Below are 135503 nucleotides of genomic sequence, written 5' to 3' on the forward strand. Positions count from 1 at the left end.
TAGATTGTCTATTTACTCTATTGATTGTATCCTGGCTATGCAGAAACTTTTTGATTTGATCAGATCCCATTTATTTTTGTTGCTATAATTGCTTTTGGGGTCTTTTTCAAAAATCTTTGCCTAGGCTGATAAGAGTTTTTCTAACATTTTCTTATAAAATCTTACAGTTTCATGGCTTAGGTTTAATCTTTTATCCATTGTGAATTAATTTTCATTAGAAGTGAGAAGTGCAAATCCTGTTTCAGTCTTTTACATGTTGGCTACTCAGTTTTCCCTGCACCATTTATTGATAAGGGTTCTTTCCCCCAGTGTTTGTTTTTATCTATTTTGCCAAAAATCAGATGGGAATATGAAGATGGTTTTATGTCTGGGTTCTCTGTTTTGATCCATAGGTCTATGTCTCTATTTTTGTGCCAGTACCATGCTGTTTTGGTTACTGTAGTCTTGTAGTATAGCTTGAAGTCTGGTGAAGTGATGCCTCCTGCTTTGTTCTTATTACATAATGTTGCATTGGCTATTTAGGGTCCTTTCTGGTTTCATATGAAGTGTAGAACTATTTTTTCTAGATCTGAAAAATTGGTGTTAGTATTTTAGTGGGGAAACATTGAATCTGTAAATCACTTTGGGTAGTATAGACATTTTTTTTTTTTTTTTTTTTTTTGTAGAGACAGAGTCTTACTTTCTGGCCCTCAGTAGAGTGCCGTGGCCTCACACAGCTCACAGCAACCTCCAACTTCTGGGCTTACGCGATTCTCTTGCCTCAGCCTCCCGAGTAGCTGGAACTATAGGCGCCCGCCACAACGCCCGGCTATTTTTTGGTTGCAGTTTGGCCGGGGCCAGGTTTGAACCCAGCACCCTCGGTATATGGGGCCAGCGCCTTACTGACTGAGCCACAGGCACTGCCCAGTATAGACATTTTAACAATGTTAATTCTTCTGATCCATGAGCATGCTATATTTTTCCATCTGTTTACATCTTCTATGATTTCTTTCCTCAGTGTTTTATAGTTCTTTCTATGGAGGGCTTTCACCTCCTTAGTTAAATATATTTATAGGGATTTTATTTTCTTAGTTGCTACTATAGAGGATATTGTGCCTTTGATTTGATTCTTAGCTTGGCTGTTGTTGGCATATATGAAAGTTACTGATTTGTGTGCATTGATTTTGTAACCTGAGACTGCTGAATTTATCTATCACTTCCAGGTGTCTTTTGGCTAAGACCATATTGTCAGCAAAGAATGGTAGTTTGACCCTTTCCTTCTCCATTTGGATACCCTTTATTCCTTCTTTTACCTGATTACTCTGGCTAAGACTTTCAGCACTATGTTGAATAGAAGTGGTGAAAGTAGGCAACCTTGTCTGGTAACAGTTTTAAGCAGGAATGCTTTCAGGTTTTCCCCATTGAGTATGGTGGTTTGTTGTATATGACCTTTATAATTTTGAGAGATGTCCCATCTATACCAATTTTGTTAACATTCTTATCATAAAAGGGGGCTGAATCCCGTCAGATGCTTTTCCTGTGTCTGTTGAAAGGATCATATGGTCTTTGTTTTTGTGTCTATTTATGTGGTGAACTATGTTTATAGATTTGCTTATGTTATGCCATCCTTGCATCTCTGTGATGAAGCCCACTTGGTCATGATGAATTATTTTTTTGATGTGCAGCTGAATTCAGTTTGCTAAGATTTTATTGACAATTTTTGTATCTATATTCATAAGGGATATTGGTCTGTAGTTTTCTTTTTTAGTTGTATCCTTTCCTGAGTTTGATATCAAGATGATATTAGCTTCATAATGAATTGGATTCCTTCCTTCTCAGTGTTACGGAATAATTTCTGAAGTATAGGTACAAGTTCTTATTTGTAGGTTTGGTAAAATTCAGATGTGAAACCATCTGGTTCAGGATTTTTTTTGTTGTTGTTACATTTTTTTTTTTTTTAATTGCTTCAATTTCAGTGTGTAAATACTGGTATGTTCAGGAGTTCTATCTCTTTATGATTGAGCATAGGGAAATTGTGTGTTTTCAAGAATATGTCCATTTCCTCTACATTTTCAAGTTTATGAGCATAGAGATTGTTAACAATATTCCAAGATGATGTTTTGTATTTCTATGATACCAAATGTGATTTCTCATTTTTCAGTTTTAATTGAGCTTATTAGAGTCTGTCCTTTTCTGTTTCTGGTTAATCTAGCAAGAGGCTTGTTAATTTTGTTTATCTTTTCAAAGAATCAACTTTTTGCTTAATTAATTGTATAGTTCTTTTGTTGTTGTTTTCATTTATTTCTGCTCTGATCTTGATTATTTCCTTTTTTTTTTTTTTTCCTGCTGGGTTTGGGAATGGTTTGCTCTTTCTTTTTTAGTTCCTTGGGAAAATTAATTTGATTTTTAATTTTTGATCTTTCTGTCTTTCAGATGTGGGCATTTAAGGCCATGAGTTTTCCTCTTACATCTTCTTTTGCCATATCCCACAGATTTTGGTAAATTGTGTCCCCATTATCGTTTACTTTGAAGAATCTTTTGATTTCCCTCTTTATCTTCTTCTATTCAGCAATAGATTGTTTAGTTTCTGTGACTTTGTGTTGGGATGAATGTTTCTGTTATAATTAATTTCTAATTTTATTCCACTGTGTTCTAAGAAGATACATGGTATAATTTCTATTTTTTTAATTTGTTGAGACATACCTTGTAGCCTAGGGTGAATGTTCCATGAGCTGATGACAAGAACGTATATTCAGTAGTTTGGGGGTAGAATGTTCTCTAAATGTCTATTAGGCCCATTGTGCTATAGTTCTGTTTAAATCCATTGTTTCTTTGCTTGTTTTCCATTTGGAGAATCTGTCCAATTCTTTCAATGGTGTGTTGAAGAGAAAAAGACGGAGAAGTGGGGAATGTAGGTATCCCCCAGGGGTATGGGAGGACCAGTGGGAGAAGCTTCTAGGTCCAGTCTGTAGGAACATCTCCAAGTACCCTTATGCTTTTATCCACAAGCATGGGGCATCCACAAGCATAACAGTCCAGGGTGTTAGTGAAGATGTCTTCAGTAAGCTAGCTCTTAACATTGCCAGCTTTATCCCTGAAGGAGGTTGTCAGTAGGAGTCACAAAAGAGGAAGGAGGCTCAGAACTCCTCTCTCCAGAGGCTGACCTTTCCTGGGACCAGGGGCCACTCCGGGGCCATGAGAAGCCATAGCCTCTGGAAGTGCAGCCCATGGCTTCAGGCTACTTCAAGGGCCATGTAGAGCCAGAGCATCTCCTCCTCAACCTGAATGACCTGAGACCCTAGCCCTGCTCTTGGTGGGGCACAGAAAGACAGGCATGGGTGAGGCAGAGAATGCCACTCCTGGATATTGATTTTCTTCCTCTGACAACCCAGTGTAGGAAAAAGGCATCTCTCCTTCCTGTGTCATTCCAGACTTCCTGAGGAATATTTCCTCAGCAAGTCACAGGTTCTGCTCTTCTCCAGCTGAGCCCTGCTGCTCCAGTCAACACCTCCTCCAAGAAGGGAAGTCTTCAGCCTTGTCACTATCCAGCCAGCCAACTCTGTCCATGCCCGAGCTACCTAAGACAGACTCTGTGCAGCCTACCTGGCCCACCAGCATACCTCAGCAGTACCTCTGCTTGCACTAGTGTGTGAGTGGGAGAGCAGGAACTACAAGGCTGGAGACTACCATGGCCAGCAGGTGAGTGAGCGACCCTCATAGGACTGGTGCTTTTCAGTCCTGGTTATTATATTTTAAAGACAAGAGAGTAAAATACTATATGTTTCAAGGTAAACACACTTGTAACAACATAATTTTTTGTCTTTATAACCTTCAAATGTTATTGGTGGTATCTGTGTTGCTACAAAGAGGTAAGTGGGTTCCAGAGAAACCTCCCATTATACAAAATAATGCCATAAAAATTTTTTTGATTTGGAGAGAAAAGGCATTAGGGGCTAGAGTTCCAGAATTGCAGAAAACGAAAGCTATGAAACTTTAATGTTGCTGAACAAATACATATCTCACTTTTGCTCCAGGCTGTGCTATTCCATGTGCTAGCAACTATCCACAGCTGATATTTAAATTTGAATTTAAATTGATTTAAAGTAAATGAAATTTAAGCTTTAGTCCCCAGTTGCACTGGTCACATTTGAAGTGCTCAATATTATATGAGGCCATTGGCCACTGTGCTGGACAGCACAGACATGAAACACATTATCACTGAAGCTCCACCACCAGGACTCCCTGCTCTGTAAAGATGGTCTTTATTTCTCTAAGTCCTCACAGCTCTCTCACAGCTGCGGAATCCGTACATATTTTTATTTCCTTTTACTCCTATTGTTAGGGTAAATAAGAGCACAGAAGGCTTTGCCAGAGCTAGTTCCCTATCACCACCATAGCCAGCAGACTACAGATCACACTATTTAGTAACTTAGAAATACCTAAATGATGTTATGAAAATTAGGGCAAATAGAGAAATGGCTGTGTTAATGTATCACCATGTGATACCTGTGAGAATGTTTTTTTTACATAATCTTGCTTGAACCAGTCAAACTTACCAAGAGAGATTCCATATAGATAGGGCATCTCCATTTTATAGACAAATCACCCGCAGCCCATGGGTAATATATGGCAGAGGCAGGACTGGTGCTCAGGTCCTCATTTCTGTCTGCACTCCATCCTCCACACCTTTATGCTGTACTGTGAGCACCTGAGGCTCCCAGGTCATACACAGCAGAGGTGGGACTGGAGCTTAGGCCCTCATTTCTGTCCTGCACCTATTCCCCACACCTGGTTGCTCCCCTGGTTTTTCGAGTCATTTACTGTCATACTGTAGGGCTTCAAAATTCAATCTAAGGCTGCCTCAGATAACGCACTTTCCCAAAGCAGCATTATTGGTTTATCTGTGAACTTTCTCCAGCTCAAACTTTGTCACCTTGTACATGAAAATCAGCAGGTGCCTGCGTTGGGCAGTGGAATACTGTAAATAGCACCTGCCCCTCCCAAGTCCCAGCCCAGAGACAAGCAGTGTGGCACAATGGGAAGCACAGTTCAGACTCAGATCAGTCAGATACGGGTTCACAGTTGGTTTTTGCCACTTCTTGTGATCTTGGGTCACTTATTTAACCTCCTTGACCTTCAATTTCCTTATCTTCAGAATGGGAATGATAAATTCAAAGGCTGAGTAATGAGCGTAAAATGTCCCTGTGGTTCTCACTTGTGTCTGGTCCTCTCTACTGTAGGCATGATGGCCTGGGAGTAGAGAGTGAGGTCATGAAATCATCATTCCTCATCATGTATGTTCACTAGCTATAGTAGGGTCTAATTCCTAAACAGCTGTCAGAATGTGTTTTTAATTTCACACATGGAGTTTACACGTGGAGTTTGTAGATGCATAGTTTGAAGTTTAGAAAGAGAAGATGCCTGTCCAAGGTCACATATGTAGCCAGTGACAGATCCCAGATGAACCTCAGACCTGCCTGACTCCTCAGCTGGTGTTTTCTCCACACCACCTGGCTGCGTAGGGCTTTTAGCTTCCCGGCCCACCTCCCAGGCAGGCCTGGCCGCCTCTCACTCCTGTCCCTTCCCTTCCTTATCGCTGCAGGAGTGCCAGCTTCTCTCAGGACACCAGGGCCTTATCCCACACAAAGAGCAACACAGCCATGCAAACACCTGTCTGGAGCAGAGAACACTGTGTCTATAGGGCCCATGGTCAGGTCCATGGCTTCTATGGCCTTCCCCAGTGGAGTTGGCACAAGTCAGAATTTGGAGTCAGTACCTGTGACCTACCCTGGATCCTGGCCCCCCATGGTTGCCCCAGGGGCAGCTCCACAGGCACCAAGGCAGGACATGAAGACATGTACACCTTCAGGAGGCCCAGCAACAACTTATGCCAGGAGTTTGGGGGCCTCCTGTTGGGCAGTGTGGGTGTTTTGGCCACCCCACTCTCAGCCTACCCAATGCCTGGGACATTCTCACTGGAAAAGAGCCACAGTGCTGTGTCAGTGGCCACCCCGTGGGCCTCAGCCAAAGCTCCCACACCCAGGGATGCCAATCCTAATCAGACAGAAACACTTCAATGGGGAAGCTCTCAGCAGAGGCCTTCAGTCAGAGAAAGTAGCAGATCAGTCTCTGTTCCTGCCCCCATGCTCAGGCACAGTGCTCTTCCTGCAGTGGCCAGCAACCAACGTTCCTTAGGTTTGTTCAGCCCTACCAAGGCCTAGAGGGAGTGGAAGGAGGTGGCCTGGGGGTCTTGGTGCCCTGCTGGTCCTTGGTCTTCCATGGCTGAAGGAGATTCAGTAGCCACCTGGCTGGCTGGTTCTCACAAGTCATCTGATGCCTGACTTCCCTGCTGATCCCCTGTACTGGTAGCTATTAGTGAACATCCCTGATAGCAAGGGTGTGCCAGACCCGGCCTCAGGGAAGTAAGTCAGTGTTCTACCAAGGAAGATGGAACATTCTTACAGAACAACATATTATACATTTGGGATTCCAAATAATTGTATTTATTTATAAATCAAACCAAATATTTTACAAGTAAATTTAGAAGAGCAGTGCAAACTGAGCCAAAGCTATATGGACTAGCAGACTGTTAAAATGAGACCTTTGGAACATTTTTAAGCCATACTTGAATCTCTTTGAAGTGTGAACTTGTACTTAAAATACCTGAATTCTGTTGTCATTTGTTTTCTACCAAGTATTCCATCTCTGCATATAACCTTTGTGTCATGAGAAAATAGAATGATATTAGTTCCTTTCAATTTCATTGTATCTTGTATCTGGCAAAGCCTTCGTTTATTTGTCTTGTTGTTTAGTTCACGCAGAGAGTTTGGTGGGACAGAGGTTCATCTCTGTTTCACATGAAGCCTGTGGAACTTAGAAGACTCAGGTAAAGTTGTAGAGCTGGCAGTGGCAGGGGAGAGACTTGGACCTTGGGGTCCTGGCTCCTGGTGAGAACTCTTCACAGTCTTTTCGGTCTGGCAGCAGCATGAGCCATCACTTTGTGCCCTGGAACAGAATTCTGGAGATATCTATAAAACTCCCATCATAGCTAGCATCGTCTGTGTATAAAATAAAATGAAACTGGCATGTGCGAGTTAGCACAAGTATAGTATGTTCCTGGAGGTGGCAGCTGTGGCCTGCTGTGGGAGGGAGCAGCGGTGCACTGTGAGGGCAAAGTCGAGGGGATTTGGGGAGGCTGACATTGTGCTGGGTCTGGAAGCCCAAGAAGAACTTTCAGCAGAGGAGTGATTTGTGAAGATAATGCCCAGAGTGTGAGGAAGGCCCTGAACAGTGCTGCTGAGGGAATGGAGGCATGTCCACACTCTGAGCATATGTGTACCTTCCTTTCTCTGTCACAGCCTGTTCCTGTGGAACCTGCGCATACTCATTGCCTGGTGGAGAGATTGCGGGCTGGTCTTCTGTGTCTGTGAGTGAGCAAAGCAGTGCTTTCCTGGTGAGTCCGTTAACTGGGGTCCTCAGGCCAGCTCAGGTGGGTGAAATGTCACAGTCCATGGAACCAAAAGCACAGACCCAAGAGTGTTGGCATCTCCCTTCTAGGACCCTGCCAAGGTTCTTGTCTCAGTTCAGAACCTCAGATTGAGTTTTTGGACAGGTAAGACACAGGTAGCCTAGTTAGAAGAAATGTGCATACTTGGACAGGCTGAGTTACAGGGTGCTCTAATGCTGCGGGAAGCTGAGGGTGCAGCTGCTGGGGGTGGACATTCCAAAGCATCAGCCTTACCCTGAGGCCTCATGGGGGAGGGTGCTGCTCAGAGTCAAGCAGGTTTCAGGATCTGAGGCTGCCTCAAGGTCCCTGCAAAGATAGGATTAGGTCACCAAGGCAGAGGGCAGACAGGGCAGGAGTTGAAGGGAGGCCTTAGTCAGTGCTGCTGCATTGCACAGGTCTGCGGCAGCTCTGCCTGCAGCTTGGTGGTCCCGTAGGTTCCTGGGTGAGCCCCAGACACCCTGACAGCTGCGCTGGGGAAGTGCACAACCCAGATATCCAACATAGTCCTTGCTCTGATGAGGACCTGAGATGCTGATCTGCTAGCAGTGAGTCTGCACTTGAGGTAGACCGGGGGTCCTGAGCCAAACTCATGCAGTCCATACCTGCATTGTCCTCTGCCTGATTAGGATCCAGAAACCCACATGAACACAGCCACCAAGGACATTTTACCCTGTAGATTTACCACAAATTGCAAATGGACCCCAAAGGATTCTTGAAGCTAGAAGGGACCCACAGACCTCATTTCCTCCTGTCCCCCACTTTGCTTTGTTATTCAGTCCTCCCAAGATCTCCCGGTATCTTCAGAGTGCAGCTGACCAGTGTGGTGAGGTCCTCACACCCATCCTGAATGCAGGTGTAACTTTCTCAGACCAAAAGCAGGCTTACTTGCTCCAACACAGGTTCCAGTTCCACACCACCCCTTGAAGGCCCAAGCCAGTAGCCAGAGATGAGAACTTGGAGGCATCTCTCCTGCCCCACCCCACCAGCTGGGTCCGTGCTCTCTTGCTGCTTCCTTTAAATGGTCCATTCAGGCTTTTGCCTGAGAATGCAGAGTTCTTAGATCTGTTTCCTTGCCAAATGCCAGGCTCTCTGCTCTCTCTGCCTACACCCTTGACCACTGCACGTGTGGCCTCTAGGTGTTCTGTGTTCCCCCGGCGCCTGTAAGCACTAAAATATTTTCATTTGTCACAATATAGTCATGTCATAGGAGCTGTTCCCAACAGGACTCTGGAGCAGCCCAGAGGGAACCCATGCAGGTGGGTTCTGGCTAGGGCTTTTCTCTCTGGGCCTTTGGTGGCTGCCGAGGACAATGGCCAATAGCTGACTTGATAGTTTCATTCAGAACACCCACTTGGGACGTTTGCTGCCTCACATACTAACTCCCACCCCCTCTGTGTCTTCTTGCTAGTGTCAGCTGTCTTTCTGTCTCCTCCCTAGCAGGGGGAAGCACCTGTGGACCAACTGGACCACACCAGTTCTGAAGATGTCCATGTGCTTGTGCACCCAGGTCCCCCTGCCCTGCTGGCCTCAGAGCAGGAAGGTGCTAATGTCTGCATCCCCACCAGCCCAGGGCTCTGCCACTCTGACACACCTGGTTCTCTGCCCACTGCCCTTCCTAGGCACTGCAGCCCCAGTGGAGGGCCTGAGATCCAGCCACCCTCTTCAGACCACAAACTCCAGCCTGGCCAGGACAGTAAGCCTGCTTTTTCCTCATTCCCACCTCTGAACTGTTCTCTATCTGCCCAGGGTTCAGGTGGATCCTGGACATGGGCTTTATAACTTTGGGAAAATAGTATGAATTCTGTGAGCCTTGGTTTTTTCATCTTTGAAATGGGTAGAATAACTCTGCCTCCCAGGTGTGTTTAGTAGGAGAACGGCCAGGAGAAGGGCTCTGGCAAAGGGTAAGTGTTCCATAAGGATGGGACTATGCTCTGTACTTTAGACCAGGAAGGAGAGCTAGAGTTCAGGTCCCTGTCTGACATGACCTTGCTCTAGGGGCTTTGGACCAACACTGGGCTCAGAAGGAGGATTGGGGACCCAGGTTGAGTTGACCCCATGGGTTTGGCTGACAGGGCTTAGATCTCAGCATGCAGCAGTGCAGCCTCCATGTCTCCTGGCATTCACCTGCCTCTACCATGGGCTACACAACCAGCCAGCAAGGATCCATAGGGAGCAATCACAGTGGCCATCTCCACTTTGCTTTTACACATGTATAAAGTAAACCTTGGCAGAAAATGTGTTGTCAGACCACCAGTCCCCATGTAGGATTATGAAAGTGTAGCACTATTACCACAGGCACAGTGGGATTTGAAGACATGACCCTAAGGCCTGTCAATGTGGGCAAAGGTGATATAACACTGCTAGGCCTCTGTGTATACCTGGATTGTCAGTGGAGCCTCTACAGACACCTGTGTTGTGTATAAGTGTACACGTGTGTATGGACCACTGCGAGGGCCACTAGATATGCCCTGTGTTATGTATAAGTGTACATGTGTGTATGGACCACTGCGAGGGCCACTAGATATGCCCTGTGTTATGTATAAGTGTACACATGTGTGTGCACCACTGTGAGATCCTCTGTAGACACATCATGTATGTATAAGTGTACACAGGGCTGGGCACCACCATGAGGTCCTCTGTAGATATGCCATGTGTTGCGTACATACATGTAAGTGTACATATTTTTTGGGGGGACACTATGAGGTCCTCTTTAGACACACCATGTGTTGTGTACGTATGTACAAGCGTATTCATGTGTGGGGACCACTGTGAGGTCCTCTGTAGACATGCCATGTGTAGTGTACATACATATAAGTCTATGTGCGTGGACCACCATGAGGGCCTCTAGACGTGCTGTGTGTTATGACCAAGTGTACAAGTGTGTGGGTCCATGATAGCCTGTGTAGATGCGCCATGTATTATGTACATACATTTAAGTGTACACATGTGTGGACCACTCTGAAGTCCTCTGTAGACACATCGTGTGTTGTGTACATATGTGTAAGTGTGCATATGTATGTGGACCACCGTGAAGTCCTCTGTAGACATGCTGTGTATTGTGTACATACGTATAAGGGTGCACGTGTGTATGGACCACGTGAGGTCTTCTGTAGACACACCATGTGTTGTGTATATATGTGTTAATGTACATGTGTGTGAACCACTGTGAGGTCCTCTGTAGACACACCATGTGTTGTGTACATACATGGTAAGTGTACATGTGTGTGTGGACCACTATGAGGTCCTCTGTAGATACACTGTATGTTGTATATGTATAAGCATACACATGTGTGGACCACCATGAGGGCCTTTATAGACACACTGGGTGTTGTGTATATTGGTTGTATTATTGGCTTCTTCCTTCAGCAAACCTGACACTTCTTACTCCAAGAAACGTCGTTGCTATTGATGAGTGTCCTTCATCACCTATCTCCCATTGTGGGTCCAGGTGAGTGTGTGGGTGGAAGCCTGGGTTTCCGTTGGAGGAAATGAGAAAAGGGTCGCTGGCCTATGGGTCAGGACAGCTGGATTCTGCTGCCGACGTTAGCTGACTGTATTCCTGGGCCTTGGCATCATCTGTGGAGCAGGATGATACTCCTGCCCCTATCAGATCTGAATCTGGGTGCAAGCAGGTTGGGCCAGATGGATGCTGGAATAATAGGACCCTAAGGCCTGTTCAGTGTGCCTCTTGTCTTCTTCTTATGACAGCCACAGCTCCCAGTGCCACTGCCCCATCTCCCCTCAGACCATCACCAGTACAGACTTGGGAGACAGTGCAGGAAGCCCTGTGCCTATGGTGAGTCCTGAGGTCACTGGTCCCCATCTCTCCACTCAGCCACCTCACGTGGACCAGGCATTCATGTTGTCATTTGTAATCTAATCTCCCTCTGCAGATTCTTGAGCATATGGTCATCCAGCAGTCGTCAGGTGTAGAGAAGACATTCCTGCCCCCAAGGAAGTCTGCCTTAAGGAGCAGACACAGCATGCCTCTCTCATGGCTGACAGGCTGGCGAGATTCTGCCCCTGGAGAGGCAGAGCTAGAGGTCCCTGCTCGGCAGTGGTAGATGCACGTGTTTGTAACTCATGGAAGCAGGGCAGTGGTAGATGTGAACACAGGCACAGCATCCCTTTCCTCCCCAAGATGCTCACTGACAAGGGCAAGCTGCCCAGTGCTTGGGAATTACCACATGGATGTTGAGAGACTGAATTAACCAGCCAGTGCAGCAGCCTGAAAAGAAAACACATGGCCTTTCTCACTAGAATCAAGACTTTAGGAAAGCCCCAGAAAGGGCGTGGTCTCCTCACGCAGGGAGCTGGATGAAGGCAGGACCTAGGGCATGTCACCTTCAGGGGTAAGCTCCTGCAGCCCAGAGGCAAAGGCCATGCAGCTCTGTGAGATCTCTGGGAGTGGGCGGAGGGAACAAGCTGCCTGCTGTGACTGACCCGCTCTGAGCCCCACTGGTGCAAGAGAAGGAAACTGTCCAGCACCCAGAGCGTGAAGGAAATGTGCTTCCTTCTTAGTGGCCAACAAGCGGAGATGGGACTGAGAAGAGGCTGTAGAAGAGATTTGCTCTGTGAGGGAGGCAACATGTGGGTTAGCACAGGTTTGGGGCTCAGAAAACAGAACTGGCAAGTCACCTCACTGCTCAGAACTACATCTGTGTGTATGTTAAACAATATGAACAGTAATAACACCAACATGAGGGAGTTGTCCTGAGAATATGGATGAGAGCAGGAACAGTCCCAGTACCTGGCTCAGAGTAGGACGCAGGCTAGGAGCCTCGCTCCCAGAAGTATGTTTCACTGGGTGTGGGTCACCTTGTTTCCTAAACTCACTAGTTGTTTTTCTTCCTGGTAATAGCAGAACCTGTCCTCTGCATCTCTGGTTCCCAAGGGCATCGAGAGCTCAGCCCCTGGGAAGAGCCCTGGCAGTGTCAACTACGTGGCCCTGGACTTCCAGCCGAGCAAGGTGCCAGGGCAGAGGTGGGGTCAGTTAAGATCTCAGTCTGGGGCTAGTGGGGCAGGCCCTTCCATGCCCACTCTATACTGGCTTTTATGACCTGTGGTGCTATGCTCAGGGCTCCCATTCCTCCTCCTCAGAGCACAGGCATCCTCACCCCCCAGCCCAACCTGACCTACTAAGGCTGCTGAGTGACTCAGGGGTCCAGCATCTGGGTGGTTCTTGCACACCTGTATGTTGGTGGTGTGGCCCTTTGAAGGGACTTTGAGCTGAGGGAGGCCTCTCTAGATAGTGCACATAGCCAGCCAGTATGGATGCCAGGATGGGGCCTCTGGGAGTTCACTGGGGCATCTGCATAAAGGCCTGTGGCTGACACTTGTTAGCATCCAAATTTCTCTCCTGGGGTAGGCAGCTAGAGGAGAGTGGACAGTCACAGAGGTGGAAGCCTGGGCTGTCCACCAAGCTGAGGAAGGGCTGTCCGGCTGGTCCTCGTAGAGCTGGAAAGCAAGAAGGGCTGAGACGGCTGCTGCCTCCAGCAAGAGGGACAATCAGTGTGGAATTCAGACTTGAAAGCCCATACCCAGGGAAAGAAGGCAGGCTCCAGAGGCTGGCCAGCATGGCAGGCAAGGCCCATCCTCCCCAGACAGCTTGCGATCTGTATACTGCCTTTGGTCTCTCCCCTTACTAATGACTTGCAGACACCCATGCCCATCCTGTCCCTTAAGCCATCCGTGTCTGCTGTCCTTCCCAAGGAGGAGGTGCAATACGTCCAGGTGGATGAGGAGAAGACCCAGGCCCTGCAGAAGACTGAACGAGAGTGGATGAACCAGCGGTAGGCCTTGGAGTCCCCCAGGGGCTCCAAGCTATGACTCAGGGGGGGGCCAGGATACATCCCCACTGCTGTGTGAATTTACCCACCCCCAACTCTCCCAGCTTGATTTTCATTGAGATTTACTTCTGTATGTGCACTTAAGTGCTAGTCAATCAGATTTTATTTTTACTTTATTTTTTCAGACAGGGTCTTTCTCTGCCTCACAGGCTGCAGTAGTATAGTCACAGCTCACTGCAGCTTCCAACCCTAGGGCTAATGTGATCTCCTACCTCAGCCTCCCAAGTATCTGGGACTACAGGTATGCACCACCATACCTGGGTAATTCTTTTTATTTTTGGTAGGTACATGTTACCCACACTGGTCTGGAACTTTAGGGATCAAGTGATCCTCCCACATTGGTCTCACAAAGTCCTGAGGTTACAAGACCATGTCTAGCCTCTTGTGGTTTTTCTATCATCCTGTTTCTCACCTTCCATTGAACTGTGATTTTTTTTTTTTTTTTTTTTTTTTAGATGGAGTCTTACTCTGTCACTCAGGCTAAAGTGCAGCAACACCATTACAACTCACTGTAGCTTTTTGAATTCCTGGGCTCAAGTGATCCTCCTGCCTTAGATTTCAAGTAGCTGGGACTACAGGTGCAGGTCACTATGTTTGACTAATTTTTAAAACTCTTTTGTAGAAAAAATAAAAAAAAAAACTCTTTTGTAGAAGTGGGGGGTCTTGCTATGTTACCCAGGCTGTCCTTGAACTCCTGATGTGCTGGGATTACATGAACTCAATATTCTTTAATACATGGTCTCATGTAGAGATTTTTTTTTTCATCTTTGTTGCCTTTTATACTAAAATGTGATTTTCTAATTAAAAAAAAAATTCTGAGGGCCAACAATATGACCTTATACTTAGGGAATCCCAAAGACTCAACCACAAGACTCCTGGAAGTGATCAAAAAATACAGTAGTGTCTCAGGATATAAAATCAATGTCCACAAATCAGTAGCCTTTGTATATGCCAATAACAGCCAAGATGAGAAGCTAATCAAGGACACAATTCCTTTCACAGTAGCTTCAAAAAAATGAAATACCTAGGAATATACGTAACAAAAGAGGTGAAGGACCTATACAAAGAAAATTATGAAACCCTAAGAAAAGAAATAGCAGAAGGGATTAACAAATGGAAGAGCATACCATGCTCATGGCTGGGAAGAATCAACATTATCAAAATGTCCAAAGCAATGTACACATTCAATGCAATGCCAATTAAAATACCATCATCATACTTTCAAGATTTGGAAAAAATAATTCTTCATTTTGTATGGAACCAGAAGAAACCCTGTATAGCCAAGGCAATTCTTAGTAATAAAAACAAAGCCCCCTCATTTACCCCCTGAATCACAGATATTTGTGTTTTACATGTTTTCTATATTTTCTTTTGTTCTTTGAAAAGGAATGATAATAAAGTTATTTGCTTTAGTTAAAAAAAAAAAAAAAAAAAAGCCAGGAGTATCACCCTACCTGACTTTTGGCTATACTACAAAGCCATATTGATCAAAATAGCATGATATTGGCACAAAAAAAGAGACATTGATATTTGGAACGGAATAGAAAACTATGAGATGAAACTAACATAGTACACCCAACCTTTATCTTTGATAAACCAAAAAAGAACATACACTGGGGAAAAGAATCCCTATTCAATAAATGGTGCTGGGAGAACTGAATAACCATATGTAAAAGACCGAAACTGGACCCACACCTCTCACCACTTAAAAAAATTTATTCAGGATGGCCTGATTAAATAATGTGCTGCTAAATATAGTGCACATGAAAACAGCAAGACTGTATATATATGTAAATATATATATATCTGTATCTTTGTATGTATCTCTGTATCTGTACCTTTGCTGTATCTTTTAATAAACAGTTTACTTTTAAAAAAAAAAAAATTTATTCAGGATGGATAAAAGATTCAAATCTAAGGCATGAAACAATAAAAATCTTTGAAGAAAGTGTGAGGAAATCACTTGAAGATATCAGCCTGGGGAAAGATTTTATGAAGAAGACTTCTGTGGTAATTACAACAACAAAAATAAACAAATGGGACTTAATTAGACTGAAAAGCTTCTGTAAAACTAAGGAAACAACAACCAAAGCAAATAGACAACCTTCAGAATGGGGAAAGATATTTGCATATTATGAATCAGACAAAACTTGATAACTAGGATCTATAGAGAACTCAAATTAATCAACAAAAAAAGACCCAACAATCCCATATGACGCTGGGCAAGAGACATGAATATAACCTTCTCTAAAGAAGACAGGTAAATGGCTAACAAACATATGAAGAAACGCTCATCATCCCTAATCATTAGAGAAATGCAAATCAAACCTATCCTGAGATACCACCTAACCCCAGAGAGATTGGCCCACATCATAAAGTCTCAAAGCTTCAGTGCTGCCATAAATATTTAGAGCAGGGAACCCTTTTAAACTTCTGGTGGGATGGCAAACTAATGCAACCTTTTTGGAAGTATGGAGAATCTGTAAAGAACTCAAATTAGACCTCCCACTTGATCCTGCAATCCCATTACTGGCTATCTACCCAGAAGGAAAAAAAAATCCTTTTGTCATAAGGACATTTGCACTAGACTATTTATCGCAGCTTAATTTACAATTGCCAAAATGTGGAAGAAACCTAAATGCCCACCAACCCAGGAACGGGTTAGCAAGCTGTGGTATATGTATACCATGGAATACTATTCAGCCATTAAAAAAGATGGAGACTTTACATCTTTTGTACTAACCTGGAGGGAGAAGGAGTGGGATAGGGAAATGAGAGCACGGGGAGAGGAGAAAAGAGGAGAGAGGGCGATGAATGTCATGGTGTGTGGCACAGCTCTTGGGGGAGGGACACAATCATAATAGGGACTTTATCTAACAAATGCAATCAGTGAAACTTAATTCTTTGTACCCTCAGTGAATCCCAAGTAATAATTAAAAAAAAAGTTCCATTGAACTATGCAACTGAGGCGCTTGCACCTAATCATCAATTGGAAGTGATTAATCTATAATTAAATGATATGTTAAAAGGCAAATATATAGGGCGGCGCCTGTGGCTCAGTGAGTAGGGCGCCGGCCCCATATGCCGAGGGTGGCGGGTTCAAACCCACGGCCAAACTGCAACCAAAAAATAGCCGGCGTTGTGGCGGGCGCCTGTAGTCCCAGCTGCTCGGGAGGCTGAGGCAAGAGAATCGCGTAAGCCCAAGAGTTAGAGGTTGCTCTGAGCCGTGTGACACCACGGCACTCTACCTGAGGGCGGTACAGTGAGACTCTGTCTCTACAAAAAAAAAAAAAAAAAGGCAAATATATGAAGAATCTAACAAAATTCTACAAAAGCCATCCAAGAAAGGAATATGCTCAATTAATAGTAGATGCTTGTAAAACACTGTCAGTATTTGGCAGTACCTAAGTTTTCAAAGATGAAATATAAAACTTTAATTACAGTTCAGAACATTTGCAATCAATTTGGGTGATTAGATTACTAACTTTAAATTCTTTTTTTTTTCTTTTTATGAGACAGAGTCTCACTATGTCACTCTTGGTAGAGTGCCGTAGCATCACAGCTCACACCAGCCTCAAACTCTTGGGCTTAAGCGATTCTCTTGCCTCAGCATCCCAAGTAGCTGGAACTACAGGCACCTGCCACAATGCCCAGATATTTTTTGTTGCCCAGTTGTCATTGTTGTTTAGCTGGGCCGGGCTGGGTTCAAACCCGCCAGCCTCGGTGTATGTGGCTGATGCCCTACGCACTGAGCTATGGGTGCTGCCACTAATTTTAAATTCTAATTAATTGAAATGTTATCTCTCCACAAGAATTTGCTTCTCATTAGTAAATTTATATTACATAAATTTGTACTCAATTGTTATTACATTTTGAACCCCATCAATAAAAAAATTGTGGAAGTTTGTTTTCTCTCTTGTTACATAAACATCTATAAAATAATCTTGATTTTGGAAGCATCCCCTTCCAAATGACTGGTTTAGAAAACAGTTGTTCATCAAATTCTAAAATTTGAAATTGAATTTTAAAAATTTTAAAAAAATTTTTTTAAATTTAAATTTTAAAATTTAAAAAAAATTTTTTAAAGCATTGTGGTTCACCTGTGATTTTTTAGTTACATAGGAGATTCCTTTTTTTTTTTAACTTCATGCTCTTTTTAAATTTTATTTTTACTTTTTTATTTCAGAATAATACAAGGATACAAATGATTAGGTTACATTGTTTGCATTTGTTAGGTAAAGTCCAGGTCATAGTTAAGCCCTTCACCCAGGAGGTTGGGCCACATACCCCTACATTGTACCCACTAGGTGAGAGCTTACCACTCCAACCCACTACTCTCCCTTCTCTCCTCCCGTACTTGAATGTAGATTGTGTTTTTCTCTCACATGGGCACGTAGCTGTTCATCTACTAGTTTCATGTTAGTATTGAGTACGTGGGATACTTGCTTTTCCACTCTTGTAATACTTAGGAGGATGTTCTCCAAACACATCCATGTAAATACAAAAGATGCAAAGTCTCTTTTTTTATGGCTGAATAACATTTCATGATATACATATACGATATATGCTATTTATTTATCCATCATGATTTGATGCGCACTTGGGTTGTTTCCACATCTTGGTGATTGTGAATTGAGCTGTGATAAACAGTCTAGTGCAAATATCCTTATGGTAAAATGATTTTGTTTTTCTTTTGGGTAGATTCCAAGTAATGGGATTGTGGGATCAAAGATTTTAGACCTTTGAGAATTCTTCACACTTCTTTCCAAAAGGGCTGTATTAGTTTGCAATCCCATCAGCAGTGTTTAAGTGTTTCCTTCTCTCCACATCCGTGCCAACATTGCAGCTTTGGGATTTTGTAAGATGGGCTATTTGCACTGGGGTTAGTTGGGTTGTTTGAATTTGCATTTCTCTGATGATTAGAAATGATGAGCATTTTTTCAAGTGTTTGTTGGCCATTCATCTGTCTTCTTGGGAGAGCATTCTGTTCATATCTCTTGCCCAATGATAAATGGAATTCTTTGCTCTTTTCTTGCTGATTAGTTTTGAGTTCTGTGTAAATTCAGGTTATTAGCTCTTTGTCAGATTTGTAACATACCAATATATTCTCCCATTCTGAATGTTGTCTGTTTGCTTTTGTTGTGTGTCCTTAGCTGTGCAGATGCTTTTAGCTTGATTATTTTTTTGTTTTTGGTGTTGCTGTGATTGCCAATGAGGTCTTCTTCATAAAATCTTTCCCCAGGCTGATGCTGTCCAGAGTTTTTCCCACACTTTTGTCTAGAATTATTCTTTTGTGTCTTAGATTAAAATCTTTTATTCATTGTGAGTCAAGTGTGGGTCTAGTTTTAGTCTTTTGCATGTTGCTAATCACTTTTCTAGTACCATTTATTAAATAGGAATTCTTTTCCCCAATATATGTTTTTGTTTGGTTTATTAAAGATCAGATGGTGATACTAGCCTGATTTCATCTCTGGGCTTTCTATTCTGTTCCATAGATATATGTCTCTATTTTTGTGCTAATACCATGCTGTTTTGATCACTATAGTCTTGTAGTATAACTTGATGCCTCTGGATTTGTTTTTATTTCTAAGAATTTCATTGGCTATTAAAGGTTTTTTCTGGTCCCATGTGAAATGAAGAATGATTTTTTCAAGTTTTTTGAAGTATGACATTGGTGTTTTAATGGGCATTGCATTAAATCTGTATATTGCTTTGGGTAGTATAGACATTTTAACAATGTTGATTATTCCCAGCCATGAGTGTGGTATGTTAACATTTGTTAACATCTGCTATTTCTTTTCTCAAGGCTTCATAGGGCACAGGGGACTCTGATGCTCAGTGGGTCTTGGTACCATTGGTCTGTGCTTATTCCATCCCTGATCCCTTTTACCATCAATCATTTACATGTGGAATCACTACTATCCTAATTTCCAACAGAGAGAAACTAAGCAGAAGATGCTGTCAATTTAATTAAGCAAGTCATTGGCAAAACTGTTTAAGATTCCTGACTCCTAATTATTAGTCAAGTTAATTAAAATAAAACTGACAAGGGACCTAAAGAAATAGTTTTGAAAAACATAGGTATAAAGGTAGAAGTATTCTTCTCAGCCTGGCTATGTTCATTGTATCTTTAGTGAGCTAAAGACAGGTCTATTAATTTGTTCATTCATTCAACAGGTATTTTTTTTTTTTTTGAGACAGAGCCTTAAGCTGTCGCCTTGGGTAGAGTGCTGTGGCATCACAGTTCATAGCAACCTCCAACTCCTGGGCTTAAGCTATTCTCTTGCCTCAGCCTCCCAAGTAGCTGGGACCACAGGTGCCCACCACAACGCCAGGCTATTTTTTTGATTGCAGCCGTCATTGTTGTTGGTGGGCCCGGGCTGGATTCGAACCCGCCAGCTCAGGTGTATGTGGCTGGTGCCTTAGCCACTTGATCCACAGGCACCGAGCCTCAACAGGTATTTTTTGAGTGCTTATTTTTATATGTGCCAGGCACTGTTCTAGGTATTGGGAATATAGAAGGGAACATAAAGACAAATGTGAGCTTTATAGAGCTCACATTTTAATGGATAGAAAATCACAGCACCCCTCTATAGCACCCCTTCAAAATGGCTCAAGAATATGAGTAAACAGCCTGAGAGTCAAATATCAATTTCCCATTATATAAAAGAAGATGACTGTTGCAAATTCTAAGTCTGTACATGTGGTATTGGTAAGATGAAGAAGTCCATAATCGCTGATCTATTAAAGCATAATAAAGTTTGAGGTCAGGTGGTCAACAGAAAGTGACAGGAGTTGTGTGTTGTCCTATATGGGGAAGTTGATACAAGTAGTTCGAAAATGCAACAAAGTTAAGACTGCCAGGCCAGGATGGAGTGTTCAACTAAAGCTGGACATTAGTGATACCAATCTGCTCTGCTGCTGAATAATTTCTCCTAGGAGTTCATCCAGAGATAGGATTTTATTAGGAAGAAAGCAGGAAAGCAGGTCAGAGGTTATATGCAGGCCTAGATTATCATGATAGCCATGGACTTCAAGTTGGATATGGAGGGAAGTAAAGATGAGAGGGGCTCATTCATTAATCCACTGTGCCACTTGGCCCCTGTGTAATTTATGAAGGAAGAAACTGATTGAAGAGAGCAAACGTTTTCCCACCTCTTCCCCAAGAAATCTTCATTTGTACTTACATGAATGAGAACTAACTACCTACTCTGTTGAAAAAAACAAAGACAAGAGAGAACTATGGATGTAAGAAGTGGTAGAGCTCAGTAGGTTGAAAGGAAAATAGGTTGAAGCCAGGAAAATAATAATGAACAAAATCTGGTTAAAGAGAAGAGAGGGCAGTTACAACTCTTTTTGTCCAATAAAATGTCAAAATTTTGAATCAATGAGGTGAACACGAAAATAAGTTTCACCCTGGTGTGGTAATTATTTCAGAAACTATAAATGTTTTAGCATGAAAATAAAATTATAAATTAAACAATTTAAAATTCATTAGAAGAGGTTTTTTAAAAGATTTGGGTGTGTATTAACACTTAAAAAAAAAAAGATCTTTCCCATGAGTGCTGATGTAATTTGTCTATTTTCTGTAAGTTTGGATAGCATACAGATTTTTGTTAAAGTAAGATTATTCTGCAATGAGGTTAAAAACAATGTGCCCAATGTTTCCATTCATGTTCCATCGACTGGATAACATAAAGATGAAGGATTTCAGAATTTCACTTGGTTGATGCCAATAATCTGCCATGTGGCAGGAAGGTGGTCTCTCAAGGTCCATGCCATCCCTTTAAACTTATTATTCCTTGGGCCTAAGCTTGGTCATTTGCAAAAGGCAGTGCTACTGTTCACTGGATAGCCCAGTTAGTTCAAATTGATAAAGAAAGTTGCAGAAATTCAACATTGATTTTCTACTATGCCACTGATGCTTTTTGGTATCTTTTTTCTAATGTTTCTTATTTAATTTTACTTTTAGAGTGAATGCTTAAATCTCAAATTTAGGTTAGGTTAAATTATGATGCTGTTATGTTGAATACTACTTCTAGGATTCTAAAGTATTATGTTCATAGGAAATTCATATTAGATTAGTAGGCTAAGAAGAGACTTCTGTAGAAATCATCTTAGTCTTCACATACTTATCAGTACCAGGAACCAAGTAGGGCATCAGAATTTTCTGACATCCATCACTGAAAGCCGCCTTTTATAATGTGACCATTTATGGGAATACACAGTGTGTGTTACAGTACAAAGAATGCATTGACGCACCTGGTGCCTACAGAGTCAACAAGGTCAAAAGGGGCAGAATGGTGAAGAAAAAAGGGACAGACTATATTGCTGCTAGCTGCTGTTCTTAAGTCAGTCATGCCTATTGCTGATTTATAAAACTATCTTTTTCTAAAACTCCCATCTTTCCTTTCAAAACATTTAGCAAATTATTTGGAATTTGCTACCTGATCTGGCTGGAAGTCTGAGTCTTTGCCTTTGTACAAAATTTGTGTTCAGAAATGAAAATTTTTGCTGAAAGAAGACTATGAACCATACACAGAAAAATCTAAATGTAGACTCCAGACTGACTGGTGCTATGACCATGTGTGCTACAAGAAGAATATACTACAATTTATGCCTGGGACTTTTTGTATAAAGAATCCTGGCTCTGTGCCTGCAGCTCAAGTGGCTAGGACATCAGCCACATACACTGGAGTTTGCGGGTTTGAATCCAGCCCAGGCCCGCCAAACAATGACAACTACAACCAAAAAATAGCCAGGTGTTGTGGCGGGTGCCTGTAGTCCCAGCTACTTAGAACTGAGCAAGAGAATCGCTTGAGCCCAGGTTGGAGGTTGCGGTGAGCTGTGACACCACAGCACTCTACCCAGGGTGACAACTTGAGACTCTGTCTCCAAAAAAAAAAAAAGAATCCTTCTATTGACTAAATAGATCATGCACATGATTATAGGAAGACCCCTGCACAATGCGAAGTCCTACCACGGTAGTTTGAAGAGGGGGGGAGTGAAAAACCTTTAAGGAATATCTTGCTTGGAATGAATGCATAGATCAGTTTGTGATTTCCATAATGTTGATACTTCCTGTGTTTACATCTAAAAATATTTAAAGGTATCCTAGTATTTCCTCTGACATTAACTAAAGCTGTAAATAAGCATATCTATATTCTCATTTAGTCTCAGATCTATGACTAAAAACGTTTTACTCTCCTATCACAATTATTAGAAGAATCAAGTAAACAATAGTGGCTAACATTAAATAATGGGTATGAGAAACTGTGTCAAGCATCACTATCTTTACTATTATCTATCATATGATATGTGTCTGAAAAGACATTTTATTACTTTTTATTAGTTACATAATTAGGCAAGAGCGTTGGGACTGGTTTATGCTTCCTTCCTGCTGTCCACTGAGGTTGGTGTTCACAAGCAATAATCACATGGAAGACAGCAGGAGATCAGAAACACAGACACAAATACAAAAATAAATTGACAGGGCAGCGCCTGTGGCTCAAAGGAGTAGGGCGCCGGCCCCATATGCCGGAGGTGGTGGGTTCAAACCCAGCCCCAGCCAAAAAAAAAACTGCAAAAAAAAAACTACAGAAAACTAAATCCTGGACATCTAACTACAATGAGATTTTGCTTTTTAATACTCTAAGTAATTACACCCTCCTCTTAGTATAATCCTCTAATACCATTTTCTATAGTTTTTTTTAAGTGTGGAGAATTAAGTTCCCTTCTATTCTTGACTTATTACTGAATGTAATTCAGTGAGCTCTAACTCTTCCATCTGGCATAGGCATATAATGTCAATTTTTCCATTAATATCAATAACAAATTCCAGGGACTGGGGAAAAAAATGGTTTCCATAATAGCAATAAACATATCAAAATAGCCAGCTGGTAATCTACAATTGACGTTTGCAAGGCACATTAAAATTGAAATGTACAATTAAGAACTGCTGCTAAATCATGAAACAATCATGTCTCATTGTTTTTTAGTAAGAGGTAATATGAAGGTCGGAGCTATCTTAAGCCTAAAAATTACCATCTATCTAGTTTTAATTAAGGTAATATGTTTCATTGAAATAACTGTGTTCAGTACTTAATTTTTAATAATGACTTAGTTGTGCATTGGCTTTTACAAAAAAATGACAAAATTAAAAACAAACCTGCAATGATGTTGATTTTGTCCTCAGCACTATGCATACACATTAATACAATCTAAGCATATACATTTTGTAGAAAAGTTTGGTTTCAGATCACTTGAAACACAGCATTATTACATAAGATAATGCATACTTGTACTCTGTACAATCTCTGGCGGGTAGTAAGCATTTCAAAATTGCTAACAGAAATTATCACCATCATCATCATTGGCATCATCCAAAGATTTGCTACAGGAGATTGACCCAAGATAGCAGGACTAGAGACAACTTCTCATCAATCTCTCTTGGGGATTTTGGGGAGAGGAGGGACCAGCCCAACACCTTTGGATCAACCTGCTCAGAAACAGTATTGTGAAGGTACAGGGTGACAGCATGGGACAAGAGGAATGAAAACCAGAGAAAGGAGGGGGACCAGAAGAGCAAGCAGGTGCAATGGAGCATGTGACCTAGGGACAGAGCCTGCAGGAGGACTAGCAGGGAGCTTAGGTCTGCCAGAAAATCACCACCACCACATGGCACCACCACCCCCATTGCCTGCGGGGTGAACCAGGTACAAGTTAAAGTTTAAGTGAGCCTCTCCCTCTGGGCAGAGTGTGTGGAGTGAGGCAAGCAGGAGCAGGGGTCCCACAGGATTGTTGGGTGCTTGAACACTCGTCCAGAGAAACAGTGAACTGGCCAGCAGCTTCTTTAGGGACAGAGCTGACAAAGTGCGAGTCAGGGCATCAAATCTGAAGAGCAAGCAACCAGGCTACCTAGCTAACATTGGGGAAAAGGGCCCTGATGCCGAAGTGGCAGCAGAAAGGGGCAGGGCGGAGATCACTAAGACCCAGGGCTGCCAACTCCCATGTGTGCCGCTTGGCACGGCTTTCCAGGGACTGGCTGCCTGGCAGACTTTAGCCCCACCCTTCAAGCTCAGGCAGCCATCTTTGAGCTGAGATCACATTGCAACCAACTAGACCAGGGAACTTCACACCCTAGAGGCCTCCTTTCAAATTTCCACGTACCATTTGGACAACTGAGGTACGCCCTCTGTTTTAGTGGGGGGAAAAAAATCACAAGATCCTGGATCTGAGCTGCAGCACCCTTGGGCATCCAGCATACTTTTCAGGCCTAAGACACTCTCCCCTGGAGCTTCACCAGCCACACAACTTTCACTCCCAGATCAAGAAAACCACCTCTGATCTCCTTGGCAACCAGCTGTAAAAAGTCAGGCAACTAGAAATCAGCCTATAATCTTCACTACCAAAAGTGGCCATTTTTTGTTTCTTTTTTTTCCCTAATACTGTAATACCACCTAGTGTCCTTGAAAAATACATATTTTAATAACCTGCCATACAAGAACATACAACAACTAAAACATTCTTTCTGTTTTATCCTCTTATCTCTTTCGGGTCACCACAGGTTATGTTAACCACAGTTACATCAATATACTTTTTTCCTTTTCTTTTTTCTTCTTTTTAAGTTTTCTGTTCCTTCTCTTCATTTTTACTTTTTGTTTCCTTCTCCACTGCTTCCCACATTTTTTTCTTTTCTTCATTTTTCTTTAATCTTTATCTTATTATTATTATTATTACTATTTATCTGAGGAAAACAACAAAGAAAAATCAGCAACATTAAGAATTTGAACAGATCATCTCCCCCAGGGAATCACAATGTAGCTACCATAGTAGATTCCAACTACAAAGAAATTGTGGAAATGACAGAAATGGAATTCAGATTATGAATGGCAAAAATTATGAAGGGAATTGAAGAAAAAGTGGAAAACCAACAAAAGGAAATCCAAAAATTGACCCAAGAATTTAAAAAAAAGACAGGACAAAGTCTTTAAGGATCTAGAAAAAATTGGACAGGATATAACAGAACTCAAAGAATTGAAGGAGTCATTCAGGGAATTTCAAAACACAGTAGAACCATTTAATAACAGATTAAACCACAGAGAAAACAATTTTGGAGCTTGAAGACAAGGCCCTTGAGCTTACCTCATTATTTAAAGAGGTAGAGAAGAGAGTAAAAGCAGAGCAATCTCTTAGAGAACCAAGGAACTCTATGAAGTGTACAAACATATGAAATATAGGTATCCCCAAAGAGAAAAGGAGAATCCCAATAGCATGGAAGCCCTAGTTAAGGACATTATAGTTACAAACTTCTCAAACATTGTTAAAGACTCAGATATACATCTACTGGATGGATATTGAACCCTAAGTCAACTCAATTCAAACAGATCACCTTCTAGACACACTGTACTCACCCTGGCCAAAGTCAAAATTACAGACAATATTCTTCAAGCAGCCGGTGTAACCAGCAGCTGACCAATAGGCAAAACCATCAGGATGACAGTTGATTTCTCAGGTGAAACATTACAACCCAGAAGAGAGTGGGCTCCAACATTTCAATCTTTTCAAACAAAACAAATGCCAGCCAATGATCCTGTACCCTCAAAAAACTAAGTTCATATTCAAAGGAAAAATCAAATCTATTACCAACAAGTAATCATTGAGGAAATTTACCACTGCAAGACTAGCTCTGCAGAAGTACTCAGACATAGGTACCCAGATACTAAAGGACAAATCCTAACTCCTACAGCAGCACAGGAGATAAAACAAAGCAAAAGACCTTCACACACCAAGATGAATAGAACTCCCACCCTATCTATCAATCCTCTCAATGAATGCAAATGGCTTGAATTCCCCACTAAAAAGGCACAAGCTGGTTGATGAATTAAAAAGTATAAGCCAAGTATATGTTGTCTTCAGGAAACACAGCCAATCCCCCAAGGACAAATCTAAACTCAGGGTGAAAGGTTAGAAAACAGTATTTCAAGTAAATGGACCCAGAAGAAAGCAGGTGTCATAATCCTTTTCACAGATACAACTGACTTTAAAGCAATAAAAGAAAGACATCAAGATGGGCTCTGCACCCAATAAGAACATTCCCAGATTTACAAAAGGAGCCCTACTTAGTCTGAACAATACAATAACAACACTGTAATAGCCAGGGACACCCCATTAACAGAACTGAACAGATGCTCCAAGCAGAACTAAACAAATGATAGACTTAAACATGACATCAGAACAAATGGACTTAACAGACATATGCAGAACATGTCACTCTAATACTACTGAATATACATTCTCATCAGCTCATGGACCATTCTCCAAGATCAACCATATTCTAGGACATAAATTGACCCTCAGCAAAATTAAAACAATAGAAATCATATCTTGCTTTTTTACAGGCCACAATGGAGTAAAAGTTAAAACTCCATGCTGATGGAAAGACTCATCCACTCACTAAGTCATGGAAACTAAACAACCTATTGCTGAAAGTTAGCTGAGTCAAGATAAAGAAGGAAATAATTAGATTCCTTGAACAAAATGACAATGAAGCCACAAGTTATCAAAACCTTTGGGATACTATAAAATCAGTCCTAAGAGGGAAATCTATCACATTAAAAGTCCACATCCAGAAAACAAAGAGCGCAAGTCAACAATCTAATGATTCATCTCAAAGAACTGGAAAAGGAAGAGAAATCTAATCCCAAACCCAGTGGAAGAAAAGAAATAACCAAAATCAGAGCAGAAGTAAATGAAATCGAGAACAAAAGAACCATTCAGAAGATTAACAGAACAAAAAGCTGGTTCTTTGAAAAGCTAAATTGATAAACCCTTGCCCAGATTAACTAGAAGCAGAAAAGATATCTAATATGCTAAATCAGAAATGAAAACAGAGAAGTAACAATAACACAGAGATCATCACTGAATTCTACCAGAAACTCTATGCCTACCAATTTGAAAACGAGGAGGAAATGGACCAATTCCTGGAATCACACTACCTCCCCATGTAGACTGAACCAGGAAGGAACAGAATTCTTGAACACATCAATTATCAAGCACCAAAATTCTAACAATAATAACAAAGCTTCCAACAAAAAAAGTCTCAGGCCAGATGGTTTCACACCAGAATTTTATCAAACCTTCAAAGAAGAGCTAGTACCTATATTGCAGAACCTATTCCAAAACATTAAGAAGGAAGGAACCCTTTCCAACTTTTACAAAGCAAGTATCATCCTGACACAAAACCAGGAAAGGACTCATTAAAGAAAGACAATTGCAGACCAGTATCATGAATGAATATTGACACAAAAACACTCAATAAAATCTTAGCAAACGGAATTCATCTATATACACACACACAAAACAAAACACATATATCATGACCAGGCAAGCTTCATCCCAGGGATGTGAGGCTGGTTCAACATATGAAAATCTATAAATGTAATTTACCATATAAACAGAAGTAAAAACAAGGAACATATGATTCTCTCAATAGATACAGAAAGAACATGGAACAATATTAAGCACCATTTTATTTTTATAAAAACACTTAAGAAGATAAGCATAGATGGGGCATTTCTTAAATTGATGGAAACCTTCTATGACAAACCCACGGCCAATATATTGAATGGAGAAGAACATTTCCACTTAGAACTGAAACTAGCCAAAGATATCCACTATTATTCAGTGTAGTGCTCAACCTAGCCAGTGCCATCAGGCAAGAGAAAGGTATCAGGGGTATCCAAATGGGGACAGAGGAGATCAAACTATCCCTCTTTGCTGATGATATGATCTTATATTTAGAAAACTCAAACTGCAAGATGCCTGGAAGTGACCAAGGAATATAGTAATGTCTCAGGATATAAAATCAAGGTTCACAAATCAGTAGCCTGTATGTCAAACTGAGAATCAAATAAAAGATAAAATACCCTTCACAGTAGCAACAAAGAAAACGAAATACCAGGCGGCGCCTGTGGCTCAAGGAGTAGGGCGCCGGTCCCATATGCCAGAGGTGGCGGGTTCAAACCCAGCCCTGACCAAAAAAGAAAATGAAATACCTTGGAATATGCTTAACAAAGGATGTGAAGGATCTCTACAGAGAAAGAAATAGTAGATGTTAACACACAGGTGGAAGAATATGATGGCTGAGAAGAATCAATCTTCCTAAAATGTATATACTACCCAAAGCAATCTACAATTTTAATGTAATCTTCATTAAAACACCAACGTCATACACCCTGATGATCTTGAAAATAGTTCTACATTTCATACAGAACTGGAAAAAAATCGCTGAATAGCCAACACCATTCTACAAAATAAGAACAAATCTGGAGGTATCACATTACCAGACTTCAGTTACACATGTACTTCAAGTCTTTGATGAACAAAACAGCATGGTATTGGCCCAAAAAAGAGGCATAGTCTATGGAACTGAACACAGAACCTAGAGATGAAACCAGCCTCCTATCACCATCTGATCTTTGATAAAGCAAATAAAAGCATATACTGGGGAAAAGAATCCCCCTTTAATAAATGGTGCTGAGAGAACTGGTTAGCCACACATAAATGACAAACTGAACCTGCAGTTCTCACCACTTACAAAAATTGATTCACAATGGATACAAGATTTAAATCTAAGACACCAAACTATAAAAACTCTACAAGAAAGTGTGGGAAATACTCTGAATCTTACTAGTTTAGGAAAAGAATTTATGAAAAGACCCGACAGTCACAGCAACAAAAAATTAATGGGACCTGATCAAGTTAAAAAGTTTCTGCACAGCTAAGGATGCAATCAACAAGGCAAAGAGACAATCTTTAGAATAGGAGAAGATACTTGCATGATATGAATCTGACAAAGGCCAGATCTAAAGACATCACAGCAGTGATCTAGAATCCTAGAACTCAAGCAATCAATAAAAGAGCAAACAATCCCATTAGAAACTGGGCATGAGACATGAACAGATTCTTTTCTCAGAGGACAGATGAATGCCAACACACATGTGAAAAAATACTCATCTCTAATGGCTAGGATAGCCATTATGGAAAGAAGTATAGTGAGTCCTAAAGAACTAAAAGTAGACCTTCCATTTGATCCCACAATCCCATTACTAGGTATCTACCCAAAAGAAAAATATGGGTATGTACCCAATTTCCCACAAGGACATCTGCACTCAAATGTTTACAGCTGCCCAATTTATAATTGCTAAGACATGGAAACAACGCAAGTGCCCTTCAACCCATGAATGGATTAATAAACTATGGTAAATGTATACCATGGAGTACTATTCAGCCATTAAAAAGGATGGAGATTTTGTATCTTTTGTAACAACTTGGATGAATTTGGAGAGTAAGTTATCATAGGAATGGAAAAACAGGCATCATATGTACTTTGTACTAATTTGAAACTGGCAGATTAATAACTACATGCTCACATGAGAGAAAAAGTTAAATTTTAAGAAGCGTGAGGGGGGGTGAAGTGGGGGGGTGGGTTCCTACCCAGTGGGAATAATGTGTGGGTGTATGGAACACTTCCTGGGTAAAGAATACAACTATAACTTGGATTTTACCTTATAAATGCAAACAATGTAACCTGATTGTATACACTCTGATATTAATCTGAAATGTAAAAGAAGTTTTGCTTATAAACACTGTCTCTTATTCTAACTGTTCTATTTCTGTTAACCACATTGAATAAAATACTTACCAAGAAATTTTTTTTTTAGATAAATGATTTAAATAAGGTGAGGTATAATGCAATTTACCAATAATTCCTCAGAACAAATGCTGGAAGATTTGGCTAGAGAAATAGCAAATGGGTTGATTTCATTTTATGATGCTTAAAAACATTTAAGCACAAAGCAGGTGTTACATACATGCTGATGGATTAGTTAGAAAAGGAAAAAGGAAATTCAAAAATTGAATATGAAAAATAAATGTGTGGAAAAAAAGCAATACTAATACATACTGCTTTCATACAGAAATTTTTTTTTTTTTAATTTTGGCAAGATGGCTGTTTGTAAAGTGAAAAAGCAGACAGGAAAATTTACATTTCTCTGCTCAGCTATACCAAGAACTGCTTGAATGAGATACTATTTGCCTATCACACAGTAAATTCTTGATATGCAATTATTAAATAAATATCATACAAAATCATTCAATAGTATTTAAGCTTAGGAGCATAAGACCAATTATCAGAGACAATTAAAACACAATCCAATGCTATCTGTGTTTTTTTCTAAACATTACCAATGAGTGCACATGGCACTTTTTCTTTGGCAGAATTGGACCCATAACTGGTAATCTCTCCTAGAGCCCTTAGAAATAAAAAAATTGAAAGTCACAATAAATCTTTTGCATTTGGTGCTTGAATGAGGACATAGTTTTTGACATCTTTATGCTCTGCAAAAGGAAAATTGTAACGACTATAAATGCTAAATCAGTTTTGAAGATGAAAAGTGCTGATTCCTAGAATCAATCTCCCTTTCCCCAGAGAATGCAGCCAAACCAAACCTCTGCTTAGCAGGGCTCTTGTCCATCTTTACAAACTTCTGCAGAGGAACAACACACAGAAATGTGGAGTGATGAGTATACTTCTAGGGTAAGAATCTTAAGAAGGCCTGTTACTTAGGGATTTCACAGAATAGCTCGGAAGCATTTGCCTAGAGAGGAAAGTAATTTGTGGTTCTCCTTGGCTCTTTGCCCAGCAGCAGGGACAACAACAAAGACCCCAAAGCGGGAGCAGTGTGTATGTGGAACTCCTCTAAGAGGCTCACATGTTGTTCTGACTGACTGGCTTTGCAATGCTTTAATGGGATATAAAAAATAGGTAGTGCCAAACAAAAAAGCTGGAAAAGTCGCCATCTGGACTGAGGCAGTGTGTACTGTGCTCCATTAAGAGGACTTCATTCTGGAAAGCACTGGATCTAGAGAGGAAAGGAGGGAAAGAAGACTTGTTTTCTTTAAATAAAGTAGGGTTAAAATTCCCAACAAGGCGGAATGAGATCAAAGGGCAGCTAAGCAGCCTACCTGTATGCAACACAGATAGCACCAACCCTGACCAATAAAATTGCTGGTAGAGGGATGGGGGAATGCATTCCTCTCACCTTATGCTCCTTTGCTTGGCTCTGCCTCTTTTGCCTGCTGCCTCTCCCAGTGTATATACAGGGCTCAATCCTGGTCCTCTTTCCCCTCTGCTGAGCTCCACCTAGCAGCTTTGAACAGGAACTTTGCACCCACTGAGTGCTCCTTGGTGTCTCTCTGACCCCAGGGTGAGACCACCCTCTCCTGAACTGGCATCATCTCTTACCTGTGTTACTTTCAAGAGATTTCAAATAGCTATCCTGGCTTCTCCTCACTCTCCTACAATGAATTTGTAACACGGGTGCCAGGGTAAGCCTCTGAAAACTCCACAGAAAACTCTGAAGGCATGCCGCTCTTGCTGGACAGCCTTCAGCAACTCATACGTAGAAGCCACATCCCAATGGTATCTCTACACTCTGCTCTGGCACATGCCATGTGCTGCCTTTCCCAGATATTTGTGTGGTGCCCTCAACCTCAAATCTCTGCCTCAAGAAGCTGTATCCCCATATAGCCACAGCGCTGTTTACAAACCCTGTGCCTACTCTGCGCATCCTCTCTTGACACTTGTCGCCATGTTCTCTACTGGATAACTTACTTGCTATTTATCCAGTGCCTATAAGAATGTCCACTTCAAGGAGACAGGGTCTACTTTGCTCACCAGTATGTCCCAAAGAATTACAACAGCGCCCTACCTATGGGAGACAGTAACACTTGTGACTAAGTATCTGTCTGTCCAGACATACTCTGATCAACACAAACCCAGAACTCAAAACAGCACACCTTTGTGATGATTTCCCCATGAGACTAAAGCACCAAAATGAATAAGCCCACTACCCCTTGACATAGCCACGGAGGTGTTGGCAAAAGGCTGCAGTCTGATTCATGTACTGAATCACAAGAAAGGAGAGAGGAAATCACATACTTCATTAAGAAATAGCCCAGAACTGACAGAGGCCAGTGTTCCTTCACACCAGTGCACTGCAGCTCCTGATGCCCTTCCTTGTTGGGTCACCAAGACAGACATCTTCTCCCTTTACTGCCTTAGGGACAGAAAAGATGCTCATAATCACAAAATGCTGGGACCCAAGCTAAGGACCAAGGGACCCCATGCCTTCATACACTTTCCTTTGCTTTTGTTCAACTCTGTCATGGAGGCAAACACGCGTACTTTTAGTAGAATGGCTTAATCTGGGTCTTAAATACAGTATTAGGAGACAAAGCAAGATTTACTGAGAAAACGTGTATTTTTAATTATCTTGTGAATCTATTTAGAAAAACACACACAAGCAAAGTTTCACAACTATAAATTTAAACCTTTTGCACTAAAAAAAACACGAAACAACAAACACAAAACCACAGGCATGAACTGTAAACCTGTATTAATTATTAACTAGTCTTAAGGTTAATTCTTAGCAGTAATTCAGTATTTTCCTCATTGGCAAATATAATGTTTTAGCACCAAATGATCTCCCAGAGGTACTTAATGACTCTGGCTGCCAGTGTAGGGAGATGCTTCCACACACACCACTTCACACACAGTTCACTCTCACACCCACCCAGGCAGGAGGCACCTGGAGATGGGGCCACATGCTGATTCTCAGGGCAATGGAAACGGCATAGAGGCTGCACCTCTCTCATGTAGTGCACTTGTAGAAAAAAGGCCAGCTCTTGCTCCCAAGCGTGCGCTCGTCCTCAGACTTTAATACCATGATTTAGAAGATGCAGACATTATTGCCTAAATATTATTCTATACATTTCCATCAGTGTTCAGGAAAAAACTTTAATTGCTACTCAATTTACACCATAATTACTGGGTTACAGCTTTAGCTCATTGGCAATTTTGGATGCAATATTTTTGAAGGCTATGGATGTCCCTGATATCCGCTTAAACCGGACCCCATTCAGAGACAGTCTTGGCAACTTGCAGACCTCCATCTCCCACTGCACGAGACTCTCCGCGTGCCCATCACCATGGACACAGAAGAGCAAGAAGCGCTCCCGCTGCTCATAGTCGCAGTTATTGGCGTCCAGCACTTTGCGGATCTCCCGCATCATGTCCCCAGGGTCCATGGAACTAGTGGTTTTCATGCTCCAAGTGAAGCGCAAGGAACGAGGTTTTGCTTCTTTGTTCTCGTCCTTTTGCTCAGCAGATACGTTGCGACTGAAATGCACAATGGCAGATGTATTTTTAAGTGCATGGCAAAGTCAACCTTTTCTACTTCAGCTAAGTTTGTAATCCACCTCTTCAATACAACACAACCAACCACCAACCTCCATTATTTTTCCTGTACGGACTCACATTTGTAACCTGTTCCTTTACTAAGAAGTCTATTTTCAACTATTTCTACCCATCTCCCAAATCTTAAGCCACACACCAAAAAATCTACTGGCTAGAAAATCTTTACTAGCCACCTATACTTAATATAAGTTAAGAAAATAATTTGTTAAGCAGAATCCTTGACTTAGGGCTCCACAGGCCCAGTTTGAGAGGGAGCTGATGGCTGACCCCCTGCTCACTCACCCCAGGTGCCTCTCCTCTCCTGCCACACTGCTCTTTCTATCGTGACCACTGGGACTGGGACTCAGGATAATGGTGGACTCAACATGCTCCAGATGCTGAGCATTGTAAAGTGGGCTGGGGACATTTTTTTAGTCACCTCTACATGCCTCGTTGTTTTTCCTTCTGTTTTGTTGATTTAAAATTCCAGTGCTATAGTTGAAACAAACAGAATCTTAGATGACTTAATCTTACTACTGAAATGGATGAAAAGTGAAATGTTACAGCTTATTTGTCTATGGGAGACTGAAATGTCTGTGTGTCAGCAACATGGATTCAGAGTCTGAGCCCTTGGTCCTGCTGCATTGCAGTAGACAAGTGGTGGCTGGGTCCTTAACATGCAGGCATTATTACCACAAGTCATTATTTACATTATCATGTGTATTTGGAGGCTTCAGTTAAGAGAGTGAGTATTCAACCTCTTGGGCAGTAACAACACTATTATACATGTTAAATACACTCCATCCTATGGCACATTCATCAGAGCTAAGGGCTACAGGTTTTACCTACACACAGGAAAGATGTGGCAGTATCATAGAGGGTAACAGGAGAGAAAGGAGAACCCACCTAGTGCGAGGATTAAAAGTGAAAGGCAAGGTGGGACCATGAAAAAGTGGATTCATGGGTAGGAGTGTTATGAGAAGAATAAAAAAAGTACCTATGGGATTTCACAAAATGCAACAGATGGGGGAACAGAGTTTTATTTTGAGAGGGTTTCACAGCTAAAGGTAAAGAAACAGGAATAGTATAAAACATGTTTAGAGGCACAATAAAGTGCACACATTAACTGGAACTGGAGGCACAGTGCTGTCACCCTATAATAACTACTAGCATTTATTGAGCACCTGTGGTGGACAGGTGTAGTATCTTACTTGATACCAGGGGGCAAGCCCTACTGTCACCTTTCTATTACGGATAGGGAAGCAAACTAGTGTGGGCTGGGCACTCGCTCCAATACAAAACACTGTCTTGATAAGGCAGAGGAGCTTTGGGCTGCTGAGGCAGCCTGTATCATGCCATGAAGGGCCTCACAGGGACCAGGTCAGTGAGGGAGAGGGGGCCACTGAATGTTTTTCATTCAGAAAAGTCACAGGATCAGAGTTGTGCTTTAGAAAGCCTAGGAAGAGAGCAAATGGGTTATAGCAGACTGGAAATAGCCTGGTTGGGGACTGGTATAAGAAAGGGGAAAAATGGAAGATACCTACAACCAGGGACATAGAGTCCTAAGCCTGTCTGGTAACACCTCCCTCATATCCTATGCAACGATAGCTACACGAAACTGAAAAGCAAAACACTTCACAATGTAATCAACATTCTTAGAAGAAAACATTTCTAGCTTGAAATATGAAAATCTTACTAAATATCTGGCTTTTATTCCTTGAGCCATGTGAGAAGTCAGTGAGAGTCCAGGGTCTATTTCTAGGAGCACTACTACTGACCCCCAGAGTTCATGTCTCAGTTTGGGCTGTTAACACCTGGGCCAAAAGGCCGAAGGCGCTGCCATGTATTTAGTTCTTCACAGAGGTAACAATGCCCCTGCCAAGCTGGAAGCAGGAAGGCTCCCGTGGCACACTGGCACCTTCATGTGGCCATCATGGTACAGCACAGCTTCCTACCAGAGCCAGCAGCCACAGGGAACTTTACTTCTCATGCCACCTTACCAAGTCCTCCTACACTGGCGGCAAGAATAAATGCAAAACACTCAGAAAACAGCATCCCCTCTGCCACAGAAATGAGTAAAAATCATTTCCCTCACCTTGAGCCCTCATATCTCCCGTTCCTCTCATATTCAGTTGGAAGCCTCAATGAACAGAATGTAGAAGCAAAGAGAAGTGGGAAAGAGAAAAGAGATCTTACATACTAGTACACGACCACCCACATACCAACACAAGCATCACGAACACATCTAAAGTTCTTCTGGGTCACCAATCAGGCTTATTGAAATGTTTCCTCTCAGTCTCCCATAGGCCATGTACAGGGGTGGGTGGCACACCCACCTCTGACACATGACAGGCATCCCCACTGGGTTCCTCAGTCTGAGCACATTTATGGCCTGCCATTGGTGTCATCCTCACTCCCCACAGTGGAATGGGCTTTCAATTAAAAGATAATGAGAGTCTCACTTGAAGTTTTATTTTCCGATAATGAGAGTCTCAGTTGAAGTTTTATTTTCCGTCCAAGGAAAAAACTGACAACTGAGAAGATCAGTGAAAAAAATAATCACTGAATGGTATTGACAGCGGGAAGAAGCCCCACACCCTGTTCCTGGTAAAGGGTATTGCAGTGATCCATTGGTCTCATGAACATAAAAATGTATACAGCCTGGTCTTCCAGAGGCACAGGCACAAGAGTGGCCCTTGATGGCAGGTTTCTTGTCTTATATCTGTACATTCCAAGACAGCAAAATTTTGGGTCTCTTGAGTGTCCCCATCAAAAAATATTAATCAAGGGCCAGGTGCAGTGGCGCATGCCTATAATCCCAAAACTCTGGGAGGCCAAGGCTAGTGGATTGCCTGAGCTCAAAGGTTCAAGACCAGCCTGAGCAAGAGTGAGACCCCATCTCTAAAAAAAACCCGGGCGTTATGGCAGATGCCTGTAGTCCCAGCTACTCAGGAGGCTGAGGCAAGGGAATTGCTTGAGCCCAGAGTTTGAGGTTGCTGTGAGCTGTGACACCATAGCACTGTACCGAGGGTGACAAATAGAGACTGTCTCAAAAAAAAAAAAAAAAAAAAAATCAAATCAAAACACTATTTACCACAGAGCTTTTAGTAAAATAATGAGATGTGCTTTCTTCAGCGTTTAGTGAAAATGGCTTTTAGGTAGAATTTTATTTATTCTTCAGCTCTTCCAAACTATAAAAATATTTCTGCTATGCTGCTGCTGACATCTTAATCCCTGAAAATGCCAAATCAAATGAGGCTGTAGATGTGAATTTTATGCTTGTTTCTAGTATCAAGAGTATTAGCTAATTTCCCTGTCATTTTCAAGCCTTTTGCTAATTCAATCCTCCATGAAAAAAAAATGAAGACAAACACAATTACCACTTACCTTTTACATGCTTATGGCTAATCATTAATTACACAGTAAGAATGAAAATCTCATTCTTCAAATAGGAGCATGCTAAGTGTTATTAGTATGAAGACAGAATTATTTGGATGCTAAATAATTCTACCAAAGAAAGAAAATGCACAGAGCATGCACAGGCCTTTTGTTGCATGGGTATCACAGTCCCTTTATAATGCCTGACAAAGTTAATCTATTTCTTTCCAGTTTCCTTTCAAGAAAATAAGTATTTAGTTCTCAGCAGAAAGTTTAGTTTTTAAGAAAAAAACAAGGCCAGAAAGCCAAACCTGATGTTAATTGCAGGGGCAATTTGGGGGTGAGGATCGAAAAATAAATGTGTACATATAAATCCTACCTTTTGATAAACCTGAATGACATGTTTCTAAAAGAAATTAAGTAAAAAAAAAAAAAAATAAATAAATTAACAAAAACAACTTGGACAAATTTAAACAGAAAATCTAATCAATCATAGAGAGAAAGAAAAATCCCCAAATAAAAAGGGCTCCTCTTCTGGCCAATAAACAATGAAACAGTGATGTTCGTTGAAAAAGTAAAATTATTACAGATAATTAAATGCATCTGTAATCTTTTAATTAGAAATATTAAAAATCTGTACTTGTTAGAAAAAGTTTAGTAGTAAATACTGACATTGGATGTGATCAAATCTATTTAAAGTTCTTCAGATGGATATACTTTTAAGATAAAACTTAACATCTTGTGTTGAAGAGACGATAAGTCATACACAATACACTATAATACAACAACACTTCTCAATTTTCTTCAGAATGTCTTATGAACAAAATTCTTGCCTTCTTATACATAAAAACAAAATTTTTCATTATAAAATATTTAACCATTAAGATCATTACTTCTCTCAGGAAAATTATTCAAACATTAAGAGAATGTGTACAATGGTGTGACATAAATCACTTAAAGAAAAAACAGATTATTGGGGTTTAAACTGCAATAGATGTTCCAGTTTTAGATCTCAAATAAAAATTGACAAGTTGACAGTATGGATTTTATTTTTATGTAATAAACTGGAAGAACTATATTTAAAAGGGATGCCACTCATCACTAAAAATTTAGGGGATGCACGGGCTGTGCTGAACAGAATCTGACAAAAGATTTTTCAGACTATGAATCAGATTTTTATGATCATGTGATCAGCTTTCCTGGGCAGTACAGCTGGGCTTATTAGCTTCTGTGTATAAAGGACAGTTCTATAACTAGACACAATAATGTAATATAATGATATACATGTATATAACTGAATGACTAAATTAATGAAACCCTTTGACTTTTTTCTAATTTAGGATAACTTGGTACTGCTCAGATATTAATTGACCAATTATCATTAAAAAAAAGTTTAATTACTGTAAATAACTGTCAACCACTTCATAATCAGATCAAAAATGGTACACAACAGGGTTAGTGCCACAGTAAAAGAGAATCATGTGAAAATATTTTATAAATAAATACTCCATAAATACAAGGTGATATGATTCCAAAGATTATTTTAGTTGAAAAATTACTAAAGAATCCCTAAAATATATTTTCATTTCCTAATTTTGTACCTAGGAAAAGTCAGGATTAGTGGTCAAATACTATAGGATCACTTTTCTTAACTTTTCCTTCCATGAATCCCTTGTGGTATTAAAGAGGAAGGAGGATGCCACAGAATAGAAGCCTTTGTATTTTGCACTCTGGCCCAGGCCATGTGGGCTAATCTGAGTAGGTCAGGCCTGAACGCAGGAGGGAAGAGTTTTGCTTCTAACTACAAAGAGCTCATAACTCTCCAAAGCCATGTGCTATCCAGAGTGTAGGTTTTCTGACACCACCCCTCCTCACCTTACCAGCCAGGCCTTGCAACCTTTGTATCCATAAGTGCAAATACCTTAGTCTCTTAGGCACTACAACTTTAATGCTAGCAATTATTGCTAAGCCAGGACAAGGAGCCTCAGCCACCGCTTTAAGGACCCTGAATGCTTTTAGGAACAAGTTGCCTATAACTGAAAGATGACTAGGGAGATGACAGGCTTTGGTTTGCAAGCCTTAGCAAGATAAGATAACAGACTATCTATAAAAACTAAAGGGTAGAAGTACCTGAAACTTTGAAGTTGTAGAATCAAACAACTAGAATTTGTGGGGGAAGGGTGAAGGGTGAATAGGACCTCACACAGTCACCTTGGCTGGAGTGCACAGTGGCATCAGTATAGCTCACTGTACCCTCAAACTCACAGCCTCAAGCAATCAATCCTCCTGCCTCAGCCTCCCAATGAGTGCAGGGATTACAGGCATGAGCCACCACATCCAGCAAACCACCTAGAATTTTTTAAATAAGAAACCTCAATCTCCAATTATAATTCAAATACATGAAATAAATTTAAAAATAGGAGAAAAGGATTCATGCCTGTACCAGTCCTTCACTGAGTTATCTAAAGGGGCACAAGTGTAGTGGCTTAAAGTGACTTGGCTCAGCCTGATAGTTTTTTGCTGTAGGATATTAAACATGTACCTTAACCTCTCTGAAGGTCATCTTTAGTTTCTTCATGAAATGGAAAATATGCAAGGTGGTCTGGAGAAATGTGTATGTATATATTACATAGTAGAACCTCTGTAAGCTAACCACCCAAGGCAATGTAACAAACTGGTCAACATACAGAGCTCAACATAAGGAACTACACCTACAGTACTAATACGTACATGTGGTGCATGGCCTTACATTGACACTTACCTCCTTGTTAGTTTTGAAGTTAATTTACTAAAAAGATTAGTGGAGCCTCGGCTTCGTGTCTGGGACAAGGGTGTGGCTTCATGGGACAGGCTGGGAGAGGCAGGGGGGCCGTTATATGTTGCAGTTCGCCGCTCCCGTGGCTGGCCATGGAAAGTGCTACGACTGGCAGTGCCTCTTGGGAAGCGGATTCGATCCGGGGTGGTTGCACTGCTAATACTGTGTGTTGAAGCAACTGGAGTTCTCTGATCAGGAATAGTGCTATGGAAATCAGAAAATAAGAGATTCTTATAAACATGGCATATAAAAATTTATAATCACAATATACCTTTCATACACAGTGGAGAAAATCAGGTGTAATCAATCCAGATCCAAGGGGATTTTATAGGACTTAGGAGCAAAAGGTAAGTTAAGTAGGAAAGGGTACCAAAAGAATAGTACATAATGAGACAGAGCCTCAGAGTTTAAGGGAATAGTACATATACATTTTTAAGGACAAAGTTAATGCAGGGAAATTCTAAGGCAGAGAATGGCTAACTCAAGCTTTCCCCTTTCCTTCCCTCTCAAATTGCTTACACGCAGAGAACCGTGCTAATATGAAAGAAATAAAGTATAGGCAGGCATACTTGAAGAATAGGCAACTAAAAAGTTTTGGAAGCACACAAATGGCATAAATAGAAAATTCCACATGCTGAAAGTAACTTGGGGAGGAGCAGGAACTTTTTACACCCTTTGTAGTAGGCAAAGGCACAAGGACACACACAGATGACCAAGGACACCATGAGACAGGATATGCTTAAACTAAAATCACAATGAGGAAAGACACTTTGTGGACAACTGTAACAAAATCTTGGACTATAAAATCCACAGCACAAAATTAAGAAGCAGTGGGTACACATTAGTTTCACAAGGAATGTGCATTTTTCTTACATAGCCTTGAAGTTATCTCCTTCACTGTCTATTGGAGGTAACATCATCTTGGGGTGCCCAGAGGCTGACATGGACATCGACTTCTGATGTCTCAGCCGACAGGTAGAAGATGTAGTACAAACTGAGGCAGGGCTAGCTGCGTAAGCGAACATTTCTGTCAGGCTGGGAGGGGGTTTGGGTTCAGGCAGAGGCAGAAACAACAGTTTGATGGAGCAGTGACCACAGAGCAACCTGCTGTGTAATGCACATACCTTCCTCCCCAAACCATTTCAAGTTTTTCAAAGAATAAAACACTCTTAAAACTTGTTTTGGGGGTTCTGGAGCAATTGCTAACCTGTAGCTCCTTTTTTCCAAATAGTAATCTTAAAAGTTTATTACCTTAAACAGAAGAAAATAGCAGCTTACACGTTTGAATATTTGTTTATTTGGGAGGGATGATGTCCTCCAAACTAAAATAAAACAAAACCTATCCTAAGATTTTAGTCTAAGTGGTGAAGTGAATATATAACATGAGCATGCTGTGCTCTCAACTTGTTCCCAATTCACATTGACATATTTTAAATAAACTAATAAGGTTATGGATATAGAAACTAGTTGTTATACAATAGAATGTCCTATGTTGTTTTAACATAGGTTAAAATCTTCTTACCCAAAAGACATTTATAAAGAATCCTTTACAGAGAGTCCTTTATCCTTTATAAAGAATAGTCAAAATCCCTAACAGGTCAACAGAGCCCCTTTTTTTCAAGAAGTAAACACTGATTTTTAAAAAAGCAACTATTTACAAACACAAAGATTGAGAGTGGCTGGAAGGCTCCAGTTCTACTTGGCACAGATAGCTACTAGACAAAACTACCCAAAGGAAACTCACTAGGAACATACTATTCCTGGATTCCAGCTTAGATACTGTGTCCAGAAGATTTAAACCTGGAAACCAGCAGGTCTTTCACTTCCCATATCCAGACCAAACATTTCTTATTGGTATCAACTTTCTAAGAGCTTCTCAGTTGGCCCATCCTCTCCATTTTTACTGCTAGGGTCTTTCTGCAAAACCTCATGCCTCGTCTTCACTGGGCTCCCTTGCCTCTGCCCCAACACCTCTAGTTTATCTACTTAACTGCCATGAACTTCTCAAAATATAAAATGGATCTTGTTGCTCATCTGCTCATAATCTTTTTATAATGCACCAACTCTTCAGGATAAAGTCCAGACTTATCACCCTAGCATGCAAATCACATATCCTTGGGCCCCGGCAATCTGGCCCCTGCCATCTCTCCAAACTTTGCCTTCTATTAGGTCATTAAATCTGAAATGTCCAATTTCAAATCAAAAGTTTAGTTTATTATACCTCAAAGAAGCACAGCAATTAATCGAAGTATGTACCTAAGCTATCTATACAGTTCTGCCATCTTAACAGTAGCTTGTGTCTGACAGCAATGAGAAATCCCAGAGAGTGAATGGTAATGAAGTCACACATCCTTGTTAAGAAGCAGTCCAAAGCCTGGAAGAAGGGGTAGTCAGTTGGTACAAGGTCTGGTGAATACAGTGGATGACGAGTCCAGCTTCTGTAGTTTGATCAATGTTATTTACGGAACAGTATTGTGTTGCAAGAAAATTGACCTATCTCTATCGACAAATCTCAGCTTCTTAACTGCAAGCATCATCTTTTCATCCAATTCATTGCAGCAGATATCCACTATAATCAATTGACCAGGTTTCATGAAGTTGAAGTGAATAATACCCAGCCCTGGGTGACCAAATAGACATCATTAGCTTTTCTTGATAAATATTCAGTTTTGGACTATGTTTCGGCACTTCATCTTTATCCAACCATAGTGCTCAATGATTGCAATTGCCAAAAAGAATCCATTTGTCATCACATATAACAATACGGTGTAGAAATGGTTTGCTTTTATGTTGTGACAACAATGAAGGCAAGTTTTGAGAGGATTTCTTTTCTGACACTAGTTTAATTCATGTAGAACCCATCTATCCAGCTTTAGCCTTGTTGATTTGTTTGGAATGTTCCAATACTGTTGGAATAGTAGCATCAAACCTTACTGCTAATTCACATACGGGTTGACATGGATTTGCTTCCACTATAGCTTTCAGCTCTTCATTATCCACCTTGGTCTCAGGTCACCCTGAGTTAAAGATTTTTAAGATGAAAATCACCAGAATAGAACTTCTCAAACCATGTAAATATTGTGTATTCATCAGCCACATCCTTTCCAAACATTTCTGGCTATTTTGAGCGCTGCATTGGTTCCACAGAAGTCACATTCAAAAATAACATGAATTTTCCACTTATCCATAGTTTTATAAAAGTTGCTCAAAGAGAAAGAACTGAAAGATAATTACAAGCCAAAAATGCAGATATACCTTCACAATTAAAAAAAAAAGGGTCAAAGTGAAATGTCAGAGATTTCAACTGTCAAACTTACTACATAAGGAAATCAGACACTTCATACTTAACAACCTAACATCATTCTTTCTGAAACTTGACTTTCTGGCCCTCCTGAGGATGTGCAGTCCCTTGGTAAAGCACCAGGTCAGAAAATGCCTTGCCAGAGCTATTTTCCATGCCTGAAGAGCTGGCATTTTTCTTTCTATTCACTCTTCAATATTCAACCAGAGGTCATTTCCCTCCATGAAGTTTTCCCTGATGCACAGAACTAATTCATTTCTTGTGTTTTAAGTTCATGTATGCCATACTGTATTGTAGTGACCCCTCCCTTGCTGGAAATCCTAGAAAACAGAGCTATAATCCTGTCACTATGTCCCCGGTGTCAGCAGAAAGTCTGACAAAGCAAGTGCTCAGTAAATGTTCTTCTAACGGAACAACTAGCCACTGGGATTCTGATAGTTCCCATGTGAGGGGAAAGACCTATATTAAAATTGCTCAAGAAGAGCTACTTGTTCCTGCATTTTTGTTTGAGAATCCTGGCCTCTGCCTTGGAGAAGGGCTCTATGGAGTCAGAGAGATTGGAAACAAACATCTACAGTTTCCTTTTGCTTTAGGGGGCTGCAGATGAAGCTCTACTCATGACTTTTCCAGCCACCTTGGCCAATGACAGGTTTAGAGATGCCCTGAACCAGCACACACATATCGAAGAGACAATTCCAGGTTTTGGCTAAAGCAGAACTATGTGCAGGAAGAGGTCAGGTCTGACAGTGCTGAATCCAGTCATGGAACTACCACAGACGAGGCAGAACTAGAGATGGACACTGACTGTAGCCCTGGACCTGGTTAGCAGCATGACCTAACTAATGCCCTTTTTTATTTAAGCCTGTTTGTACTGCAACAAAGAGTTCTGTTTAAAGTAGTTAGACATGCTGGGTTGTTCCCAGTACATGCATACAGACATACATATAAATATATACAAATAATTTTAAATAAATACAACATCTTTTGTGCTGTTATATTTCAGGGAAGTTCTGGGGCCAATAAAATTTATCTCCCTGCCCAGTTACTGACATTTTTTTTTTTTTTTGTAGAGACAGAGTCTCACTGTACCGCCCTCGGGTAGAGTGCCGTGGCGTCACACGGCTCACAGCAACCTCTAACTCTTGGGCTTACGGGATTCTCCTGCCTCAGCCTCCCGAGCAGCTGGGACTACAGGTGCCCGCCACAACGCCCGGCTATTTTTTGGTTGCAGTTTGGCCGGGGCTGGGTTTGAACCTGCCACCCTCGGCATATGGGGCCGGCACCGTACTCACTGAGCCACAGGCGCCGCCCTGACATTTTTTTTTTTTTTGCCCCTAGAGCGAGCTAGGGTCAATGGATGCACCAAGAAAAACAGGTGAAGAAGGGGAGGCAGTTGTTGTTTAGCTTCTTCCCTGTGAACATAAATGGTCCCAAAGACTCTGGAGAAGCAAAGGATTTTACTCATCCCATACAGCAAGAGGCTGCTACATCTGTCCCCATGTAGCACATTGCTGACTAGCCAGACAGCACAGGCAAGACCTGCAAGGCACATAACATGGCAAAGAGGGGACAGATAGATGTTCTGGATTGAAAATTGATCCTGTCAAAGTTAGAGATCTTTCTAAATAGGAAATACAAATTGATGCTCTCACTATAAATTATTAAATTCTGACATGCTAGTTTTAAAGATATTTTCTTCAGAAATTTTATTTGTGTTACATTGCAAGTTCTACAAAGTAAGCAACAAAACAGATTTTTCTGACTTCTACAATAGGCCTACCACCTTAATTCAGAAAACAGTAAGCACCATAAATGTTTGCTGACTTCCAAGTCTGTGCAATCAAACTCACATTCTATTTAAATCAGACAGCACCAATACTGCAATGGGCTGCATGCTCTAAAATCTAAAAGTTCATCAAATCAGTTGCTCTGAAAGGTCAAACAATATTTTTCCCCAGAAAAGTATTCAAAATAATGGTTATCTTTTATAGGCTAGCCCACAACAATCTATGCAAGCAAATTCAAGTTGCATGATATTGAATCCCTATTAATCTTTCCAATTGTTTTGTATTTACAAAACAATTGTATTATAAAACAATTATATATAAAATTGTATTATAAAACAATTTTATTTGTATTTACCAATTGTTTTGTATTTATAAAACAATTGTATTATAAAACTGTATTATAAAACAGTTGTATTATAAAAAAATTGTATTAATCTTCCCAATTGTTTTGTATTTATAGAACAATTATATTTATAAATGGTTATCTCTTATGAAACTCTAATTCATTTAAAGTTATTAAAGGACAGACACTCTGAATTTGTTTGATAGACTATCTAGCCCAAATCAGACCATTTCGATAATGTTCTGGTTGCTGATTAAAAGCATACTCAGGGATTGGGCAAAAGCAGACTTAAAATATAGTCTGAAGGATATACACGTTGACTGTCATCAATTGTCCTCTGCTCAATCTCTGTGGCTTAAAGCAAGGCAAGTAGAAAGGTGGATAAAATAATGAAGCCAACTGAGAATTTTAAAATTTTGCCAATGAGGCCAATACTACAAACTTCTTTGAAAAGATTCTGTGTGTTTTATTCTAACATCATCACATTACTTCTTTGGGATATTTTCACATGAACACAGTCTAAACAGCCTTGTACAGATATCGAGAAGCATATGAAGCAGTGGGAGCAGAGGCTGTTTAGCAACATTAATTTGGAGAAAATTAATGTTCTTGTCTAGGCAGTTTATAATTTAACACAAAAGCTAAAATTTGTTGATCACTGTCATGTCTGTGCTCAATGGTTTACGATTCACTGTAAAACTACACAATCCTGACAGAATCATACAATTAAAGATGTAATCAAACATTCAAAAGCCTAAGGCTAGTTTATATCCACTGTTAGACAGAATCAGGCCGTTTTTGGAGGCTGATAACAGAAGGTAGAACAGTTATTTCAAGAGGACTGTAGCAGAAAGTAGTGGCCTTCAGCACACCTGGTTTCAAAACAAGTCTCACGCAGAAAACTACTCATGGGTGCTTGTGCCAAAACAACAACTTGCCAAAACTATGCTTCCCTGCTCCTCAGACCAATGATTATATTTCACACAGTAAAGCTGATAAAACAGAAAGATTGCAAGAGTAAGAATCAACTAGTAAAACTAATTTTAAAAAGAAAAAAACTATTAAAAATCAATTATATTGCCTGTGGCAAGAAGAAAATAACTCTACATTTGGTGAGCTTTAAAAATATCCTATAATACTCTGGTTTCTCTTCAGATCATATGAATCTTTCACCTTTTACTAAAATATCATCCTATATTTGGTGTAAAATTTTAAAGTTAGTAAGGTGTCATTTAAGGCACATGGAGCCTTTGGTTCAAACATTTTCACAGTTTTTATCAGCCATGATCATTGTTGCAATTCTATATAAACACATAACAGAAGAAAACAGTCCAACATATTTAAGGCTGAAAATGAAATTTATTAGTGTTTTTGTTGCAGAAATTAACAAAGGTCCAGCAATCCTGTAGTTCACTAGTATAAATTAGTGAAGGAATAAGATATATAGGAGGGAAGAAAGCAATAATCTCCCTAAGAAGTAATCAGTGCAGAGAAGGCTAACTGCATCTAATTCAGCAGCTCTCAACCTGTGGGTCGCGACCCCTTTTTTCAATTTATAACAACATGGCAATTAGAAAGGTTGAGAACCACTGATCTAATAGAGAACTCAATTTTTTTTTTTTTTTTTTTTTTTTTGAGACAGTCTCGCTCTGTTGCCCAGGCTAAAGTGCCATGGTCTCAGCCTATTTCACAGCAATCTCCTGGGCTTATGCAATCCTCCTGCTTCAGCCTCCCAAGTAGCCAGGACTACAGACACCCACCACAATGCCCAGCTAATTTTTCTATTTTTAATGGAGACAGGGTCTTGCTCTTGCTCAGGCTGGTTTTGAAACTCTGAGCTCAAACAATCCTCCTGCCTCTGCCTCACAGAGTGCTACTGCTAAATTCTAACAGTGAGCCACTGTGCCCAGTCTCAAGCATCTTTTTTTTTTTTTCCTGAGAGAAAGAAGGGGTCCCTCTGTCACCCCAGCTAGAATGCAGTGGCACCATCTTAGCTCACTGCAACCTCAAACTTCTGGGCTCACGTCATCTTCTGCTTCAGCCTTCTAAGTAGCTGGGACTACAAGCATATGCCACCATGCCCAGCTAATTTTTCTATTTTTGGTAGAGGCAGGGTCTTATTCTTGCTTAGGCTGGTCTCAAACTTCTAACCTCAAGCAATCTTCCTGCTTTAGCCTCCTAAAGAGCCACCACAGATGGCCTCAGGCATCATTGTTAAGGAAGAAGACAGCAGTCACATTGAGCACCTTAGCTGAAAGTAAAAAATCTAACCACTAGTTAAGCCCTCCAACCCATATAATTTCCTACAGTCTTTCCATTCATTTATAAGGCAGGTAAAGAAAATCCAGAGATTATTAAAACTATGGGCCCTGTTTTGTAAAGTTTGTTACTAAGACTCTGTTTAGATAAAGACAACATCCTCAAAAAGTAAAGTATTTCAATGATTTATGATAAGAGAAACAATGAGGCCCAAGTCAGAATGTGGAAGAGTCAGCCTCAATAAGGAAGGGCTTTACACGGGGAACACAGAAAGGAAATAACTCCAAAGAAATCAAAGAAGTCTTAAAAACTATTTTCAAAGAGTGACATGAATAATTTTAGGAAAGAAGAATTAGAAGAGTATGGGGGCAACATGCCATGCCTGATGTGTGTACCCACAGATACAGGATGGGAAGCAAAGAGCAGACTCTGGTTTTAACACCTGTAAGAAGTCTGACGCTGCAACTCAGAGTCACATATCCTAAAGTCCAGACAGAGCCTGATGAAACAGCTTGACAAGTTAGAAACATCTGTAAAAACAAGGAAGGTCACGAAACAACAGAAATTTCTAATTAATTCTTCTACAGATATCTTTTAAGTCATTTTTGAACTAGAAGACATTTGGTAGAGAATAGAACTGTAATAAAAGAAAATCTATCTTAGAATAAACTACTATTAAGAAATAAGTATAAAATCATGAATTGTAAACTATCCCAGTTGCTATACTCAATTAATTTCCTAATAGTTTTTCACTATAAGGTAAAAGATGTATTAAAACACATAGGAGTCAGAAAAGAGAATACAGGAATGTAAATACTGCTAAAACTCACTAAATAATAAAAACATCATACATAAAAAGTTTTACTCCCCATAACAATTCAAACTTAAGTGGTCTATGGAATAGGGAAATGATAGTTTGTTTAGTTTTAGAAAGAAAGAGAAAATAATCTTTGCTTAGGCTGGCATAATAGTTAGGGATCAAAGATTTCGTTTGAATAAAGCAATCAAATGTAAAATTAAGATTAAGGAAAAAGAAACTTTACAATGCAATTTCAGAAAGTAAATGTCAGAAGAAAATAAAGGAACAATTTATGTGAGACATGACCAAACAATGTTCAAATTAGGAGGAGGATGTGAGTTTATTTTTATAGATTTTTACTCTAGGACTTATTCTTTTATTCCTTTATTTCTATCTTTGAATTCAGTTTATATGAGACTCTTCTGGAAAAAAAAAAGAAAGAAAATCCATGCCAGCTTGGGAAATTTGTTCTATACAGAATAAACTATATTTAACTATTCTCCACCAAACCAACTTCTTTTTTCTCTCCTCCCACAAACTAACCCTACCCTCGTAGTCTCTGAAGCCACCTACTTCCACTTTACTTGTTCTCATTTCACAACCCCCCAAAAGTTGTCTGCCTATGATGCTCTTTAATGATGAATTAATTTATTAGTATTTTAAATTATGTTCATTCTATGTATGCTTGCCCCTCAACCGGAATAAAAACATTTAGAAATTCCATTTCTTCTGGATGCTAAAGTATATCACTTTCTAAAGTAGCAACTATGCTACTACTTGGCCATCTGGACCCTTTGGCAAACTGCTGAATACTCTCTCTGCCTTGTTCTCTACCTTCCAGAGGTATGGCTCCTACCTTAGGTCCTTATCCTGTTCCCCCACCTCTCAGCTTTTATTCAAGTTATTAATGTGCACAAGATAACCTCCATTTCCCTATTCACTGTTTTATAATGAAATGATGGCTTATTATCTACATCCTCTAGGAAACCTCCCTGGTTAACCTTAATGCTCTTAATCATCATATACAGTCTGCCAGAAGGATGGTGCTCCAGACAAGAAAAGGATTTGGAATCCTAGTATCTTGCTAAAAATAAGCACTCAAATTTAACTTACCTTCAGAGAATACTTACTGTTATTAAATTTTGATTAAAAAACTGAGATAAATAATATGCTTCCATTTCTCTTAGGAAAAAAAACAAATTTTCTTGCAAATAGGTAAAATTTCATACCTGTTTTCTTTGCCATTCTGAATCACTGAGTGTCTATCAGCTGTGGTTCTCTCACTGCAAACATACGTATTTCGCCGTGTCATTCCACCAGATGCTGTGTTACTCTATTAAAAAAGGCATTTTTGTTTTAAATTATTTGTAAGTACAGTATATGAGGAAATAAAGAACTTATCTACATAAACAGGAGTACTGTTTTTAAATTAAATTATGCTAAAATATCAGAAAAGAGAAGACAGTAACTTCTAGCCTCTCTTTTGATAGAAAAATGGCTAAAGTACAGTGACTACAATAATAGTTCATAATCAGTCAAGTAGTAATTCACAGCTACTTAAACCGAAGTAGGACTATAGGGTGAGGCAGCATTTTTAAAAGCAAGTATTTTCAAAATTAATAAGAGGAATTATAAATATTTAAATTAAAATAATAAAAATTAAAATTAAGATATAAAACAGCAGCATAATGTTGGATTTGACAATAGATTCATAGATATGACACCAAAACCATGAGAAATAAAAGAAAAAATGAATGGTGGGTGCCTGTGGTCCCAGCTACTTTGGAGGCTGAGACAAAATAATCAATTAAGCCCAAGTTTGAGGTTGCTATGAGCTGTAATGCCACAGCACTCTACTGAGGGTGACATAGCAAGACTGTGTCTAAAAAAAAGTGGACTTCATCAATATGAGAAACTTATGCATCAAAGGACATTATCAAGAAAATATACAAAATTAGAGAAAATATTTGCAAATCATGTATTTGATTAAGGTCTAATATTCAGACTACATAAAGAATTCTTACAACTCAACCACAAAATGACAACTCAGATTTAAAAATGGACAACTTGAGTGTCTTGTAATTAATTATAATGTATGGGCTGCACAGTAATCTGCTTTGTTAATGACATGATAAAACGGTATACTGATGAGCTAGGACACCTGTGATTAACTTTGTGTCTCCTTCAGAACTGTGTTGTTTCAGAATTTTTTTTTTTTTTGAGACAGAGCCTCACTATGTCACCCACAGTAGAGTGCTGTAGCATCACAGCTCACAGCAACCTCAAACTCTTGGGCTCAAGCAATTCTCTTGCCTCAGCCTCCCAAGTAGCTGGGACTACAGGCACCTGCCACAACACTTAGCTATTTTTTTGTTGTACTTGTCATTGTTATTTGGCAGGTCCCGGGCTGGGTTCAAACCCGCCAGCCCTGTTGTATATGGCCAGCATCCTAGCCCCCGAGCTACAGGTGCTGATCCTGTTTCAGAAATTTTGAAAGAAATTATACAAATGGCCAATAAGCACATGAAAAGATGCTCAATATCACTGGTCATTAAAGAAATGCAAAGCAAAACCACAAGATGCCACTTCATATTCACTAGCACAGCTGTTTTTTTAAAGCATAACCAAGGATGTAGAAAAACAGAGATTCTGATATACAGCTGGAAGGAATATAAAATGTGCAGGTGCTATGGAAAATAGTTAGGTGGTTCCTCAAAATATTAAATGTACATTTAGTATATGACCTAGCAGTTTCATTCCTATGTATGCAAAAGAAGTAAAAGCATATGTTTACACACAAATTTGCATATAAATGTTCACAGTGGCATTATTTATATTAACTAATAGGTGGGAATAATGTAAATGCCCATCAACAGGTGAACAGATAAACAAATTGTGGCATACAGATATAATGGAATATTATCCAATCCTAAAAAGGAACAAAGTACTGACACATGGTACAACTTGAAAGAACTTGAAACCACTCTGCTAAGGCCAGGTGCAAGGTTACCTAACTTCTCTTCACTTCCATAGCCTTAAAATTTAGCTAATCATTGGAAGAGCACTCAGCACAATCCCTGGCACCTGGTGACAATGCAGTCATATAGCCATCATAGCTCTCTGAAGACTCAGTGCAAACAACACATCCCTCAGGCATAGGCAGTCAAGTCTCAGAGTCTGCTGTCATTGTTTCTACTTCTTCCTTTGCTAGACTGAGGTCTTTCCATCTCTCAGTGCCTGACATAACCTAAAGCTCAGCATGTATCGGTGCAAAAACTAGAAATGGCATCTAACATAAAGGACTTCATTGCTCATCTAGTTTACATAGGGTATGTGCTACAGTTTAAATGTGTCTCCTCCAAAATCCATGCTGAAACTTTATCTTCAATGTACTAACATTAAGAAGTGGGGATTTTAAGAGGTGATCAGGACATGACGGCTTTGCCCTTACGAATGGATTAGTGTCTAATAAAAGGGTTTGAGGGGGTGAGTTTGTTCTTCCCATCCCTTCTGCCATATGAGAACAGAGTGTCAGTCTCCTAAACAGGATGCCGTAGGCAGGGAATAGGACCCTCACCAGATACCAAGCCCACCACTGCCTTGATGTTAGACTTTCCAACCTCCAGAACTGGGATAAAAAAAATTTTTTTTTTTTTTCTGAGACAGAGACTCACTCTACTGCCCAGGCTAGAGTGCAGTGGCCTAATCATAGCTCACTGCAACCTTGAACTCCTGGGCTCAAGCAATTCTCCTGACTCAGCCTCCTGAGTAGCTGGGACTGTAAGTGCACATGATTATACTCAGCTAATTTTTCTGTTTTTTAGAGATAGGGTCTTGCTCTTGTTCAGGGTTGTCTTGAACTCCTGGCCTCAGCCTCCCAGAGTGTCAGGATTATAGTATGAGTCACCACACCCAGCCTCTGAAGTAAATTTTTGTTCTTTATAAATCATCTATTTTTGGGTATTTGTTACAGCATCAGGAATGGGACTAAGACAAATGGTGACAATAAGAAATACCTACAATGCAGCAGGTGGATTGGGCATGGCGATACAGTAAGCCGGGTACTCCAGGCAGAGGAAAAAATAGGGTAAAATGGACACACTCAGAATAGCTGTGTCGAGCTAGTTTCAACTCTATTATTTTAGATCTGCTCTACAGTTCAACAACACTTACGCTAGGGACAGTGGAACTTTTCTTTCGTTCAGGAATATCTGCCTTATTGGGATTACTTGCATTCCCAAGCATGGGACTGGCTGGAGCAATTCCCTTTCCTCCAATAGCAATGCCACTTGATTTCCGGGAGGGAATTCCATCTTCTTTGAGGTCACTATCTGCAGCGCTGGTCTGACTCCTTTTTGGATACGCCACAACTGCAGGAACAGCTGGTCCCGCTAAAATAAAGAATAAAAGATGAAATAAAATTTCACATTTTATTCTCTGAAAATAAACATATTTTATTAAATGGTCTAAGATTGCTATTTGTCTAAAAACGTTTAAAACAGTAAAATCCTCTAAGATGTTGCCCTCTTACATATGTTTACACAGTGAATTCAATTTTGAAATTTCACTTATTAGTTCCTAACTATTTTTCTTAAAGATTCTAAGAAAATTGTTTAGAGTATTCCTTTAGAAATAATTATTGGAGTATTATTTATATAGATAAATAATCAAATTATTTAGAAGCACACATATCACACAGAATTAACTGGTTCACACTATGCTATGTATATCTGAGTAAATTACATCCATTTTTGTAAAAGTGATACCTTCACTTTTCAGAACAGTATAGATTTTATAGGCCATTTCATTTAAAGTTTTGTCTTGGATCTTTTTAAAAATAGTCACAATCTTCTGGAATAAATAAGAACTTGAACAGACAGAGGAAAATGGTAAAAGCAGAGGTAAACTGCTTTTACTCGTGCAAGCGACAGGGAAGAAGTGAGCAGAAATTCCTGGTCACACACAACTTATGCAGTAGTGCAGCTAGGGGCACACCAGGTGCTTGACTAACTAACTGATGCCTGTAATAAACCATTTGGAGACTCCAGTAGTAACCCAGGAAATCTGGAAGGCAAAGAATTTTGGAAATGAACATGGCAAATATGTCTAAGGGTAATTTGAAAGAGCACCACCAAATGCTCATTATTTATTCCCAGGCAGAAGGAACTTTATATTTTAGGTCTATTAGAAGGGAGAGTGGGGAAGCTATTACTTGGATAAAAATCTAAATGGCAAATCAATTTAGAACTGAACTAAAAGTAAACAACGCTGAGATTAAGGCTGTAGTGAGCTATGACTGGGTCATCATATTCCAGCCTGGGCCACAGAGTAAGAAGACTCAGAGGGCTTAATTTTATTTATGAAAGAACAACTAAACCAGCGATTTTCAAAACTGGTGTGCCTCAGAGGATCTTAGGTGTGCCTTGAAAATTTTTAAAGATCATTAATTAAATTATTTTTGAAAAAAGTTCAAAGCACATTAAGTATATTTCTTTTCTTTCTCTGTTTCATCAACATAATTTAAGTGTGCCATGAGATAAAAAAAAAAAAAAAAAAAGGTTGAAAAACACTGAACTAAACTCTCACTCTGGTAACTTTAACATATAAAACAAAAAGTTAATTAAGTAAAATGTGATATTACCCTGAATGTTTACCTTTCTTCCCAACATCATGAAGAGTTTTACTGACATTGTGAACTTTCAGGTTACTCTGGAATTGCTTTGAAACCTTTACTAATTACATTTTAAAAACATAAAGTCTTTTAAGATTTGAGATTCTGAATGGTAACCGGCACTAATCCAATCCACTGAATGCATTCAGATTTTCCATTTTACTTGCACTGAGTTGTGTCTTTATATTTAGTCCTATACCCTTTTATCACACGTGCAGATTTGTGTGATTTGTCAACAGTTGAGACACAGTGCAGCTCCATCTCAGAAATCTCCTGGGCTACCCTTTCACAGTCACAGCCATAGCCACTGCCACCTCCCTCTCACTCCAACCTCCTCCCTTCCCTAAGCCCTGGCAACCACATGGGCTTTCATGGGCTTTTTTCTTTCATGGGGTTAGTGTCTGAGGTCAGTTCAAAAGACCTTCACCAGTTCCGGTTATAAAGAAAGTCATTCCATGTTTTCTTTTAATATGTCTCTCTTTTAAAAGAGTCCTGCTCAGGAAACATCTTTTAATATTTCTGGGTTTTGTTCCATTTCTACCTTTACTGCAACTAGAATTCATCCTATGTTAAGATGTGAGAAAAAAATTCAAACTAATTTCTTTTTTCTGAGAACTAGCAACTTGCACCAATACCATTTACAAATTAGTTAACCAGTAACTGCTTTTTATTTTTTAAACAAGCTAAAGAACCCCTTTTGAAAATCTGGTAAAAAATCATCCTTCCCAGAAAAGTATGTACAAATACACATGCACAAGTGTTCACATACGGGTCCCAAATTAGGAAGTACAGTTACAAATTACATTTAGGCAGAGCTGGGCACCCAGAGCTAGACAAAGGGGAGAGGTAGGAGGAGGTCAGAAGACAAGCTACAAGTTAGCCTGGCTATAGGCTTGCCTGCCTTCACCTGGTAACAAGTTGATATACTTTCCTAGGCATCAAATTTAGAACCTATCTAAGTTTATCACTAAAAAAAACAGTGCCAGAGGCAAAAATCAAATCTTTGTTTTGCTAACCGTTATCTCCATCCCCATAAAAAATTAAAAAATAGGCAGGGATTGGGTCAGAAAGTGATTTTCTCTATAAATAATTTCTGGAATTATTCTTCTACCAACTTCCTTTTACTGTTAGAAGCTCTAAGAAAGAAGGACGATTATTATAAAACAGATATACCAATGAAATGGTTTAGAGAACAAAGCCACAGGACCAGAGTCCTGCGTTCTGCCCCAAGTATTCCTCATTTGCTATGCAACCTCATGAAGATTTGGTGATCTCTCTTGGCCTATTTCATTATTGATAAAATGGGAGTTTGTTGAGTGTATGCATAATACCATGTCTCAAGCTTATGACATCTCTAAAATGTCATAAGCTGGGGGGAAAGGGCATTAATAATCCAGATGGAATTTCTGTGCATAAGGAAGAACTAATGTGTTAAGATACTCCCTAGACAAATGAGAAAATTCCATTACCAGTTTTCTTTAAGTTTTGGAAACAACTCCCTTTAAACTGCATGGTTTTAGGGTAATACCACTTACATAAGTATTGCCCTGCCATCCATAAGCACTGAAACATCCTCCTTATTAGCAATAAACACATACAAAGGAGACAGAGACCCAGACCAACACTTCATTTCCAAATGCTATGAGCACAGATCCCGGTGTCAGAATTGGTTAGAGCTCTCAGTTATATCCCAGAATAGCAGGTGGTATAGAAAATTCACTGACACTATACTATACTATACTATTAGTACACAGTGCTGCTTCAATCCAATCACAAAGAGAGACAGGCAGCTGCAGGAAGAAATATGAAAACCACGGGGTGGGAAACTTGTGGCCTTTGGGCCACACATGGCCTTCTGGATCCTTGAGTGAGACCTTTTAACTAAATCCAAATTTTCAGAACACATCCTTTTTAATAGAGTAATAAATCTCAAAGTGAAAGAATAAAGATGCAAAATATCCAGAGAAAAGAAAGGAAAGGAGTAAGGGATGACAGGGGTTCCACCTAAGGGGTACTATAAATTTACTGAACCGTGGCACAACACTGTAATTTATAAGAGTTAAGAGGTTTATTTTTTTTTAAGTCAGGAACAGACCATCATAGATTCGGTTCCTGAATACCAGAATACTGAAATAAGGAAAACACCTGCAAAATGTTTACCTTTATGGTATGGTTGAATAAACAAACACACACACACACACACACACACTCACGAGTCTCAGGACTGTAACACATAGGCTGCCTTAAAGCAGAATAAATGTAAAAGCAAGGTGAGCACAGCCACTGGGGTCTCAAACCTCATAAAGGATTGGCTTCTATCTAAGTTTAAAAGAAAGGGTGACTTAACCACACCAAATAGCAAGAGGCTGGAAGAAAGAGTTACCATGAACTAGATTTTATTTTTTAAAAAAGTGACAGTAAAAAATTTAAACCAATTAAGGCAAAATAGGATACTACATATTCTCCAGGGCTTCCCTATCTAATATGGCAGCCGCCAGCCACATATGACTAAATATTTGTAACAATTTAAAAAAAATTTGAAAGTCATTTCCTCAGTTCAAGAGCTCAATAGTCACAAGTGGCTAGTAGCTATGTGAATGGACAGTAAGACAGAGAACATTTTCAGCACACATATAGAATATTTCATATACACAGAAAGTTCTACGATACGAGCTGCTCTAGAAAGTAAATCCGTTACAGAGGTAGAGGAAACAGCAAACTAAACTACAAACTAAAGCAGGGGTCCCTGAGGGGCAAGTGGTTAAGTTTCTACCCAGCTAAACCTTACCCAACAAAAAAAAGCCCAGTGAACGAATCAAGGAGATCAAAGCCTTGAGGTAATCATGCCAGTGCCTGCAGGAACGTTAAGAAAGAAATGCAAAGAAGGGACATAAGGCCAATCTCCAACTCTGGCAGGCACTGAGCATGAGAATGTTTCTCAAGCTAAGAGGGCGACTACAAGAGAACACTCCGTAATGTTCTTAGACTCACCATGGTCACTGTAACGTCTCTGCTTCTGGCTTGAAGAAACACTTCTCTGCACTTTGTGATGAGGAGATTGGCCAGTGCTATTGTTGAGATCACTGCTTGGCCTAACCTTAGCAAGTGAAAGATTGCTGCTAGAACTGGAATCACTAGCATCCAGCTGAGAGAAAATGAGAAAAACATTAAGCCACAACACAACTTCTCATAACACAGAGACTTGCCAGTTCATTCAGAGAGACAAACAATCACAATGTTTAAAAATGACAACCATAAACCCCAGCAAAAGTTATTTTTTTAACTGCTGAAAAACTTACTGAAGGTTATGTATCTATGATCTAGGCTTTTTCAAATAACTTAAAATGTTCTGTTTACTTAGAGTTATTATCTTGAAGTTAAAATAGTAGCCTATAATGGTTATAGGAGTTAGATTTGGTATTTGTAGGTAAATTTAGAAACTATTATGTCAAATGTTACATATGTATCTAAAAAAATAAAAACCGAGAAAACTGTTTACATAAACTTATAATAATAAAAGGTATTTCAGCTCTTCTTCTCTGATTATTCTTACCTCTGAAGATTTTCTCCCCAACAATAAATACGTGGCTGTGATTTCATCATATTTCATTTTACTCAGAGATTCTTGAATTTCTTCTTGTGAATATCCCATTCCCACCAAAATACCTAAAAAAGAAAGGTATAATACTGTTTGTGTGTTTTGTTTGGGTAAGAAATCATTCTGTTATAGGGTAAAATAATTTATTTGACCTTAATGGTCACATATTTTCTTTCTTTTTTTTTTAAAGAAAATATTGACTATGACAAATTTATTGAACCGGTGGTGCAAGACTGTAATTTATAGGAGAAAAGACATTTTCTTTAAATTTAGATTAACATGAAAAGTACAAACGATCAGGTTACAATGTTTGCATTTGTTAGGTAAAGTCCCTGTTGTAGCTGTCTCCCCGCACCCAGGAGGTGAAGTCACACATTTTCTCACAAATGAACACTTGTCTCTGAATTACTGGGTGCTATTGTAGGAAACTATAGCTAGTTAAGTTCCTAAAAACTATAGAACACATACATGATATAACTTGTGCTTAACATTCCATTACTAAAATTTCAGGCACATACATGAGTCAAAAAAGAAATATATTTCTTACACAAATACATGTACACATTAGTATGCAGGCAAAGAGTAATTACCTATTCGTTTCTGGTCTGAGATGTCTAGTTCTGGTTCAACAAATGGTTTCAGTTCATCTTCCTCATGCCCTGCATTTATCCACCTGTCCTTCATGATTTGCTGAAAAGGTGAACTATTCATTAGCAATATAAAATATTCCGATATTCACAATATTTAGGAAAATTTATTTTCAACATGTCATTGACTATATAGGTCAAAGAGTGACTTTAAAAATTTTCTTAATGTCTCAATTCTCACTTAAAACGTCCTAATCAAGCATTCAGTATGCCACACAAACCATGGTAAGTTTTAAAAATACTCTAAAAACTCTCCAAAGGTTTACTTATTACTTATTTCCACTTATGTGATTACCTCTAATGTGCCTCGTTTAATTGGATTTAGCACCAGGAAACGTTTGAGAAGGTTTTCACAGTCTGTAGACATGTAGAAAGGGATTCTATATTTCCCTCTTAATACTCTCTCTCTCAGTTCCTTGGGGAGAGGGGAAAGAAAACTAGTAAGTCAATTTGTAGGTAAAAAACAACAAAAACCCACTGAAACCAATAAAGTGACAATATTAAAAAACCCATATACTTTTAAAAAATTCCTTTTAGCTACATATAGTATATGGATGCAAGCTTCCTATACCTTCAGGTTTTGCCCATCAAAGGGAAGTGAGCCACTGACAAGTGTGTAAAGGATGACTCCAAGACTCCACACATCCACCTCAGGCCCATCGTACTTCTTGCCCTGGAAGAGCTCAGGGGCTGCGTATGGAGGACTGCCACAAAATGTGTCCAGTTTACTGCCAACAGTAAATTCATTGCTAAAACCAAAATCTGCTATTTTAATGTTCATATCAGCATCTAACAATAGATTTTCAGCCTAGAGGGAAAACATCAAGACAAAAATAAAATTTAACCAAAATACAATTAGAACTATGACAAGATTAGGCATTTCATTTAAAAAACCTTTTTGTAATGATATAAAGTTAGTATATTCTAATTAATAAAATGAGAACACATTTTTTTCTAGAGAACAAAACAGGAGGCAAATTAGAATTCCTAATTTTATAACATTAACAATCAGTAACAGATATGAAGGACTACAATAGTATCATTTATTCTAATACTATTTTAAACATCAAATGCCCCAAGATCAAGGAAAGCTTGGGCAGGTTTTTTTGTTTGTTTTTTAGAGATAGAGTCTTGCCCTGTTACTCATCCAGGAGTACAATGGTACAATCACAGCCCACTACAGATCAACCTCCTCAGCTCAAGTGATTCTCCTGCCTTAGATTCAGTGGCTGGAACTACAGGTGCATGTCACTACACTCAGCTAATTTTTTACTTCATATTTACTTTTTGTAAAGAAAGGTTTTGCTATGTTGCCCAAGATGTTCTTCAACTGCTGGCCTCAGGTAATCCTCTTGCCTCCTAAAGTGTTGAGATTATAAGCATCAGCCACCATGCTCAGCCCTTTGACAGGTTTTTAAATTAAGAATAATAAGGGGCTTTAAAAAAACTGGGCACTTGGTGTAAATGGATAGCCACATTTCATAAAAACTACTAAATAGCTATTTTAAAAAATGGCTATTACTGGGAAGGGAGAATCCCAAACCACATTCAAGGAATAAATCATAGTCACTTTCATTTATTTCAACAATATTTACTATGTGGCTACTACACAAGTGCTATATGCTATATTTGTGTCTGGACATACAGTGAACAAGACATAGGCTTCTGCCCTAAGGAGCTCATAGTTCAGAAGAAAGGCAAAAAGCCAAGCCAAGCCAGATGCCTTGAGACACAAGCGTTGTGTAACAAGTAAGTACAGGGGCTGTGAGGCTAGCACTGAAAGGGATGGACTGCTTCCCAGAGGAAGTGAGATCAAAGCACAAGAAAGTACAGCTGGTCATAATGGGTGTGCATCTGATGAGTGATGTATCAGCCAGAATAAAGAGTCTGAGAACACACAGGTGAGAAAGAAAGAGTATGCTTCACTCAAGAAACTTCAAGGGTATGGGAGAGACATGCAGATAAAGATGGTTAGGCAGATGGTCAGGGCTGAATCACAAAGGGCTGTACTCAAGAAGTCTGAGTTTTCACCCAAATGGCAATGAGAAGCCACTGAAGAATTATTTAAGCTGAGAAGTAACAATCTTATTTGTGTTTTTGTAAAAGTCTATTCTGGGTACAGTGTGGAAAAAGAGGTAAAATTGGAAGCAGAGAAGAATAGGCAAAAACTAGTGTTATCATCAAGTATGAGATGATGCTGTCTGGCATAGGACAGTATGTAGCAGAGTCAGAAAAGAGTGGATGTAAGAGATATTTAGAGAACGTAGCAAAAGGATCTGGTGACTAAGTGGATCGATGGTAAAGCAGAGACACCTGAGGGACATCAGTAACCAAAATAAGAAGTAAATGTTCAAGTTCAGAAAGGGAGAGTTTAGGCTTTGAACTTGTCCCACCTGGGTGGCGCCTGTGGCTCAGTCGGTAGGGCGCCGGCCCCATATACCGAGGGTGGCGGGTTCAAACCCGGCACCGGCTGAACTGCAAGCAAAAAATAGCTGGGCGTTGTGGTGGGCGCCTGTAGTCCCAGCTACTCGGGAGGCTGAGGCAAGAGAATCGCTTAAGCCCAGGAGTTGGAGGTTGCTGTGAGCTGTGTGATGCCATGGCCCTCTAACGAGGGCAGTAAAGTGAGACTCTGTCTCTACAAAAAAATAAATAAATAAATAAACATCTGAACTTGTCCCACCTAAAGTGCCTGAGATATGCTTAGGTGAAGTCAGTCTTTTGTCAGCTGGGCCCAAGACCCACCTGGGAGAGCACTCTGGCTGCAGGAAGGAAATTTGGAGGTGGTCAGCATGCAGGTGGCCATAACAGCTTATGGAGGAACATGAATGCACCAAAGGTGGGCACACAGAGAACAAGCAAGTCAGTAACAATCACATAAGAAGAGAGTGGGCAAAGGACCAAATTAAGACACAGATATAGAAAATGTTTATAGCAGTGGTTCTCAACCTTCCTAATGCCACAATATATTTTCATTGTTACAAAGGGGTCATGACCCACAGGTTGAGAACCACTGGTTTACAGAAATAAGGGCATGACTATAAAGAGAAAAAAAGGATGTATTTGGAAGGGAACCTGTGGTGGGGCCCTCCAAATTCCACTGCAACTCTTGCCACAGCCACAATGCTGACAAAAGCAGCAGAATCGGCACCAGCCAATGTCACCGCAGCAGTTCCCACCTTACTAGTGGGAAGAGACTGGAGATCACAAGGATGGGAAATTCCGTTGGACCACCCAGCTTCTGTGCCCTCCCCCCATGGCCAATGGAAAGCCTGGTGATCCCAAGTCAGGAACCCACAGAGTAGGAGATGGTATTTGGAATAAATACAACCAATAAAGAGCTCATATCTAGAATATGTAAAGACGGGGAGGGGGAGGTATAGACTCGAGCTTTTGTAAATGATACTTGTGAGAAGCCAGCAGAGAGAGTGAATGAAAAAATGGAGTGAAAAGAGGCATCAGAAAGAGCATAGCCCAAGCAGGAAGACACATCCAGAACACAGAGACAGAGGTGCCCCACTTTCCTATAACAAGAGGTGAAAGATGGGTGCAGATGCAGCTGGGTTTGAAGGCCTACTCAAAAACTAAGGGAGTTTCTGCCTGGTGTTTCCATTTTCTGTGTAAAATATGAAAACTCATCCTATTCCAGGATGTGAAAGAGGTTTCAAATAGGCACTGCTTTTAATATAAGACAGACAATGTTGCTTAGCAAAGCCAAAAAGAAGTGCCAGGCAGCACTGAGGACAAGGTCCAGGTGTGATCATCCACTTTTAGAGGCCCCATCTTTTTGGTTACATAATGATTATCTTCCAGAAATTAGCCACCAGCCACCTTAACTAAAATGTAAAATACCTCTCATAAACTTCACTTTTATTTATTTTTAATGCTCTACTGTAACTTGATTAAAAGGATTCAATTATTAAAGGATTTATTTTTGTCTTATTTAATAGTAAAATCTAACCTATACCTCATTTGTGTAATAAGAGAATTTAACACAGAAAAATAGAGTATGCACTTAGGAATCCTTTCTACGCACCTTCAAGTCTCTGTGAACGATCCGTTTTTGATGGCAGTATTGGACTGCAGACACGATCTGAATAAGGAGAAATGCAAGGGTCAGTCACCACAGGTACAGATTTATAATTAAGACAAAAATAATTTCGTTAATGTTCACACACACACAAATACTCAGTAAGCATTTAATGTGTGGATTTCTAAAAGCAATTTTCATACTCTTTGAACTTTTCAATCTGGACAAATTTAGGGATGAGGGCAAGAAGAGGTAGGTACACTTATTAAGTGTAATGCAAGGATATAACAAATACGCTGCATCTGGAGTACCAGATGGCTATGGTGCAACCTTTCTGTGACTGTATAACCTACTCAAAACCAAATTATGGATAATTAATACACTGACTTAACCTGAGGATCAGTTTCCTCTTCCTTAATATGGAAAGATTCAATGTTGTAACGTATGTGAACTATGAAAACTACTACGCCCTCTATTGATAAAGAGGGCAGGTAGCGTGCTTTAGTCAACTTGCAATTATTCCTATGGTTAGTTAGCACTGCTAAACAACTGTTTTACTGAAATTTATCATTTACTGATAAATTTTTTAAAAAATATCCTTTTCTAATATTAAAGTCTTATTATAGAAATTTTAGGAAATATAGAAAAGTATAAACAATATATGTCCATATTATCACTAAATAAAGATAATATCTCGTGTTTTGTATTTGCTCCTAGTCTTTGGTATTTTCCATGTATATTTATTTTTTGAGATAAGGTCTTGTTATATTTGCTCAGGTTAGTTTCAAATTCTTGGGCTCAAGCAATCTTCCCATCTTAGCCCCTTGAGTGGGAAGGACTGATTATAGATGTGTCACGTTGTTAAGCTATCAGCAGGGATTTCTAAACAAAGGTTGAGAACATGGATGTTGTCTCAGTTAAAATTTGAATGTTAGCCTAATTCACTTTCGGTCATATGTGAAAGAACAGAGGCACCAATGAAGAAAGAGATAAAGAAAATAGAGCCAAGAATCTATTCTTTTTCTCTGAAAAGAACAAAAGCTCAACCAAAAAAACTAAAATGGCGTAAGTAGTAACCAGGATGGGAATGGTGAAGGAAGGAGGAGGAAAATCCATCTGCTCATGAATATGGAAAGACGGGCCTACATTCCTTGTCATAAACAGAAAAAATGCATGGCATTGGAAAGAGAGAAAAGTAGAAACACCAATATGCTTGACTCTTCCAGATCTAAAGGAGCTGTCTTAGGCAAAAACTGCAGCAATGAGAAGGGATTACATTAATTCTAAGCACTGTAAATCAAGCCATTAAATGTAAAAGCACACATACACAAACCATCTTTCCTGATCCAACGAATAAGTTCCTCAAATAATTAAAAATTTCTGGCCCCTCACCCACAGAGTGTGTTATACACCCTCCATCCCTGTTTTTGTAAATAAAGCTTTCTTGGAATACAGTCATGATCATTGGCTACAATTGTTTCTATGCTACAAGAGGACAGTAAAATCGTTTCAACAGAGACCATATGGACCACAAAGCCTAAAATGTTCACTATGTGGCCTTTTACATAAAGAGTTTGCTGATTCATAGTCTAATATGCACAACATAATGATTATAACTTTGAGTTTTGGAATCAGAGGAGTCAGGTCTCTGAGTCTATGGAAGGGAATTTAAAATAAAAATCTGAAGCCCGGCACAATGCACATGCCTGCAGTCTCAGCTACTCAGCAGGCCAAGGCAGATACATCACTTGAAACCAAGAGTTTGAATCCAGCCTTGGCCACACAACAAGACCTCCTGTAGGTAAAGCACTCATCCCAGTGCCTGCCATTATCAATCAATACCACTACTTATTATTAATAAAGACATAAGAGTTGAGTCACCTTTGCACTTAAGACCCACTCATTAAAACTCCTGTCTCCTTAAAGACAAAGCAAAGAGGAAAATCACTAATTAACAGAGTAAGTTGTATTTGGTCTTGGCTCATGTAAGACAAAACTAATAATGAATTTGGGTACTGTGTCATTCTTCTTGCTAAAAATGTTCAATAGTTTTAATTAATAATAGATATTTTTGAAAAGGTCTAGATTGTTAAGGCTTAATTGTCAAAAGTGAAAGTTACAATTGACACTAACATTGACATTAAAAAGCTAGGAATACAACACATGGCTATCTCTAGCAAAGCGCCTTAGGCATGAAGGACACTTAATGCATTTTTGTTGAACTGAATGGCTAATCACTCCATCTACAAATGCTTGTAAGCAAACACTTGTTCGCTTCAGGATCTAAGCACGGTAACTTTATTAAATTAACAAAATAAAAGCATAGTAATTCAGGGCGGCGCCTGTGGCTCAGTGAGTAGGGCACCGGGCCCATATACCGAGGGTGGAGGGTTCAAATCCTGCCCTGGCCAAACTGCAACAAAAAAATAGCCAGGCATTGTGGTGGGTGCCTGTAGTCCCAGCAACTTGGGATGCTGAAGCAGGAGAATCACCTAAGTCCAAGAGTTGGAGGTTGCTGTGAGCTGTGTGACGCCACAGCACTCTACCGAGGGTGATAAAGTGAGACTCTGTCTCAAAAAATTTTTTAAAAAAAGGTCGGCGCCTGTGGCTTAAAGGGGTAGGGCTCCCGCCCCATATGCTGGAGATGGCAGGTTCAAACCCAGCCCCAGCCAAAAACTGCAAAAAAAAAGTAGTAATTCATACCTGTCTAAATTTAGCTCTTGCTTCTTTTTCCTTCATTCTTCCATGTGCAACCAAATAGTCAAACACTTCACCTATAATTGAGAGAAAAGAAAATAAGCAGAAACTCCACTCCAAGCATCAATCTTCCCATAAATTGATAATGCCTCATTTTTAGTAATGCTCTTATTTTTTACATATAGGCATGAAGTCAGCCAGAAATATGTGGAATTTAAACTAAACTGGCCTTAAGTTCAACTATTTTAAGTTCAACAATAAAATCTGGAGAAAAACCTTAAAATTGAGTTCTTGGATGTTTAAATTACATAACTTTTATTTTAAAAGGGTATACGTTTTCAATATGCTTTAATAAACATTAAGCAATGAAAAGTCAAAATGGATGAAGTTATGTGTGTTAAAAAGAGGATGTCTTCACTAATATCAAATGCATTTCCTGAGTATATGCTTTCATTCAACAAATACGTATTGAGGGCCTACTAATGGCTAGGCACTATTCTACAATCTGGGGAAATGTAGCAGTGGACACAAAAAAGTCCCTTTCTTCATGGAGTTTATATTCCAGTAAGGAAACAAATCAATATATAGTATGTCAGAGGATAACAAGTGCTGTGGAGAAAAAGGAGGGGAAAGAAACAAGTAAAATAAGTGGATGTGAGAAAGAGGATGGGTGGGAGGGAGAGAGAGTGAGTGTGTATGTGTGTATGCACTTGCCTGCTTGTGTTCTGTTGACCACTGGAGATAATGGACAAGGTAGTTATCTGGGGTAAGATTCTATAGCAAGTAACAAACAGCAAGAAAGCCAGAGGGTTGGCGTAGAGTGATCAAGGGCAAGAGTCCTATAGGCCTTGGTAAGAACTATGGCTTCACTCTAAGTGAGACAAGAAGCAGAGAAGATGAAAGGACTGACCTCTCATAAAGATCACAGGCTTCCAGAAAAGGAAAGAGGCTGGGATGAAGGGCAGGGACAGGGGGACCAACTGGGAGACTAGTCCCATAAAGGAGCGAAGAATGAGAATGACCGGAATGAGAGTGACTACGATGAGAGCAGAAAGCACAGTAGTGGTGAGAAGTGGGAGCTCAGGATACGGAGAGGTGAGCCAAAAGAACCTGTGGATGGACATCTCAGTGGCAGTTTATACAATATTCTTTAAGGAAGAGAAGTGACCTTGCAAAGAATATATTATTAGTTATAGAATTAATGTCAGTTTAGAATAAACGTCACCTCTGAAATCAACAAAAAGAATATTAATTTAGAAAATTAGATACAAAGTGTTTTAGGGAAAGAACATATCTACTTCACGCATGAGGAATATCTTCACCAGCTTAGTGACAACATTCAACTAAAATATTGTGATACTTGAATTATATATTAACGTCTCTGACTTTTAAACTCTTAACTTTAACTCTCTAAAAACACGTTTAAATAATGGATAGGAATATATATTTACATATTATCATGTAATTGTATAATTATCTTTTACAAGGCATTACATACTATCAATTTACACTGTCCAATTCATTTAACTATGACAGATCATGAAGTTCAATGTCAGCTCAGTAAAATGTCAGCATTTTCTAGGCAAATGACCTATTTGCAAAAAAGAACACAATGTCAAAACAAGTAGTTAATAAGTTTAAACAACTAAGGATGTGTGCAATCATACAGATATCAGTTTTGACTTTATCAAAAAAATTAATGTATTAAGCTCACTAGCTGTTGTATAGTAACATAGATAAAAGTCCAAATCTGTCAATATAATTTTAAAATAGTTTTTCTAAGTCCAAATGCAATATAAGCCTCTTAAGATTAAGATTTCTGGAAACAAAGTCACACTCATAATTACTAGGTTACACATTAGAAGTTCAACGTTTAAACCAGGAATTCAACCTAGATATTTCTTATTCCTTATTAAAAATGTATTAACATGCAGATTAAGTAGCTGAACTGAAAGCCTCTAAGGCTATTTTTTAGAGAGAGAAAGGAAAAAACCCAACAACAAAAAATAATGGTTCTGCCTAGCTCAGGGAATGGGTGGCTGGACATACCTGGACAGCACAGTTCAAAGAGCCCTTAGTTCTAGTTCAGGTTCTGTAACTAACCAGCTATGGAACCCTTGACATTGACCAATGTAAGCTTCGGTTTCATCCGTAAAAATTAGGCAGTTGCCCTAGATAATTTCCAAGATTCTAATTCTAAAATTCTATGATTCTATCAAATCAAAAGGCATCAGCCCGAATGGGGATGGATAGTCAGTTTAATGAAACTTTTTCCAAAGGCAAGCACATCTATAATAAAACAGATGTCCTAGAAATTGACAGTGTTTTATTGAGCTGATTAAAACAAACAGCACAAAACCAAAACCACTAACCTACCACTAATTGATTAAATGCTGTCATAATGCTGCACAACACACTGAGCCTTCTAAGAGGGCTAGGTCATCAAGTCCACTGTGAAGCTCAGTGCGACATGTTATTTGTCAGGTCAATGAGGACCACTGGCTGGCTTTACCCCATGTCTGGCTTTTCCAAAGCCCATCCTCTTTCTATTAAACCTGGATGCTTCTCAGTCATTTCCGCTTCGTCCCTACGTGAGTAAACTCTATGAGCCAGGTATCTAAAATATATGGGAAAAGAAAGCTGTAACAGACTGATAAACCAGACAAGCTACATGTTGTAAGAGGCTGGGGGTCCAGGCCAGGCACTGAGTCTGCAACACAGCTTCTCAGCCTCCATTTCCTCAAAGGTAAAAGACCATTGTTCACTGCCCAGCTACATTACAGAGTCACGGGGAAAATCAAAGGCCATCCAGTAAAATAAAGCACTTTGTACACTGCAGAGGCCACATAATTAGAAGGCTATAAACATTACCCTATGTTGTCTGCCTGTAAGACGAGCAGAAAGTATTAGAACTCCATATAGACTTTTGGTCCTACAATTAACTTTTGATCTTTCCTGCAACTCCTGAAGTTTGAAAATCCCAACCAAATTCTCAAATACACATTCAAAACATAAAATACACAACTAATAAAGAATCTGGAGTATGACTAAGGTATGCCTACTAAAACTCATTCTTTCTCATAATAGGTTTACAGTCTCTTATTTAATGGCTTAAAATCACTACAATGAGGCTGTACATTCTATCTCCAGACTTTACAGTATGGATCAAAATGCTAATGATGAGATATAACTACTATACTGTTAAGTTCAGCAGAATATGTACCCACTAGTTTATAATTTCATACATCTAATTCTTATTTGTTGAGTGTCTACTATATGCCAGGCACTGTGCTAGAGGCAGAAAACACAAAAAGATAAACAAGAAACCTTCTGCCCTCCACAGATAATAAAACTCACATGCTGTCCAAAAACCAACCTCAACCATAGATGAGAATCTTTATAAGACACTACACACATGCATTTCAGAAAATGTCTACATTTTTACAAGCTTTTAGGCAAATAATTACAAGTCCTTAATCTTTAAGGAAAAAATCTAGTTACATGTACTGTAACCTTGATTTCTGACCTTTGAAAAGATGAGACACTAATGACGTATTAAAATATGATAAAGAAAAACATCTTAAACCACAGTACACACTTTAAACAAACTAATGCATTAACACATTTTAAAAACCAAATACTTGGGATAAACAAAATATGTGTGTTCCACATACAATGGAAAACTATTCAGCCCTAGAAAGGGAGGAAATTCCAACACATGCCACATCATGAATGAACCTTGAAGACATCATGCTAAGTGAATAAGGTAGTCACAAAAGGACAAACTGCAACTCCTATATGAAGTACCTACAGTGACAGTCAAATTCATAGAGGCAGAGGGTAGAATGGTGGTTGCCTAGAACTGGAGGGAGAGTAAGGAAAAGTTACTGTTTAATGGGAACAGAGTTTCACTTTTGTAAGATGAAATAGTTCTGGAGATGGACGGTGGTGAGGGGTATAAAACAATGTGAACATAAAGCCACTAAACTGTACACTGGAATTATTTGAATGGTAAATTTTATGTGATGTATATTTTACCACAATAAAAAAAAAAATCCAGGTCTTGGATATTATCAATTAATAAAGCTAAGAGAGAAACACTTAATGGCAACCCACAAAATTGCTAAGAGCTTTTCCAACTCTCGTCCTAGTATATTATGACTATGGATGTTAAAGAAACCTTAATGATTATTCACATGGGCAGTATGATTGTATATTCTTTTACAAGGGAAGAAAGGAAAAAAACCCAATATACATACATATTCTTACCTCCACTTGCATATTCCATGATTAGGTAGAGTGTTTTTTCAGTTTCAATGACTTCGAATAACTTCACTGGGGTAAGGCAGGAGACAGAAGAAAAAGAAACCAATCTATGTATGCACAAACCATGCACATATAAACTGTAACTATCAAAAGTAACTTTTTCCCTGTTAAAGATTTTAATAGCTGGCCCTCTAAAAACGCTCTCAAGGGGATTTTTATCAAATATTACAATAGAAAAGTTTTTATAGAAAGCACGAAATTCCATAAAAATCACTTCTTGGTGCTCAATGTGACTTCAGCATGTGCTCAGCAGTCTAGCAAGAGCTATCTGTGCTTGCTTCCTGTTACAGTTGTCAGTGTTCTTTATTTGCCAGTTGGCTACCTGTCCTCCTGCCACCTCACCCTTTGTACCTTAGAGAAAGTGGTCTTATGTCTCTCAACCTGTAGCAATCACTCAGATCTACTCAACTGCAACTGCACATCCAGTCACTTGTCATTATGTCTTTAAAGATATAATTTCACTTCAGACCTTTGTTGCTTGGAAAACTTATCACAACTCTCAAAGAATAAGATTTCTTTGTTACTATTCTGAAGCCAGAGATAGAAAGAAGAGGATTGTACTGCAATTAATTAAAAATAAAAAAACTTTTCTTAGACATCAATGAGTTTTAGTAGGTCAGTGCGATTTTGCTACATAAGCCCCTTGTTCCAGACAGAAATATTTCTTACTGCTAATTCATAAAAACATATCAATTAGAAAGATGAACATTTTAAAATGAAACCGAAGTGAATCTCTGAAGTCACCACTGAGCTTATCTATTTTATTTTGTTAATGTTTACTTTAAAATTAAATTTACACAAGAAGAGGGGAGGATGCTAGTCTTTTATATTGCAGGTGATTTTCTGATATTTTAATAGGGTTTTAAGCCAGACAAATACCTCGCAACGTCATCAATAAATGTTTGGTAAACTCATGTTCAAACTGCCAAGAAAAACTATTTAAGAATGCTAAGACATATATGCCGGGCTCGGCGCCTGTGGCTCAAGCAGCTAAGGCGCCAGCCACATACACCTGAGCTGGCGGGTTCGAATCCAGCCCAGGCCAAACAACAATGATGGCTGCAACCAAAAAATAGCCGGGCGTTGTAGCAGGCGCCTGTAGTCCCATCTACTTGGGAGGTGGAAACAGGACAATCGCTTGAGCCCAGGAGTTGGAAGTTGCTGTGAGCTGTGATGCCATGGCACTATACCCAGGGCAACAGCTTGAGGCTCTGTCTCATAAAAAAAATTTTTTAAAGACATATATGCTGGTAAATAGTATAAAAACCTTTCTAATAATGCAATGCAAATTGTTGCTCTTTGGGGAAAACTATTTTAATGCAATAAGAATTTTTAAAAATGTCAACCTGTTATCAAAGATATACCATTTAGTAAGTAAAGAACTCTAATAATTTAAATAATTCAGAAAGAAAACAGATATGTTTATAAGTTAGCTAGTCCTAGGCAGTAGGGATAATGTTTTTTATAGAATCTGGCTGGCTAGCTTAGAAATAAAAAGCAAAGAAAGAAGGTTATACTCCTAATTATCCCTTTTCTTCAAACATACTATATTTCGCTGATTCTAAGATGTCTATTTTAATTAATATCCCTGATATCAGCATGGTACCATTTTTCTTAGTAGTATATAAAAAAAAATGCCTTTTAATTGATGGTGGTTTAGATTTTATGAAATAGGGCATAAATCTTTTGTTTAAAAGTATGCAATCAATGCAAGAGGGACTTTACCTAACAATTGCAATCAGTGTAACCTGGCTTATTGTACCTTCAATGAATCCCCAACAACAAAAAAATAAAAAAAAGAATTTAAAAAAAAATAAAAAGTATGCAATCAAAATAAGCAGCTCTGTGTAAAAGCTTTTTCCTTCCTGTGGTTCCATATTATTCTTCTCCTCCTTGTGCCTGAAGCATTCTTGATAGGCAAACTTTAACACTAAACATCCCCCCCCTCATTTCCTACAACTGACATTAATAGTAAAATGCACTGTCTTAAGAGTGAGTTTGCTGGCTCGGCGCCTATAGCTCAGCGGCTAGGGCACCAGCCACATACACCAAAGGTGGCGGGTTCCAGCCCAGCCCGGGCCTGCCAAACAACAATGACAACTACAACCAAACAATAGCCAGGTGTTGTGGTGGACGCCCGTAGTCCCAGCTACTTGGGGGGCTGAGGCAAAAGAATCACTTAAGCCCAAGAGTTGGAGGTTGCTGTGAGCTATGATGCCACAGCACTCTACTGAGGGCCACATACTGAGACTCTGTCTCAAAAAAAAAAAAGTAATTTTGCTCTTGAAATGCTATTTTTAGATTATAGGAGCTATCAACAATAAAATACATACACATATATAGCAGTTAAATAGTTTACAAAGACCCTTATTATGATATAATAATCATAAACTTTTGATGTGGGATCAAAAATTTTTATTGGATGTATTAGAGTAGGGTCAGTATTAAGTCATTTGCTTGTTTCATGTGCTTACAATTGCTGAGTGGAGGTACTTCCTCATTTTTAAACCTACCTCACAGCACCTAGCACAAAGCAATGCACACAGAGGACATAAAAAACAATTCTTTGCTTTATTTATAAAACAATTCCTATCAAAATCCCATCAGATAGCAAATATTCCAATTTTAAATATGATCAGTATACAAGTATTTTTTCAAGAACTTAGTCACAACAAAAAGTATTACACGGCTCGGTGCCCGTAGCATAGTGGTTACGGTGCCAGCCACATGCACCGAGAGTGGCGGGTTTGAGCCTGGCCCAGGCCAGCTAAACAACAATGACAACTGCAACAAGAAAACAGCCGGGCATTGTGGCGGGTGCTACAATGGGAGCTACTTGGGAGGCTGAGGCAAGAGAATCGCTTAAGCCACAGAGTTTGAGGTTGCTGTGAGCTGTGACGCCATTGTACTCTACCAAGGGCAACACAGTAAGACTGTCTCAAAAAAAAAAAAAAAAAAGTATTATACCTTTCAAAAGATTATTAATTCTGACTTCCTAGAATTCCCTTTCTATCTACAAATGAAATACAATTATTTTTTCTAAAAATACAATTATATTTTCTAATGTATTAAAATATCATAAAATTAGTTATGATTATATAGATGTTTCTACTGTGTTAAAGCTTTAAATTCAAATGTTTAATACCTAAAGCTTTTTAACTTGTTTTTATTAATTTCAAAAAGCAAATATCAACAATCAATAATTTCAAGGGAAAACATCTCTTTCTATTATTTCTGAAATATATATTTAGCTTTATGACATGTTTTCAAAAGAGCATTTAGACCCAAAGTATTTAAAAAAGCAGAAAATACCTATGTTTGGATGATTTAAAATCTTCATTATTCTTACTTCTCTGAAGAGCTAAAAAAAAACAAAAAACAAAACACACACACACAAAAAAAACAACCCCCCAATAGAAGTTATTAAACATTATATTAGACTATTGCAATATAAATGTAAATTTTCTCTTAAGTAAATTAATTACTAATGTTTATTTTTCCACATTAAGACTAATATGAAAATCAAAAGCTACTCAAGTATTTCCATTTATGAAGAACAGTAGAGGTCTCAAAGAAGGTACCACATTCTGAATTTTATTTTGCTATCTTGAAATATAAGACTAGACTCTGCCAAGAATAGTTATTGTTTTTTTTTTTTTTTAAATTAAATTTAGTCTGTTTCACTATCTACCCAGGGGTTGTAATTTTGTGAATCAAACTTGTACAGTCCCAAATGAATTATAACATAAGCATATTAGATTGATAATTCCAAATAGTTCCATGAGAACATTTTGAACAAAACCACCTTGGGAAATCCTCACTGGAGACGATAGATAATTTAGCTTGGAGGCTGTGACAAACTGTTATATTAGTGACCTTAATGAGGCACACCTCACATGTTCGTGCTTTTGTGGAATGCCCCTTTCATACCTACATTAGATTTGGCTATGTGACTTGCTTTGGCCAATAGGACACAGCAAATTCAAAGCAAAAAGAGGCTAAATAAAATGTTAGGCATTGTGGAGGCTTGCTCTCTTAGAACAATGTAAAGAAGCTGGTCTAGCCTCTTTGAGAATAAAGGGTAGTATGTAGAAAGAGAGACCCACTGTCCTAATTGAGTCTAGCCACTGCCAACCAACTAGCTGAATGCAGCCAACACAAGTGAACCCAGGGGAGACTTTAAGAAGAACTGCCCCATCAAGAACAGCAGACCAGCCCAGAATATCCCACAGAATACAAAGAAACATCAAATTGTTGTATAATCACGTTATAAATTCAGAAGCATCATAATATTGTGGCCTGAGTTAATGTCACTTAGAAAAACTTCAGGATTAGGGAGGATACCTTATTTAACCTTCTCATGAACAAGTGGAAACCAGGAAAAGATCTCCCAAGGCCTCGCTATCCATCTGTGGGGAATCTGCTCAGAACCCAGTTGATGTAGGAAACTGCAACCTATAAGAGGCAAGGGCTGTAAAAAGCCTTGGGAGAGGAGGAGCAGCTGGCTACGTGGAAAGGAAGCTGTTAAGAGATCATAGGACTCCTGCTATGCTTGTCCTTGTCTACGGTGTCTCATCTAGAATTGAATAAGCAGCTAAGGGGGTATGGACAATAGTGGGATTTGACATACCTAAGCTACGAACCTAACACTTCCCTGTCTAAAATACCATCTCGTTTTTAAAGTCAAGAGCACTGTTATCTCAAACATAAATACTTCTTGTTGCTATTGTGGTCATTCCCACATTTTGTGTTCTGAGGTGAGAAGACAGCCACCCACATCCATGACAACCATTCAGCTTGAGTTCTTTATTGGCTCCCCTCTGTCTCACTATCGCAGAAATTCTGACTTCTAATCCATTATAGCTACAATTTGAATCTCCCAATTACTTCCACAACTGCTAAATTAGAAAACCTCCAATTTGAATACGACATCAATGTAGCTCAGGATACTGTACTCAAAGTGACACCCTGAACACAGCAGCCCTGTACCATGTAGCCTCTGCTTACTCTCCAACATCAGCTCAGGTACATTGTGATGAACCTGTCCAAAGTCAAGACAAAAGAAAAGATTCTGCAAGCTGCCAGCAGTAAGTGCCAGTTGACCTACAGGAGCAAATCCATCAGGGAGACTGCAGACTTCTCTAATGAAACTTTTCAAGCAAGAAGACAATGGTCATCTACCTTTAATCTACTTAAACAGAATAATCTCCAGCCCAGAATTCTATATCCTGCTAATAAGCTAATCTTTAAAATTGACAGAGAAATCAAATCATTTACTGATATACAAACATTGAGGAAATTCGCCACAAGACCAGCTTTCCAAGAAATACTTCAACCTGTTCTACACACTGACCACCACAATGCATCAACAGCGAAGTAAAAACTCAGAAATTAAAGGACAGAACCTAACTTCCACAATGATGCAGAAGATAAAACTAAGCAATAGACTCTCACAAAATAAGATGAATAGAACACTACCACACTTATCAATTATCTCAATAAATGTTAACGGCTTGAATTCCCCACGGAAGAGGCATAGATTGGCTGACTGGATTAAAAAACACAAGCCATCCATTTGCTGTCTGCAGGAAACACCTCACATCGAAAGACTGAAACTGATTGAAGCTACCTACGACAAACCCACCGCTAATATTTTACTGAATGGAGTAAATCTGAAAGCTTTTCCTCTTAGAACTGGAACCAAGACAAAACTGTCCTCTGTCACCATTACTTTTCAACATAGTGCTGGAAGTTCTAGCCAATACAATTGGGCAAGACGAGGAAATAAAGGGCATCCAAATGGGAGCAGAGGAGGTCAAACTCTCCCTCTTTGCTGACGACATGATCTTATACTTAGAGAACCCCAAAGACTCAAACACAAGACTCCTGGAACTAATCAAAAAATATAGTAATGTCTCAGGATATAAAATCAATGTCTGTAAGTCAGTAGCCTTTGTAAATGCCAATAACAGTCAAGGTGAGAAGCTAATTAAGGACACAACCCCCTTCACCATAGCTTCAAAGAAAATGAAATACTTAAGAGTATATCTAACAAAGGAGGTGAAGGACCTCTATAAAGAAAATTATGAAATCCTAAGAAAGGAAATAGCCAAGGATATTAACAAATGGAAGAACATACCACGCTCATGGCTGGGAAGAATCAACATTGTTAAAATGTCTATACTTCCCAAAGCAATCTACCAATTTAATACCATCCCTATTAAAATACCAACATCATACTTTCAAGACTTGGAAAACATGATTCTGTGTTTTGTATGGAACCAGAAAAAAACCCCGTATAGCTAAGGCAGTTCTTAGTAATAAAAACAAAGCCAGAGGCATCACCATACCAGATTTTAGGCTGTACTACAGCCATAGTGGTTAAGACCGCATGGTACTGGCACAAAAATACACACATAAACATTTGGAATCGAATAGAAAACCAGGAAATGAAACTAACATCTTACAACCACCCAATTTCCAATAAACCAACAAAAACATACCTTGGGGGAAAGACTCCCTATTCAATAAATGGTGTTGGGAGAACTGGATATCCACCATATGTAAAAGACTGAAACTGGACCCACACATTTCTCCACTCACAAAAATTGATTCAAGATGAATAAAGGACTTAAATTTAAGGTATGAAATGATAAAAATCCTCAAAGAAAGCATAGGAAAAGCACTGGAAGATATTGGCCTAAGGAAAGGCTTCATGAAGACTGCCATGGCAATTGCAACAACAAAAATAAACAAATGGGACTTAATTAAACTGGAAAGCTTCTGTACAGCTAAGGAGACATCAACCAAAGCAAATAGACCACACAATGGGAAAGGATATTTGCACATTTTGAATCATGATAACTAGGATCTATAGAGAACTCAAATTAATCCACAAGAAAAAAGCCAACAATCCCATATATCAATGGGCAAGAGACATGAATAGAACCTTCTCTAAAGAAGACAGATGAATGGCTAACATACAAAAAAATGCTCATCATCCCTGATTATTAGAGAAATGGAAATCAAAACCACCCTAAGATACCATCTAACCCCAGCGAAAATAGCCCACATCACAAAATCTCAAAACTGCAGATGCTGGCATGGATGTGGAGAGAAGGGAACACTTTTACACTGCTGGTGGGACTGCAAAGTAAAACAACCTTTTTGGAAGGAAGTATGGAGAACCCTCAAAGAACTCAAACTAGACCTCCCATTTGATCCTTTAATCCCATTACTGGGCATCTACCCAGAAGGAAAAAAAATCCTTTTATCCTAAGGACACTTGCACTAGACTGTTTATTGCAGCTCAATTTACAATCCCCAAAATGTGGAAACAACCCCGGAATGGATTAATAAGCTGTGGTATATGTACACCATGGAATACTATTCAGCTATTAAAAAAAATGGAGACTTTACAGCCTTAGTATTAACCTGGATGGAAGTGGAACACACTATTCTTAGTAAAGGATCACAAGAATGGAGAAGCATGAATCCTATGTACTCAATTTTGATATGAGGACAATTAATGACAATGACACAGTGGGGGTGGGGAAAGGGGAGAGCAGAGAGAGAAAGGAGGAGGGTAGGGTGGAGGAAAGGAAAAGCAGAGAGAGGGAAAGAGGAAGGGGATAGGGTCTTGGTGTGTGCCACACCTTTTAGAGGCAAGACACAATTGTAAGAAGGACTTTATTTAACAAATGCAATCAGTGTAAAAAAAAAAGAAAACATGAGCTTTAAGCAAAGTCTCATAAGGACTATATAACATTTTTTGAAGTGTTGTTACTATAAAAGGATATTTAAGTAAAAACAATGCAGCTCTTTTTTTTTTTTTTTTTTAAAGACAAGGTCTTGCTCTATCACCAGGCTAGAGTGAGTGCAGGGTGCAGCAATCAGAGCTCACTGTACCTTAAACTTCTGGCCTCGCAGGATCCTCCTGCCTGCCTCTGCTGGGATTATAGGCATTACGAGCCACCACACCCAGCCTCTCCTATCTTAATTCAATTTATTTTTCCATATTCCCTTTTCAACCTTAAATAGATACTAGCTTTAAAAAAACACACACACAGAAATGTCAGAAGAATTTAAAAAAAAAAAGCTCCAATAGCCAGGACCTGGAGTGTGTGGATATTGTCTTTGAAAAAAGACAATTTTACCAATAAATATGAAAATGAGCACATAAAAGATATCAGGAGGGATTACAGACATAAAACTGGTCTAAATCCTCAGGACCAAAGTGCTTAAGCTGCCTTCTCCAGATACACAGGTATAGAACAGAAGCACAGGCCAGGTAGCCAAGTCCTTATCACTGTTTTGTCTCACTAGCCACAGCACTTCTGCTGAACAGAGAATGCATCAAAGGCCCTCTCAGATAAAACCAAGAGAAAAGCCAACAAAACTCCATAAAGTTCATGTGGAAGAAATTTTCAGGAAAAGCACATTTGTATAAAAAAAAGAAAAATAAGGCCAGACATGCTGGCTCATGCCCGTAATCCTAGTACTTTGGGAGGCTGAAGTGAGAGAACCGCAAGAAATCACAAATTTGAGAACAACCTGGGCAACATAACAAGACCCTGTCTCCAAAAAAGCAAAACATAACAAAAGAACAACAACAACAACAAAAACGTGATGTGGCGGCACATGCCACTTGGGAGGCTGAGGTGGGAGAATCACTTGAGCACAGGAGTTGAAGGCTACAGTGAACTATGACAGCACCACTGCACTACACTGCAGGCCAAATAACAAGACCTTGTCTTGAAATTAAAAAAAAATGAAAAATAAAATAAAAGATAAAAGAGGAAAAATATATCTATTTGCTTCTCCATAAGTAAAATATCTCTGGAAGAACACACAGAAACTGATGCCACTGGTTGCAACAAGGGCAGGAAAATTTCTTACCTTTTAAAAAGGAAATTCCTAAAAAAAAGGAAAGATAGCTAAAAGTTGCCATATTTCTGTTTCATCTTTTCTCTGGATGAAAAGAGAATTTACTGTTTCTTCCCATTACACAAGCTGAAGGAGTCCAAGAAGTGAGAAAGGCAAACAAGACTTCCTTCCAGGAAATAATGTTTCAAGTGGAGCATATAGGAATGCCAAAACAGGAAGATAAAATTGATTGAGGTAGGTAAAGAGATTCTAATCTTGCCAGCCGTGGTGGTTCACGCCTGTAATCCCAGCACTTTGGAGGCCGAGGCAGGTGGACTGTCTGAGCTAACAGGTTCAAAACCAGCCTGAGCCAGAGTAAGACCCTGTCTCTAAAAAAATAGCTGGACATTGTGGCGGGCACCTGTAGTCCCAGCTACTTGGGACACTGAGGCAAGAGAATCAATTGAGCCCAAGAGTTTAGAGGCTGCTGTGAGGTAAGATGCCACAACATCATACCAAGGTGACCAACTGAGACTCTGTCTCAAAAAAAAAAAAAAAAAAAATTCTAATGTCTAAAGACCATCCTGACTTTAAAATAAAAAAAAGAACTGGAAAGGTAACAATTGAGATAATTAATAGACCATTTGTCTAACACACTCTAAAAGCGGTTAGCTCTCCTACCCAGGAAAAGTCAAATACAGATGTGGGGACATATGGCATGAGTGCATATAGTGCAATGTATTTAACTGGAATTTTACTAATATCATGTATGCTCTGCTGTACTTTTTGTTTATTGTAAACATGCTAAATTATGGTGGGTCTGAGAAGGATGTGGTGATCCCAATGCACAGCCTTGATATCTCCTAGGCTTCCTTTAATTACAGCCAAATTTAATTCTCTTAATTTCTCTCCTTAATTTCTCTCCTCTTCCAAAAGGTAACCTATTTTAAAGATGACTCATTCCCCAGTGTTCTAAGTCTTATTGGCTACTTCCCCTGCCACTTTAGAATATTTCCTCCCTCTCTGGAACTCTGGTCCTAAGAATGCCTCAACACCCAGTTCCTGGCTTCCTTTTCCTTCCCCTTTTAATTCTTTTATCATCATTTAGTGAATATTGAGGAGAGCAAAGATAAATGTATCGTATCAGTAGTTAACATGAAGTCCTACGCACTAATTTTTTAATTCCTAATTTCAAAATTGATATTATATGTAAGATTGAACTATAGCTAGTTATTTTCCCTGTTTCAAAGAATTTGGACGTTTCCCTTCTTTCTTACATTCTAGAAAAGCCCAACAGAAGTAGTAGTAATTACCTATTCACAGTAGATTTTAAAGAATTTGGTTATGAAATTCTAGGCTAGCAATCTACGGTGGGTGCCTACCCTTTTTTGTAATACTTTCTTAATTTTTGTGGTTACTGATATGCAGATTCTTTTCTGGACTTAATTTTGATAACTTATGTTTTTCCCAGAAAATCATCCATTTATTTGGTTATTCTAATTTATTTGCAGAATTATGCTAAAAGTTCCCTTAAAATAATTTAAATTCTTCTCTATATGGTATTTCCCACCTCATCTCACATTTGTCTAAGTTTCTTCCCCTTTTCTTCCTGATTAACAACTAGCAGTTTTTCTACTTTTACTGCCTCCCTTCCAAAGCTTTTTTTTATTATTTCTATTGTTTTTCAAATTCATTAATTTCTGCCTTTAACTTTATTAATTCCTTACATTATCATTTATTTCTGAGATTTATTTTTTCCCTTTTCTAATTTCTTAGTTTAATATTTAATGCATTCATTGCCATTATTTTTAATAAGTTTAACACTGGAAATTTCCTGGAACACCAAAAAGCAGTATTATATACATTCTCATACAAAGTTTGTTAGTGTTAATTTCTACATACACTGTGATTTTGGTTTGTGTTTTCTCTTTGGTATAAGAATTTCATATGTTTTAAGTTCTATATGTTTGTGGTTTTTGTTTCATTCTATGTTTATTGTTCTATATTCAGAAATTGCAGCCTGGAAAGATCTGTTGGCCAAACTTATTAATCTTATTAACAAGGATTACTGCTTACAGTTATACAAGTATGTATGGCCCAACTCTCTGAGGAAATCCATTTACCTTGTAGTCATTATAGACTAGACTACTTATTGCATGGGCTAAGAAAAAGAAGTTAGAAAGTCTTCTCTGTCGTTCTCCTATTTCTATTAACTTTGCTTAGATTTTTACCTGTTACATATTTTGGGGTTTGGATTATCATTTGATGTTCTACCACTGAAAAGATGTAATTGAATCCCTACTTCCTGGTGGTTTAAAGAATATAAAAACTTGAGGACAAAACAGATTAATATCTTTATGATCCCAGGTAGAGAGTAATATTTTAGAGAAGTCACAAAAGTACGAACCATATAAGACTTCAAAATTCAGTGGCATTAAAATTAGGAACCTCTGCTATTTCCAAAGACAACATCAAGAGAGTGAAAAGGCTAGTTGAGGTAGCCACCTATAATCCCACCACGGTGGGGGGCGGATGGAAGGAGGATGGCTTGAGCCCCGGAGTTTAAGACCAGCCTGGGCAACACAGTGAGACTATCCCCCATCTCTACAAAAAATTTAAAGAAATAATTAGACAGGCATAGTGGCATTACCTATAGTCCTAGCTACTTAGGAGTCTGAGATGGGAGAATCACTTGAGCCTAGGAGTTCAAGGCTACAGTGAGTTACAATGGCACCATGGCACTCCAGGCTAGGTGACCAAGCAAGAACCCATCTTGAATAGGATAAAATAAGTGAAAAGATAAACCATCAAATGGAAAAGATGTGCCACATATGATAGAATCCAGAATATATACTAATGTGCTAAAATTATTAAGGAAAAAAATCCACTAGAAACTAAAGACTTGAACAAGTGCATCACAGAAGACATAAAAGCAAATAGAAATATAAAAGGCATTACCTTATGAGTAATCAGGGAAATGTTACATTAAAACCACAATAAGATATCATTTTTATATTCACCAGATTGATGGCAAGAAGTTAAAAATTAGAGATAATTAAATTTTGATGAGGATATATTATTTGCACACCCTCTTATATGCTATTCGTGGAAATAAAATTTAGCACAACTGCTTTGAAAACAAATGGCCTTCTCCAATGAATGGTGATGTGCATATCCTGTGATTTAAGAATTCTACTACTAAGGCCAAGCTCCATGGCTCATGCCTGTAATCCTAGCACTCTGGGAGGCAGGGACTAGAGCAGGGGTCCTCAAACTGGGGCCCACAGGCCACATGAGGTGGTGTGATTGTATTTGTTCCCTTTTGTTTTTTTACTTCGAAATAAGATATGTGTAGTGTGCATAGGAATTTGTTTATAGTTTTTTTTTTTAAACTATAGTCCGGCCCTCCAACGGTTTGAGGGACTGTGAATTGGCCCCCTGTTTAAAAAGTTTGAGGACCCCTGGACTAGAAGATCACTTGAGCTCAGGAGTTCAAGACCAACTTAGGCAAGATTGAGACCCTGTCTCCATTAAAAAATAAAAATAATAATAATAATAATAGAAAAATTAGTTGCACACCTATAGTGCCAACTTCTTGGGAGGATGAAGCAAGAGAATCACTTATGCCTAAGAGTTTGAAGTTGCTGTGAGCTACTATGCCATAGCCCTCAACCCAGGGCAACAGAGTAAGACTCCATCTCAAAAAATAAAAGAGCAAGAATTCCACTACTGAGTATATATGTTAAGAAACTCTTCACAGGTGCACCAGGACACATACAGGATAATTCACAGAGCCATGCTTGTAATACAAATAGCTGTAAGCCATCCAAATGCCCTTGAACTAGAGAGTGAATAAATACATGGTCTATATTCATATATGGGATAGTATATAATCTTGAAAATGGACATACTGGCAAAAGTGAATTATAACTAAATACATCAAAATGGAACACAATTTGGGCAAAAGAAATCAAAAGCAAATAGGAAAAGAATAAATATAGTACGATTCCACTTATATAATGTTTCAAACATTATATTGATGACCCATATGTGGTAAAGTTATAAAGGCAAGCATGAAAATAAGAACAAAATCCATGGATACCTGGTAGGTGGGAAATGAGGAAAGGGAATCAGACTGGGGAGGAGTACAACATGGAATTGATTTTGAGGTACTGCTGAAGATCTATTTCTCGAACCAAATGGTAGGTATATGACTGTTCACTTTATATGCATTTATACTCTAAATATGGAACATTCTTTTGTATGTAGTATTTAATAAAAATAATTGATTCTTACAAGTGCTCAGATTTAGCTGATTATTATAATGAAGCAGATTTTTAAAAATTTTAAATAAAGCTAGGTGCAGTGGCTCACACCGGTAATCTTAGCACTCTGGGAAGGAGAGGCAGGAGGATCACTTGAACTCAGGAGTTCGAGACCAGTCTGAGCAAAAGTGAGACCCTGTCTCTACTAAACGCAAAAAAATTAGCCCAGCATGGAGGCCTATGCCTGTAGTCCCAGCTACTCTTGAGGTCTGAGGTTGCAGTGAGCTGAGATGACACCACTGTGCTCTACCCAAAGTGACAGAGCAAAACACTGTCTTAAATAAATAAATAAAATCACATAACATCACATCCTGCAAATCAGTACACAAAGTTGCTGACTTCATGCTAAGGGCAACTTTTCCCCAAAGTGTCAGAATAAGAGCCCCTAGCACAGTAAGATTCTTACCCCTGTTACTTTTTATATATGCATTTATGCCTACCTCTTTCACTTGGTAGTATAATGCTGTAGATAAAATTTCACAATAGGTAGCATCTGTGGGTAATTTGCACTCACTGTATTAAGGGTTGCAGCATTAGGAAGGTTGAGAACCACTGCTTTAGATCCTTCGAGGCCTAGGTAAAATTCTACTGCACACAACATTGGTTGGCTCAAAGTCCACAGCACTTATCTGACTCCTTAGAGACATCTCAAAGCTTGGTTCAGAAGGAAATGGATGTTTCTTAAATGAATTACTAACAGGATGTACCTACTTCTCATTTGGAATTGACATGTTCTTTGCAATACTATGTCTTCACCCTGTGTTTTAAAATATAAGTTTTATTATCATTCAGGTATAGTGAGGCTAACGTAGTTTAAACCAGTCATGGGATGCTAGATTATCTATGAACTAAACAGGAAAGAATCTGTGTAGTTGATGATACTTATTGTTGCCCATAGAAAAATACATCAGGTATGGTAGAGCAGACTACTTTCTTAAAATGGGTAGACTCCTGGTCTGGCTATTTTATTTTAATTGTTTCAGTTCATGGAGACCCTAGCTAAGGAGCATACTCCAAACTCTGGGTATTATCCTTCTAATGGTCTTAACAGTCTCATAATGGTCTCTTTCTGGCTAGGACAATAAAAATTCAAAAGAAACGCATGATAAGGAGAACATGCTAACCTATAACAGGCATGCTAAGACCAGAAATCCAAAATGATGGTAACTGAGGGTAGTGCCCTAGGTTTCAGTTACACTTACCCAGGTGAGAGCCTGATCAAAATGGGAGAATCACTAAATAGAAAGGATAGGCCCTCTGCATTAGCCCCCAAAAGTACAGACTACAGACCAAAATGGAGTCACTCATGCTAAAGTTCCATATCCTCAATTCTAAAATTGGTATCTGACCTTCCAAGAAAACAGAAAAGTAACAGCCAATTTCCCAGACAAGTTCCTTCCACTTTAATCCTCCCACATAGAAAAGCAGCTGAAAGTAACTTGATATTAATTAATCAGGTTATTTTTCTACTGTTATGTTTCCCTTCCATTGCCATACAAAAGGTAACTTTAAAAGTACTAATACACTGTTTTTTGCTTCTACTTTTTTTAGCCCTTTTCTGTCTCTAAAGCCAAACTTTTCTGCTCAGTTCACTGGAACATTTATTTTATTTTATGGAATGAACTGTTATTTGAGGTGGGAAGGAAAAGAAGTTGGGGAGGGGGGAGGGAAAGTCAGCAGGCTACTGTGGTGGGTAAGATTTCCCCACACAGACCCTGATGAAAGGATTCTATAGACAATAAACATCTAGCAACCTACTGAGTATTTTGCATATTTGTATATTTTTCTTCAGTAAACCTGATTAACTTTTAAAAACACAGGGATTTCTTTTCTGTCTTATTTTAAAAATCTGATTTTAAAGGGCAGTGCCTGTGGCTCAAAGGAGTAGGGCACCAGCCCCATATGCCGGAGATGGCAGGTTCAAACCCAGCCCCAGCCAAAAACTGAAAAAAAAAACTGATCTATAGCACATAGAACAGTACCTGACACACAGCAGGTATTTGAAGTCAAACCCTGTAAGTCTAAAAACATGGGAGGCACACTCTAGTAACAACGGATTCCTATGTTAATATGCAATAATGATCCTAGCAGCACACTGCTTGCCACACGTTTTCTACCATCTGAACTATGAACTATGAAAAGCATGTTATTTTTAGGGGTCACTGACACTTGACTTAAAGCTAAATATACCTTACAGAATGACCAACCAAGTATCCTTCACTTATGAGTTAGGGGACCTTGAGCAGGTTACTCATTCTTCTTGGCTCCCTTTCCTTAAGAATAGAATTTATCTTATGAAGTAGTAATGATTAAATGAGTTAATACAGGTAAAACACTTAGAACAGTGCTCGGCATATACTAACTGCATAAATATTAGCAGTTATTCTCAGAAGTAATTTCCTATAATTGAGACCTACAAAAGAGACCTAGCCAGAATCTACCATTCAATTCTTAAACTTCACTTATTTCCTGTGTGTGTGTTTGGGGGCAGGGGAGGGAGCTGGTGGGGTGGAGATTTTAACAAACAAAACACATTCCCCACACCCCAAAAACCAAGCAAACAAAAAAACTATTTAGCAATAATAATGGTAAATGCAGAGTCCTGACCATGTGCCAGGTTTTAAGCTCTTCTAAGTGCTTGTATTTATTTTATCTGGATTTTGTTGTTGTTGTCATTGTTGCTGTTGCTTTTAAAGACATGGTCTTACTCTGTTACCCAGGCTGGACTGTAGTGGCATAATCATAGCTTTCTATAGCCTCCAACTCCTCAGCTGAAGTGGTCCTCTCACCTCAGCCTCCCTGAGTAGTTGGGATTCCAGGGGAGCATCACCAGCCTCACACCAGCTGAGCTATTTTTTTTTTTTTAATTGCTGTAGAGATAAGAGTCTTGCCATGTTGCCCAGATTTTAGTATTAGCCATAAGGAAAGTATAGAAATCTGCACAATACCAATTACATGAAAATATTTTTATATTGTATTATATTTTAAAACTCTATTCTAGTTAATATTTAGAGTACTCAATTAAAAAATACTCCTTTGTACAACAATAATATGCCAATCAAAATATAAAGTACTGCCTTTACTTTATGTTTAATATTAAGAACATTTAAAAAATCATAACCTTCAAATGAAGATAACCAAATTACTTTGATAAAATACTACATTTAAGTTGTATTCATTTGAACAGGAAACTTTATAGCACTACACATAATAAATAGAAGTAACAACTAAGGTATTTAAGGGACAAATTAGATAGTAACTAGCACTAACAGTCATTTTTAAAATACTGGATATGGCCCCAATCTTACCTTTTGTAGACTTGTTGGGTTCAATTGAGTTTTGTCAATTATTTTTATAGCAACCTAGAAAAAAATAAAAAACATGTATAGATTTTAAAAATTTAATAATTACAAAAAACATACAGCATTGTTAAAAAGCAATCAAGCAAACAAACTTGAAAACCTAAAACTTAGCTGGTTATAATATGAATTGTAACTTTATAAAACTGTACAACTGAAAATAGGGACTTCATAAAAATAAGGGTTATAACATTTTATATTTAAGTTATTTACAGATAACGGGGAAATGATCTCCTTCAAAGCAAAAAGAAGGGAAAGGGGAAAAAGGGAAAAGAAAAGGGAAAGGAGAAAAGGAAAAACATACACATGAAAACTTCTAAAAAGATACATAATTTAGCAAATCTTTTCTTCATTACTTATTAACATTTTAGTCAACTCTCTGATCCTAGGGAGGGAACTATAGCTTTTCTAAGTTTATATAGCCCAGAATATTCAACTCCCCAGAGCATACTGTGCAGTGAGAACTTAATAAATAAATAGATCAGTGCTCAATCTGGAAGCTTTAAAAACATTTTATTTAGTTAAAGAAGAAAAGGAGACCAATCTAACCAAGTAAAACAAGTACAGAAGCAACAAAGGGCCACCTGGCAGCCTTTGTTCAGAAAGGGGTGAATATATCAGTATATAAGAATAAGCCACTAGGATACAGGAAGAAAGAACCATAGCTTCTATTTATGTGCATTTTTTATATTAAAGGAATAAGAATCCGTTTTACTCTTATTTACTAAGTAGACCTATACTAACATCCTCTCTTAGTCAGCTTATCATTTGTTGGATAAAAATTTCTATGGATTACAAGTATCCAGAATGAGGGGAGGGTGGGAGTGATGAGGGAAGGAAACATAAGTGGACAGAGGCTTTGCCATGACTAGGGAGTTTAAATCACTTCAGGTTTGAATCTGAGGGCCATGACAGCAAGTGAACGACCAGAGAGGCAATGCTTCCTGCTGTGCATCCTGTAACACCCAGGATAAGACACCCCACTGCAGAAGGCATTTGTAACCAAAATGGGAGAAGAAAGGCTGGGAGATTCTCTGTCAATGGTTCTCACACTTTTTGGTCTCCTTTACACTCTTAAACACTAATAATCACCCCAAATGTGGGTTATATTAATATTTACTATATTACAAATAAAAACTGAGGAATTACAAAAATAAGTACTTAATTCATTTCAAATAACAATGAACTTATCACATGTTAACATTAATTTAGTTGTATGAAATTTTCATTTTTTGGCGGTGCCCGTAGCTCAGTGGGTAGGGCACCAGCCACATACATGGAAGCTAGCAGGTTCAAACCCAGCCCTGGCCAGCTAAAGCAATAACGATAACTGCAACAAAAAAATAGCCGGGCATTGGGTATCTGTAGTCCCAGCTACTTGGGAGGCTGAGGCAAGAGAATAGCTTAAGCCCAACAGTTTGATGGTGCTGTGTGAGCTGTGATACCACGGCACTCTACCAAGGGTGACATAGTGAGACTCTTGTCTCAAAAAAAAAAAAAAAAAGAAAGAACGAAAAGAAAGAAATTTTCATTTCTGCTTCTGCATTCAATCTGCTGTAACCATCACACACCATGCCTCTGAAAAAAATTCCACTCTACCCTTACAGAAGGGAGAATGAAAAAAGCAAATGTTTTAATAGTATTAAAAAAATAGTTTTGACTTTAATCTTGAAAAGATCTCAGAAAACCTCAAGGGGTTCTCATGCCACATTTTGAGAATAGCCACACGATATACATTAATACTATGTTTTTTTAAAACTGTTTAACTTAGTCCAAAGCCTCTATCTGGCCTAGTTATTTATTCCCTATGAATCCATAACCTCCATGAGAGCTACAAGAAAGGAAAAGTTGCAGCAAAGCATCCAGTGATTCTGACCCTGGAGTGGAAGGACTAACCCCAAGGGAGGCAAATCAGATTGGGGAAGGAATAAAGAGTAAATGAATGTGTGTTCCAATGGGAAGTAAATAAGCAGAAGACAATAACAGCCGCTGAAATATGCGAACACTGACTACCTTGTGCATATCTCAATTGGAGACAAAGACACCTTACTCATCTTTATAGCCTTACGCACTACCTGGCACACAGGTGTATTCAATAAATGTTTGGTGAGTTGAACTGAGGCCATGAACACCATAATCAGTACCCAGACATTTTATAGATGGAGACAGCACAGTGAGGAAATAGGGCTTCTCGTGTTTTAACAGAACAATATGGTTTTAAAAAGTACATAAATCAAAGTCAAATGAATTAATTTCCTTCAAACTTTACTCCATAGGTTAATTTTATGTGGTACATTTGGATCTACCAATTCCAAAGAAACCTGTTAGATATATTGTTCTCTTCTGGTTCCCATCCAGTTTTCCTCCACCTTCTCCAATCTGTCAAACATGTTGCCATTCCAGTTCTTCTTCCTTTGAATCTTCTGAGACTTGGTTTCTATTCTCATGACTGTACTCAATCACCAGTTTCTTCTAGTTCTGCTCAATACCCTCCTTCTATTCTAAAGATTCTCTTCTGATTTTGTTCTTATACTATTTTCATCTTCAGGTACTGCTAATCAAACAGCATCTAAAGCAAAAACAGGAGCTCAAATGTAGGATAAGCTCCATAGCTGACCATCTCCCTAGATTGATCACCTCCTTAAGTTGACCTAATTTTCATAGATAGGACAAGCACCACATGTACTTACCAGTACAGTAGGCCTAGTTCCTTATGTTGACCACCTCTGTATGTTGATCAGTTTGTTACAGTCCCTTGGGTGGAACTTAGAGGTTCTACTGTACTATTTGGCTTAATAAAACTGCAGAGAACAGTTACTTTATTAAAAGCAACAGCGTCCCCAAAGTGAAACATTAAAAGGGACATGTGCATGTATATGTGCAGCACTGAAGCCTGAGGTGGAAGTTCCCAATCCCCTCCTCCTCCCAGCTCCCTGCTGGGAAGACTCAACCAAAATAACCCTGGCCCAGAGCTGGAGTCTAGGGAGCTCAGTTAAAGCTGAGACCCTGAGGTTACCAAAGGGATGGCAACTGTGAGTACCAGGTTGCTCTGCCTCAGAAAGTTAAGGATTAGAAAAGACCTCCCACTCAGTCCTACAGTTGTGGAGCTGGGTGAAGAGGAACACAGCAAACACCAAGAGGATTCACTAGATGAGAGAGGAGCGCCACTGCCACCTACTGTGTAAAGTTCTGGGAAATTCCATTTATAATCATCCTGATGCCAGAAGCAAGTGAAAAATTACAAAATGGGGATAAGGACAGCTCATACACAAGAAGGGCTTTCCCCCAACAATCCTCAACCAAAAGGACCGAAACCCACAGCACATATCCACTTAAGAAAAATCCTTACCTGCTACTTTCTATCAGTTCACTATTGGTCAAAAAGTCCTGCTCCCAAGAAGTGTTAAAGCATCCACAAACACTAAAAGAGCAGGCAAAAAAAAAAATCCCAAATCCTTTAAGGGGATACGGTGTATTGATCAGCTTGGGCTGCCATAACATAATACCACAGACTGGGTGGATTAAACAACAGAAATTTATTTTCTCACAGTTCTGGAACTTGCCAGTCCAAGATCAGGGTGACAGCATGACTGGTTGTGGTGAGGGCTTTCTTCTCATTGTGTCCTCATTAGTGGAGAGAGCAAGTTCTCTGGTGTCCATTCATATAAGGACCCTAATCCTATCAATCAGGGCTCATACTTAAGACTTCATTTAACCTTCTATACCTTACCTGAGATAACACAGTCACACTGGGGTTAAGGCTTCAACTTGCAAATTTGGGGCAATACAATTCAATCCAAAGCAAAGAGAGATCATGCCAAACAACTGCCAACAATTGGCTACAAAATAAAATTTCAACATGGGAGAATATTATAAGCAAGAAGCAGATACAAAATAATATACTGTAGAATTCCATTAATAAAATGTTTTAAAAAACAGATAAAACTAATCTATGGTATTAGATTGTCAGCACAGTGGCTCCCTTAGGGAGGAAAGACAATGAGTGACTGGAAGGGGCAGAAGGAAGAGGCTTCTAGATGTGGGTCAGAGAATATTTTTTGCCCCGGGTCATAGTTATACAAATGTATTTACTTTGTAATAATTCATCAAGCTATAGATTTATATCTCAAGGACTTTTGTGCATGTTATATTTCAATAAACTGAGTTTTTGTGTGTTTTAAATATCAATGATCACTTTAAGAAAACCACAATAAAAAGTGAATAATGTCTAAAACAGAAAAACAAGAACTTAAGTATGTTATAAAGATATGAAAGTAAAACCTAAATAATCAGTTTAAAAGACAAGTGGCTCTCTCAGCAGAGGGGGTAGTTTAGGGGACTACCTCCTAAACTACTCTTTAAATTGTACAATACACAACTTGAATAAAAATAACTATAAGATTTTTTTTGTATCCATAATGAGGACATTTGGTTAAAAATGGCACACTGACCACATATAATTTTTTCTTCTCCTACCTGATAGGCCAATTGAAGATAAACACAAAATGACAAAAAAAATGGCGAAGAAAATGGAAGAAGTTAAGTGCCAAAAGACAAGTGACCTCAAAATTTCTGAGAAATAAAAATCTTACAATAGTATAGTGGCACACACAGCAGGGCACAGGAAGACAAGCCCAGAGTGTGCAAAGGAAAAATTTAACCCAAGAGAAAATAACACTACTGTATGTGGAAGGTCCCAATGTCTGTCTCAGCTACTATGAAGCCAGGCACTCAACCAGTGTCTTCCACATACCCCACCCCATGTAGAGGGAACTCTCAATTTGCTTCTTAGGGTTCCACTCTTCAAAACATTAACAGAAAAACAAAAATCATCAAATGAGGAAAGCCTAAGATCTTTTCTAACATCATTACCCATGCATGTGTTAAGGGAAAACAGTGGAAATAATTAAGCCTCTTCTTTCATAAAAAGGATACAGTCAATTCTTGTTATTCATGGTAATTATCCACAAAATCACTGTCATCACCAAATTAGTAAATACTGTATTATTGCTCCTAAAGGAAAATACAGGGTTAGGTTCCTACAAGTCAAAGGTCACATTTTCATCAACTGATCAATGTTTGTTTTATGCAGGTTATCCGTTTAATGGTTTAATGACATCTTCTGTTACAATGTATTATTGGTTAACGCTCAACTCAATGCCAACCGCCTGCCCTAATGAAGCTTAACACATGCATTCTTTGTAAGAATGCAAACATATCCTTGCACTCAGGAAGACTAGATAGTGCTTCAGCACCATTTGGGAGAGCTATCTTAAATAATCATTAACAGCACAAAAATGCAAAACAAAAAAGTGTCATTAAATAGACCACAAAAAGGACATTTGTTTACACTGTGAGGGCTGAAAGAAGGCTAAGTGCTGCTTTATTGAATTCGACTGGGGATGTGCACACACATTGAAAAATCAATGCCAAAGTCCTATACTGATGTTAAGGTTACAAATAAATTTTATTTTATTTATTTTTTTTTTTTGAGACAGTTTCACTTATTAATCCTTGGTAGAGTGCCATGCTATCACATCTCACAGCAAACTTGGGCTTAGGCGATTCTCTTGCCTAAGTAGCTGGGATTATAGGTGCCTGCCACGACGCCCGTCTATTTTTTTGTTGCAATTTGGCTGGGGCTGGGTTTGAACCCACCACCCCTGGTATATGGGGCTGGCACCCTACTCACTGAGCCACAGGTGCCACCCTACAAATAAATTTTATTAAATAGGTGAATCAGCATATATAGAATCCACAAAAAATGAGTATTAATGATCTGTTTTGGAAATAGAGTGGTGATAGTTGCATAACAATGTGAATGTACTTAATTTCACCAAACTATATGTTTAAAAAATAGTTAAAAATTTTATGTTATGTATATTTTACCAAAATAGAGGTATCCATAACTATCCAATTGATTTTTAATATGTAGGAATCAGGCTTATATAAAGTATTTTTATGCACATTAATTAAACTTCCAAACTGTACTAAAAGCATGTTGATCATCTTTTTGCTCTCTAGTTATGTCTGTTAGCAGGACATTAAGACTTTCTTTCACCCTTCTGTGTGATTGCTTCCAAATTAGCTACTATTAATTTTTAACTACAGCAAATCATTCTGGGTATTAACTCTTTTGTCAGTCACTAGCTTCTTTGAATAAAAATTTAGTCAGGGTGCCATGGCTCAATCCTATAGAGACTCCATCCCTATAAAAAACATTTTAAAAATTAACCAACCAGGTGTGGTGGAACATACCTGTAGGTCTAGCTACTCTAGAGGCTGAGAAGGGAGGATCCCCTGAGCATGGGAATCTGAGGCTACAGTGAGCTACAATTGTGCCACTGTACTCCAGCCAGGGTGACAAAGACATTGTTTCTTTAAAAAACAAAAAGGTTTTTTTAGGTAAATAAATAAAAATCAAGGCTCTTTTCAAGAGTTCCGATCTCTGAATAAGAATTCCAGAATAGGGCAGCACCTGTGGCTCAGCGGGTAGGGCGCCGGTCCCATATGCCGGAGGTGGCGGGTTCAAACCCAGCCCCGGCCAAATTAAAAAAAAAGAAGTTTACATTTAAGAATTCCAGAATAAAGATGTTTAAATTTTAAAAAGAAAAGACAATTCTCCAGAAATAAAGATAAAAAATCTATACTAAAGGATCCAATAAATACCAAGAACAATGAATGAAACTTACTCCTTAGTACCTTATTATGAAATGTCTAAAAACCAAGGATAAACTTGAAGACAGCGAAAAAAAAAGTTAACATACCTCAGCTGCTGTCTCTATCTGAAAACCTTTTATGATCCCAAATTTGAGCTTCCTACTCTTTTAACCAAATCCTCCTATCCTTCCTGCTCACTCAAACCCTGCAATAATTGTCTGAACTCAGCAGGATCCACTGATCCCACAACTTTATGGTCTGTCTTCCCCCTCAAGTTCTTACTTCCTACTTAAATCCATCTTTTCATTGTAATGACTCCAGTGAATGTTCCTCTGCTCCTTACTCATTTCACTGCATTAGTGTGACAAAACCCCAACTCTCTGCAAATGCCATTCCCACAATTAGGAAACTGAATGTGGGTGAAGAATAACATACAGCTCTGCTGACTCTTTCCAGTTTTAATCCTTAACCACTATCTTCAAGGAAGCTGTAAGACTGACTGGCAATTCTATCCATCTCTAGTCTATTAACTCCCCTATCTGGTAACTATTTTAATCTCTTCAGATTCCTAATACCTATCTCCTCAGTACTCTCTTAGCTGATGATCTAGCTTTCCATTTTATGGAAAAAACAGCTACACTTAGAAGAGATTTTCTAGAAGCTCCCACCACTCCCATCACCTGCAATGATGCAACTACTCTCTACCTTCCTCCTGTTTCTATGAAAGAACTGTCCAGCGTATCCACAGAATGCCTCCACCATCCCTTCTCACCCACTCTAATGTCTGTCTGTCTCTCTTGCACTTTCCCCCTTTCTGTTAGATTATTCCCATTAGCAAACATGTCGATATTTGGTCTAACTTCTAAAAATAGCTAGGCCTGATATCTCCCTGTAGCTACCAACCCATTTCTCTGTGACTGGAGCTATCTTGCTGTCTTGATTTCTAGCCCCCTGTTCATTCTCTCTCTCTCTCTCTCTCTTTCTCTCTCTCTCTTTTTAGACAGTGTATCACTCTGTTGACCTGGCTAGAGTAATGTGGTGTTACTGTAGCTCACTCCAACAACAAACACCTTACTCATGCAAATCCTCTTGCCTCAGCCAACCAAGCTACTGGGACTATAGGTGTACGCCACCATGCCTGCCTAATTTTTCTATTTTTTGTTAAGACAGGGTCTCACACTCTTTCTCAGGTTTATCTTGAACTCATGACCTCAAGTAATCCTCACACTTCAGCCTTCCAAGGGCTAGTACCACAGGTGTAAGCCAAAGCCTAACCTAAAAAATACATATTTTTTTTAATTAAAAATTACGTAAGAAAATGATCAGAGCCAAAAGTTAACAACATTTACAAAGTCTTAAGTAAATAATCTAAGTTTAACCAAATATATCACTGCATTAGGAAGGCTAGGGAAAGGAAAGTAGATGTAGATGCGAGATGTAAGAGAGCTATAGCCCTCTTCCATAAGGAGGAGGTCACCAATGTCTAAAATCATAAATTTGAACAAAGTTGACGGAGTACCAGAAGAGCAAGCCTAAATAACTGAAAGTAGGAGCCTTTGAGTAAACAATACTGAAGGAAAAAGCAGGGTGAAAAAAGAAACTTGTGATTCTAGTTGGAACTTTTTAGTATATTTGACTTTGGGAAAATAATTTTTTTAAGATAATAGCTTCAATTAAAGCACCAATGAGTGGTACAAGTGAGTTCTCTTGCCATTCATCTGTGGGAAAAGAAAGATCTCTTAGAGGCTATGAAAACCAGTGAGGAGAAAATTGAATTTAAAAGAAAATATTTAGCTTGAAAGAAAACTGTAGTACAAAAAACAGACAATATTTCAGAAGCCAAAATAACTTTAAGTTGTGAAAAGTTGGCCAAAAGCAAGGAAGCAGATGCAACTAACATCCCAAATTCATATTAAATATGGGACAAATGCTCTCATGAAAATAAGGACAATTTTCATCCAAGAATTAAATGAGAAGGATTTCACAACTGGTCCTGCGTTTGAAGAAACAGAAAAATAAGGATGATGATGCCTATTTCTGATTAGTTCATGTTCTAAAAATTAAAGATTAAGAATCATGCTAGACAGTGAAGTCTATCTAAATTGAACTTATACCACAACCATTTTATATACTTAAAGATTTGATTCTATTTCCACTATTATATTTGTTAAATAAAAATGTCTTTCTTCCCAAGAACGCATAATTTTTCATGAGTACCTTTTATATGTATGTTCACAAGTATCTTGTAACTTACGTGCATATAAATTATCCCTATTCCCTTCTTTCAGGGAATTCTTTCCACTACATTAATTCCATTACATCTCTGTCCTTATCCCAAGGACAGAAGTTAAAACTGTCTTAACACAATACATAATAACCCTTTATCTTATACCAACTCAGAATGAATTAAGTCCCTGAATCTCCAATACCACTTTCTGCAATCCCTTGGGTTTTCTTTAGAGGTTTTAGTTATCTCAATAGGCAAGATACATCACACATCCATCAACAGAATGCTGACAAAAATACAGACACTAGCTTTTAGTAGGCTGAGAATACTACCAAGTGATAATACCAATAAAGAGACTAGCAGTTTATACTAAACAAGGCCAAATTTTCTAGTAACAATTCACTTTATTTTTTACCAGTAATGTCACTCCTATGTAGCTATCCTAGAGAAATTAAGATTTGTGTTCACATAAAAACTTGCACACGAAGATCTATAGCAGCTCTATAATTTGAATTCATAACTGCCAAACACTGCAGACAATGCAAGTGTCCTTCAGTGGAGGAGTGAAGACAAACGGTCTTCCATTGTACAGCCATACAATGGAATATTTCTCAACGATAAAAAAGAACAAACTATCACTATCTGCAACAGCCTCTATGAATCTCAAAGGCATTATGCTGAGTGAGAAGCCCATTTCAAAAGGTTACATACTATTTCATCTGATGTCACTTGACATCCTCAAAAAATCAAAAGTATGGGGATAAAGGACAGGTGGTTGTAGAAGGTTGTTGTGAGGGAGGGGTAACCATAAACGGACAGCACAAGGAAGGTGTGTAGTTTTTTTTTTTTAGAGTAATGGGACTGTTTTGTATCAATTATGGTGATGGTAATATGAATCTATACACAGCTAAAATCACAGAACTAAACATCAAAATAAAAAATGTACAAGTTTTAAAAGCTTAATTATCAATGTTCAAAATGATACTGAGTTTACCAAAATACAAGATGTTATACAACTGTCATTACATTCCCACACATTCACAATAGTTAGGGGGGAAAAACTCATTTACCACACCAACAAAAATTATAAAATACCTTGGAACTATTTTAGCAAGAATTATACAAAATCCAGATGGAGAAAGTTACTAACGCTGAAACAAATTTGATACATAATTTATATTCCTGGATACAAAGACTCTGTATCATTAAAATATCCCATTTCCTCCCAAATTAATTTATAAACCAAATCAATCGCATCAAAAATCATCTAATCAAAATTCCGTGCTCTCTTGTCAGAACATGGCAACTTGATTCTAAAATTCATCTATGACTTGGCACCTATAGCTCAAGTGCCTAAGGCATCAGCCATATACGCCAGAGCTGGTGGGTTCAAATCCAACCTGGGCCTGCCAAACAGCAATGACAACTACCAAAAAATGGCTAGGCTTTGTAGCGGGCGCCTGTAGTCCCAGCTACTTTGGGAGGCAGAGGCAAGAGAATCACTTAACCCCTGGAGTTGGAGATTGCTCTGAGCTTTGATACCACGACACTATACCCAGGGCAATAGCTTGAGGCTCTGTGTCAAAAAAAATTAAATTAAATTAAAAAAATAATAATAAAATTCATCTATAACCAGGCAAGGTGCTTCACTCCTATAAACGAGCATTTTGGGAGGCTGAGGGAGGAGGACCATTTGAGCCCAGGAGTTAGACACTGCAGTGAGCAATGATGATGCCACTACAATATAGTGAAGCAACAAAGCAAAACCCTCTGTCTCTAAAAAAAACTGAAATGTAGCGCAATGCAATGAAATGAAATGAATCTGGAAGAGTAAAAGGCAAAAAAAATTGAAAACTAAGAATTATCAGTAGTGGACTACTTCAAAACATCAAAATACATAATCAAGGCTCGGCGCCCATAGCACAGTGGTTACAGTTCCAGCCACGTACACTGAGGGTGGCAGGTTCAAACTCTGCCCAGGCCAGCCAAACAATGACAACTACAACAAAAAATAGCCAGGTGGCTATTGCGGTAGACACTGTAGTCCCAGCTATTTGGGAGGCTAAGGCAAGAGAATTGCTTAAGCTCAAGAGTTTGAGGTTGCTGTGAGCTGTGACACCACAGCACTCTACCGAGGGCAACACAGTAAGACTGTCTCAAAAAATAAATAAATAAATACACAATCAAAAGCTGCAGTAATAAAAACACCATGGCTTGGGTATGAGGTTAAATAACAGATTACAGAAACAAAAAGACACATATGCAAATTGAGAATCTGATAAAATAGGAATCTTCAATCAGTAGGGAAAGAACAGATGGTTCCTGGACAAGTAAGTATAATACCCATGAAAATAAAAAAGGGAGAGCTCCCTACACCTCACACCAATCCCTTCAAAAATACACCAAATAACTGTGAGCCACAGAGGGAGTATTAGAAGGTAAAACAGTATTATTTCTTAAATTGTGGAACAAAATAAACCATTCTCATGAAGACATGAAAAACAAATGTAATAAAGAAAAAGGTAAGTTTACTACATAAAAATTTAAAACTTCTCTTAAAGAAACATGTAATAAACAGTTAAAAAATTGCCTGGGGAAAAATATTCATAACCTACACAACAGATGATTGAAACATAAAGGGTTTAAATCACTAAGAATAAGAATAAATAAAGACTATAAGCAGGAAACTTGCTTTAAAAAGAAAATGTGAATGGCAAAATTATATGAAAATATCATGAATATAGCCGGGCATTGTGGCGGGCACCTGTAGTCCCAGCTACTTGGGAGGCTGAGTCAAGAGAATGGCCTAAGCCCAAGGATTTGGAGGTTGCTGTGAGCTGTGTGACGCCACGGCACTCTACCGAGGGCGATAAGGTGAGACTCTGTCTCTACAAAAAAAAAAAAGAAAATATCATGAATATAAGTAGTTATGAAGGAAAAAGTATAACCGTTTTTCATACCATGTATTGTCCATCAGTATTTTCGTTTGAAAGTTTGCCCCACCCAAATTTATGCTGAAATTTAATGTCCATCAAAACAGTATTAAGGGGTGGGATCTTCATGAGATGGCTAACCCACGAGGGCTCTGTGCTCTTTTCCCTTTTTGTCTCCCTCTGCCTTTTCTTCCTCTCTCCAAAAATCCTCTCTTTATACTTTCACCATGATTTGATAACGAAAAAGGCCCTCACCAAACAGAGTACTCCACAATTTGGACTTCCTAGTCTCCCAAGACTGTGAGAAATACATTTTCTTTCTTTATATATTATGTGGTCTCTAGTATTCTATTGTAGCAGCAAAAACAGATTAAAACAACCAGACAAAAATTATCTACAATGGCTCAGCGCCCATAGCTCAGTGGTTAGAACACCAGCCACATGCACGGGGACTGGCTGGTTCGAACCTGGCCCAGGCCTGCTAAACAACCATGACAATTACAACAAAAAAATAGCTGAACATTGTGGCGGGCACCTATAGTCCCAGCTACTTGGGAAGCTAAGGCAAGAGAATCACTTAAGCCCAAGAGTTTGAGGTGCTCTGAGCTGTGACGCCACGGCACTCTACCAAGGGTGACACAGTAAGACTCTGTCTCAAAAAAAAAAAAAAAAAAATCTACAGTATAACCGGGATATAGGAAAACAGACATTCTCATTCATATTGGTAGGATAATTAAGTAGGGACATCACTCTTTTTTAAAACTGATTCAGCAGTATCTATTGTAATGTTAAATACTCATCCACTTTGATCCAGGACCTCCACTTCTAGAAATTTATCTTATACCAAAGTTCTTAACAAGAAAACACAAACTATATAAAAGAACATTCACTGCAGATCTGTTTATAACAACAAAAAAAATCAGAAAAAGACCCAATGCCCACAGAAACAAAATAAACTACAGTATCACCGTGCCCTGGAAGACTATATGCTGCCATAAAACTGAATGTGCCAGAGCTATACATACTAAGACCCAGACCCAGACATGGTCAAGGCATATTACTAAGTAAAAAAAAACCTATAATTACTATCCATGTGATTTCCTTTTTTTGTTAAAATAAATAAAAAGTTAATGTCTATACAAAAGATGGTGGAAATAATATATACATGTGATTTTCATTAGAGAGAGAAATTCCAAGGAATTTTTACATTCTGCATAATAAATTTATAAACTGTTTGTATTTTATATGATTGTAGGTCAGACCTACAATAGAAAAAAAAAAAAAAAAAAAAACAAGAGTAAGACAGTTTTGCCCACATAAGGACACTAGTGAGTAACCACCAAGAACTAGTGAGAACTGAACTCAGAGTGGCTCCTTTATCTCAAGAAAGTCTTGATGAAGGACTGCAAGGACAGCTCTACCCACTCCTGTTGTTTAGATTCCAGAAGCAGGTGAAGCAACTCAATGGGTAGTTCTAACTACAAATCCAAAGGGATTCTGTCACTGAAACGGACATGCATTGTGAAAAGGCAAAGTTCTCATTATAGTCTTTAACTGAAGATTGCAGTCAGCTTAGACCCATGTTTCCCAACCTTTCCCAAGTCCCAGCACCTACAGAAAACAAAACTATTTGTAGACCACGCTGTTGCAAACAGGCTGCTTGTTAGCAGAATGCTGGGCCAAAGACTCCTGCTCCAACAGCCCCACGCCAGGCAGGCTGTGGGTATCAAAGCCATGGCACAACTGCCAACCAGTCTTGGAACATTCACCAAGAGGGTCTGGCAAGGGGAAAACATTTCTTTTCAAAGCTTCCTTCAAAACTATGATTACATTCATTACATTATTATATTACAAATACTTATTTAGTACCAAACAGGTGCTGAACACTATGTTAAGTACTACTAGCTATCCCTAAAAATTAGGGGAGTCTCAAGGCTGGTGGGGGGTGGGAAGCAGACAAAATCGGTAATTACAATCCAACATAATTTGTGCCATACAGGGAAGTCTCAGAATTTTTTTTATCACATCCCATGCCTGGGGAAGGAGATCTGTCAATGTCTTACTTCCCAGAAGAAGTGATCCCAATGCCAGAGGGTGAGGAGCATTTCAGGCAAAGACAACACAGGTGCAAAGACCTAAATGCAAGAAATGATGTCAAAGCAGCAAAGCAGGCTCTGTGCCACACAAGAAGAATGTGAGAAGAGTGAATTTCCTGGCTTTAATGAATGCGTGTTGATAAATGAGTAAGGCTGAGCAAAACGCCAGTATCACAAAGGTTAGGCAAGTGTGTGCCTTCTTGCACCACAAGCCATCCAACACAAGCTATGAGGAAAGTATTCAGACAGAGAACAAGAAGCCTCTTCAGGATAAATCTGTCAATATACATACAATACTACTGATTTCAAGTACCATGACCATATACACATGAGTACATACCTGAAGTTCAAGACATTTTTTACTGTGGTGGAGGACATTTACTACTAAAAAAGAACAAAACACTACCTATTTTTTAAGGCAACAACTATTCGAACACTCAGTATAATACTCACAACATTTAAAGGAATGGGAAAACAAAAGAACTTTCAGACAGTAAGTGTTCTGTGTTTTTTTTTAAAAAGCTTAATTAGCTTAGAAATAAGTCCAAATATATACATTCTTCTTCTTTCTCTCACATGGAAGTAAACAAAGCAAGTGATATAACAAACATAAGCACAATTCATATTTACCTCTCTGCCTGTAAGGATATGTCTTGCCAATTTCACCTTTGCAAAATTCCCCTTGCCAATTGTTTTCAACAGTCTGTAGTTTCCGATGACAGGTTGTTCATCTGCACAGGAAGCTATAGAGTTTCTACACCAAGCTCCAGAGCGGCCAGTGCGAGAGGTAACTTCTTGACGCCCATCTCCGTGTGACGTGTGCTACAATACAGCATACACAAAGATAAGGAAATGAGAGAACACATAGTACCTGCCAAGTTTTAAGAGCTTCTAGCTGAAGAAACAAAACATTGCTGCTTTCATGTTAATCCCAAAGTATCTACTCCTTCAAAGGAATTCAACCACATGATACAGATTCATGAGAAAAACAATAGAATGCTGAAAAGAAAAATTTCAAATTGGGTGTTCAGAAAGAAATCAGACACTTTGAATATGTTCCTGTCACATAAAATAGGAGTAAAGGGACTGCCTTCCGGTCATACAGAGCTTCATTTTCCCACATGCTGACAAATATACCCACACAGCTGATCCTCACCACAGCCTGGAAAGCAGAAGAACAACTGTCACTATTCACCCGATGAAGATGCAGCCACATAACTGTTTAGTGAGAAATCCAAAGAGTATCTGAATGCCCAGTGTCTTCCACATTATGCTGCTACTAACTCGAAACTGCTAGACTGTGCAGCCTTTGATATATATTTCCTGAACAGATGAATAAAGCATTCAGTTTGCTCAATAAAGGTAAAATAAACCAAATATGGCTCTAACCCTATGAAATACTCAGGCCTGAGCGTCATGCTTCTATGTCCACACTGTGTATGCTTCCAGATGCAGAAGCATCCTGCTGCCATTGCTCCCTGGGCACCCACATGGCCTCAAAGGATTAGATGTTCCACACCCAACCCTGTTGTGGCTGTTGACTCCTGCTTGAGGGAGGCTTCTCACTCTACCCACAGGGAGGGAAGTTGAAAGTGCAGGGCCACTTTCAGCTTCCTTTATACATTTTTCTGACATTTTGTCCAGAAAAAATGTCCCCTCTTTCACTCACTTTCTATCCCTACAGGTCAAAACAAACTACTTTGTAATATACTTACATTAAGAAAATGAAAACCAAGTGTATTTTTTCTGTTTTGATTCAGGTCTCAATTCCGTTTCCCTGGCTAGAGTGCAGCGGTGTCATCATACCCCTGCAGCCTTGAACTCTTTGACTCCAATGATCCTCCTGCCTCATCCTCCTAAGTAGCTGGGACTACAGGGGCACCTACCACCATGCCTAGCCAATTTTTATTTTCTGTTTTTTTGTTTTTTGCAGAGATGGGGGGGTCTCCCTATGTTTCACAGGCTACTCTTAAACTCTTAGCCTCAAGTGCACAGGAAGCTATAGAGTTTTTGCACCAAGTTCCAAGGTGGCCAGTGAGAGGGTGCTAAGATCCCATTTTTTCTAGATCCACTCCTCCAGTAAAGCTAATACATCACTTCTAAGCCCAGACTGTTTCCATCATATGTCCCTTTAAGAAAGTAAGCTAAACTTTTTAAAAAGGAGAAAGAAGCCAATCTCACTGAAATGAATTACAGATAGGAGAGGCTGAGGACACAGGGATAGAACTGATCAATCAGAAGACCACAAATACATCATTAATATTGATAATGACTAACATTTACCTATTACTTACTATGTGTCAGGCACTCTTCTAAATGCTTTACCCATTTGTCTCCCTTAATCACTCAGCAATTTGACCAGCATGTACTAGATACTTGGAATAGTATTGGTGAACAACATATTCCTGCTCTCAGAGAGCTTTTAGTATTGCACAGGAAACTGATAAAACATAAGAAACATCAAGAAATATGTAACCCATACAGTACATTAGAAGATAGCAAATGCAATGGAATAAAGTTACACCAAGCATTAAGGGGATTGGGAGGGCCACGTAGTCAAGAGTATGCTTCAGTGAGGTGACATCTGAACAAGATGAGGAGGTAAGAGCATTAGTCATGTCCATATTTGGAAGAAAAGTGTTCTAGGCAAAGAGAACAGCCAGTGCCAAGGCCCTGAGGTTGGAGGGTTCCTCGTGTGTTTAAAAAACAGCAAGGAGACACCTGGGACTACTGGCATAGTGAATAGTATGAGGACAAAGATATAAAGGAAACCAAATGAAAGAAGCCCTTGTCCTTTGAACACCCCTGTGAGGTCATTATTATTACCAATCTTGTTTTATAGATGAGATAACCAGGGCGCACAATGAAATGGTAGGTCAGATTCTAAACCCAAAGGGCCACTTCCTTGGATGGCTGACAAACATGATCCCAAAGTCTCTGACACATTCACCATTATGAAGGTGGGCCCCTTTCCTTGGAATCTGGGTAGGTTTATGACTGTGTTAACTGAGACAGAATGGCAGAAGTAACACAACACGATTTCTGAAGGTATGTCATAAAACGCAGGAAACTTTGGCCTTGTTTGATGAAATACTGAATCACCATGGAAGAAGCGCCAATCACACTAAGGCCTTCGGTGTAGCCGCTCTGACCAAAAGTCCCAGCTAAACCCAGCCTTCTGCCAACATGCCAGATATGTGAGCAAAGAAATACTCTATGACGTAGGTTCTGAAGCCCAGTTGTTCAAATCCCCCTACCCTTTCAAGAACCCCTGCAACTGACATCCTAGACACTGTAGAGAAGCCAGCCCTGTTTGAATTCTTGATGCATAATCTGTGAAGAATAACAAAATGATGGTTGTTTTACACTAATTTGTGGAATGGTTTTTTCCATGGCACTAATAAGTAGAACCATGTAATAAGCAGGAAATAAATATTAAGAACCAGTACTAAATTAACAGAAATGGGGAAAAATGTTAGAATGCTTTACCAGTGGAAGGGGAAAGGTTCTTTTTCATTCAATATCTCCAATTTCTAGACAGCAATCTTCTTTTGATGATTTTAGAAAAGAAAATGTAAGCTCCTAATCCACTCCTCTAGTAAAGCTAATAACACACCTGCAGGTACCCCTGGAAGCCTAGGGTAGGTAAGGGCTAAGAAATGGTGAACAGGCAGGGGCCAGGAAGGGAGGACGGGCAGGCTGGCAAAGGGGAGGTCACACAGGTGCCAGAAGGAGAAAGGGTAGGGGTCAGGAAAACACTAAGGGAGGAAAGAGGTAGAAACAAAACGTGGATTATGTGGAAAACAGCCTTGAGTGTCTTCAATATCACAGGACACCTGCCACAGATTAAATTATCCTTCTGGATAGTGAACTCTAAGCCTGAAGGTCTACTCTTCTCCAGGAGTCAATCCTATTCTAGGATCTGCTATGTTATCAGTGCAGTCATAAAGGTACTAACTACAAAAGGAACCTTATGGCTTGGTGCCCGTAGCACAGTGGTTATGGCGCCAGCCACATATACCCAGGGTGGTGGGTTCGAACCTGGCCCTGGCCAGCTAAGCAACTGCAACAAAAAAAAATAGCCAGGCATTGTGGTGGGCACCTGTAGTCCCAGCTACTTGGGAGACTGAGGCAAGAGAATTGCTTAAGCCCAAGAGTTTAAGGTTGCTGAGACACCACAGCACTCTATGGAGGGCGACATAGTAAGACTCCATCTCTAAAAAAAAAAAAAAAAAAAAAAAAGGGCGGCGCCTGTGGCTCAGTGAGTGGGGCACCGGCCCCATATGCCCAGGGTGGCAGGTTCAGGCCCAGCCCCGGCCAAACTGCAATAAAGAGGTGGCCGGGTGTTGTGGAGGGCGCCTGTGGTCCCAGCTGCTGGGGAGGCTGAGGCAAGAGAATCACGTGGGCCCAGGAGTGGAGGTTGCTGTGAGCCGTGTGACGCCACGGCACTCTGCCCGAGGGCGGTACAGTGGGACTCTGTCTCTACAAAAAAAAAAAAAAAAAGAACCTTATTCAAATTTCATATTAAATTCTACCAATACACATTTTCATGGAAAATTTCCATGACATAAACCCCACAATACTTAGGCTTCATCCAAAAGCAACTGCCTAACTATTAACAAAAAATGTGGACACTGGGAGGCCAAGGTGGGTGGACTGCCTGAGCTCAGGAGTTTGAGACCAGATTGAACAAGAGCAAGACCTCATCTCTAAAAATAGCCAGGCGCTGTGATGGGCGCCTGTAGTCGCAGCTACTTGGAAGGCTGAGGCAAGAGAATCACTTAAGCCCAAGAGTTTGAGGTTGCTGCGGCATTATAACTCTACCAAAGGCGGCTAAATGAGACTATCTCAAAAAAAAAAAAAATATATATATATATATGGACAAAACACCTACTTCACCTTTGAACTCCAAGATCCCACAGAAACAATGCCTTATCCAGTCTACATTAAGAACATAAGACTAACTATGGCTGGGCAGCTCAGGTAGCTAGAACACAGAGCTAAAGAACTCTAAGTTGAAGGAAAAGTTGGACTTCAACGAAAACCAGTCCTTTTCTTCCAATACCAACTTCTGCCCTCTCACTACTATGTACAGGCAGGTACATCCCAGTCAGCACAAACACCTTATTACTATTTGCAAACCAATTCCAATTCTATATTCTTTAACCTCTTGTGTAAGATAAGACATTAAAGATTCCCAGCTAAGAGATTTATTTTCTCTTTCAGGTTTAATTAGAAATTTTAAAATGGATGTGAGTCAATCCTCTTTGAAACAAAGATGAAAGATACTTGTAATTTATATTAGACTGTGTATGTAGTATAAATATCTAATTACAATGTAAATCATGTGCTATAAGTCTTTTATCAGTAATTACAATGTACATCACGAGGTATATAAATAACTGAAATTACCAATATTCCATTTCCTGCAAATTTCAACCTTTCCCTAATTTACATTCAAAAGATTAAAGCCCAAAAAGTGTGTAAGATCTTTCTTGGAACACTCTGACCCAAGACAAAATAGAAGTTCTTCAGAAATCAACTTTTTCTTAAAGGCCCAAACAGCTTGATTCAATAATAAAATCATATCCCATATTTTAAATGTGATATTATATAAAACACTTTGTACTGTTGCTGGTATACAGTATGTGATCAACAAATGTTAACTATTCTTATTTTCCATAAACTAGTTTGTTATTTTGTTTGTTTGTTTGTTTGTTTTGAGACGCAGTCTCACTTTGTTACCCCAGTAGAGTGCCATGGTGTCATAGCTCACAGCAACCTCCAACTCTTGGACTGAAGAGATTCTCTTGCCTCAGCCTCCCACATAGCTGGGACTACAGGGCCCGCCACAACGCCTAGCTACTTTTTTTTTTTTTTGAGAGATGGGGTCCCGTTCTTGCTCAGGCTGGTCTTGAACCGGTGAGCTCAGGCAATCCACCCACTTTGGCCTCCCAGAGGGCTAGGAATACAGGCATGAGCCACTACGCCAGCCCATAAACTAGTTTTTAAAAATTCATGGAACCTGGGCAGAGCGTGTAGCTCACAGGAGTAGGGCGCCAGCCCCATATGCCAGAGGTGGTGGGTTCAAACCCAGCCCTGGCCAAAAACTGCAAAAAAAAAAAATTCATGGAACCTGAAAACTTCATTAAACCTACTGGAAACTTCTCAATAATCAGAGTACAATCTAAAGGAATATAATAAGGCAGTGATTACCAACTGTGGTCCCTGGACCTTTACCATCAATATTACCTGGAAACTTGCTAGAAATGCAAATTCCGGGGCCTCTAATATACCACAAAGGTCTAGGGATGGGGACCAACCACCAGTGCTATAACAACCCTCCTGGTGATTCTAACATTTGCTCTAGTTTGAGAATCTACAGGCTAGTTTAACAAAGCTCAGGGTGCTTTATTCTGTTCTGGAGGGACTAGGAAGTTCTATAAAGAGCAGCAATGATATATATCCTCTAGCACCTAGGACAGTATCATACACACAGTAAGCCCTCAAATTTGCTGAACGAGTTAATTCAGTCTCACTTAACCAAGAGCTGGTAAGACAATAACACCTTCAATGTATCTATTTCACAGAGGTAAGAAATTTTGATGACTATTTGCATTAACTAAATAATCAGGATACATGGGATACATGGACATAGGAGCTGTTAAATAAATGATAAAGGACTGGGGCCTCTAGCACTTTAACAAATAACTCAGACTTCCAAAGTGTCACATGCTTTGAAATTTAATTGAAAAATACATTTCTAATTTTGTCACTATAGGAAAAGGCTCTGTCCATGGCTCCATGCAAGTCAACTGCAGAACATAAACTAAAATGTAAACTTTCTAGTTTCCTTAAAAAGCACCTTATTTTACATATCTGCCAACTGTAATGTATGAATTCAAGCTGGACTCTTATTTGAACAAAGAGTTTTTATCAAATCAGACAACTGAGGAAATATGAACACTGAATATTTGATATTAAGAAAATATGATACAGGTATCAATTACATTTTCTCAAAAAGAGGCTTTATCTCTTCCAAAAGCTTTAGAGAGGAAATGATATGATGTACTGCTCAGTCTGCTTCTTGGGGGAGGGAAAAATGAACTAAGATTTGCCACTAAGCTGTTGAGTACATGAGGGCTCACTACATACCAGGATTTTTCAACCCTGGCACTAATGAAATCTTAGACCAGATGATTCTTTGTTGTGGGAGGCTGTCCTGTGTATTGTAAAAAGTTTAACAGCATTCCTGGTCATCAAAATTCTCCCCCATCTTCCCAGCCCCGCACTCCCCTCCCCAATAACACAGTAAGACTCCCACTTCAAATAAATAAATGAAAAAAGAATGAACTACTGATAGACATAAAAACACAAATCACAAAAGCATTATGCTACATGAAAGAACTCGGAAAAGATTATAACTATATGACTGAATTTAAATAACAGTCTTTAAAAAGACTCCATGTGGAGTGGCTCATGCCTGTAATCCCACCACTCTGGGAGGCTGAGGTGGGTGGATAGCCTGAGCTCATGAGTTTGAAACCAGCCTGAACCAGAGCCAGACCCCATCTCTAACAAATAGCCGGGCATCGTGGCAGGCTCCTGTAGTCCCAGCTACTTGGGAGGCTAAGGCAAGAGGATTGCTTGAGTCCAAGAGTTTGAGGTTGCTGTGAGCTGTGACGACAGAGCACTCTACAAGGGCAACAAAGTAAGACTCTGACACTCACAACTAAATAGATAAATAAATAAATAAAGCGTGAAATCATAGGGACAAAAAACAGATCAGTAGTTGCCAACGGGTGGGGAAAAGAAAAGGAATTGACTGACAAGGGCCACAAGACACTTTTCTCCTGATGGAAATGTTCTACATCTTAATTGTGATAGTGGTTACCTGACTATACATTCGTCAAAATTCTACAAACTGTACGCTTTAAAAGGATAAATGTTATGTCTTAATAAACATAATAAAAGAGCTTCTCAGCAGACCAAGAGCTCCCATTCATTCTTTTATACTTACCAGTCAATTGGCAGTTAAATCTAATACTTAGTGGTGCAGTAATGATAGGTAAATAATATGGTATACACCTGAGGTGTAGCACTGACACAAGGGCACCACACTGTGAAAGATACACAGCTACTTCCAGAACAAGCCAATACAACAGTTAAAAATGGAACAGGGCAAAAAAAAAAAAAAAAAACAGGGCATGGGAAATTAATACAATGAGATGTGATAAGCTTTTGAGTTTAACACTGTCAAAAATTCAACTTTAAATACAATACATGAAAATTTTAAAAAAGGCCTATTCCATACCTCAGGTCGTTTTTAAAGAAAAAGTAATGTATAATGACATAAAAACACAATACAAAATAATTCAACAAATTAACCAAAGAAGTGAAGAACAGGCCCAGTTGGTCAATAATAACCACAAACATTCATAGCCATGTATTCCTGAGTGAAAACAACACCTTTCTTTGAAACATATACTAGAAGACCTATTTGAAATCCTTCATTATCATAAATCTAGTGCTATGATTGTTTTGGGTTTCGGTTTAGAAAGTATGGAACTCCTGCTCTGGTTCAATGTAAGGTTTTGCTTCTCTGAGTGAAAATCAATGATCAAAAGTAATTACCTCTTTCTTTTGTGCATTCTTGTGGGTAGTCAAAAAACAAGAAAATGATAAAGTCAGAAATAGTTTCCTTCCAAAGGACTACAAGAAAGTGAATTAATTTGTCTCACCTACTCTAAGATTTTCTATTACTCTACGTAATTTTCTAATCCATCTCAGGTGAAGGAACATATACCATTGTATATTTACTGAGCATTAAATCCTATACATTAATATACCACAAGGATGCTTTGGGTCTTAAATTTAGAATAAGGTTTATATAACAGATTAAATTACCTGACAACTATCAGCAAACTAGAGGCATTTTCAAGATTAAAATGAGGCATTTGATACCACGAGGCCACAGTGTCTCAAGACATTATTGAAAGCATGAAAACACACAGACCAAGGAAGCCTTTCTAAGAGATGGCATTTTCCTGCCAGCAATTACTTCTTTTAACACTTATAATCAAAGGGCAGTGAGGCTTCTTTACAAGTTATTTGCTAGATGTTTTACAGAAGATAATGAACAACTAGAATGGACCTAGTGCTAGGGAACAGTTCAGAAAACACTTGCGACACAGTCAAACATTTATTTCTTCAATGAAATTTCTACTACAAGTTGTCATTCCCTTAACAATGCTGTCCCTGGCACTTTTTAAAGGTCCTCATGAACAAAATCAAATGTTCCTTTCATAAAATCATAGAATGTTAGCGCTAGAAAGGATCTAAGTTCATCTAAGCCAACTTCTTTTTAGGAAAGAGGAAAGCAGAGACCTCAGCGGGGGTCCCTCAGCTAGGCAGTGAGTGGCAGAGTACAGCTTCAGTCCACATCTTTCAAAATGCTTACCCTACTCCTTCGAAATACAACTGCTGTAAACGAAGCTATTCCTTAATAACAGCTGAGCTTTCTTGGAGAAGTCTTCCTAGTAGTATTTTGGAGTTCCTAAGGGGCCAGCAAAGATCCCTCAGTGGGTACTTAGTTTTAATGACTGTCATTAATTTAGTTCCAGACTATTTTAAACAACTGACCTTTATGGAAAGTTTACTAGACCCGATCGATTACTCTTAATCAGCACCAAGAACATACGATTTTAACCTGACCTGACAGCTCCTCAAGAACTACATGATCAAATCTTAAAGAAGTGTTTGGTTAAAAATAAGCACTGACCGCTGCAGTGACCTGACACACACTTGGATGTAACACCCTACGCGGCAACCCGGCCTCTCACAGCACCGATCTGCAACTTATGGGCTTTATTAACACACCAGACCGCTGGCATAATCAAGACACATCGCACACCCGCACGCGAGCGGCAGGACAGGGCTGGCTTCTGGAGTAAACAGTGAAACAGTCTGACCCGGATGCCTCTTGGGTGGCTACAGTCTGAGAGGTCGAGCCGGGGGCACACCCGAGTGCCAGACACATTGCGCCCGAGGAGAACGAAGGCCACCCTGAAGGTCCGCAGATTACTTACGTTTTCAGTGTCCCGTTCATTCACTGTTGGCAACGGAGTCCTAGTGGACATTTTACTACACTTTAATTCTGAACAATGAGAGGCTGAAAACAAAACAGCACAGCCCTAGGTGGCCGGCGACCTGCGTCCCCAAGTCTCCAGCGGTTCCGGAGCGGCGCCGTGGGGAGGGTGGCTTCCCTCCCCCCGACAGCCGTCTAAATCCCGGGCCCGGCCCGGGCCGTACCCCGGCGGGTCCCAGGGCCCATTCTCCTCTTGCCCCGGCGGCCGCGGCGAGGAACCCAGGCGGGCGGCGGTGGCGGAGCCGGGACTGCAGGCGACGGGCTGCGGGTCAGCCCGCCGGCGACCCCTCGCCTCAGGGCGCCCCGCGGGCCCGCGCCCCCTTGCCTCCTCCTCGGCTCCCGCCCGTCGCGCCAAGGATTTCAGCTCCGGGGCCTCCACACGGCGCCGCAGTCGGCCCTTAAAGAGGAGGATGAGGAGGATGTGGAAGAAGTGAAGAGCAAGACAGGCCGCCGCAGGTTGTGGGCGCCGACCATGGATGGGGCTATGGAGGAGGCGCCAGCGCCCGGCTGTTTTTCTGTCTCCTGCTTGCTTTCCGCCTCAGCCTCCGCCCTAGTGGCCGCCACCGCTGCTCCCGGCACCCCCGAGCTTCACGGACCCAAGATGGCCGTTCCCCGGCTTCCTCTGCTGCCTCCAGGCGCCGGAAGTGACGGCTTTGCCACCTCCCGGAGTTCCGCCAATCATTGAGGCCCGAGAAAGCCGGCCAAACGGCTGTTGCTAGGGGCGACTTGGCCGGGTCTCTGCCGAGGGGGCGGTGCCCAGGGCTGAGAAGGGCCGACTGGGTCTCCACTGACTCTGAGAGGCGGCGGTTTCTCACGGTCGCAAGAGTGTGGACGCTAGCGAAAGAGCCCGGAAACTGCCCTGTGCAGCAGCCTGAGCCTGACTGCTGAGTTGGCATTTACGGAGTTTAGGTCTGGTTTGTCCGGATTACAGATAGAGCGCCTACTGTGTGCAAAAGTTGAGGTCGCACCCCTCCTGACTGCGCAGCGCGGAATGGAGCCCTCGGGGCAACAGGAAGGAGACTGCATCCTTAACTGTGACCAGCAGCCAGCACCTGGGCACGGATCCTGGGGGCCACAAGCGCCTCTTGCCCTCAAGGTGCCGGCGGTCTGGAGGGTGACAGACCCACACAGAGCCAAATGCCGTCCGGATGAAAGAGTGCAACAACGGAGTGATGAAGGTGAGGGCGAGACAACCAGTACGGGCCCTGAGGGACCAGTTTCGAAATACCTGTAGGGGATTTATAAGCAGGCTCTCACAGCCAGCCACATGTAACTGCTGGAAGGCAAGAAGTCTGGGTGCCAGCGTAGCGCCGGGCCCAGTAGCCGCCTACAGGCTGGAACACTGGACATGCTACTTTCCCCTGAAGGCTTTTCTTGCCCTCTCTGCGAGCTCAGAGCCTCTGCTTAGCTTCTCTGCTAAGCACCTGGCCAACGTGGATGGAATCCATGGTGGAGGGTTCCAAGGAGAGAGAGTGGTATAGGATGGGGGTAACATTAACTAAGAGTTTACCTTATGGGTACCTTACCTTTTGTTACCTCAGTTAGCCACAGGGCACCCTATAAGATGTGCAGGCCCACCGTGCCGTTTGAAGTCTAGGCAGGCTACAGAGACTTGGTCAAAATACCCCAGTTGGTTAGTGACAGCTGAGATTTGTTCCTAAAGCTTTGGTAATAGGTAAGCCTTTGTAGTGAGTGTGTATGTCATGCTTTACGTTTGATCCCCCCAGTCATCTTGCAGCCATCTTGCGATGTCTGAGACATTTCCTGCTCCATGAAAGATATATATCTTTAATCACTAGAATCACTCGTAGGGAAGCCAGATGCTCCTGATTTAAACAAACAAACAAAAAAATAACACTCGACTACTTAAGGCACAGTCAGGGCTCCCGTTTCACACTCGGGTGCAGTCAGTACTCAAGGGGGCAAGAAAGACTCTATTTAAAATGTTATGTCTGGCCTGTAATCCCAGCTACTCAGGAGGCGGAGTTGGGAGGAGCACTTGAGCCCAAGAGTTCCAGACTAGCCTGGTTACATAGCAAGATCCTACCTCTAAAAAAAGAAGAAGAAGAAAAAACCTAGCCAGATGTGGTGGCACACACCTGTAGTTCCAGCTACTCAGGAGGCTGAGGTAGAGGATCACTTAAGCTCAGGAGTTCAAGGGTTAAGTCAGCTGTAGTTATACCACTGCACTCCAGCCTGGGCAACAGAACGAAATCCTGTCCCTAAAGAGAAAGAAAGAAAGAGAGAGAGAGAGAGAGAGAAAGGAAGGAAGGACAGGAAGGGAGGCATCTTTAAAAAGAAAGGCATTCAGAAGAGATCAGAAGCTGGAGAGAAAGTAGACCTACCCAGAAAATAATAAGTGTTGGCAAGAATGTGGAGAAGTTGGGAATTTTGTACACTATTGGGCTATATAAAATTGTGCAGCTGCTGTGGAAAACAGTATGGCGTTTCTTTAAAAAATTAGAAATACAATTACTGTATGATCCAGCGATTCCACTTCTGGGTAGATATTCGAAAGTATTGAAAACACAGTCTCAAGGAAATTTTTGCACACCAGTGTTCATAGCAGCACTGTTCACAATAGCTAAAATGTAAGAGCAACCCAAGTCCATTCACGAATGGATAAACAAAATGTCCATACAATGGAACATTATTCAGCCTTAAAAAGGAGGGAAATTTCAACACATGCTATAGCATGTGCTAAACCTTGAGGACATTCTGTATGATCCCACTATAAGTTACCTGGAGTAGTCAAATTCATAAAGGTAGAAAGTGAAATTTTGCCAAGGGCTGGGAGAAAATGGAATGAGTTCTTATTTAATGGGCTGAGTTTCAGTTTGGGAAGATAAAAGACTTATGGAGATGAATCGCACAATGATGTATATGTACTCAAAGCCACTGAACTGTGCACTTATAAATAACTAGATAGTAAATTTTATGTTATGTGAATTTTACCACCATTTTTAAAATAACTAAAAGAGTTGGAGTAACTTGTCTAAAGTTGCATAGCTAGTTAGCAGCAAAGCCCAGATGGGGACACAGATCTCTCAAGTCCCAGCCACACTTCTGTGCTCCTTGGCTAGTGTGAACATGTGGAAAAGGGTTCTGCTTCAACACTCCACTCCACCCCAGCACCAGAAGGAAAGAATCTAGGTCCCCGATGGCATCTTTGAGTAGCTGCACTAGTAGTAAGACTGCTGTCCCCCAGACTTCTTGCAAGAAAAATAAGCCCCTACTTGTTAGAGCCACTACAGATAGGTGGACTATTGCTTACAGCCCAGGGTGTTCCTAACCAAGGCCATCATGCTGAGCATCAGAGCACCTGTCCCACCAGGCCTGTGCTGTCTGTTCCATGTTCAGTTTAGAAAGGTGGAAAGGCTGCTTCAGGTTTGTTGCCATATCGTAGCACTCTCAGCATATTCTCCCACCAGGGAATATAGGGAATATGGGAACTGTTGGGACCCAGGGCCATTTCTCAAGGTGGGGGTAGTGGGTAACTGACAGAGAGCAGACCAGGAGCACTGAGAACTGAGCACTGCTTTGTATAAAGCAGCAGAAATGGGAAAAAAGCACAGTGTAGTAATTATGGCACCCTGGAGTCATCATGCCTGGAGGCAGGAGAAAGAGGGACAGTAGGTACAGTCCTTGGGACACTCCAGGTAGGCTCCAGATGCTTGGGGGGCTTTGGAATATATGAGGTCCATTCCAGACTCTTCTCTGGGCCTTGGGGATAAGAGCAGGCATGCTGCTGTTCTTTTCATTCACCGCTCCCATCCTTTTCTTCCCCCACTGGAGAATTTTTTTTTTTTTTTTTTTTGTAGACAGTCTCAAGCTGTCACTATGGATAGAGTGCCATGGCATTACAGGTCACAGCAACCTCGAACTCTTGGGCTCAAGCATTCTCTTGCCTTAGCCTCCCAAGTAGCTGGGACTACAGGCGCCTGGCTATTTTTTGGTTGCAATTGTCATTGTTGTCAGCCTCGGTGTATGTGGCTGGTGCTGTAACCACTTTGCTATGGGCACTGAGCCCCCATTGGAGACTTTTGCCCTCTGTGAGCCCTGCTCCATTCTGTGGCCGAGAAGGTGCCTCAAGAATTCTCACTTGCAAGATTTTGTTCTTGTCATTCCCCCTGCCTGAGCAGGCTTCCTGGTCTACCTGAGCCTACCTATTGTCAGATGGCTTAATCTATTCACTTCTTAATTAATAGACTACACCTAGCGAATCCCCCACCCCTTTGGCTTTTACTGCCTGAGGTCACAGTACATTGAATGAGCACCAGCTGTGTACCTGGTACCTATGCTAAGACCCCCCCAACTCTCCAACAGCCTGGGAGTAGATATCAATGGGTATGTTAGAGGGACTGAGGCTGACAGGGCAGCTGTGACTTGTCCACATCACTGACAAGCAAAAGAACAAGGACTCCAAGGCCTCTGCTGTGTTCTCCAGTTGCCTAATGGTAATCTAATCCCTTTGTTCTGGGTAAATGTAGGGCCTTCTAGCTGCTTGTACTTAGGTCAGCACAGGGACCAGTTAAAAACTCAGTATAGATCTGTTTGCACTTTCTGCCCTCCTTGCTTCTGCAGTACTGTGTTGTTCAAGCTAATTATGTATGGACTGCTTTTCTGCTGAATCAGAGACCATTCAGCCTTCCTAAATATGCTATTCGGAAAAATCATTTCACAGCTCAGAGCTATCCTTTATCAGTTCTTGTGCTTTTCTACAAAATGGAGATGACTCTGGGGTTACATACTCAGATAGGGCCATTTGCCCTGCACTAATTTTCTACCTCTGGTCTGCTGGAAATGATGGTTCTCAATCTAGCACTAGATACATGTATATACAGTTGTCTCCTGGGTGTAACTACTAGATCCTGACAGTATAGCTCTCAGGAGTGTGCCCTCTTCCACTGTCCACTCTGCTCTGAGCTGAGAAGACCCATTGTTTAGAACTATACCCAAAGATCCAAAGAGACGACTGTGGTGGGAGAGAAGCAAGGGCTTTGGAGTTTGGATCCTACATTTGAGCCCTGATTATGGCCCAGAATGCTGGAGGGACCTTGGGCGAATCACTTAGTGTCTTTTTGAGGCTCAGTTTCTTAATCAGTGAAATGGCAATAGTAATACCTACCACTCACAGTTCCTGTGGGGGTCCAAGGAGAAAATGGCCAGAGAGCAGCCAGCACATTACATACAGAGTTCACCCTCCCAAACCCCAGAGAACCTGCCTCCCTGGGCTGCTGCATTTTCCAACTCTTCCCCCTGAGATGAACACTGAACTTAGAGCATGGAGACATAAGTCAAAGGTTATTAGGCCACACATAACTGGGAGTTAGAGAATCATTCCTCCTCCCAGGTTTCCTCCTCCAATTTCACCTACCTCACTAGGTATTGAGTTCATTATAGGAAACAGGATATGTAAAAACCCTTGGTAAGGGATCCTGCAATGCAAAATAAGGTGTTTGCATTCTTATTATTGCCTCTGTTTTACAGACAAGGACATAGAGACTCAGAAGGGCAAGGAGGGCTGTCTCAGTCTCCCATAGGTAGAAAGCAGTGCGTTCAGACTCCAGCCTGGTTACTCCGACACCAGCTGGCTACAAAGTCAGGTGGGTAACTAAAGGATGGGAGGGAGAAGCAACAAGTGGGTCAATAAAGTGCTCCCAAACCCTCCGACCTGCCTATTTTTTTAGGGTTGACCTATTAAAGTAAGTATATGCCCCAAAGACAATAGGTTTTTCAGAAACAATAAACTCTAAGTTCTTTTTAAAAGAAAGACTATTTCCTTCATTCCTTGAGCTGCTGCCCCACCCTTGAAGCCATTTAACCCCTTTGAGTGCCATCAGAACAAGCCATATTAGCCTTCCTGCCTTCCCTCCTCTCTCCTGTTTACTGAGCACCTACTTTGTGCAAAGTAGTGTTTGCCATAGCAGTGCTAACTTTCCCATCACCAGACACACACAGAAGAATTTCTGAACAAAGTAACTTCAGGGCATGAGAAATATAATTCTTATTACAGTTAATGAGTTGATTAACAATTAATTAAAAAATTAATCAGGGTAGGATGGTAGAAACTTAGGTTCTTTTATTTGTTCTTTTTTTCTCTTTGTAATAGATGTTCATAGTACAAAATAAAAAGCTGCAAAGGGGTACAACACAATTAAAAATAATCTCCTCTCAGGCCTGACGTGGTAGCTCATGCCTGTAATCCTAGCACTCTGAGAGGTGGGTGGATTGCCTGAGCTCACAGGTTTGAGACCACTCTGAACAAGTGCAAGATCCGGTCTCTAAAAAAAAACCCAGTGTTGTGGTGGGTGCCGTAGTCCCAGCTACTCTGGAGGCTGAGGCAAGAGAATCGCCTAAGCCCAGGAGTTGGAGGTTGCTGTGAGCTGTGACGCCTGACACTCTACTGAGAGCAATAAAGTGAGATTCTGTCTCAAAAAAGAAAAAAAGAGAATGTCTATAATTTAATAAGGTCGACATGTAATAGAAATATGGGCAAAATAAGAACAGGCACTCCACAGTGGCTGATAAACAATAAGCACAAATACTTAAACTCGTTTATTATCGCAAACATAAACTGCCTCGGTCCACTCCAGGTTCCAGCTGCTGTAACAAAATGCCATAGACTGGGTGGTTTGTAAACAACAGATATTTATTTCTCATAGTTCTAGAGGCCGGAAGTCCAAGATCAAGGCCCTGGTAGGCCAAGAGTCTAGTGAGGGCCAGCTTTACATTTACAGACAGCCATCTGTCTTCTCACAGTGTCCTCAAATGGCAGAAGGGGTGAACTTTTATAGGGGCACTAAGTAACCCTCATGACCTAATCACCTTCAAAGCTTCACCTCCCAATACCATCATACTGGGGCTTTCAATCTATACAACAAACCAAGACTGTTTCCATGTAAAAGTCACCAAAATGGCAAAAAGGAGAAGGTCTGATATTACCAAGTGCTGTGGAGGATGTGGTGCAATAGGACCTCTTAGACACTGCTGGTGGCAGTGCCAATAGAAGATAAAGGTATTAGCAGAAAACAATGAAACACAACCTCGAATAAAGGAATGACAAAGTCAAAAATTGGTTCTTTGGCAAAATCCAATAAAATTGACATTTTGGAAAACAATCCGACATGAGCAATGAAAGTCGAAGATGTATGCGCCCTACAACTCAGCAATTTCATTTAAAACATATTACCTAAAAGAAACTCCTGAACATCTGTGTAGGGAACGTGTATAAGAATATCCCTAGCAGTTTGTTATAGAAACATACTGGAAATAAACTAAATGCCCATTATCTGTATGAATAAAGAGAATAGCCCACTCACACAAAGAAATAGCATACGGCAGAGAGAACAGTTTCATTACAGTTATGCATCATATGAATAAATCTCAGGATCATATTCTTGAGTGAAAAAAGTAATTCATAGAATATACATAGCATGATTCCATTGACAAAGTTCAGAAACCAAAACATGTAAAATTAAACAATAATTAAGGATGCAAACATATAGGATAAAGCTACTGAAAAAGTGCAGGGTGACGAGAAACACAATGTGGGTTAGTGGTTAAGTGATTACCTCTGAAGATGAGCAAGGAGTAAAGGGAGGAAGAGAGGTGGGTACACGAGCGTTTGCATGTCACCATTCCTGACAAAGTTGAGAAATTATTTTATATCTACTCAACTAAAAAATACTTTTATCAAGGTGAAATTTACATAGAATAAAATTAACCATTTAAAAGCAAACAAGGCACTGGTGTTTAGTACACTCCCAATGTCGTTCCTATTACAACCTCTATGCAGTTTCAAAACATGTCCATCACTCCAAAGCAAACACCTCTCCAAGTAAGCAGTTTTCCCCCATTGCCACCTGCACCCAGTTTCTGGGAACCACCATTTGTGTTCTATCTCTATGAATGCGTCTATTTGTGGCATTTCATATACATGGAAATGTGTAATACATGGCCTTGTGTGTCTTCTGCTTTCATTCAGCATAATGTTCTCAAGGTTCCTCCACCTTACGGCTTGTGTCAGTGCATCATTCCTTTTTATGGCTGAACGATATTCCACTATATGGTTAGACTTCTTATTTCTCTATTCCTCTGTCAAAGGACACAAAGACTATTTTCAACTTTTGGCTATTTTCAATAGTGCTGCTATAAATGTGGTGTTTGGGAAATGACAGGAGAAATCAAAAGTTCAGGTCAATTTTGGATAATGCTGATAGCAATTAGACATCAAATTAAATAATTCAGTACCTATCTGAGTCATAATTTATAGCTAATAAAAATGTGATGAAGAAGAAAACTAATATCTCTTGCAACACTATTATTATGGTAACCCATTTATTGATGAAATCAGCGACAGGTATAAATATAAACCTGTTCTTCTTGGCTCCTTGTTTTCCTTTATAAGTTTTATTTTATTTTTAATTGACAAATAATACTTCTATGTATTTATGAGGTACGATGTGATGTTTCCTTATGTGTATACATTGTAGCATGACCAAATCAGTCTAATTTATATATCCACCTCCTCAAATATTTATCATTGTGGCGAGAACATCTAAAATCCTCTTTTTTTAGCCATTTAAAAATGTACATGGTTATTAACTACAGTCACTATGCTGTATAATAGAACAGCAAAACTCGGCCATTGTGAATAATGCTGCAGTGAACATGGGAGTGCTGACATTTCTTTAACATGTTGATTTCAATTCCTTTGAACATATACCTAAAGTGGGCAGAGCCTGTGGCTCAAAGGAGTAGGGCGCCGGCCCCATATGCTGGAAGTGGCGGGTTCAAACCCAACCCCGGCCAAAAACTGCAAAAAAAAAATATATATATATATATATTTTTTTTATATATATTATATATATATACCTAAAGTGGGACTGCTGGATCATATGATAATCCTATTTTTAGTTTTTTGAAGAAGCTCCATCCCATTTTCTAAAGTGGCTATGGTAATTTACACTCTCAACAGCAATGTACCGGGTTCTCTTTTCTCCATATCTTTGCAAACACTTGTTATCTTTTGTCTTTTTGATAATAGCTATTCTAACAGGTGCAATTTAAAACTTATCTCACTGTAGTTTTAAATTGCATTTCCCTGGGTTTTTCCCCCTGCATTTTCCCTGCATTTCCCATGATTTTTCATGTATTTGGCCATTTATGTATCTTTCAAGAAATGTCTATTCAGATCTTTTGCCCATTTTTTAATCAGGTTATTCATTTTCTTGTCATGGAGGGGTTTGATTTCCTTATATATTCTGGATATTAGCCCCTTATCCGATGTGAACTGCAAACATTTTCTCCCAGCCTGTGGGTTATCTCTTTATTCTGTTTCCTTTGTCTGCTATAATCCCCAACTATTTTTGCTTCCGTTGTCTAAGCTTTCAGGGTCTTATCCAAGAAATCACTGCCTAGAACAATGTCTGAAGCACATCCCATATGTTTTTTTTCTATTAGTTTTTAAATTTCTGGTCTTTTTAAATCTTTAAGGCTTAACTTAAAAATCTTGAATTCATTTTTGTATATAGTATGAGGTGAGGGTCTCTTCTCCTTCTGCATGTGGATATCCAGTTTTGCCAATACCATTTATTGAAAAGACCATCCTTTCCCCACTATGAATTCTTGGCACCTTTGTCAAAAAAAAAAAAAATTGCCAGATGGTGCCTGTGGCTCAACGGAGTAGGGTGCCAGCCCCATATGCCAGAGGTGGAGGGTTCAAACCCAGCCCTGGCCAAAAACTGCAAAAAAAAAAAAAAAAAAAAAGACAATTGCCTATCATTGCATGGGTTTATTTCTGGGCTCTCTATCCTATTCCATTGGTGAGTGTGTCTGTTTTTACACCAATACCATGCTGCTTCGATCACTATAACTTTATATTTTGAACTCCCATAGTGTGACACCTCCAGCTTTGTACTCAGCTCCGTGTTTTCAATGTTGTTCTGGTTGAATTTACTTCAGGTTGATTCCTAACTTTCTGGACATCTGCAGTTATTAAAAGTCCTGTTCAGTTTAAAGATGACAGATCAAACTTGATATCACCCCTGTGCCCACCGCACCACCACCACCACCCCTGCCTGCCCCTGCCTCTGGTGGAGGCAGGCGGCTCTTTTGTCTTGGCTCACCTCCTCCCCAACCTTCCCTGGATCCTCAGCTCCTTCTTTCTCCTACAGACCCTTCCCTTCAATCACAGACCACAGCCTTTCTCCGTATTCTAAAAACAAGAGACCCTCAACTCCATGTCTCCTACCCCCAGCCTACTTTCCTCTCCCTTGCATTCTCTGCTGAGGTCCTTGGCATATTGACTTACCCTGGATCCCACCCATGGCTTCAGTAACTCCCAAGTGGCTTATTCCAACTGTCTGTGGTATCTGACAAGACCCCTTTGTCCACCTGACTTCCATCTGATCTTTCTAGCCCCTCCTGGAAAGAAGAACTTCCATTTTACAGATGAGAAAACTGACACTGCTAAGGTGAAAAGTTTTGCCAAGCTTGCTGGGCTGAAACTGCTAACACCAGGCCTTGTCTACAGGCCCTCCACTCCACTTTATGTGTAAGAGGACAACCATGCCTGGGGTCTGCAAAGGGTCTTGGGGCATCTGAAAAACCAGCAACGGGTACCTCCCCTCCCGAATCTTACTCCTCCCAGGACTGGCTCCCCTGGTACCATCAGAACCCAGTACAGACACCAGCATCTGGTGCCCTGAACACTGAACAATGAAAAAATGAAAATGGAGGATGGTGCCTGTGGCTCAAAGGAGTAGGTTGCCGGCCCCATATACCAGAGGTGGTGGGTTCAAACCCAGCCCCGGCCAAAAAAAACTGCAAAAAAAAAAGAAAAGAAAAAAGAAAATGGATGGGTTGATGGTTAACTTATCATAACACATCAGAGCTAGATGGAGCCTGACAGTTTGCTCACCTGGTTATATACCCTCTGCTGAGTCAGGAGGAAGCTGAAGCCAGGACATGCCTGGGCAGAGGTGCTGGAGAGGCAGGCAGGCTTCTTTCCACTTCTGGAGACATGGGCATCTGAAAGACCTGCCAGAGGATGCCTGGGGCATGCCAGCCTTAGGTTGCTTAGAGGCTCATCCTGGTTGGGATGAGGCATTAGCCGGATCTGGACCAGGAACACCTGCGCCATCCATATCATAGGCAGCCTAGGCAGAGCATAGGCAGCAGATCTGCAGGGACCTCAGTGTGCATGACATGGCACTTGAGCAGCGCAGCACTCAAAGTGTCTCTGTGGCACATCGCATCAGCATTCTCCCTGGCCTGCAGATAAGGGAAGAACTTGGTGTCTCAGTCTCCTATGGGGACCGTCACAAGTGACTAGTGACTGTGTGGCTTAAAATGATAGACAGGCTTTGCAATTCTTGAGGCTAGAAGTCTGAAATCCAAGTGCCAGTAGTTCCATACTCCCTTTGGGGACCTTAAGGGAGAATGTGTTCCTTGCCTTTTTCAGTTACTGGTGGTGACTGGCATTCCTTTCTTTTTATTTATTTATTTATTTATTTTTTAAAGAGACAAGGACTATTACCCAGTTTGGAGTACAGTGGTATAGCACTGCAGCCTTGAACGCCTGGGCTCAAGTGATCCTCCAGCTGAATAGCTGGAACTACTGGCATGGGCCACTGTACCCAGCTGGCACTTCCTGACTTGTGGATGAATCATTTCAAACTCTGGTCACAGAACCATATCTCTCTGGTTTTCTCTTTTAAGGACATGGCATTTAGGGCCCACCAGGATCATCTCCAGTATTTTTTTTTTTCCAAAGACAGAATCTCCCTCTGTCACCCTAGGTAGAATGCAGTAATTTCATCATAGCTCATAGCAACCTCAAACTCCTAGACTCAAGCAATCCTCCTGCCTCAGTCTCCCAGGTAACTGAGACTACAGGAGCACACCACCATGCCCAGCTAATTTTTCTATTTTTGGTAGAGATAGAGTCTCACTCTTGCTCAGACAGGTCTCAAACTCCTGGCCTCAAGCAATCTTCCACCTTGGCCTCCCAGAAGTCTACAATTATAGGTGTCAGCCATTGCATCCAGCTTATATCTGCAAATTTTTTGCCATACAAGGTAACATCACAGTTCCAGGGCTCAAGAGCTGGTATTTTTATGGGCCATCACTCAGCCTATCTAACTTACCCAGGATTACCAGTTTAAGGTGACAAGATGACCAAGAAAGTGTGGCTAAAATATGCAGACAATTTATATTGCCCATTTTTATGGTTTTTATTGAAAGAAGGGTAATTTTTCACTTACTGATAATGAATTTAATTTTATCTTCAAGTTGAAACACTAGAGCATAACTAACGGTGGGGCAACCACTGTTCTGTCTCTTATTAAGGATTCCAAACAGGCAGCTGACAGGGAGTGACCATCAGGAGATGTAGATTCTACCCCGGCTTTGCACTAGACTGCAGAATGGACTTGCCTATGACCCTTCCTGCCTGTGACCCTTCCCACCCTCCCTGAACTTCAGCTTCCCCATGTGTGGATCACAATGGTTCCGATTGTTCTTCATGTTCCCCAGCATGCATCAGTTGTCAACACTGCATTTGGAAAACATTTGCTGCCAGTGATTTCAGGTGAAGGACAAGGGTAGAGGTGAAAGACCAAAACCCTCAAAGTTTCAGCCTTTCATCTTGTAAATTCCTGATCTCACAAGGACAAATCAGGAGTGGGCATGGCAAGGCAGCAAAGTTGGAGCTAGCAAAGTTGTTCGGACAAGATTCTGTTCTTGTGGCTCAGTTGCCTTCTCTCCCTTGGGTGTGACCTCAGATGTGAGCTGTCCAGGGCTGTTCCTCTGAGTCAGCCCTGAGTCCCACCTACACGCCCTCCCCGTGGGGCTGCCAGACTGAAAGCCTCCTTTCACAAAGAGGGCAGGAGAATGGATGACTCCGAGTGTGTAATGTACCCAAGTGCACATGAATAATTGATGTGTTTGAATATTAATAAGCAGAAACTGGCTACTGTAGCCAATGAAGTCCAAAAGATACTCTGTTAAAGCAAACTCTCCAGTCTAGACCTAAGGCAAGCAAACAAGCATAAACATATAATGAACATCAGAACCTCCAAAGTTCTGAAAACCTCTCTAAAACAGAAACCTACTTGAAAGTGATCTTATTTTCTTGACCATGTTATTTTATTTCATTTTGATTTTTTTTAATTAATTTTTATTTTTTAGAGACAGGATCTCACTCTGTCACCCCAGCTACAGTACAGAGGAATAATCATAACTTACTTGAATTCCTGAGTTCAAGTGATCCTCCCACTTCAGCCCCAAGTAGTAGGGACTATAGGTATGAACCACCATGTACCAGGTGATTTCAAAATTTTTTGTAGAGATGAGGCCTCACCTTAAACTCCTGGCTTCAAGAAATCCTCCTGCCTTAGCTTCCCAAAGTGCTGGGATTACAGGTGTGAGCTATACCATGTCTGGCCAAAGCAAGTTATTTGAAAAATTACAATTTCAGGGTTGAAATAGAAAAGAGCTGTGTGTGTGTGTGTGTGTGTGTTATGGTACTACTAACTTCCACCCTTTAGGTCTAACTTTGACATCACACCATCACCCTGGCCTTGTTCCCTTCCTCTCCCCCTGTAGTCATCCTCTTTCCCACCAAGAAAATCAGATGGCTTCATTGATGAAGTCTTCGAAACATCTAAGGAGAATTAATACCGATTCTTCATAATTCTTTCAAAATTCACAAGAAAAGGAACCACTTCTCAATTCATTCTATGAGGCAAGTATTACTCTGATGCCAAAACCAGGCAAAGATTACACACAAAAAAAGAAAACTGAAGACCAATGTCTTTTATGAATATAAATGCAAAAATTCTGAGCAAAATACTAGTAAATAGAGTCTAGCAATGCACAAAAAAGATTACGTACTATGACCAAATGGGATTTATGAGAGAAGTCCAAGGATAGCCTAACATCTGAAAATGAATTAATATAATACACTACATGAATAGAACAAAAAACAAAAACCATATAATCATATTAATAGGCACATAAAAAGCATTTGACAAAACTCAGCACCCCCTCGTTATTTATTTATTTATTTATTTGACAGAACAATTTCACTCTGTCACTCTGGGTAGAGTGCCATGGCATCCTAACTCACAGCAACCTCAAACTCTTGGGCTTGAGTGATCCCCTTGCCTTAGCCTCCCAAGTAGCTGGGACTACAGGTACTACAACTCCCAGCTAGTTTTTCTATTTTTAGTAGAGATGGGGTCTTGCTTTTGCTCAGGCTGGTCTCAAACTCCTGAACTTAGGTGATCTACCCACCTTGGCTTCCCAGAGTGCTAGGATTACAGGCAAGAGCCACTGCACCCAACCCACTGAATTGATTTTTGATAAAGGTGCCAAGGTAATTCAATGGGGAAAAATGGTACTGAAACAACTAAATATCCACATGCAAAAAAAAGAAGATGAGCTAGTTGCTCTTGTGTGGCTTTAATCTCAGATACTCAGGAGGGTGAGGCAGAAATACTGTTTGAAGCCAGGAGTTCAAGGCTATAGAGTGCTATGATCACACCTGTGAATAGCGCTGCATTCCAGCCTGGCCAACATAGCAAGCCCTCATTTCTTTAAAAAAAAAAAAAAAAAAAAGAAAGAAAAGAAATTGGATTCCTATTTCAAATCATATACAAAAATTAACCCAAAGTGGACCAAAGACATATAAGATCTAAAATTCTAAAGCTCTTGGAAAAAGATGTAGGTGTAAATCTTCATGTGATAGTTTCTTAGCTATGACACCAAAGTACAAGCAACAACAACAACAAAATAGGTAACGTGGATGTCACCAAAATGAAAAACTTTTGTGCTTCAAATGACACTATCAAGAAAACCCACAGAATGGAATAAAAATGTGCAAGTCATAAATCTGTTAATAAACTTCTATGTAGAATATATAAAGAAACCTGTCAGAGAGGCACCACGTCTGAATTTGTATACACAAATATAACCCAACAAGCTGATTCTAAATTTATATCAAAATATGAGAGATAGAGAACATCCAAAAACTTTCTTAAAGAAAAGTAATGAGGTGGGACAACTACCTTGTTGGATATGAAGGCTTGTTACAAATACGGTAATTAAGGCAGTGTGATGCAGGTGTATAAATACAAAAATTGTCCAACAGAACAGCAAAGAAAACTCAGAAGCAGATGAACACATAAGTGAATACCTGATTTACAACAAAGAAGCTTTGCAGAGTGTGGTGAAAGACGTCTTTTAAATTAATGGTTCTGGAGCAGTTGGTTATTCCCGTTGGAAAAAAACAGAAATTTGACCCCTCCTTCACATCATACAGAAAGTTGCAGATGTGCAGGTTCTGGGGACACCCTGAATCCCCAAGTTCGCCCATAAAGTCCTCATCTGTAGGAAACATGAGAAATTGTAGCTAACTGTCCCTTTATTTACAAAATAGTTATGACAAAATTTCACAAAAAGGTGGCCAACACACATAGAGAATACTTGGTAAATGATCTGTAAAATTTTGTCATGACTGTTTTGTAAATAACAGTACATGTCTCTATAATTTCCCATTTTCCCTATGTATGGTGACTTTATGGGCAACCTTTGGGACACCCTGTATGTAAGACAAAATGTCACTGGGACAGCCTTGACAAAGCAGACGGAAAAAATGTTCACAGTTTTTTTCCCCTTCATTTCTTTCTTTTAATAATTTTTCTTTAGCATTTGCTATCTAGAAGCACAGCTGCTCAAGGACATCAGGTACCCCAAATGCTACAAATAGCCACATGACCTCCTGCCAGGTGCCAGAAGTCTAGACCTATGCAAAGAGGGTACAGACCAGAGCAGGTGACTTCCAGTTCCCTTTAACTCATTAACACATCATCATCACACTCAAAATCACTCTCCCAAGTGAGAATTGCTGCTATTCTCTGTGTATGCAAGGCAGAAATAAGCGTGTACATGAACCACATCTACAATCCGAAATCACCCTCTAATGCTCACACACCTCCTCCCTCCTTTTATCTAACTCTTTAAAATTCCCACATCTCCCTTTGCTTGAGGAGAAGCTCTGCTTCTCCATTCTTTGGGCAAAGAATTAAAATTCTGAATGCCTTATAGATATAGAGACAAAACACAGTTTTTTGGTAACGAAAATATAAATCTCACAGAATATAACACATGTGATTATCTTCAGGAGTTTAAAGGAAGAAATTTTTTTTAAAAAGACATAAACATAACCCTAAAGGAAAAGACTGATTTCATTACAGTAAAATAAAAAACTTCTGTTCATCAAGGAGAAAACAAACACACACAAAAGCAAAAAATAAGCAACTGGGTGGTGCCTGTGGCTCAGTGAGTAGGGTGCCGGCCCCATATGCCGAGGGTGGCGGGTTCAAACCCAGCCCCGGCCAAACTGCAACAAAAAATAGCTGGGCGTTGTGGCAGGCGCCTGTAGTCCCAGCTGCTTGGGAGGCTGAGGCAAGAGAATCGCGTAAGCCCAAGAGTTAGAGGTTGCTGTGAGCCATGTGACGCCACGGCACTCTACCCCAGGGCAGTATAGTGAGACTCTACCTCTACAAAAATAAAATAAAATAAAATAAAATAAGCAACTATCCTGGACAAGATAGCTGTAGCACTTACAACTGACAAAGGCGCATACATGGATTCAGAGTATAGGAAGAGCATCTATAAATCTTTAAGAAAAAGCCAAACAGGCTCGGTACCCGTACCTCAGTGGTTAGGGCACCAGCCACATACAACGGGACTGATGGATTCAAACCTGGCCTGAGCTTGATAAAAAATGACAACAACAACAACAACAAAATAGCCAGGCATCGTGGCAGGCACCTATAGTCCCAGCTACATGGGAGGCGGAGGCAAGACAATCGCTTAAGAGTTGGGGTTGCTGTGAGCTGTCATGCCCCAGCACTCTACCAAGGGCAACATAGTGAGACTCTGTCTCAAAAAACAAACAAAAAAAGCCAAACAGCCCTCTAATAAAGCAGGAAAGACACTTAAAAAAGGCATTTCGCAAAGAGGATGTCAAATGGCCAATAAACATAATTAAAAATGCTTAATTTTGTCAACAACCAGGAAAATGCAAATTAAACCCAGTTTGACTACATTAAAGATATCAGGCTAAAAACTTGGAGGAGATAATCAAACGATTAACAAAAGATTAGTATCTCGAATATATAAAAGTTCCCATGAGATGTTAAGAAATAGCAAATGACCCATTGCTAAATGATATTCCATTGTATGAATATGCCACCACATTTTTTTTCTTTTTTGAGACAGAGTCTCAAGCTGTCACCCTGGGTAGAGTGCTGTGGTGTCACAGCTCACAGCAACCTCAAACTCTTGGGCTTAAGCGATTCTCTTGCCTCACCCTCCCATGTAGCTGGGACTACAGGCATCTGCCACAATGCCCGGCTATTTTAAGTTGGGGATTCAGGGTGTCCCCAGAATCTGCACATCTGCAATTTTCTGTATGATCTGAAGGAGGGATCAAGTTTCTGTCATTGTTGTTTTGGTGGGCCAGGGCTGGATTAGAACCTGCCTGCTCTGGTGTATGTGGCTGGCACCCTAGCCACTTGAGCTACAGGCGCCAAGCTGCACCACTGCATTTTGTTTCTCCATTTATTAGTTGGTGGACATTGGGGTTGTTTCCACTTTTTTATTAATATAAGTAATACTGCTACCAAGTTTTTGTGCAGAAATGTGTTTTCATTTCTCTTGGATATATTCTTAGGGACTAGAATTACTCATTCATATGGCGTTGCTATGTTTACTCTTTTAAGGAACAGCCAGCCTGTTTTCCAAGGTTGCTGCACCATTTTATATTCCCTGCAGCAGTGTATGTATATAAGGATTCTAATTTTTCTACACCCTCACCAACATTTCTTATTATCTATCTTTTTCATTATAGCCATCTGTGTTAGTGTCCCATGGCTGCTGTAACGAATTGTCACTAATTGGGTGGCTCAAAACAACAGAAATTTACTCTCTCACAGTTCTGGAGACTGGAAGTTGAAATCAAGGTATTATCAGGGTAGTGCTTCTCCGGAGGTTCGAGTAAAGGTTCCATTCCTTGCCTCTTCTAGTTTTTGATGGTTGTTGGCATTCCTTGGCTTGTGGCTGCATCACTCCAACCTCTGCTCTGTCTTTGTATGGCCATCTCCTCTGTATGTCTGTCCTTCTCAAAACCCTATCTGCCTATTTCTCATAAGGATATGTGTATTGTATATAGGGTCTACCCACATAATACAGTATAACTTCTCTCAAGATCCTTAATTTAATCACATTTTTTTGTTATATAAGGTAACATAGACAAGTTCTAGGGATTTGATGTGGCTAACTTTTGGGAGTACCATTTTCTGGCCTCATATATCATCCTGCTGGGTGTGAAGAGGTATCTTACTATGATTTGGTTTGAATTTCCCTGGTGGCTAATGATGTTAAGCATCTTTTTATGTGCTTATTGGCCACTATGTATTTTCTTTGGAGGAAGGTGAATAAAGATCCTTTGCCCAGTTTTTAATTGAGTTATTTGTCTTTTTATCATTGAGTCGTAAGGGTTTTTATATAGCAATGATATCATGGAATATGATGTAGTAGGAAGTGCCAGGAATCTGTCGCCCCATCTAGACAACAGTCTGTTTGATGTAACTAATTTGGAACTCTGGAGTCTGTTAGAAGGCTCACAGCTTCCAGGGGAAGGTTGGTGTCTTAGTTTGTTTTGTGCTGCTATAACAGAATACCACAGACTGGGTAATTTAAATGAACAGAAATTTATTGGCTCATGCTTTTGAAGGCTGGGAAATCTACGATTGAGGACTGGCATCTGACAAAGGCCTTCTTGTTGTGTCTTCCCATGCAGAAGGGCACAGAGATGGTGAGAGAGAGTAAAAGAAGGCCTATATAATAAACCCCCCTTTTATAATAAACCCATTCCCACAAAAATATACCCACTTCCAAAATAATCCATTCATTCTGCCCTTATACTCTAATCATCTCTTAAATGTCCCACCTCTTAATACTGCCGCAATGGCTATTAAATTTCAACATGAGTTTGGAAAGGAACAAACATTCAAATCCTAGCAGCTTAAATGGTAAATCCTGATTAAGTTCAGTCAATTTCATCTTTTAGCATAGAAGTGGGGCTATCCATTTCCCAGCCCCCTCAGCCCTGTGGCATGTAGCAATTCCTGTAGCTTATAGGAGCCAGGGTGGGCATGAACCCCCATCCTCCATATATTAGAGACATGTGTTCTGATCACTGGCTGTCATTTCTGCATACAGAGGTGCAGACACAGAGGTGACTGCCACTATTGCAATTCCACTGGCTGAAGCAGCTTCCAGGGAATTTAAAGAGACAGATACTATTTGGGGGGTTTAAATTTTATTTTAATTTTCTACTTTTTCCCATGTAGCCAAATAACTTAGGATTTCTTGGCATATAAAATCAAGAAAACAATGTTTGAGCAAAATGTAAATATCAATTAAAATGTAGAAAACCTGGGCGGCGCCTGTGGCTCAAGGAGTAGGGCGCCGGTCCCATATGCCGGAGGTGGTGGGTTCAAACCCAGCGTTGGCCAAAAACAAAAAAAAAAAAAAATAAAAATAAAATGTAGAAAACCTAAGAAAGAACCAAAAGGAAATTCAGAATCTGAAAAGTATAATAATTGAAATAAGAAATTCACTATTGGGATTCAAAAGAAGATTTGAATGGGCAGAAGAAACAATCAACAAACTTAAAGATAAGACAATTGAAATTATTGAGTCTGAGGAACAGAAATGAAGAGGACTAAAAAAGAATAGAGTCTAAGGGACTTGTGGGGTACCATCAAATAGAATGATATACACATTATGGGAATGCCAAAAGAGAGAAAGAGAGAAAAAGGGAGAGAGTGATTTATTTTTTCATTGACAAAAAGACATAATTTGAAGAAATAATGGCTGAAAACTCCTCAAATTTAATGAAATACATGAATATAAACATCCAGAAGCCCAATGAACTCCAAGTGGGATTAAATTCAAAGAGACCCTTACCAAAACACATTGTAATCAAACTGTCCAAACCAAGGCTGGGTGTGGTGGCTCAAGCCTGTAATCCCAGCACTCTGGGAGGCCGAAGCGGGTGGATTGCCCTGAGCTGGCATGTTCAAGACCAGCCTGAGTAAGAGCGAGACCCCATCTCTAAAAACATCTGGGAGTTGTGGCCAACACCTGTAGTCCCAGCTACTTGGGAGGCTGAAGCAAGAGAATCGCTTGATTCTCTTAGGCTGTTGAAGAATTTGAAGTTGTTGTCAGCTGACACCGTGGCACTCTGCTGAGGGTGACAAAGTGAGACTCTGTCTCAAAAAATAAATTAATTAATAAAAATTAAAAAAAACAAACTGTCCAAATCAGAGATAATAGAATCTTGAAAGTAGTGAGAAGTTAAGCTGTTACATACAGGAGATCTCCACTAAGATTATCAGCAGATTTATCACCAGAAACCTTGTAGACAAGAAGGCAGTAGTTGATTCAAAGTGCTGAAAGAAAAAACTGTCAATCAAGAATCCTATATCTGGACCAGGTTTGGTAGTTCATGCCTGTAATCGTAGCACTTTGGGAGGCCAAGGTGGGTGAATTGCCTGATCTCAGGAGTTTGAGAAGAGCTTGAGGAAGAGTGAGACACCATCTCTTCTAAAAATAACCAGACATTGTGGTGCCTGTAGTGCTAGTTACTTGGGAGGCTGAAGCAAGAGGATTGCTTGAGCCCAGGAGTTTGAGGTTGCTATAAGCTATGATGTTATGACATTCTACCCGGGGTGACAGAGTGAGACTCTATCTGAAAAAAAAAAAAGAATCCTATATCTGTAAAAACTATTCTTAGAAAGAGAGATAAATTAAGACATTCCCAGGTAAACAAAAGCTGAAAGAGTTCTTTATCACCAGATCTGCCCTGCAGAAAATGCTAAAAACCTAGAAGACTCATTTAGGTTGAAATGAAGGCTCTGGACCAGCAGTTCTCAACCTGTGGGTTGCAACCCACAGAAATCGTATTAAAGGGCTGCGGCATTAGGAAGGTTGAGAATCACTCAAAGTTATATAAAGATTTCCTATAAAGATAAATATGTGAGCAATTATAAAAACTAGTAGTATTATAACTTTGGTATATAATACCACTTTTCATTTTCTATATGATTTAAAAGGCTAACAAATTTTAAAAAATCATTAGTCTGATCTTTTGACAGTCAATGCATAAAGATATAATGTCTGACATCATTAACTGAAAGGTGGTGACAGAGCTATAGAGCAGCAGAGCATGATACAGTCATCTGCAATGTGTCTTTCTGTGATTTCAGTTATCCATGGCCAACTATGGTCCAAAATATTAAATGGAAAATTCTGGAAATCATTTATAAGCTTTAAGTTGTTCACTCTTCTAGGTAGTGTGATGAAATTTCTCACTATCCTGCTCCATCCCACCTAGGGCATGAATGACGCCTTTGTCCAGTGTATCCATGCTGTAAATGCTACCTGCCCGTCAGTCACTTAGTATCTGTCTCAGTATCATAGTGCTTATGTTCACATAACCCTTATTTTATTTTATTTCTTACTTTTTATTCTAATTTAATTTTACTTTTTTATAGACAGAGTCTGGCTCTGTCACCCAAGCTGGAGTGCAGTGGTATGACCACAGATCTCTATAACTTCAACTCCTCAAACTCCAGCAGTGCTCCAGCGATCCTCCCATCCCAACTTTCAAAAGCACCTGCTCATGAGCCCCTGAATCTTGCCCCTAACCTTTATTTTAATTGACAGTAGCCCCCAAGTTTGAGAGTAGTGATGCTGGCATTTTATCATCTCACATCATCATAAGGTAATGTTTACCAAGTTTCTCTACTATATATTCCCACCCTCTTCTATATTTATTATTTGGAATCAAATTACTAAGAGCAGCCTACACTCAAGTGGGGAGAATTAAATTCCAACTCCTGGAGGGGATTATCTATATAAATTATTTGAAATTTTTCCACAAGGAAGCTGCCTTTCCTAGGAAATGTTTTTGCATATTTTTCCATTGGCTTACTGGGCTTCTTGATTTTTTTTTTTAAAGCAGCTCTTTACATAGGTTATCTCTATATTTTTTGATAAATTACTGAAATTAGCTATTCATATATGAACAAGTAGAGTTGTTTTGTTGATAAAAACAATTGTATCTTTATTTGATCAGAATCATTAGGGTCATAAAGTTTTGCATTTTTATTTAGGCTATTGTGGTGGCAGATAACATAATATTAATAACAAAAAATTTCACCTTATTTACCAGGGATTCCTGTGACCTGCCAAAAGATAGCAGGAAAAGGAACCTGCCCCGGCATACTTATTTCCAGGAAAGATCTGGGATGAATGCTATCCAGTGTGGTCAAGAGAACTCTGGGCTGGAACAGAGAGGGAGTCCTGCATGGAAGACTTGGTCTTGACACTGTATCACCTTGGACAAAGCACTTCACTTGTAAATTAAGCAAACTTCATCTGCGAGGTCCTTTATAGTCAGCTTCTGGAGTTGCATTAATTTCAGAGGAATTCTTATAAGATGATGTGAGATAGTATCACGTGCAACCAAAAATAGCATACAGCAGACGTATTTCCTGCTGCTATCTATAGAATGCATTTGTATTTGGAGGCAGGTAGATGAGGCAGAAAGTTTGGTAAAGGTGTTACTGCAACCCCAACAAGCCACTTAGGGCCCAGATCACTGTTTGGGAATGTCTCGGAAGCATAAAGGAAGTTATGTTCACTTATTTTTAAGTGAATTTCTTTGTCTTCTGACTCCAAAAACTGGTTTTCATGGTAAGATTAATCAACTGTTTAGTTAGTAGAGGGCTCATGCTGTGCAAAGGCATTTATTTAGCTAAGCCCTGTGTATATATTCTCTCATTTAGTTCTATCATTGTGAATTAGAAATTACTTTTAATCACCTGTTCTAGATGAGAAAATAAAGCCCTTATTCTAAAGACTCTTTCTAATGTCTTACAATTTGTAGACAAGCCCATATAATATAATGATTTGTTGTTAATATAATGATTGTTAGCTCTAAGAATGTGATGTGTGTAATTGTGAGTGATACTTGTAGAGTTTTTTATTTTTTAAGACAGAGGTTTTTCTTTGCTGACCAGGCTGTAGTACAGTGGCACAATCATAGCTCACTGCAACCTCAAACTTAGGCCATTCTCCCACCTCAACCTCTAGAGTAGCTAGGACTACATATATATGCCACTATGCCCAGCTAAACTTAATTTTTTTTCCATTTTTGTAGAGGCAGAGTCCTGCTATATTGCCCAGGCTGATCTCCAACTCCTGGTCTCAAGCAATCTTCCTGCCTTTTCCTACCAAAACGCTGGGCATGAAAATTTGAACAGATACTTTTGGATAGGTTGCTTTGGGCTAAAAATATATTGTTTTCATATCTTGTATGATAAAATTCACTTTTTGTTTTTTTTTTGTAGAGACAGAGTCTCATTTTATGGCCCTCGGTAGAGTGCCATGGCATCACACAGCTCACAGCAACCTCCAATTCCTGGGCTTAAGCGATTCTCTTGCCTCAGCCTCCCGAGTAGCTGGGACTACAGGTGCCCGCCACAACGCCTGGCTATTTTTTGGTTGCAGGTCAGCCGGGGCTGGGTTTGAACCTGCCGCCCACGGTATATGGGGCCGGTGCCTTACTGACTGAGCCACAGGTGCCGCCCTAAAATTCACTTTTCAATCTGTTCTCAATCAAGAAGAAAATATATATGCCTTTTCTGTGACTATTAAATAGTATTAAGAAATTGACAACATCTGGTTTTCTGCTATTGTTAAAGTTTGATATTAACAGATTATGGTAATGAAGAGATTGCATGGTAATTTTCATCCTTTCATCTTCAAGCATAATATTAAGGGTAGATCTTTCTTTAATATGGTATGATTAAAGAAATTGTGTAAATTATAATCTTATAAACTGATTAAGATCTGTTTTTTAAAATAAGGTAAAGTTGTGTATCAGTTGTGTATCAGTGATATGGCTCAGTTCTTTTTCAAAGGGATAAAGCACTGTAAAGAGAGATTTGGGAGTATAAATATAATAAAATCCTTAGAAATCTAGATTAGTTACAGAAAAGTCAGTTATAATTATGTAGGCTTTTTAAAATCTGACTGTTTTTTGTTCTACCAAAAGATAGAATATTCATTCCATCCTCCTTCATTAAACTGTGGTTCCACAGTGGCTTTATATCAACTTTCCCTAACCTTATAACACTCAGAGGGAACAAGATAGTTTCTCATTAAGAACTTAGTCAATAATATAATCATTTACCCTGAAGCGCTATGGAGAGATTACTTCCAAGATAGTAGATAGTAGGTACTCTCACTAAGGGTGACCACAACTAGTCTCAAAAGTGCAGGACAGGCACGTCTGCAGGTGAAATGGGATAAGACAAGCAGCTAATGTGTGCACTGTTTCCACTGCCTGGTGTACCAGAGTGTGAGCCTCTTATTGTTGGACATTTGAGTTCTTGCGAATTTATTGCCATTGTTAGCAGCACTTCATGAATAACTCTGTAGATGAATTTTTGCATAGTTCTATGATTATTTTATTTTAGGATAAATTGTTAGAGGCTTTGGTAAATATTGTCAAATTGCCCCTTCAAAAAGCCTGAACTAATCAATAGTACACTTCTGTCAACATTTTTGGTGGCCAGTTTTTCTCTACTCCCTTCTAACATCCCGCTCCACCAAACTTTAGCAAAGAATTCTATGTTCTCTTTTTCTTAATTCAACCCTTTATAAGAAAACTCCTATAACATGAGGCTAATGATAAAGATACGTCCTCACTTTTATTAGACATTGCTGGATTTCTCACTGAAGTAGTTGTATACATCCTCACTAGCAGTATCAGGCCCCTTTTTTCTCCCCCTTCATAGCAACTGTTAATTTCAATTTCTTTGTAATCCTTCTAATTACTCCAGATAGGTGTGGGCTTATTTTTTAAGATCTATAACACTTGGTAATCAACTTTAAATAAAGAGAGCAGCCTCTGAGTTGGCACTTTCAGCAGACATCAATATCTATCCAGAAATTAATGACATTGCTTTGTTTTCCTTGTTTTTATATTTTTCAATTTACATAGAGCTAAACTGACTAATTTTTGGCCTAAGGATTTGTGAGTGTTAAGATACGTATACAGTAGTCCCTCCCTTATTCATAGGGGATACACTCCAAGACCCTGAGTGGATGTTGACACCACAGATAGTAACAAACCCTATATATACTATGGTTTTTCCTATATGTACATACTTGTGATAAAGTTTGTTTTATAAATTAGGCACAGTGACAGGGTAACAATAACTGATAATAAAATAGAACAATAATAACAGTAGGCCAGCATTATTACTCTCATGCTTTGGGAACTTTATTAAATAAAATAGGCCAGATGTAGTAGCTCATACCTATAATCCCAGAATTTTGAGAGGCTAAGATGGGAGGATTGCTTGCTCCCAGGAGTTCAAGACCAATGTGGGGAACTTAGTGAGATTCCATCTTCACAAAACATTAAAAAGTTAGCTAGGGGTGGCGCCTATGGCTC

General features: G+C 39.6%; 1 protein-coding gene across 12 annotated transcripts; it reads right to left on the reverse strand.

Moving 5' to 3' along the window:
- Window positions 1–32641: 32641 nt before the first annotated feature.
- Window positions 32642–110503, reverse strand: MARK3 (microtubule affinity regulating kinase 3). 12 transcript variants are annotated; one of them, XM_053601437.1, is made up of 19 exons: window positions 109836–110503; window positions 100378–100569; window positions 85781–85834; window positions 72595–72643; window positions 69226–69291; window positions 64963–65033; window positions 62266–62322; window positions 58804–59040; window positions 58528–58647; window positions 58176–58275; window positions 57541–57653; window positions 56979–57132; window positions 52490–52707; window positions 49546–49649; window positions 40701–40862; window positions 39774–40031; window positions 37392–37418; window positions 35730–35774; window positions 32642–33577 (listed from the first exon to the last, which is right to left on the reverse strand). In XM_053601437.1, the coding sequence occupies exons 1-19, from the start codon at window positions 109884–109886 to the stop codon at window positions 33232–33234; spliced, it is 2424 nt and encodes an 807-aa protein (XP_053457412.1). In that variant the 5' UTR covers window positions 109887–110503; the 3' UTR covers window positions 32642–33231. The 12 variants fall into 12 exon arrangements, with proteins under 12 accessions (XP_053457412.1, XP_053457421.1, XP_053457416.1 ...); XM_053601446.1 differs by lacking the exon at window positions 109836–110503 and adding an exon at window positions 89562–89670 and having other exon boundaries at window positions 100378–100517; XM_053601441.1 differs by lacking the exon at window positions 40701–40862.
- Between the last annotated feature and the right edge of the window lie 25000 nt (window positions 110504–135503).

This window comes from Nycticebus coucang, chromosome 9 (genome assembly GCF_027406575.1).
Source record: "Nycticebus coucang isolate mNycCou1 chromosome 9, mNycCou1.pri, whole genome shotgun sequence".
NCBI classification, from domain to species: domain Eukaryota; kingdom Metazoa; phylum Chordata; class Mammalia; order Primates; family Lorisidae; genus Nycticebus; species Nycticebus coucang.

Excerpts from the sequence above, each read along its gene's own strand:
- MARK3 (XM_053601437.1), bottom strand. The coding sequence starts at position 109,886 with ATGTCCACTAGGACTCCGTTGCCAACAGTGAATGAACGGGACACTGAA. Across the intron at positions 72,644-85,780 it reads ACCCAACAAGTCTACAAAAG|CTCTTCAGAGAAGTAAGAAT; the intron begins GTAAGATTGGGG and ends GTTTTTTTTTAG. Across the intron at positions 58,648-58,803 it reads TTGATGGGCAAAACCTGAAG|GAACTGAGAGAGAGAGTATT; the intron begins GTATAGGAAGCT and ends CCTCTCCCCAAG.